The sequence below is a fragment of the Anarhichas minor genome, unplaced genomic scaffold (genome assembly GCF_050575085.1).
Source record: "Anarhichas minor isolate MPS153535 unplaced genomic scaffold, ASM5057508v1 ptg000010l, whole genome shotgun sequence".
Taxonomy (NCBI): Eukaryota; Metazoa; Chordata; class Actinopteri; order Perciformes; family Anarhichadidae; genus Anarhichas; species Anarhichas minor.
The window spans coordinates 18,944,016-19,065,780 of record NW_027466456.1 but is presented as its reverse complement, the minus strand read 5'-3'; the positions used below and the strand labels follow the sequence as shown (position 1 = coordinate 19,065,780).

At 43.7% G+C, this 121,765-nt stretch overlaps 6 protein-coding genes across 9 annotated transcripts; 2 read left to right on the top strand and 4 right to left on the bottom strand.

Moving 5' to 3' along the window:
* Positions 1–5,984: 5,984 nt before the first annotated feature.
* Positions 5,985–25,999, bottom strand: LOC142946885 (1-phosphatidylinositol 4,5-bisphosphate phosphodiesterase gamma-1-like). Its single transcript, XM_076088505.1, has 32 exons — positions 25,690–25,999; positions 19,744–19,893; positions 19,015–19,108; positions 16,733–16,780; positions 15,671–15,755; positions 15,495–15,590; positions 14,808–14,830; positions 14,340–14,412; positions 14,168–14,263; positions 13,965–14,083; positions 13,489–13,574; positions 13,163–13,283; positions 12,897–13,065; positions 12,639–12,758; positions 12,447–12,554; positions 12,172–12,356; positions 11,707–11,907; positions 11,477–11,596; positions 11,194–11,377; positions 11,008–11,085; positions 10,452–10,555; positions 10,271–10,364; positions 10,104–10,161; positions 9,851–10,017; positions 9,606–9,702; positions 9,284–9,508; positions 8,572–8,717; positions 8,353–8,467; positions 8,101–8,262; positions 7,314–7,402; positions 7,033–7,217; positions 5,985–6,634 (listed from the first exon to the last, which is right to left on the bottom strand). The coding sequence occupies exons 1-32, from the start codon at positions 25,961–25,963 to the stop codon at positions 6,574–6,576; spliced, it is 3,933 nt and encodes a 1,310-aa protein (XP_075944620.1). The 5' UTR covers positions 25,964–25,999; the 3' UTR covers positions 5,985–6,573.
* Positions 26,000–29,052: 3,053 nt separating this feature from the next.
* Positions 29,053–37,069, bottom strand: naprt (nicotinate phosphoribosyltransferase). Its single transcript, XM_076088506.1, has 13 exons — positions 36,597–37,069; positions 35,299–35,426; positions 35,116–35,198; positions 34,198–34,328; positions 33,749–33,864; positions 33,216–33,412; positions 31,709–31,849; positions 31,499–31,583; positions 31,338–31,418; positions 31,145–31,247; positions 30,360–30,517; positions 29,612–29,719; positions 29,053–29,521 (listed from the first exon to the last, which is right to left on the bottom strand). Exons 1-13 carry the CDS (start codon positions 36,841–36,843, stop codon positions 29,441–29,443), a joined length of 1,659 nt encoding a protein of 552 aa, XP_075944621.1. The 5' UTR covers positions 36,844–37,069; the 3' UTR covers positions 29,053–29,440.
* A 130-nt stretch (positions 37,070–37,199) lies between these two features.
* cunh8orf82 (chromosome unknown C8orf82 homolog) lies at positions 37,200–40,235 on the bottom strand. 4 transcript variants are annotated; one of them, XM_076088508.1, is made up of 4 exons: positions 39,971–40,235; positions 39,832–39,880; positions 38,898–38,939; positions 37,200–38,734 (listed from the first exon to the last, which is right to left on the bottom strand). In XM_076088508.1, the coding sequence occupies exons 1-4, from the start codon at positions 40,133–40,135 to the stop codon at positions 38,259–38,261; spliced, it is 732 nt and encodes a 243-aa protein (XP_075944623.1). In that variant the 5' UTR covers positions 40,136–40,235; the 3' UTR covers positions 37,200–38,258. The 4 variants fall into 4 exon arrangements, with proteins under 4 accessions (XP_075944623.1, XP_075944625.1, XP_075944624.1 ...); XM_076088510.1 differs by having other exon boundaries at positions 37,200–38,706; XM_076088509.1 differs by lacking the exon at positions 38,898–38,939.
* A 2,235-nt stretch (positions 40,236–42,470) lies between these two features.
* Positions 42,471–44,651, top strand: LOC142947055 (MARVEL domain-containing protein 3). Its single transcript, XM_076088703.1, has 3 exons — positions 42,471–42,583; positions 43,108–43,226; positions 43,996–44,651. Exons 1-3 carry the CDS (start codon positions 42,471–42,473, stop codon positions 44,649–44,651), a joined length of 888 nt encoding a protein of 295 aa, XP_075944818.1.
* Positions 44,652–47,418: 2,767 nt separating this feature from the next.
* On the bottom strand, positions 47,419–65,329 carry LOC142946884 (PH domain leucine-rich repeat protein phosphatase 1-like). Its single transcript, XM_076088504.1, has 17 exons — positions 63,372–65,329; positions 59,323–59,519; positions 58,564–58,689; positions 58,250–58,398; positions 54,589–54,735; positions 54,036–54,263; positions 53,663–53,865; positions 53,445–53,505; positions 53,241–53,336; positions 51,517–51,672; positions 51,133–51,333; positions 50,788–50,950; positions 50,497–50,627; positions 50,271–50,387; positions 49,826–50,020; positions 49,472–49,709; positions 47,419–49,306 (listed from the first exon to the last, which is right to left on the bottom strand). Exons 1-17 carry the CDS (start codon positions 64,978–64,980, stop codon positions 48,158–48,160), a joined length of 5,166 nt encoding a protein of 1,721 aa, XP_075944619.1. The 5' UTR covers positions 64,981–65,329; the 3' UTR covers positions 47,419–48,157.
* A 1,036-nt stretch (positions 65,330–66,365) lies between these two features.
* LOC142946883 (tensin-3-like) lies at positions 66,366–108,390 on the top strand. Its single transcript, XM_076088503.1, has 27 exons — positions 66,366–66,853; positions 69,763–69,937; positions 70,076–70,126; positions 70,214–70,336; positions 70,445–70,509; positions 71,830–71,913; positions 72,189–72,301; positions 72,577–72,637; positions 72,736–72,811; positions 73,489–73,618; positions 73,853–73,918; positions 74,977–75,081; positions 79,268–80,230; positions 85,707–85,837; positions 86,832–86,940; positions 87,034–87,102; positions 101,485–101,644; positions 101,926–102,380; positions 102,839–102,922; positions 103,070–103,201; positions 103,678–103,773; positions 104,511–104,588; positions 105,124–105,201; positions 105,438–105,606; positions 105,694–105,762; positions 106,257–106,286; positions 106,962–108,390. Exons 2-27 carry the CDS (start codon positions 69,788–69,790, stop codon positions 107,101–107,103), a joined length of 3,789 nt encoding a protein of 1,262 aa, XP_075944618.1. The 5' UTR covers positions 66,366–66,853; positions 69,763–69,787; the 3' UTR covers positions 107,104–108,390.
* Positions 108,391–121,765: the final 13,375 nt, after the last annotated feature.

Genomic DNA, 121,765 nt, shown 5'->3' with positions numbered 1-121,765 from the left:
TTTCTATGTATTATTTATAATCCATCCAGTTCAATTTGAAAAGTGAAATAATAATTTGTTAAAATATAATTGGTGTACTTTCTTTATTTGATTTGACAGTTGTTGACTACACAGAGATGTTACTACTACTAGGCTTCTTGAATATATATATATATATATATATATATATATATATATATATATATATATATATATATATATATATATATATATATACGATGTCAGGCGTTTTGGTGAAAGGAAGGAACATGGCTGCTCCTTTGTTTGAAAAGCACGTGTGAAGGTCTCATTAAGGGGGAAAAAAAATCCAAACCTACATGGCCCTGTGTGAAAAAGTGATTTCTAAAGCTTTGGGACTCCAGCGAACCACAGTGAGAGCCATTATCCACAAATGGCAAAAACATGGAACAGTGGTGAACCTTCCCAGGAGTGGCCGGCCGACCAAAATTACCCCAAGAGCGCAGCGACAACTCATCCAAGAGGTCACAAAAGACCCCAGAACAACATCCAAAGAACTGCAGGCCTCACTTGCCTCAATTAAGGTCAGTGTTCATGACTCCACCATAAGAAAGAGACTGGGCAAAAATGGCCTGCATGGCAGAGTTCCAAGACGAAAACCACTGCTGAGCAAAAAGAACATCTCTGAATGGCTTAAGAAAAACAAAATGAAGACTTTGGAGTGGCCTAGTCAAAGTCCCGACCTGAATCCGATTGAGATGCTGTGGCATGACCTTAAAAAGGCGGTTCATGCTCGAAAACCCTCCAATGTGGCTGAATTACAACAATTCTGCAAAGATGAGTGGGCCAAAATTCCTCTACAGCGCTGTAAAAGACTCATTGCCAGTTATCGCAAACGCTTGATTGCAGTTGTTGCTGCTAAGGGTGGCCCAACCAGTTATTAGGTTTAGGGGGCAATCACTTTTGCACACAGGGCCATGTAGGTTTGGATTTTTTTCCCCCCTTAATAATAAAAACCTTCATTTAAAAACTGCATTTTGTGTTTACTTGTGTTATCTTTGTCTAATATTTAAATTTGTTTGATGATCTGAAACATTTAAGTGTGACAAACATGCAAAAAAATAAGAAATCAGGAAGGGGGCAAACACTTTTTCACACAACTGTATATGGCACTAATTAGCGCAAGTTAGATATTATTGTAATGTTCCGGACCTTTGCCCGAGGAGATTTTCTCAATCTGGACCTTTTGGAATTTTAATTGAATACCCCTGTATAACTCATTAACTTCTGGACCATCTATTCTAGCATCAACCTGGAGTTCAGCCTGAAATCCTCTCTATCGCTCGTGCTCCAGGATAAACACCACGGACCTTTGAGTACTAACTAACTAACGTTGAACTAGCATTTTGTTTTTGGAGCAAACGTTATGCCTAAGTGTTAAATAAAACATAGTCAATCACTGTATATCTTTGAACTCAACTGAAAACAAAAATAAAAAGGTTTGAGTCAGCGAAGTTATTGCAATATTCCACCTGTAACGTTATGTCAGCCCTGCACTGTTTTAATTCAGTTTAGTTGGAGAATTATTCATATTTTTTAATTAATTAATTTCCCCAATTCACTTTATACTGTATATTCTTTTATACATGGTGAGGTCATGTTTTACCCACAATTCGGTGCAAATTATGCCCCATTGTGTTGGAGGTGCAAGCAAACAAGCCATTAAGATTGCAAGATCAACTGTTTATCACTCTGAAATATTGCTGTTTTCAACTATGTAGAAGTGGTGTAGTGCAGGGACCTGCAAGAACCATCATCTGACCTAAAATGATGACGGGAGCTCCAAATATTAGTATTATGAATATTAATTCCCAAGTAAAATAGCCTGCACAGCACCCCTCGCCCTTTTCTCTGGGCCGTGAACTGAGTGCTCGCTGTGCCCTCTCTCCCCGCGGAGAGTGATGAGCCCCCTGTTCCCATCGCGGCTGTTACCCGGGGCGGGGCGGACGGTCCTCGGCATTCTCAGTCTACGCCGATGTCAGCCACCAACCTGACCTGTCTTGAGTGTGACTTTTTTCTTGTGTCAGAACATTTATATGTATACAACCAATGTATTTATGGTTTAATTGTTTACTCTGACAAGTAAAAGTCCTGCATTAAAATGTTACTTAAGTAAAAGTACAAAAGTGTTGGCATCAAAATATGCTTCAAGTACCAAAAGTAAAGAAACGCTTGATTCTGTCAATGTCAACTCTCAAATAGTGATATTTGTGTGTTGTTAAAACCCCGCCCTCGCCAGAGCTTTAGTGTCAATAGGTGGAGAGTGGTACTGCAGCACGAGGCTTCAAAACAAAACAAAGTAAAATTATTAATTCGGATTAATTTCTGTGAGAAGTCGACGAAGGAAAAGCTGCTAAAATCAGGAAGGTGCCACAGCAACTGTGATATTAAAGATAACATAATGTTAAACGGGGATAATAACATAATTTCAATGAAACTCAATAACGGTATACTGTTGATGTACGGGTAATGGCGGTCAATCGCTTTAACCGCTCTGTGCCACACTTGGAGGCTTCCCACACAAGTTTAATCCAGATGTGTCACGATGAGTTCACGAGTGCTGTTTTTACGCTTCGCCTCTCCTCTGTCTGCACTCAGCATCGATCCTCTGTCTCTCTACCTGTGCAGCCTCCAGAAGGTTCTGCTTAGCGCTGCACAATTCGATCAGTAAGCATTTCAAATGATAAATACAGCAATGAAAATACACAAGAAAACAGTAACCGTGATCTTTCATCATCTCGGGCTAATGTTAAATCCAACCAGGACTCGCCAATCCAGCAAGGCTCATCTCTGCCAGCACAGAATGATTACAAAATGTAATAAGTAACAAGTATGTTGAAACTCAACAAATATATCTAACAGTATTGTTAACAATGATTATAAACTGCAGTACAGTTATGAATACACATCAAAATAAGATCGTCCTTCACACAAGTCCCATACAGCTGCAGAGGCAAAGAGGTGGACCCCTCCTCCCTCTAACGAATAACATGTGCCACATTGTCTTCCGTCCCTTACTTGAAGAGACGAAAATAATTTAATTTAAATTAAAGAATTTAATGTTTCGCAACTTACAAATAAAATAAATTGTAGCCCGTCTATTTTTAACTTAATGGCCCTGCCGATGGCAATTACTATACAGAATAGGACTAGCCAACCTTAATGAGCTAGGTCGCTAGCTACTTAGATTTTTACAACAGGTTGCATTCACGCTGCTCTCTTTCCTCTTGCCCGTCTGCCATTTTATCATCAGCGCAATGCATGATGGTATATAATGCTTGGTTAGTGACAATCGGTTGTCCACTACTTTTCATGATGCTTTGCATACTTTAAGTCCACTCTGTAGGGTGTAATAGCTGCTCTACATTCAGAAAGCTCTGCAACAAGATGAAATCCTTTTATAGAGGGTGATTTTGCACACGGCCCCGCTCTGCCCTTAACGCAGGAACAGGAGATTGATATCAAGGTGAACTAAGGTGAGCCACAATCTTAAATTCATTTTCAGCTTTCTGTGTTATTGGATGCAAATAATTGATCACAGCCGCAGGCTTCATGCCAGTACAATGCAGCCCTTTCATATCTGTATTCATATCAGTATACTTCAAACGAACATTACTCATTCTCCTTTTTGAAGTACAGTTTACTGCAATAAGAGTTAAACATTAGTTTAAGGGTTGTTGTGTCACTTTTTAAAGATGTAATCTTTCTTTTATTGGACAGCAACTCGGTTTGCGTTTTTAGGTCATTGTAATTTAGATTAGATAATGATCATCCGGTATCCTGGCTCAAACTCCTTTTGGTTAACTTTTAACTTTGTTCCTTTTTGGATGTGACAGGTTACCACAGATCAAATACAAAGCCTTAAGGCCATCATCGTCTGTACTTTACTTGAGGATTTCCACTTTATGCAACTGTATACTTCTACTCCACTACATTTGGATTCATATTGTACATTTTTACCGCACTACATGCATCTGTCACCTTTAAATATTAGTTAATGTTCCGATGATTGATACTAAATATATTCACCAAATCCCAGTGTTTCCCACAGGGTCTTTTTAAACTATGGTGGGTGGACACCAGACCTTCTGGGGAGTACGGGTTCATGCTCCCCTGAGGAAATGAAGCGGCTACATCTATGAGTATCAGTGGTGGGATGCAACAGTATAAACATGAATCAAATTTGCTCTATTGCAGCCAGCTGCAGCATTAAAATGCATCTTGCATGTTACTAGATCAATAATAATAATCTAATATTATAATATATAATGTAACAACTAAAGAGCCCATTTGGCTGCATAGGGAGTACCATTTTTACTTTAAGTACATTTTCTTGATTATATACTAACATACTTTTGCTTGAGTAAGATTTTGAATTCAGGACTTTCACTTGTAACATTGTGTTTTTTATATATTTTATATTGTGGTATTAATACACTGGTCTAGTCAGTCTCCCCCCATCTGTGGCATCTGAGGTGGTAAAAGTATAGTAGGTGGTAATAGTATAGTACTTTGAAAACAGTCACGGTATAGCATGTTGAAAAGGGGATAAACTCGTCGTATAGCATGTCGAACCAAATCAAAAAATGTCAGAGTATATAATGTTAAAAAAAGTCATGGTAAAGTTGTTTGTAAATATCATGGGATAGTACTTTAAAAAAAGAAACTCATAGTTTGTCAGAAAAATAATTATGGTATAGTATGTTATCTCACAGAAAAGTCTTAAAATGTTCATAGTGTGTCAAAAAAAAAGTCATGAAGTCATCAGATATTCTGTCAGAATAGAGGATGACAGTAATAGTATAGTGTCGAAAGTCAGTGCAGTGGAATGTCAAAATAAGTCATTACAAAGTTATATATGTGGAAAAATTCATAAAAAGCTCACAGTATAGTAGGTCAGAAGAAAAAGTGATCGTCCTGGTATATTTTTTTAAAGTCCTGGTATAGTAAGTCCTACACATTTCAAAGACATTGCAGACAGGAGTACATTAAAGAGCTTTATTAAATGTCAACAGCATTTGAATACAGAGTCATTATAGTAGACAGTTAGCATAGGTACGGAGAGATCTCAATCAAACAATGGCTAGAGGCCAACAAGACCAGTTTGCATAGAAGTCCCCACTGCAGCATCGGGGGGGGGGGGGGGGAGGTTTGTGTCTATGGTGACATTTAAAGGGACAGTATCGTTAATCTGAAGTCCATTATCATTCTCCTAGTATCATCTTTCATCTAGTAAAACAAGATCTCCACTGGTTTCATAAATAACAGAAGTTATATACAATGTGACGTTAGACAGGAGAATAGATATGAAGCCGTTTATTGCAGATCCAGCACCAGTTGAGTCCCATCTGTTGATAAGAGCCAGATGTTGGGAACTGATCGTGGTTCAGGTTTTCATTCATAGCCCTTGTTTGTCTCGAGCCTCTTTAGTGTAGGTAGTTTATTTAGAGCCCTTTGAAGAGGTTGTATTCCATACAGGTCATCCGGTTTGTGCTCTCTTGGTAGAACAGGAATAACTGACCGCAGGTTGAGAGGGGCTCCCGTCACGTGGACCCCCCATCAAAAAAAGATTTGGTTTTGATTAAGACTAGAACTAGTCCAAAAATCCCTTTTTAAACCCATTTCATGAGTAGTGGTCTGAGCCAAACGAGTGGATTTGTTGGTAGTTTTCCATAAAGGGTCACTATTCCAGTTGTAGAGTTTTCTTTTACTTAGTCACAAAGCGTAATATCAAAGGCACACATGCATGTTCACTTTAATTCCATCCGTTTGTTTCCTGAGTTTTTCTCTTCAAGACCAAAACGCAGTAAGAGTGAACTTTAAACTTCAGTTCAGTTTTAAGAGGGACTGATTCAAATGACTGGATCAGGAATCTGAAACTATTTTAATAACCAACAATTCAGTACATTTATATCCTTGTAGTTATATTTTGCTTTCCCAGGTAAAGAAAGCAGTATTTAAGTCGAGCCTGATGTTAACTTTCTCATAAAACAATGATCCCAGTCACTGGGAGACGAGACTGCTATCTGTCTGGTGCTCGCTATCGCTATCAAGACATCATAGTTATACCAGCCAGGTCTCATCATCTGATCACAGGTCAACAAGACTGGTTTTGTTTGACAGCATTAATCTGTTGTTGACAGAATGTACTGAAATTGACTTTATATTGTGGTGGCAGTAGTGTCTGAAACTTAAACGATTCATAATGCCCTGATTTTTATTTCCAAAAGCTCACGGTGGCAACTTCAAATAGCTTATTTCTGATCAACCGTCCCAAACCCAAGAAAGGTTGCAGGTTGACTTTCTGAGCTGTGATACTTCATCTCTCCTGTCTGTATTGTGTCCATGAAAACATCAGAAGAAAGCCACTTCACTCTTAGTGCGATTCAGCACTAAGTCCATGATTGTTTACATGGCTTAGTTGTGTGAGGTTTTATTCTTAGTCCATGAGATGCTTCTGTTTGTCATTGTTTATAGTTATGGTCCAGTTATGAATGGGTTGAAGTCGCTGTAGAGCTCTTGTTGCAGTGTAGCGCTCTCTGGTGGATCAGAGAATTAGCTGCGCTTTGCTGCCACCTGCTGCCTCAGTTTCTCCCTTCTCTTCTTCTCCATCAGCCTGGAAAAGCAAAAAGCAAAACCATTGTGTGTAATACGATGTCATCCCAAGCCTTCATTTATGAACATGTCAGTCTGCAGATGAGAAAATTGTTCGTTGTCTAGATTCATATGATACTGTATCTTTATACTAGCTTTAAAACTGAGCCTGCGAGATCGTCAACAGGTAAAAGAAAGTTGATTTAACACAAAATGAGTACATTTAATCCAATAATCACTTATTTTTCTCTTCGTCATAAAGAGAAGCTTTGAATGTTTAAAAGGGCATTCAGCTCAGCTCTGTAGTTAATATCCTGTTTGCAGCACTAATAATAAAGAACGTACTATAATATATTAGACTGTCTACACACAAGACTTCCTACAGCCTTGTTTCTGGGTCTTTCTCCTCCCATCACTCACCTGTGGTTTCGAGCCTCCACCAGCTCACTCAGTTGGTCCTGAGCTGCTCTGAGCTCCTCCAGACTCTGCTGGTATCCCAGATCCCCGGAGCCCGACCTCTCCAGGAGGGACACCTGGTTGGTCAGCTCGCTGGTTCGATCCCGCAGACGCTGGATGGTCATGTACATGTTCTCATCGTCTTCCTCCTGCAGCCATAGTGAGGAAGAGAGAACAGCAAGACGAGGGTAAGTTATCAGTTATGGACTCTTAGAATGAACAGGTCTCTCTCACAGCAGCGGTACCTTTGCATTGACGATCTCTATGTGGATCAGCAGTGATGCCAACTCCAGCTCTTCACTGTAGCTGTTCTTAAGAGGGACGCTCCTGTAGCCTGACAACACAAATGACAGAACTAATTCAAGTTTAGTGAAATATTTGTCTGGATTAAATTAGGATTGGCAAGAACAATTTGCTAAATCCCACCTCTCGAATGCAGACTGCCCAATCACAGCATCCGACAACTATACTGTGCTCCGTAGTCTTGTCATGCAATTTCTTCAGAGGTCTGAAGGAGATGTGGAGCTCTCATTACCTCTGTTGCTAGGTAAGCTTCTGAAGTTATACTGAATGTACACATGCTGCGTTTTAATGATTCTGACAGTGAGTATAGATCTGTAGGCTTTAGCTGCTGAGTCAGTTACACATATTATAGAGCATTCTCTCTGAAATTGCATTTCGGAAAAAATTAGATATTATTCATTCAGTTAGTGACGGTGTGGGCAATCCAGTAGTTTTAAAATATGTAAATGACTAATACGTCAAAGTTTTGGAACAAGACAGGTTTAGTGAGCGATATAGCTGCTGTTTATGGTTGAACAAGAAGGCCCCCTCTGCAGGGATCCTTTTATTTTATTAATTTTAACAATCATTTAGAAGTGCTATTTCATTATGTTTTTAAAACCATGACAAAATGAACAAAACCAGACTGGAGTAGAGCCATGCTACTCAGGCCCTGTTCAGAAATGGCCGATGCTATGCTATGATTGGCCGGTCTGTGTTGGAGGGGCGGGACTAAGCCGTTACATTCACCTGTTCGTAGCAGGCGGACAGGATAGGTGGCCTGTGCCAGGAAGTTCGGATCACTGAACATGTCCTCCTCGTAGACGGTGAAGCGCAGAAAGGAGAAGGTGGGGTTGTGGATGTCAAACACAAACTGCTTCTGCACCCACACAGGATTCAGTCCGTTATCAGCTGGGGGGGTCAGGAGGAAGACGTTGAGCTCACATTACAGCGTGAATGTAAATGTGATCCACTGTGACCATGAGACAACAGCCTTCTTACCGACGACGTCTGTCTTGCATTTGCAGCTGTCGTAATCTGCTCCACAGATCTCCACCTCCACGAAGGGACAGATGATGCTGCGGCCATTTTTAGGGAGATGACGGGCTCCCAGCACCTGATCCAGAGACAGTGGAAGAATGTGAAAGGCAGGTATAAGACTGTCAAAACTAAGTGATTCTCACTACTAGTTAATACTTGTACTGCTATGATCAGTCTGACCTGTAACTGCATGGTGATTGGCTCCACATGTAAGGTGTCCTTGTCGAAGGGGTCGAAGGCATCGTCCCTCATGACATCAGGCTGAAGAACGAAGCCACTGGCCCCTCCCAGCATGAACAAGGCCTGGTTCAGCTGCATGGGTTTATCTACGCACACATTTCATATGTATTCAATACACCTCTTCTGTCTTACAGCAACATGTGACGGATGATTCTATCAGAAGACCGCAAGGCTGAACCTGATTGCCCTCCTCCCCAAAAACACCTAACCTCACTAAGACCCACTGTGATGGGGTACTATTTGTCAACATGGAAATTGGTTTTCTCTCCCAGATTTTCTACCCTGTTAACAATCAATTCTTATACAATATAGTATATTGATCTGCTGTCCCTGGTGGACACTTAATACCAGAGGTTAAATGTGATTATTATGGTTAACTTGCTAATCAGGAGATACTTATTTTTAATGTCAGTTATGTGAATAAATGAGTGCTACTTAACTAGCAATTTTCACTGCAATATTGCTCATTTCCTATTCTAATATTACTATTCATAAATGTGTATCTGAGATAAGATGATGCAGCCGGTACTTTATTTTCCTCAACATCTGCCGAGCTCTCTTTGTGAAAATAAATGTTTGTCTCTTATAAATTCTATGTGCACTTGCGTTGACCTCGTCTAAAAGTACACACAAGACATACTTGTACACTGACCTGGGGTCTGGAAATTGAGTGCGACCAGCTGGGAGCCACAGAGCCACATGGGCAGCGGGTCGTAGTTTGACGAGTCCAGCCTCTGTCCTCTGGGATAAACTCTGGAGAGCTGACGGCGATTGTACTGCAGGAAGCGCTTCCCTCTGCTGCGTGTCGCAAACTTCTCTGCCTTTGTCTCTGGGAAGGAGGACATGTCCCGGTAACACGCCCTCTCTGTCCTGATCTCTAGAAGTATCAGCAAATACAAAAAAAAAAAAAGATTACACACACAACTTATAATAAAGTGAGGCGAGAGAAGAAGAGAGAGCAGTTTGATCCTTACTGTCCTCGTTGAAGGGGACAGGTCTGCAGTAGACCACGAGCTCAGACAGCTCCACCGCTATCTTCTTCCTCCTCTCCATTTGCTTCTCCTCCTGCATCTGTCACCATGGAGATAAGCCAATATGAAAAACAATCCCTTTTTAAATAATGAGTTCCTCTTGAGAGAGCAACATTTGGCACAAAATTTCAAAGAGATCTAATAAATGAATCCCAGGATTGATTCTGCATCCGTTCGGTGCTACTGACCCGTGCGTCAGCGTTCTGTGTGGCCTCTCTGATCTTGCCCACCCAGACGGTCACATCCTCCAGACTGTCGGCTGCCACGTCCAGGGTCTGAACCGGGAGAGAGGACAGCTGCTGGGAGTGGATGGTGAACACGTAGGGACGCGCGTTCTTCCCATCCTTATGCACCACTGGACACATGGAGGGAGACAGAGCTTTGAGAGAGGGTAGTTCTTGAGAATTAGATGACAACCTCTTGTTTGTTTACGGGACTCACCGACATGACAGGTGGGTACGTCAATGAAGCCCTTCAGGAATGTTCCAAGAGGACTATTCTCTGTTGACTGAGACATCAGAATAATATTTTTAAAAAAGACATGATTGGAGAAGCGAGCTGATCATTTGACATTCTTGCAGCTCCAGCTAAGAATCCCAACTCACCACTTCATCCAGCTCTCTAGTGGGAGAACTGGGAACCTCCTCCACGTAGTTTGCAGGAAACCACAGCTGTTTCTTTCCTCCGTAGTCACCTCGCCACCTAAGGACACGCCACACGGGTTCATGACGAGCGGCTCTTAATGTAAAGGAGGCACAGGGGGTCACGTGTACAATGAGACTTACTCACCAGCTGCCCTCCTGCTTATCCACATTGATGACGAGTGCCTGTTTGGGGAAACAGAGCTCATCTTCCCTCTGAGCTCGATAGTCGTACAGAGCTTTGACCGTACACTGAAACGCAGCATGGAGGGACACATCAGTCTGTCTGCCACAGTGTAGTTTCAGATACAACCACTTGGGGGTGCACATAGAGGCTTTGAGTGTTTCTATTTCTCAAAACATCACTTTTCTCATTTCACTTCCTTTAACTTACCTGAACGCACAGCCATCTAGAGATAGTAAAATGACTAGTACAGTACTGAAGAGAAAAGTTAAGTTATGCTGTTAGATGAAAATCTTCCGTCAGTCCTTACATGAGTACATTGCAATACCGATATTTCTGTTTTTACAGTACATAGTTGGTGCAGATATTCACTATACTTTGTGTACTTTTACGACTTCCAACGATTATTTAAAAAAAGTCTACCCATATTACCTTACAGGATAATCAAATGTGCTAATTTACTAAATGATAACGTGGATATGGTAATCATTGAATAACTGTTTAAAGAGATCTCCCTTACCCGTGCTGTGGGCATCTTATTGGCCTCCACATAGAAGTGAGGGCTGCGGACCTCGTAGAGAGCCCCGTAGTCGAGCTCCTGAGAAATAAACAAGTAATGGTCACTCTTGCAGTCATAAAATGACATACAGTACATGGAAACCCTGGGTGACAGCGGTAATGTAAACCTGCTCTGTGTCGGGCTCACCGTGGTGCCCATGCGGTCCAGAGTGTCCTCGTTGATGGGGTACCGGAGCCTCATCTTGCGGTACAGAGGCTGTTTCTCGTAGTAGCTCACAAGGTCGACGAGGCTCTCGAACTCTGCCGAGCTGCCCAACATGAAGAGACGGCCTTCCTGCTGAATGCGACAGTGTTTGATCTTCCCCTCCGCCCTGTGGAGAGACGGACAAGGAAGAACAACTTGTCACAAAAACAAAGAGACAATGTGAACAGATGAGTCCCCGTTGAGTCAGCGTGCGTTGGTTTCCTACCTGAAGGAGATGGCATAGGAGCTGTTTTCGCTGCGTTTCCGCACCAAGAAAGCTCCGTCTCTGGGGACGCGCATCAGCATGTGTTCAGCCTGAACCCGGGACAGACTGGAGTGGAACCACCTGGAGAACACAACACTATCTATTCACTAACCGAGGAACCTTTTCTCCTCCACCTTCACTCACTTTAAAAAGAGAAAGTGTGACATCTCTGCAGACTTCAAATCACTCACTCTCTGCTCTCGTGTGCGTTGGGCTGAGGTACGGGGCTGCCCAGCCTCATCTCGAACTCGTTGCAGCGCAGAGGCGTGTCTCTGTAGTGGCAGATGAGGCGGTAGAGGCTGTCAAACACCAGGTTGTCCGTTAGGTAGAAGCGGGTGCAGCCGGACTCCTGCCGTGAATGGATCCTGCAGTGCTGGACACGACCGGAGCGCCTGGAGAAGGAACATGTGGGGGGGAGTTAGCGCGATGATCTCCAGTCTGTCACAAAACTCTGGAAGGCTGGAGACAAGAACTGGGGAAAACAAACTATTTGAACAAATACTGAGGCTTTTAAATCTTTTTTCCCCTTTATGATGAGCGCTGGGCTGCTGTACTGCTATGATCTCATTTCTCTAATCTCTTTCCTCCTCTGACAAAGTGCAAAGAGAGGCAGCGGAGATTACTTTCAGTGAGATGTCCCGTTGAGTATCACTGACCAGAACGAGAGGGTGTAGTCCCCGACAAACGTCTCACTCTCCCGGACCAGGAAGGTGCCGTCTTTGGCCCCGCCCTCGCAGTACTCCTGCAGGAGCTTCTCTGCCACCTGTCGACCGTCACGACCTCCGCCCAGCTTCCCGTGGAACCAGCGCTCTGCACAGTGCTGCTCGTTGTTGTTACACTCCTGACCAATTACAGGAAAGCGTAATTGAGCGTCACCTTTACCCGATTAAATACCTTCTTTTTCCTTATTTGAATCTGATCACCTCCCTACCTCTTTTCCTTCGTCGTCCTCCTCTTCATCAGCTGTCTGGTAGTGAGACGTCTCCTCTGAGTAGTAAATCTTATTACTGGTCAGGACGAAATAGTGTGGCGTCCACGTCTGTGAATCACACAAAAACACAACTCCGTAACGCCGCACAACAGGGACTGTATGCTTGATGCGTAAGAACTCGTGCACACGCACGTGGTCGATGGGGTCTTCCAGGTAAAGGATGCCGTTCTTCAGCGAGTTGCTGATGTCGTTCTCGGAGTAGCCGGCTGAAGTCACCTCTTCATACAGCGTGCCTTCTACCAGTTTCTTGTGCTGTGACACAGTGATGAAACTTGTTCAACGTGGGAGCATTTTACTGCATGCATGCACCATGTGAACATGTTTTTTTTTGCAGGTCATGGATCTTGCTCGAGGTTGATTTGCAACGTAGGTGTGTGGTAGTCTGCGTACCTTGATGAGGATCTTCCTGCGGAGCTGGTACGGCGAGGGGAGCTCCTCTGCGTTGCTATCGACCGGCTTGGTGAGCAGCAGATCTCCAAACACCTTCTTAAAGTGCGTGGCCATGTTCCTCTGCTGGACCACACTGCAGTGGTCCTCGATGGACAGGATCACAGGGTACCTGCACAAACACGACAGCGGGGCGGTGAACCCTTGCGTTTAATCTCCGGAAGACATCTGCACGTTGTTCCAATGTCACCGATGGAGAAGTAGCTTACTCTGATGTGACGAAGGCTTGTTCTTTGATGGTGTGCAGCACATCCAGGAACTTGATCTTGGAGGTTAACGTGTGGCCGTGGTAGATGATTGGCAGGTCGTCGGGTCCGTCCCAGCAGTCCACTGAGATCAGAAAACAGAACATCCGAACGGAGGCGTTTAGCTGTGTGTGCACCTGGACAAGGACCAGACCACAATACAACGCTGCCATTCCATATGTGGCCAGTATTTAAGGAAGTGTTCAATGCATTTAAATGAGCAGCTAAATACCCTAACCCTCACCACCATATCATTTTCTTGTTAGTTAGAACCAAATGCTGGTTCTTACGTTCAATGCAGCGGCAGCCCATCCTGAGGCAGCGGGCGTAGGCTTCTAGAGATGATTCACTGGAGAACTGGTCCCCTGTCAGGTAGCTGAGAGAACGACAACATGGAAACGAGTCTGAAAGAGCAGCGGGACACGTTTAAATAGAATCAAAACATATTTGGCTGTTTCTTCTTGATTGATAAAAGTGATCAGTTGGTGTTGGATTTTTCTACTTATTTTTTCAGCATTACATTCAATATAAATCTGACGTGTTTAGTTTAAAGGCGGTAAACATGGGAAACTGCTCGTCTTTGCAAAAAGAAAAGAAACCTTATACTCAATAAGCAGATTTTCCTAAACATGGAGTGTATAAATCACCATTATTCCCACGAAGCTCCCTTAAATACAATAACAAGATCTTCTTCTACAGTACGGGGCCTCCTGAGACGAAGATATAAACTTTTAGGAACATTTGAGTCTCAGATGTCGAGACCTACGTGTTGTGTGAAGAGGAGATCCAGTACTGAGACAGCGGCCGTTTCATGTCATCAGCAACGACGGGTGAAAGTCGAGGGTCACACACAGAATTCTCTTTGGAGAACAGGAACGTCAGAAACTAGAAAAATAAAGTCACGTGATCAGACTGTGAGCCAGGAAGAAGTCCCCACAGCGTATACTCCAGTTGGCTCCCTAGTTTCACCTCATCAAGTTGCAGCATGGGCTCCGGCTGCAGTCCGCCCCTCATGTACCCCGTGAGGAACTCTCTGACACGACTCAGATCCGACGCCCAGGACTCCTGAGACGAGCCGGATAAACAAGTGAGCACAGAGAAGTTTTTTTTAAAGAGAGCATTTTCTGAATCTGCTCTGTACCTTCTGGTCCATCTGTAGAAACTTCTGGAAGTCGTAGAGGGAGATCTGACAGAGCTCCGGTCTGTCAACATTCCTACAAACACAACGGTTTTCAAGATGTCACTCAGCGGGAGTGAAGGTTAAAGAAAGGTTCAACGAAAATGAGAGGAGACACATTCACATAGAAAAGTCTGTCTGGCAGACAACCTTTTCACTCTACCTATGCCAATTCTAAATTATACCAAGTTCATTTCACATTACGTTAAACGTTTCACATCCAAAGAGCAAAAAAAAAAAAACGAACATTAAAAGGTACCATTAAAATGGCAAAAACACATGGAAATGTTTCACTTTTGTGAAAGCCAAAAGCTCCCTTAAGACACTGATGAATTAAGTGTGTGGACGGGTAGAAGGACAATAGTGGGGGGGATGTGAAGACAAGGGAGTGGGCACCGAGGAAGAGGAGGTGGTGGAGGTGAAGGGACTCACCGCAGTGGGAAGGAGAGCTCCAGCTGCTCAATAATCTGGGAACAAAAGGGAGGAACCATGTGACGGACAGGTGAGGGGGAGCCAGGTGAAGCACAAACAGGAAGTGAGCGTGGAGGGGTGGAGTGCAGAAGTACTCAAATACAGTACTGAGGTTGTGACTTTGATGTACAAAAACTTTACTTCTCCATCGTGGGAGAAGTCTATCTGATGGTGGATGTTACTGGCTGTGTGTTTCACATTCAGACTGTAAAATGAACATGAAACAAGATCCTCAAATATTGCTGTCGTCATCCTGTATCTCCAAAATAAAGAGCAGCAAGTTGTTGTAGCTCAATGCCACAACGTAAGAGTTTTAGAGAATGTTTAGAAGAGCATGCACTCTTACAGCTGAGCGGAAAAACCCTGTGTCTCCAATTTTGTGATTGTTTTTCATCATTACTTTTTTTAAAAAGGACCAGCTTGGTGGTTTTGCATGTTTTATCATTTTTGCAACAAATCACGTGTACTTTAAAGCCACAGCTAACCATTTTGAAACGAGCATAAAGTGTACATGATTCGTAATTATGGAACTAAACCTCGCAATAACACGAGTATATGGTCCTACTCTCCCATTGTGATACAACTACTTTTAGTAAAGGATTTGAGTACTTCCTCCACGACTGTGGAAGTGCGTACGCGTCCAAACACGAAACCGAGACTCACGGTCTTCTGAGCGTCAAACATTAGCGTTCTGTAGAGCTGTGAGAAGTTGGGGTAGGACAAGTCGCTCCTGGCCTCCACCTCCTTTGTGAACAGGGAGGAGAGTTAGTGTGACACACAAGTCGGAGACATTCGAATGAACCAGACTGATATTGTGCTCTGACCTGCAGCTTGTCTTTGAGAAAGCGCATGTTGGGGACTCTGTAGTTGACCTGAGGCAGCAGAGCTTTCACTTCCTTCACTGTGATGCTGAAAAGAGAGGGACGCTACGTTAGAAACATCAAAGAACCAGGAGATGGCGCTGTAAGGTTTAAGGCGATAAGGTCGAGGATTCTACATTTTGAATATTAAAACTTCCATTTTCTTCTGAGCACATTCTTGTCCGTGTTGGCTCAAGAGATTAGCCGTTTCCACGATGAAGAGTGAACCTTGAAGCTTGACTTTTAAGCCAACAGAGAGTCCTTGACATCTGCAGATATGATGTAAATCTATGCAACAGCTAATTAAAGGACCTAGTTTGTACCAATTAAAGAGCATATGTACAAATACGCTGTTGCAGTGTCTTCTGTGGAGTTGCTGATGTCTTTACCTCAACAATCCCATTTCTCTTGGACAAACAGCACATGGATAATCACTTTCACTGATGAACAAAACACATGCGACCATCAGTCATAGAATGAGGAAGAAAGCAAGAGGCAGGTAGAAGAAGACTCCAGGTCAGTGCGCTGAGAGGCTCTTTTGGGTTCAACGACCTCAACCACTGCCGGGTCTGATTCCTCTCTCCGCCCGCTTCCCTCTGTCTAGCTACTGTTACTATTTTCACAGGAGACAGGAAGTTGCCCTCTCCCAGCCCATCGCATCACTTCCTGCTCCTTATCAGGCAGTGGCAGGCTGTTTGTCCTGGAGCAGCTTCCACCCAAACAGAAGCCGGGATTTATTAATGCGAGCGGGAGAGAAACAGACAGAGAAAGTGTGTGTGTGTGTGTGTGTGTGTGTGTGTGTGTGTGTGTGTGTGTGTGTGAGACATGCGGAGCTTCTGGGTGTGGATGTGCGTGGAGGTTAAGGTCATTGCAGACCCCTGACAGATGTGCGACACGCTCGTTGATGACATCTGGATCTGGTTTCACCTCCACGCGCCACCTGCTGTGACAGACCCATAAGCATCCATCACAGGCTGCTGTGGGAGCTCTGATTGGGTGTTGACGTGTTTGTGGCGAGTCACCCACCTGCCCTCGTGGTTCCTGTCCATGGCCTCGAACTGCTTCCTCAGCCACCTATGGAGGGAGGGATGGAGAGAGAAAACACCACACTGAAAGAGCGACTATTACGAGAATCCTGCTGGAAGTAAAAATAGAAGTCACACACGTTCGCTAAAGAAAATGAGAGTGATCGCTAACAGATTAAATGTTGCACTGCGTTGCTGGAGACTGAAATTTAGATACATTTTGCAAATAAATCAGAATACATATTCTCATTGTGATTGTATTATATTTGATCAAATTTGTAATTACTAAAAAGTGCTAGCAATATGTAACAATATGTCATTGAGCTCAGACGAAGCCTTATTTCTAGCCAGCAAACGCTGAATTTACAGACTGAAATGAAGACTGTCGCAAGATCATTTAATCGGGAATAGCTAGCTCAATAAGCCAACGTTGGCTCCATGAACTGTGAACACTCCGGCAGACGTAACAGGTCCGAGGCAAAGAGTCAGCATCCTCACCAGCTATAGAAGACATGGAAATTAAGAAGCAGCATTGTTCTTGTACTGCTGTGTAAAGCTATTTAGTCCCAGTATAGCTAGCATGATAACACTGTATGAACGCTTAGCTTACATACATAATGTACATGTTTGTATATTTTCAAATCGTTTGTTTTCCCATTTAATGTTGTATGATTTGGCGACGTCGAGCTGTGAGGTTGCAGATTGCATCCTGTATACTAGAAGGTGACGTAGTCAACGTAGTGCCACCCATTGGTTTGTGATTTACAGTTTTGAAGCCTCGAGTTCGGCGTTTTGGCCATCGCTATCTTGGTTTTTTGCAACCAGAAGTAGCACGAGAGGGTGGAGACAAGTACAACAGAACGATGACCAAGACATTTTCAGGGGACCAAAATGTTACAATTAACTTTCAAAAATACTTTTTTTCAGGAGAATACTAAACCATGTGCTTATTTAATATAGACTATTATTGAATTACCAGAAAACACGCTATATCGTGAGGTATATCGTTACCGGAATAAGAAATTACCTATGTATGGATAGAAGATTTGGGCCACAGCCCTGCTTTATGGTCTAAACGGGACAATAATTTACAAAGTGAGCATCATGCTGTATAACACTGGAAACTAGCGATGGAGATCATAAACTCACAATGTTTACGGAGGTAATAAAGTACGGGCATTGTCTCACAGACAATACAATACAATCTGACTCATGTTTGCAAATCAGAGGAGTGACCCGCTGATGGCCAGTAGAAAAAAATGCAAGTTTAAGGCTCTTCCGCGTCGCCTTCACTTTTCAGACCCGGAGGTTACTGCGTGATCTAGAGCCAGTGTTTGGTTGAAGATGACCCGCCCTGTATGAAGAGATAACCTCCGTATTTTAAGGCAACTGAAATGCAATCCTTATTTTCAGGTGATTATACACTAAAGAAAACATACTTAGATATATATCATATTCCAGTTCTGCCAATAGATCCGTGTCATTGCTACACACTGGCCCTTTAAAAGAGTGAAGTCTTCGAGGATGAGGACAAATAGATATTTCCGTACACAAGAACTGAGGAGAATTCAAATTCAAATAGAGCAACAAGTTGATGTTATATAGAGTCTGTATTTGTCAAACCCAGTGAAAGCTGTTGAATCTACAGTTAAAGTCTCATAAACAGACGAAATTAGCCATTTCATTTCCTCTGACCATCTCCAAACATATACCGCTCACATTATGTCGACAGACACCTTCTGTTCTCCTGCTCGCACCACAGAAGCCATAACTGCCCCCGCACATTCATCTAGAGTAAATATTTTCATCCCAAAACAAATATTTGTCCTCTCCTCCGACCGGTACCTCCCTTTCCCGTCCATGCCGCTACTTCTTTTGATGCAACCAGCTATCACTTAATCACACACACACACAGGGAGGGGTGCTTCATAAACACACAGATTAATAGTTCAGTGATGCAGGTTTATGACTTGCTGATCCATTTCACTCAAAGACATTCACTTTCCAATCATAGAAGACGACAATAACCAGCAAATATTCATGTTTGAGTAGCTGCAACTAGGCATTTGTTTTGCTAAAAGAACTTACTTTGATGAAAGTTGTTGTCAATTAATTTTCCATTGATCAACTAATGAAATAAGTTGACTAATTGTTTCAGTACTGGGAGCCCTCTACAAACTTTCAAGCCTACCTGAGGTCAGTTTTTACCATCAACAGACGACATATTCAATGGAGTATTCCTTTAAGTCACGACTACAAGCAGCTGAACACATGCACACACACCTGTCTGTCTGCTGTGGTGCGGGAGCTCTCTGAGTGTCCGTCATCAGCCAGTTGAGACCAGTGATCCACATGTTGACCTCCTCTTCACTGAAGGCTGTAAAGACAAAAGAAACAGAAAAGTGTAAAGAATATCTGGCTTTGGTGACTTCCCTAAAGGTTTAGCAGCTACATTTTTATGTAAAAGCTTATTTAAATGTGAATTCAATTTTGTAGGTGTGTTCATTACTTTTTATGAATCATAATCAACTCACCAAACACGGACACATCACCAAAACAAAGTCAACGGGTTATACAGATTATCTGAACCACTTTATTTGGATGTAAAACCAAAAGAACGTGCACCTGAATAATGGTAATAATCTCTCATTCCACACACACACACACACACACACACACACACACACACACACACACACACACACACACACACACACACACACACACACACACACACACACACAAGGTTGTAATTGATCATACTACTGCTCGTTTTTATTGACCCATATCAGGGATGTCACTGTGTTCCAACATCTCACAAATAAGCTTGACTACAATATTACTACTGAGAAAAATGATGGCCATAACAACAAACATGACACCCAATGGGTAATATTTGTCCTTTAATAAACACACTCTTAAAAAGCACGATCTTTGAAGTGACAGTGAATCAAGCAAAGGTACATTGGGAATCACTTGTGCACACACATACAGTTCTTTAAGCCCACTGACCGGCCACGCTGAGCGTCCTGAGGCGAAACTCCAGGCCGTAGAGCACGATGAAGCAGTGGGCGGTGTCAAGCTTACGGGCCTCCTCCGGGTAGCGCTCAAAGTCACGGGAGCCCTTCCCCAACCGCAGCTCCCGGATCTCTCGTATGTCCACTGGAGGAGGGAGGAAGGAAGGAAGGATAGAGTTGCATGAACACAAATATGCACACAACCATGAATCACAGTTTGGCACGTTGTTCGTTTCCCTGCCAAACACACAGAGATCTGCTGCCGTGTGTGTGTGTGTGTGTGTGTGTGTGTGTGTGTGAGCCCACAGAGCCAAAAAACAGACACACAAACATTTCAGCTGTCGGTGGCAGGATGCTCCCTAAGCCTGAAGAGGTTTTCAGCAGCAGCCACACATACAGCCACTTTTCATAGCTTAGCTTTCACGTGTATTAGGAAAAAGAATCCCTAAACTTCCCTTAAAACCCTGACGGAGTCGCTCACTTTCAGTGGTTTGACCCCTAAAGGACCAAAGCAAAGCCCGGAAAATGTTGCTGAAGCTCCTCAGTCAGCTCTTACATTAATGATTAAGGTTGTTAGTGACTAAGTTGTTCTATTTTTACTAAATAAAACATAGGATTATTGAGGCTGCTTTTCCCAAGCCCCAAAGTGTGCTACCATTACAATCACGTCAACGTGGTAGTCATCTGTTTTTATGAGAAATAAATACAAAGTCCTCTTTAAAATATCGAAACACAAAATGTCCCACAGTTTTAAAAAGGTACGTCCAGAATCCTCAAAGACTCTTCTGTCCATCTGGATGCTAAATGAGTAACTTTTGGACACGTAGTCGTCACCGACAGCTGTAGAGCCGCTCAACGGTCACCAAAATAAAATGGCAGGCCGTAAAAGTGCACTATACAGTAAACAGGCAAACAGCCTAAGTATAGGTCAAAGATAGCCAGGTATTTACTGTACAGAAAGGTAGTATTACATTAAGGTATCTAGACCACTATTGTGGAGTATTTGTACAGATTATGGGATAATTAAGGCAGGTTTTAAGTAAGGGAAATTGTTGAATTGATAAGGTTTGGCATTCGTTTAACGGACGTGTCTCCAGCTCTAGTTTTGCCTCATCATTTTGGCAACACCACATTTTCTTCTCACTGTAAAAACTCAGCATGTAAAGGGTTAAAAGCTGCACTTGTGGCAGGTTCTATCTAATCATTTCTACATTTAACGAGTAATGCATACATAACTGAAAGGTTACAGAGCTTCAGCTGCACCAGAAGGGTTAACAGAGTGGACGAGTCGGACTCTACTTTGACACTTGCAGCAGTGGACACACCCACAACGAAAAGCCCGGCTTATTGACATAGCAGATGTCTTGTGCAAACACACACAAACATACACTCATAGATGCTCTGGCATTCACACACCAAACACAGGCCTACTAGAGCACACACACACACACACACACAGCTGAACTGAATGTGACTGTGAAGCCTCAGCGCTGTTTTATTCCAGCCAAAACAAAACAGGAATATTAACGAGGACAGAGACGTCTCATATCTAAGTGTTCTGCCCAACAGGTGGACGACGGGGGACACAGAGGACAGAACAATCAAAGCCTGTTGCTGCTCTTTATCGGGCCAAAGTCAGCCGTCCTCAGCAGGTTGTGTGTGATCCTCAATCAAAGAGCCAAGAGGAGAAATCTGGATCCTATCTGAGCCTCCTCCAGATGACAGCGAGTATGTTTGGCATCAGATTAAAAAAGAAATCCATTATCTTCCGGTGGAAATGTGTCCATGATTTAGTGTGTGTGTGTGTGTGTGTGGGGGGGGGGGACGGACACGTAACTGAATCTGACAGAGTTCTTACCCACAGATGACCTGCTCTGTTTTAAGCTTTTGAAGGAAGATTGAAAATAGTTCCCAACAAATGCACTAATTCGTCCTGTTTAATAATGTCTGATGAGAACTAACCCACCGTTTTAGGAAATAGCTGAGCCAGCCGTTATTAAAGATGTACCTCTTCATTAGCAGCCAATGGGCTTGGGGCTGAGACTCACAGACAGGAAGTCGTTTTTTCAAAGGATTTGTTAACAAAGAGAGAAACATATTAAAGAACACCAGCCTTATTCTTTGATTGGAAAAAAAACAAAACCCTCCAACAGACCGTTTGGCCACTAAACTTCTATGGGGGGGGGGAAAGCTGCAGAGCATCTGGACTTGAACCCATCAAACTTATTAACATTCACAACCGCAGATGTCGTATTATGGAATATTCCAAACAGTCATCTACTAAAATCAACATCAAATGCTTACTCCGGATCTTGTTTACTTACATTTTCAACGGATATTTCCTGTTAAGAAGAATTCTCAGCAGTTTATCTCGCTGGATGAGAGCGGATGACTCCCTCCTGAAGTGAACTCAAGCTGCTGTTTTCAAGGGCAAGAAAAAACCTTGACGCTTGTCCATTGTGGTAGTTTTACACTGTGGTTCTTTCATGGCTGCTTTAGGTTAAACACAGACATTGGATCAATTTAATTAAAAAGAAAAACGGATTTTTGGATAACATGTTTAAAGAAAACGTTTCAGTGTTGGTACTGAAACTCAGGTATGTAAAGACGTCGGTAAGTTATGTTAGCACAAAGTTCTTCACAGTCAAAGTCGACTCAATTTCCTCCCAAACTGATACCCCAAAACCTGTGTTTGTTTTTACTCTGGCCTTTCCCTTTATTACTTCCTGCTATGCCATCTGGACGTTGGACATGCTCCCTGCCTGTCTCACTCCACAACACACACACACACGAGGCATGATTCCTCCCACTGTGGCCTTTAACCCTGGTCCAGGCTGTAAGCATGGTTGTGATAAAGACACACACACAGTCTGATGTAAACGTAGCAGGAGGAAGAGGTGAGGGATTTCACACAGTGGGCCAACTGGAGACACATCAGAGGAAAAGATACCGTCAGCAGTCTCACACAAAGAACAAAACGCAAAGATCGTCGCCAGAGAAGCTCGTAAACTAACCGTCTTCTCAGTGCTCACTGCTTGGACTGAATGAAAGTTCCCTGAATGCACCACGTGTTGTGCGCACTGCTGACCTGAAACCACCAGCCGTGGATAATTGCAGTGCATTTCCAGTGAAACAAACTGTTCTCGGTACAGCTGCTAACATCACTCCGGACCAGATGGCAGAAGTCTACTTGGGGAGATTAGAAATCGCAGGGAAGCAAAACTATGGGAGACCAGAATGAAAAATAAGCCCAAGGGTTAGGGTTATAAAATGGACAAAGTAACGGATAGTCATTTTAGTTAGTCTTAGCAAACACACTGATGCAGTCCTAATCACACTTTAAATGACTCCCTATTTGGTGCAAACCACCGAAGCAGCGCCTCATCTGTGGTCCACGTCTTCGCTTCCTGCAGAAGCTGGAACCTTTTGTTTGTCCTGCAGCCAGCCAGTCCTTCAGGCTGAGACGGGAAGCGAGACACTCCCTGATAACCCCACAATTCCTGCGCCTCAGGATTTAATACCTCCACTGTTTGCCAAGGCGCTCATCTCAAAAAGACAAACAGCAAAGCTGAGGGAGGAACTTCATTTGAAAGCAAAACAGTAGAAGAAAAAAAACAAAAGAAACGAGGGCAACAAAAACAAAAGGAAGGAAAATCAGGAGAGGAGGGGGAGGAGACAGAGTGAAGGGGTCACTTAGATAAATATGAGTTAGAACAATATAATCAAAGGAATGACCTGAGACTTCAGAATGAAAGTGAAAGAAAATAGACTCGTTGACACGGGCGGTCACAGAAGATCTAGAAAATGAGAAGGGTGTTTAGTTGGGTGTGAGTGGAGGGAGGAAACTGGGAAAGGACAGCTGGAGGAGGGACATGGAGGAGGGGTAGGAGGGGAGAAAAAGTGGGTAGCTGGGAGATAAAGTGAAGGACAGACCCGCTGAGTTCCTGGAATGTACCGCTGGGTTTGTCCAGAGGGAGGTCGTCCGTAAAGGGCCGTCTGTGTTTGTGTGAGAGCACGGTTTTCATCTCCTTGGTGTGGAAGAGTTGAGGTGTTGAAGCTCAAACTCGTAGTGGTTGTCCCTTGGATTAGCGAAGGCTTTATGATTATGGATACACGATTGACTCCCCAAACAGAAACAACACCTACATCCGTTCAGCTGCCACGAGCCTCTGAGCCTTCGTTTAAATATTCTGATGGCTTGACTGATATTATTGCAGATATTTTCTGATTACTAGCATCCGATTTTAAATACATTTATTGAATTGTGCGCGATGAATGGCTTGCCGTTAGATACAGGCTACGTCAGTATAACAGCGTATAGTCAGCGTAAAAACGTCAACACATCTGTTTTTAGCGCCATCTGGAAACTTCTTTGTCTTTCAACTCTTTGCAACTTGCAGCGTTTTCTCCAATTGTTTGCTTTTCCAGTGTTTCATTACGATGCACACATGTTGTCCAATTGGTGGTGATGTTTTCTTAAGTTATGACAAAAAGAAACGGATGATGGAAACACAACCCTGACAGCAGTAAAGCTATTCCTATCTCATAGGGGAGGAGTCCTTTTCTTCTTTTTTTTTTTTACAGGGTGCTACCATAAAGTCTGAGTTAGAATAACACATGGCAGACAGAAGGAAACTCTATCATGCCAGTTGTGAATGCCGTAAGTTTTCTCGGTGCTAACAGACACTGTAACAAATCCTCCCCCAGGCCACAGAAATCCAGGGCGCAGACAAAAGCCTCCACACGCCACACAGGCAGAACGGTGCTCCAGCAGCAGCCTGCCACTTTAAGTGAACCACCGACACTACGCTTCACTCCAGCGGGCAGTTACGGCCACCTCGGCCCACCACCAGTCAGTCAGTCAGTCAGTCAGTGTATCAGGCACTGGGCTGTGCCAGGACTTAGGGTCCATGTATACTATTCTGTTACCGGCCGGCTGACATGGAGGAAGCAGAGGTCACAGGGCCATGAAAGCCCATGACATCACTTGAGTTGCAAGTTGGGGTCAGGATAGGGAAGGGGGGGGGGGGCTACGACCGCAACAGGTCACATGCAGTGATACTCACTCTTGCATCTTTACAGCAGGCGCACACAGAAAAGATCTAAACAAACTCTCTTCTTAAAGGGTCACTTCCCCCAAACTACAAAAAACATGTTTTCCCCGAGGGAGTCAGCATCGAGCTGATATCAGTGTCGCATCGCTGCATTACTATCGTCTACCAGCCCAAGTGGTGTGCAGACACGGAGTGTGTTTTGGTTTCAGGCACCGAGGTAACCTAGGTAACCGTTATCTGTCAGTCGCTTTTTCAAGTGCTACTTGTTGATACTTGACAGTTTTCAGTCCAACAGATACATTTGGGCCGATACTAAAAGAGTTCTAGTGAAAAAATGAGAACATGTGTTTCTCTGTAATTAAGGTAAACTGACACCTTAATACGGTGGTTCTCGACCTGGGGTCACCAGATGCTTCCGTTATATTAAAGAATAAGTTCTCTTTAATATTTTATTTTTTTTCTATGTAAAACCCAAAAATACTTTTAACTCTTCAGTGCTCTGAACATCCAATAAAAAACAATCTGTGACAGAACATTTCTCTTTAGTTCCACCAACCTGTGATGAAGAAGAGGTAACCAGCAGACAGCCCTATATTTTAAAGGGTCACAAGCCAAAAGGTTGTGAACCGCCACTTTAAAAAGCTGCACACGCAGAGGAAGAAACTGTCCCCGGTGTTCCATGTCTGCATTTGTCAGCATGTTCTCTGACACTTCAGCATCTTCTGATACAAAATCTGTGACTGGCTCACAATATAAAGATGTGAAGAAGAAAGAAGTGCATACGATGCATGAGACTGAGACGCATCAAGGATGTCATGTACTGTAGTTATAGTTAACACCTTCTCTTTCGTGCATGAATTAATTCATTCAATCCCATCAATACTCACCCTCTCCTTCTATTTTCTCAGGGTTTCGGCTCCACACTATCTGCCGCATGTCTTGCTTTATCTGGAAGGTTCTCCTCTCGGGCCTCTGGGACTTCTTCTGGTAGAAGACGGTCATCACTGTCCCCATCTCGAGGCTGTGGAGGATGCGGGGACCGGTCTCGGTCCAGTCCAGCATCCTGGAGGCCGTGACCGGACAGGCAGACCCCGCGGCCCCACCGGCGGCGGCCTCTTCGGCACAGCCGTTGTGGCAGCCGCTGAACCTGGCTGCACACATCTTCACTGCATAGCGACGCGCACACCTCGCAGGATTACTGATCTGTGGCGGTTTATAGGTGAGGATGCTTTAATCACTGAACGCACCAGTCATCTAACATGTCCAAACCACTGATGCCAGGAGGGAATCTCGTTATGAATCCAAATCCCAGCAGGCAGAAGTTATAAGTACGTGTGTGATTAAACGATTGACATTAAAACAAAAGCTAACAAATATCACTCAAGAGCGGAAACAGTCCTCTGGTTCTCTGGAGGGGGAGTGTATCCCTGTGTTATCCTTTCCAGATGCTTCTGGCAGCACACCAGTGAAATCCTCTCGGAGCGAGATCTCATCACCGCTGGACTCGGGTTTCCAGACTGTCCTCCTGCCGCTCCTTCAATCCAACGACCGGAAAAAGTCACCCACAGTCCGGCTTTGAATCCACGCCGCGTCGCTCGCCTCCCTTTAGCAACTTTGAGACGTGTCTGTCCCGCTCCTGGCCGTTTGGAGAGTGAAGTCCGTGCGAGCGACAAAGACGCCGAGTTATGCAAGGGCGAGTCGGACAAAATACCCGGTGGTGAGCGCTGCTGGGCGGCTGGAGAAAGAGGACGGGCAACTGAGGGCGCTCTGCGGCGGCTTCACGGAGACAGAGAGGCGCGCGGATGGGAGACCACGGAGCGGCTGCGCTCCCATCCGCCGAACCATTCTCCTCTCCCCCCCCCCTCACACACTCCTCCTTCCTGGGCACGTTAAACCGCCGACAGGATGCATTACCATACACAGGAGTAACCGTGCGGAGGCGTGCGGGGTTGTGGTGGCAGGCAGCAGGCTATGAAGTTAATTGCCCCGGGTTCTCCTCGCTGCTCCTCGACCAGGACCTCTCTGTCTGCGCGTCCGCGCTGCTCCAGCGCCAGAGGTTTTGAGAGGAAATTAGGGCTAGCCGACCGGAAAAGCTTGATCAGATTTTTTTTCCCTCTTGTGCTGTAGTATATATATATATATATATATGAGGGAGGATGCGGGGAGGGGAGGGAGAGTCTCAGCGGAGAACCAACGGCGGAGAGGAGGAAGGGAGCAGAGCGACCTCCGCGGGTCTCCAGGAGACCTGCAGCCACGGTGGAAAGGAAACACACGTTTAACGCGGATGAACCCACAGAGGGAACAGGACGGGGGATGAGTCCGGGCGAGAGGTCAAGTGGGGTTAAATGACGAAGGTCTCAACATGTCAGCCAGTCATCAGCTGCAGCAACAAATCATTTACGCATGTTAATAATAATAATAGCAGGTTATTAAAAAACTCAAGTTACATTTTTTTTTAAACCGTTCCCAAAGACAAATATGAACACTAATAATATTGTATACCTAAAAACGTGTCATCAGTTGAGTGCAGATATCCGCCAGGTGTGTCTACAAGCTGGTAATTGACTGGCTATAAGCTAATTGGCTAACCCTCATCTAGACACCATAACCTGTAAGGCATGCTAAAAACACATTTCATTCAAACTCAAAAACAAGCGTCTACTTATGCAGAAAGTCGGCGCTAAGTAGTTATATAAGACACGTGACACACGTTTTACAAACACAAAATTAAACTCACCAAGCTGTTTTGCAGCGCGCGTACATGAGTGGTCCTTATGTAACAATAATGTCAGGAAGTAAAGTAAAGACATTTTTTTTATCAACCTGACAAAATTACGTTCTTGTGGGAAGAAAAGAAAAGAAAAGGCAACACTGTAACTTCTTTACATTCTATTAGAATGTAAAGAAGTTACATTGTATCAGAATGTAGCTTCTTTACATTCTAATAGAATGTAAAGAAGTTACATTGTATCAGAATTCTAGTGAGGAGTCAGTAGCGGGTAAAAAAAAACAGGCACTAAAAGGGCTTTACCACGAAAGCTACAACATTATAGTCTTTCAACACTGATGGTGATCGTCAGTTACAATATGTTTCCTAATAAATACAACTTCAATATTATGCATGAGCACAAAACATGAGCTGAAGGCTCTCAGTGTGGACTGTGTGAGATTCACAGTGTGGTTCACCGCAGTGAGAAGAGACAGTCTGGGATGACATCACAGCCTCCTACCCCATGTCTAATCGGCTCCATATGTCTGCTGGGTGTATCTGCATGTCTACTACCACTGGTCAGCGGGCAGCCAATCCCAATGCAAGGAAACATTCTGGCATGTGCAGGAGCAGAGAGGAAGGGAGGGCGAAGACATCTGCAGCAAAGAGTTTTTTAAGAGAGTGCATGTGCAGAGAGGATGAAGTGGATCCAATCATTAAACCCTTCTGAGCCGGATCCCAAATCCAAAATAAGTCAAACACCAAAAGGACAAAAGCAAATATCACACAAAGTACAACTGCACACAAATATCAGGGTATTTCGTCTTCTGCAGTTGCTGTTAAAACTCAAAATATAGCCTGCAAATGAAGAAGTTGTAAATTACGTTAAAGAAATGCACCTTGAACAGAATGATTATCACATGTGAGCAACACGTAGATAGCATGGAGCTAATTCAAAAACTGCTGGAATATGTTGAAAGTAGCAGAAATGTAATCTGCATTCATCTATATTTGGTCACTAGGGAGCAAACAACCTCCTATATGTGTCCACCTGATTAATGTTACTAGAGATTCACTCTGCTTTTAGCTCTTAGTTTGGTCTCCACCACCTCCTGAGTGAACAAAGGAAAGGCCGGGTCTGTCTGCTGTTTGCTGCTGAGCAGGTAGTGTCTTTGTCAGAGCTTATTGTTTAAACCTTTGTTTAGCCGGATTAATTAGCTCATCAAATCAGCTTTAAGTTTAGTAAACGATCCCCGTCACATTCTGAAGGGAGCGAAAATGAAACGTTAAAGATGAGTGTGGACGGTTGAAGACGGAAGACAAATCCTGCATGTTAGGAGAGTATACTGTGAGTGTTAGTGTTAGTTATGAATTCATGTTGACATATGAACTAATAAAAGGGCCAGTCTGTCATTTCTGATTGAAGAGTTTGAGTTACAAATTAAAAATCTACATTTTGTGTTTTTCAACCAACCAATCTATCATCCCTTCTTACCCCGACATTCACAGACATTACTGATGAAAGACAATCAATCTGAACTCAAGGTCTACTCACTACCTTTTTTTATTATCCATCATTAGATTGCTTTGCAGTTTTCAGTTAAAGACATCAAACCACAGTTTCCAGCAGAAAAAAAAGTCCATTAAGTCCAGATGCTGTGTTTCCATTTGCTTCCATCTGTCCACTCTGGTCAAGCTGTGCTCATCTTAACCCTGTTGTACAGACATTAGCTGAATGACGCAGGCCACAGCACATTAGTGCATTCCTATATTTGGAGAGTATGTTAGGGTTCCTTGGGAGAATGCTCTACAAACGTATCTGCACTTCTCTCACCAGGAGGCACTTTGGAAACGACGGTCAATAAAAAGATTTAAAAAAAAAAAAAACACACAGGCGATGACAACAGAGCAGTTGTCTAGGATTATATTTAGTTGGCTAAAAGGAAGTTGCTGTTGCTTCCTTTTTGGATCTCTGTGACCAGGTGATGGAGTTTCTCCGACAGCGCCACCTGGTGGAAGAGAACGCCGTAGATAAGATGAGAAGCTCTGTGTTTATTTGATGTGTATCCAGTCCAGATGTGTTTGTGTGTGAAGCTCACCGTGTAAGAGTCGGGCTCCTGCAGCCTCTTGTGTCGGGGGTGCAGAGTCTGGAGGGAACTCTGGACCTTTACTCTAGTTTCTGCAGTGCTGCTCAGAGGGTGTGTGACCTAGAAAGTGTGGGAAGACACATTCATAAAGACTCAACTCCTACGCAGCACGTTCCCTGCAATATTGTCTTGTTTTGCAGCGTTACGAAGCAACCAATCTATCTTTTTATTAAGTATGATACTCGTACTAACTGTGGTTTATTGTTACTTTTATACATTTTACTGCTGAATCACATACAGTACATGCCGGGTGACTTTCTGTACTGAAGGACCACAAAGAGGATATTCATCTTTTTTGTCTTTCATCCTAAATAGTTTTTTCTTTTCTTTCCCGTAATACCGTTGAATGAAAATAACCCACATCAAATATTTGAATTTGCTGCTTTCAGATGTGGTTTATGGTTAAAGTGTACAGAGAGAGACGAGGGCTGAATTCAAACCGCAGACTTTAAGGGTGTGTCTTCCCTATGAAGTCCAGAGTGTCTACTGCTGTCCAATACATCAAGTCCACAAGGGAGATAATGCACACTTTATACAGCCTTCCAGTCCACTTCTGGTGTACAATTCAACAGACTTTTGTTCAGATGAGAACCCCAAAAATATGGACATGATGATGGATAGGAAACAAGAGCAACAGCAACTAGTCTCCTCATTTAAAAAAGATAGTTAAAATCTTTGAGCAGCTCCGGTCCATCCTCACCTGTCCTTTGGTGAACACCTCCTGGCGCAGACAGGTGACCTGAGCTGGAATGACTGAGACACAGGAGTTATCACACATCAGAGGGTAACAGCTCAGAGACACTCCCGCCTCTGGAGGAGACTCCACAGCGAGACTCACCAGGTCCAGAAAAGGATGGCCTGTGAGGGAGGAAAAAAAAAAGAGCGGGAAGCCCGTGAAAACGTTTACAAGCGCGCTGGCAGCCCAGTGAGGCTGCGATGCTCGTCATGCACCAGGAGACCAAACGATTCTATTCTTACAGCATTACAACTGGAACGAGAGGTGGTGTCAGTCGGCCATTGTGTTTCCTAAATCAAAAAGGGTTTGTTTACCAAATGGGGACTTTTTTTTGGTCCATCCTAACTTGTTGGTCTCAGCTCCACGTTGCCAAAGATGGCTCAACTTTCACGAGTCGAAACATGTACTTAGGCTCAAATGCGAACATGAGCATCCTGTGTGGGTGATATGAATACAATACTTTCTCACAATAAAATGAATATTATCAATGGATAACATCAGTAGGTGATCCAGCGAACTGAATTCCTTTAAAAATGTAAGGTGCTTTCTCTCATTATTGCAAAGATCACATATCGTTAAATAATGGCCCTAATACACCCAGGGACATTAAAGGGATGGCCACGGTCGTCTGTTGGTATGTCACATGTTGTGCAGCTAAACAAAAACAGCCCAAACTAAAATAAGATGGTGAAAACATAGAGAGAAATAATTTTGGGTGAAGAGAGTTGAAGACGGACGTGGATTCTCACCCTCGGCGTCTATTAGCCTGTAGACGGATTTCCTCCCGGGGACAGTGCTTTTCTCTGGGTCCTCGCTGATCTTCATCCTGGGCTTTCCCCTCACCTCCACTAGCTAATACACATACAAAAAAATGGCGCCATGCAAATGTTAAAAACGGAGAAGTGAGTTGGAGGCATTTGGAGAGACGATGAAGCGCGTTACCTTATACACACAGCCCAGCGAGGGTTGCCGCGTGCAGGTGACCAGATGTGTTCCGACCCCGACCACGTCGATCTCATTCTCCTGAAATAATGATACACAGAACATCAGAGAACAATAATCATAATCATCATAAACAATCCACCTGTTCAGTCACAGTCTACCTTCTTGTTGAGCTCCGCCATGCTTTGCTCTGTGATGTTATTGGTCCCAACGATGATCAGCGAGTCGAAGGCGGAGACGGAGAAGCTGTGGAGATGAAGCCGAACAAAGAGGAAGAACAGGACAATCAGACGCGCACCACAGAGCTCTGGAGGAGTGAGACGTATTCCCACTGTGGGATTTGTTAGAGATGCACACATGCACTCACTCACTGCTCGCTGCAGAGTCTGAAGACGCGACGGACGTCAAGCGACTGCCTGCAGAGGTCCCCGCTGTCCAGGCGGACGCCTACGGGCCTGTAGCCCAGTTCACACAGGGCCAGGGCCACCGCGCAGAAGTTCAACAGGCCACTACTGAAATCACTCTCACACACACACACACACACACACACACACACACACACACACACACACACACACACACACACACACACACACACACACACACACACACACACACACACACACACACACACACACACACACACACACACACACACACACATTTCATCACATGAGCATCAAACATGAACTAGTAGAATTAATAGGTCACTTTGGGTTCTGGGAAATTGTGATTTTCCGCAGTTTTCGATGAATTATTACTTGTAAAATGACCTGATATTAATTAGAAGACATGTGACTGTGACATGTGAAATGAGGGTTAGGGTTAGCCAAACTATATTACTTTTAGATTTGTTGGTCTAAACCTGATTTCATTCAGAGGACACTAGAGACACCTGCTGGCACAAACAGCACATTGTACTTCTGCTGTAACTAATAAGTACTGCTCTGCTATCTATATTCTTACTAACTCTAACTATGATTCCTCTTAGGCTACATGTGTTGTTGTAATGCCTTTGTTATAAAATAAAACATGCAATGTCAGTGGTGAACAAAGTACTGCGATCCTGGATTTAAACAAAGGTATTAATACCACAATGTAAAAATACTCAAATACAAGTAAAAGTCCTGCATTTAGAATTCTACTGAAGTCAAAGTGCAGAGGTATTATCAGCTAAATTAAGTATTAAAAAGTACAAGACAACCGGCCCTTGTGACTGATACACTTTAATTAATTAAATTATTAAATGAATATCGATGCATCAATGTGTACGCAGCATTTTTCAGAAATGAACACAAAGAAACACAAATTTATATAAGTTTTGCATTTTTAGTGAATTATTGGATACTTTGACCTCTTTGGGTCAGGAACAGTTATTGAAATTAAACCATGTGAGAGACGGTTGGGGACCACTGGTATATTTGCAATATTTTGTAAGCTGATTATATGTTTTTATAATGTATTTTAAAATGTATTTTGTTAATATGAACTGTCAAATGAATGTAGTGCAGTAAAAAAGTACAAGATTTCGCTGTGAATTGTAGTGGAGTTGAAATATAAAACAACATAAAATGGAAATACTGAAGTAAAATACAAGTACCTCAAAATGTACTTCGCTATTTCCCCCCATTGTGCAACACACAGTATACTATGTATATTGTTGAAGTTCGAAAGTGGAGAAAATGTATTATTATTTACCTTATTAATTATTATTTACTTTATTAATCTATGTATTTCTGAGGGATTTGAAGTGAAAACAGGAGGCCTGAGATATACAGTATAGAGATTCTCCAGAAAGTGAGACGCTTGTCAACGATCACATGACAAAAGCCTCAACACACAGTTTTTTTTAGTATCAATCGTAGCACCGCTAGTTACCAGCCAACACTGTAGCTGTCAATCACAGGCAGGAAGTTCTGAGGGTAGGCGATGGCGTAGGACAAGAAGGCCGCCAACTCGCCCTCGCGGATCTTCCCAGGCTCACCTCCCAGAAGCTCACACACACGACTCAACCAGCCCTTAGTCAACGAAATGATGTCAACTGGATCGGGGTCCCCATTCAGCGCCACAAGAGTCTGATCGGAGACGTGATACGGGGACATGTTATTGAAGACAGAGGACACAGTTAACTTCTTTTCCATATGATCACCTATTGTTTTTGAAGAACGACGACGACAAACCTGAAAGAACTAAAACAAAGAAGTTGAAAAAAAACAAGTGTGTGTTATTCTTTAGCTTGATTTAACCGTTAATTATTTTCAATTATCTAAAAGATATGATGTCTTATCAGCGATACGCTACGGACTAAACCTGGGCAGTAAAAACACACAATTTGTACTTGTCGAGCTAAAGAAGCTTTACAATCATTGGTGTGGTCCTTTGAGGGTGATTGCAGGAGGGAGAGCACTCACTTGTGGCCAGACCTCCTCCAGGGAGGTAAAGGAAGTGACGTATGAGTGTGCCATGGTCCCCGCGACTGGGATCCCAAACAGGAAACCAGCCTGAACGTTACTGGTGAGATCAAACCCTGAAAGACAGGTTCGAGTGTCAGTCTGCGGGCGTGTCAACATTATCACGACACGCCTGAAGAATAGTCATTTTGAGAGAATTTAGAAAAACCATCTGGTGCTGGCTCTTGTTCATAGGTTATCAAGTAATTGCAATCTTGCAGCTCTGTACATTCCTTGCGCATCACTCTGTCAGACGTTTTTATCTGCTCCGGGGGCTGAAAACTGCTCTTTCAGTGGATCCAGATCCATGTGCCTCCATACAGACATGAGGAAAATAACATATATATATATATATATATATATATATATATATATATATATGAACGCGTTACAGACCGCACAAACTTCACCTCCAACGTGTGTGTATCGGGAGGCGGTGAGCCCTCCATCCGGTCCCTGAGCCCTCCTGAGGCCCATCTCCAGCAGCTTCCTCTTGGGGCCGGCCGCCAGGCGGAAACGGGCAGCGTTACTGCACACCAGGCTGACAACAGAGAGGAGTAGAAACAGGCTGCTTTGAGTCTCAGAGTTGAGTCTCAGAGTTATAAAATGTGCAGTTTGGGGCGGAAAGCTGTGGCCTTTCCCCTTTAATTTGGTAATTGAATTTCAGTGTAAATGCTTTACATAGGGGCGCCTTGGTGTCTTTATTTTGAGAAAGAAAAAAAGTGAATTCACCTCGAATACTCCCTCTGAACTTGCCCGAGTTTCTTTAAACTTAGAACATAAAGTTTATACACAATGCGTGAGACTATCACATGTATATTCTTTTTTTGCATTTGCTTCTTCCGTTACTTTCTTAAAGCTACAGCATATGATACTTACATTCAGTGAAATATTTCAACGCAAGAAATCATGTATTTTATGGCTTCATCATTCTGTGAAATACAAATACTCTAGTCAATATACAGACATTTCCTCATATGTAGTATCTTAACCTCGGTCCTTCTCATCAAGCAGAGAACGCCAAACTAGGCTCAAATCACATCATAAGTGGGCTTTTTCTTAAAGATCATCTTATGACATGGACAATATTTAGTCTGCAGTGTGGAGAGAGAGAGAGAGAGAGAGTGATGACATGTGGCAATGATCCCTCGCCTCGATCAAACCTGAAATGTCACAATTATGTATTGTAGACATTTGTAGGCCACAAATGTAGTCAATTTAATCACAAAAAAGAAACGACAACAAAAGTAATTTACTGGTTGCATTGTATATGTAATATGTTTAGAGGACCAGCTGTTTTTTCTGTGTGTATGGTTGTTGGTTGTTACCTGGCATAGTTGACCAGACACAGTAAACTGGTCTCCAGCAGTTGAACCACAGCTAACGGACCCGCCACCTCCATTAGAGGCTCCTGCAGATGTTTTAAAGATGTAAAACAGGTTATTCCCACCTCCTCCTGTATTTAACCTTTGACCTTCAGTTTCACCCTGAAAAGCTGCAGCTGAGCTCACCCTGGCAAACACCACAGTGCCCTCCGGGACGGAGCGGAGTGTGACGCCGGAGCAGTCCAGGCCTCGCAGGAACTGGAAGAAGGCGGGGTCGGTGGCGGGGGGAAGGACGGAGCGCAGGAACTCCACATCTGGATCCACAAAACACGACGTTTAGCACAACACAGCTGGGAACGCAGCGCGACCAGCGACAGAGGAGCATCCTTCATCCTCCAACACATGTGCTCTTACACAAGAACATGCGTCCTCACGTGTGTCCCGGCTCACCGCACACACACAATTACAGTAAAGGAGCTGAAATCTAATAACTCGCCGTGAAGCTAAACTCACAAGGACAGATACAGGAGAACATTCCTGCCCTCTGCTCTAAGACTATAATAAACCACCTCTGGCCAAATCATCCTTCACATGACTACACCGCTACACTGTTGTTTGCTGTTGGTGATCCTTGCACTACTGTTTTTTACCTAGTTAGTTAATTTAAAAACATTCTATTTTATTGTGTATATACTGTGCATTTTTTTAATCATTTGATTTTATTTAAATGCATTATATTCTGCTCTGTTATTTTATTGTATATATTGAGCATATAAAGTATACATTTATCTATCCATCGTCCGGCAGCGACCGACAGACTTCAGAGTTGTGACCATGGTGACATTTAGACCGAACATGTTGGAGTGTGGCCATGACAGCTCGAGCTTCACTTCACTCCAATGTTATGCAGCTCTCACATTGCCTCCATGAAGGATTTTATTTTAATGGTCTATGTCTATCTTCCTTTATTGTACAGCGCTTTGTGCTGCACTTACAATAATAACTTTATTTATATATTGCACCTTTAAAAACAGAGTTTACAAAGTGCTTTGACAGACAAAGCAGCAAAAGCAAGGCAATGATAATAACAGAAAGCTCAGTGAGACAGTCGATACGATAAAAAAAATAAACTAAGAAATAAAACATTTGATACAAAAGCATGTAATTACTTGCAGTTCAGCCTCCATGAGGAGAAGCAGTGTTAAATACTCTCTCGGTATGCGGTGTGCTGTTGCTTCATGCGCACACCGGAGATTACGGATTATTCCTGTAGTGCTAAAGGTCAGGTGTCAACGTCCACATTGAAACACCTCTCAGGGGTCGCGCGGCGGAGTATTGCGCAACCACAGCGTAAAAAGAGTTTGACAAGCCGATGTGATGATACTTTTTAACACCGCCATTAATTACATTTGGCCTTTACTTCTTACTGTTTGAACAGCAGCCTGGTGATAACACGGGTCGTTAGGTCCAAGTGGCATCCTCACCTTCGTCCGTGAAGCGGAAAGTGCGCAGGAAGAGCAGACAGTCGCGCAACCCCGCGAACAGCGTGAAGCCGCCGCCGAACGGGTTGTCCCGGAAGAAGAGCTCGAACACGGCGGGCTCCTGGTGCCGTCTGGTCCGCCAGTACGCGTACGCCATGGTGAACTGGTACAGGTCCGTCAGCAGCGGGGGGACCCGCTCCCGAATAGACCGCTCCATAGCTTCGCATGTGTCGCTGGACGGCGCTGCCATGTTTTTTTTAAAGCCCTGGCTATCGGTTTCACTGATGCCGGGATCTCTGGGACTTGCAGTTTTGTTTTGTTTTCAGCCCCACTGACTCCCCTCGCGCTCTGTGTGGCTGAGACAAACACCCCGAGGCACGGAGAGGCGTGATGTGTGCTGGGAAAAAAACAAAAACGATTCTGCAGTTCCAGTTTGAGATGACACATTATCGTGAGCCAATAGAGACTTTCATTAGATGGTGCGCAACTGTACGAGGACGTTTAGCTTCTCTCATGTTCTGGCAGTGGGCCAACAGTGACAGGAGGACGGATTTATGTGTGAAAGAAAATATATATGAATGCACTCAAAAGGTAATAAATCAAAAGTGCAAGCAACATTGGCTTTAGTATGAAATAAAACAAATGTACTCCAAAAATGGCCCCTTGCATGGTGTTGAATTGTAGATACGTTTGTGTGTAAGACTAACTTTGAATGAAATAATGTGTCATCTTCATCTGCCAAGCGACAGCTACATCAGTCGGATACATGTAGTGGAGTTGAATTATCAGCACGACAGAGAACTACTTGATTAAAGTACACATACAGTAAAATGGCATAGTACCATATTTGAGTAAATGTTACTTTCAGGGAGAGAGTGGCCAGATCTGCAGATGCAAATGTAAAACATTTCTTGTCAAGATTGTAACATAAAACAATACAGAACAAAATATCCAAAGAATCTCACTTTGTTAAAGGAGGATCTGACTGTAGCGCCTAAATTCAGTCGAATATTCTAAAATGCTTTCTAGTTTGTTTTTCCTGGTGTTATTCACTCATAAATAAATATTCAAGATTCACATTCTGGGTTTTCTTTCCATCATATTTCAAGAACATTAAATACTATTCGATTCAAATCCACACAAGCACACCGAATATGTCACATTTTCTAATTGAATCCAGCCAAAATGGTGAAACTATTTAAACTGTTTAGCACTCTGCTGCAGACATCTGCGACTCTGAAAATGTAGCCGTTTCTTATAAATAAGATATATATTATATATATTTGTAGGCTTTGTATTATTCTGTCTGTAGTCTGGTGTTGCTTGATGTACAAACATCTCAATGTGCCAAGTATCTGCTCTCTTCCCTTTCGCAAAGTTGCTCTAATGCTGCTCTTTACTTTACAGGTTAATTGAGACGATGCTTTGTTTGAGGGGTCTCAAGCCAAAAAAAGCCAAAAAACACTCTGCATCATCAATGAATATGAGTGAGATGTCATATCACATTACATAAAGTAACATCAGCTCAGGCTTCAGACAGTAACGATCCCATTGTGACCACAACTCTTGTCTTTGCTCACTGCCAGTGTGGGACACAGATGGTTTACGTGGACAGTATTTCAAATTCTAAGGCACCCACTTGACCAGTTCTGTTCGTTATCCCAGTCATTCCTGCTGCCCGCTAGTCTCCTCCGCAGTGGGGAAGCATCCCGCGAGCTCATTGGTCAGCGTTTGCCGCTGCCCCCCCCAGATAAAGTGTGTAGGCTGTCCCGATTGGCCGTGCTCCGAAGCGTAAACAAAGAACGGGCTGAGCTCGATGGCCAGAGCCGACCTGACCAGGCCGACGCCGCCTCCGCCACCGCGCTCTGAGCACGGGTGGTAAACCCGTCCGCTGACGGGATGCATGTACAGCGCCTCCGGGCGGAACGGGGCGGACAGCTTCTCTGCCCCGCCGCAGTACGACAGCAGCTCCGGCTCTCCCGCGGGACTCTGCAGCAGGTGGGTGAAGACCACTGGACGGTCATCGCAGCGCACAAAGTTCCTCTCCCGGCCACACAGCGACAAGAAGGGGAAGTCCTCCTCATAGCGACCGCTCTGGTTGGAACGCAGCCGACTGAAGAAGAAGACCAGGAACTTTATGTCTGGTAATAAAGGATGAGGGAGACATCATGTGATGGAAAACATGAGATTTGCTCTATTGTTAATAATAAGTCACATCAGAAATACACTGAAGGCATCTGGTGTTTCACACTTAAACACACGGTCATAGGTTTCAGCTATTTTAGCACACATTTGATTCATTACCTGACCGTGACACCCTGTCTTGGGGATATTGTGTTTTTCTTCCTGTCAACAAATTCCATTAAACAATCAATGAGAATTAATGTGTGTGAACCAAAGCCTGTTATATGCGTGTCCTCTGTTGTCCAAAATGTATTTAAAACACACCAATGAGTCTCACTGTAGCACTGGGTGACGTGTTCTTTCATTACTATTTCGACTCAATCCCACACGCACCGTAATGCTGCCACAAGTACTCACCAGAGCACCAAATGTGGATTAATCCGCAGCTGAAAATAGTCCCCAACAAATTAACTATTTCCTCCTGTTTGAGTAACGTTTGGCAAAAACTACAGTGACCAGCTGTTTTAGAAAAACATACTGACCCTTGTTTTTAAAATAAAACTAAATATTTATGAGCTGTTTTTAAAGATTTAGCTGTTCAGTAGGAACCGATGCGTTAGGAGCTGAGAGACACAGACGGGGCAAAGAAGTCGGAAAGTATTGAGAGACAGACTACACATTGTTGTTAGTCTCTTCATGGGATTTGTTGACAACAACAAAAATTAAGAATACTGATAGCCTTATCTTTTAAAGCGTGTGTCAAATCAAGTTTTTCAAAAACTATTTGGGCAGATATTGTGATTACATGGTGCATATTCCTAACTAATATTCAAGGTTAGGATTATTGTGCACAGTTTGCTAAAATGAGGAGGAACATGCGGTTTAAGGTTTATCCTGACATGCCATTATATTCATACATAGTGTGGACATAACAGTCAGACTGTTCCTTTAGCCTTGTTTACACTTGAGCTTAAGTCTATGAGGTGGAGGTATTTTTTGGGCTATTCATAAATTGCAGTTAAAAATGCATTGGACTAAATTATAAACTGTTAAATAAGCACTTTATGTGTGTGTGTGTGTGTGTGTGTGTGTGTGTGTGTGTGTTGATTTTTACCTTTAAAGCAGGTAACAAAGTTCTTCACTTTGGTGTCATCGAGGAACAGCTGTGAGTGGAGCAGAGACCAACATGTCATGCTAGCAGGAGAATCTATTGTATCAGTCTGTTTTTGTGTTGTGTCAGTGTACACACTCACCTGTCCTTGGTGGTCAATGTAGTAGAAGTACTCTCGGATACGTGGCTCCGGGCTCTGGCCCTGGATGTATGTAGCGGTGGATCTGGAGGCGATGCCGCCGGCGGGCAGGCAGCGCAGGGCGGTCAGACCCCTGCAGGTGAGAGCAGCCGTCCGGAGGAACAGCATGACTGAACGGAGGAGAAAAGGACGACTAGTGTGTTAAACCAAGCTGGCTTTGCCCATGGTTTTGCCCTTACGTTGTTGTTTACAGAGCTACAACCCGGAAGTATTTCACTGCTGCAACATTGTCCGTTTTATTTTAGTACTGCCGCCTAGTGGACATTGATTATAATTATAATATTCACATGACTTAACTAAAAACATAGAATTTACTCATAATTAAAGACTGACTTCATCTCCCGAGCAGGAAACATATAAACATATAAACATATAAATGATATAAGCCTGCAAACAGCTGAATGACTTAATGCTAAGTTGATGGTGGACGTTTCAGGAACTGTGATTAATGTAAATGCAGATCCCACTTTTCTGATTCCATTAAAAAACTTTATTTTGTCAGATGTTATGCATGTGGAGGTGTGTTCTTTATACTATGACACTTTTCCTAAAATTAGATTTAAAAAAAATCGCAATATGTCGCTTTGTTGTGTCGCTTAGTGTTGCAATATATTGAATCGTAACCCCTGGACTAAAATAAGGAAACAAAGGAATTATCTCAAAGTTACTGTAACCATACTGAAAGCCAACCATACTGTAACATTAAGTACTACCTCATTGCTATTGTTTTCTCAACAGAATAAGCAATGACAGACAATTACAATGGCTTACCGGCCCCTAGGGGTTTGCACGTGCCCAGTAGACCTGTATGGTAATCCACATTAATCATGTTAGATATCAAGAGATAAATTGAATTATTTTCATCATTGATTTCTAATGATTTCATAAAGTAATTGATTAATGGCTTTGTCTATAAAATGTGAAAGAATTAGTGAAAAATGCCTTTTGGTATATATTTCCCACAGTGATGTATTCAAATGACAGTCCAACCAAACCAAAATATATTCAGTTCACTCTCATGTATTAGCTGATCATAAACTATCAAAAACTAAGTATCATTGCTGAATCATATTCTATATCAGTTGGGTGTATGCTGCTTGAATATACTAGATTTGCTAACTCTGCTTTATTATGATCATTATCACATCATCACTGTCACTTTTACCTTGTTGTGTGGTTTCTATTTTTACCTCTATCCATATTTATATAATCTACTTCTCATTATGTATCTTTTAACTTTATAAATGTATCTTTATTTCTGTCCTTGTGTTGCTGCAACAACTGAATTTCCCCTCTGGGAATAAATGACGGCTCATTTTATTTTATATATGACAGAGACAAGCATCAAATCTACACCACAGTGGACTAGAGCTGCAACCAGTGAACGGTAGTGATTTTTGGTTGAATAACTAAAGCTATGGATGGATCGCTTAATTGACTAATTGATTAATGGTTGCAGCTCATATAGGTTTTCCAGCAAGCCAGTGAGCTAGAAAATGTGCATTCACAAGCCAGTGAGCAGCCCCCATATTGTCTAATAACCTGGGAATGTGTGATTCCGGAGCAGAGAGGTGTTGATATTGTTGAGAGAACATAACAGGGCTCTTCAGGGAGCCGTATGTAAATCTCTTGGCTGATAAAAGAAGCACATAAATAACAACATTCCTCCACAACAGACAGACACACAGGCGCATGTCCCCTGAAACAGAGTAGAGGCTTCTTTGGCCTCGCGGATGGGGGACTGACAACACATAAAGCGGCTGATTCAGAAGAACTGGTAATGACTTGAACTTCGTCCGAAAAAAACTTAATTTGAAAAGCTCCAGCGGTGACTATACAGGACTTATCCACCTACCTGAAGTTGTAGCTCCTCCTCCTCCTCCCACAGGTAGGGTGGAGCTTTTTCTACCTGGACACCGGAGAGTGATTTAAAAACAAAAAAATGGCGTTATAGTTAGACTTTAGAGTGCTCTCATCGACACGTATTAACAGTAAGTCTCATCTTTGATAGTTTACGGTCGAATGAACACTTTATTAATCACATTGTTGAAGCTATTAAACAAGCTAACGTATCATAAAGGCTTCGGAGCGATGTTTTGTCTTTTGTAGCTGTCTTCGGCTCCGTTGTTGCTTCACATGACGTTTAGAAAGCTTCCTTGTTTTAAAAGAAAAGTGTGTTTTTGTTTTTATGAATACCACTTAATGTTGATAACAGTGTAACGTTACGCCACTTACTTTGTTTTTACGTTCGTGGCGTTCTAACGTCAGCCAACATCAACCGTCGCCAAAGTAAATAAACGTAACAAAATAAAAAAAAATATTCGTCAAAAGTACATTTAATAAGAAACCCGTTTGTTTACCGTTTATTAACTCGTCCGGTTTCTATTTGTTCAAAGGTCATTTCTGTGTCGAAACGTATCGGTTTCGATCAGCAGGTCGCGTTATGAGCCAGCCACCCCGCTCAAACCGGGGACAGCGGGAGAGAAACGGGGAGAGAAACGGGGACCGCCGACAGGACCGAGACTCACGCGATGACAGACGTTCAGCACCCGACAGGTGAGGTCACGTGCTGTTAGTAAATAACATCCTACCTGTGTCCTGAGTTCATACATTAATGGATGACAGTGTTAGTTTGAAACTCTTTTAATCATTTTTACGTCCTTATTTGGTCCTTTTGTCGAAATTGTGGTTCTTTTATATATTTTCAAATATGAACTGTATCCATAAAGAAATATATGACAGTGAACTATTATAATACTATACCACCAGTCATTCAGTAGAGTCTTATGATACGTTACATGAATAGGTTTTATATCAATGTACAGTTAATTATATTTTTACCTACACAAGCTCAATCCAGCACCACTAATGTACACTTTATTACCGGACACATTATTGTACAGTGTGTCATAAGTTCAGCCAATATTCTCACAAGTAAAATAAACCACTGAATTACAAATATCTTTTTTTTTATCGTGTTGTTCTCACAATGAAACAAACCATGGAAAAGATTCAGTTTTTCAGTGACACCAACAGCAGGCGGTAGATGACTTCCTCATGCATGTGTTTCTGTGCTCCAGGTCTTCGTCTCGACCCCCATACTACCCCAGTGAGGCCGACTCCCCTCCCAGTTATGCGCGGGAAGCCCCTCGAGTGGAGCACCACGAGTCCAAATGCACACACATTTGCTCCAGGAGAGGTGAGTCCGGATCCCAGTGGAAGTATCCGGCTCGGATCAAAGGAAAAGCTCCTCTAATAGAAGCCGCTGCGTCACAGGGCAGACCGTGGTTTCAGTCTCAGTGCAGCTCACACATGTCCCCAATTCTAGGAAAACTGGACGGACCGGTTTTCTGGTGTTTACAGGCCTCTTCTCTCAGAGTCATCGGCTGAGTAACTTTAATGAAGGAGAAAGCCGATAACCTGATATCTGAGTCTGTTAGATTAATCACATGCTCCTGACCGTTCATGTGCCAAAGTAACAAAAGAGTTGATCCTCCAAGAATGTTAATAACAGATTCAGGACATTTACACCTGAAGGAAGGAAGGAAGGCCTTAACTATTATGGACTATTATGTATTAACTATTACCACACACACATGGACTGTTCTCATCAGAGCATCAGAGCTCGGACCAGCAGCCTCAAAAATTCCATAATAACCTTTTTTTTTTGCATATTGCAATCAATTATAAAAGTAATCAATCATTGTGTCCCTGATTCTCAATGGGGTGCATGGACCCTTCAGGTCCTTCAAAGTCTTACAATTAGTTTACTGTATACAACTTAATACTAGTATCTTTTATTGTCTCTTTTGTTTGTCGCCCTTGTTTCTGTCTTTGTGTACACTGAAGGAACATAGTTTATTTTGTACACTAAGTAGGCTGCTGTGTATAGAGAGAATAACAACGTACGGTGTCTTGATCAGATTGTCTGATCTCCTTCCTCACACATCTCTTGTGTTTCCCTTCAGGCATCGTGCTGATGTGCTCTGTGCTGACCAACGCCCTGGTCCTGATCTGCCTGGTCGCAGCTCAGATGGTGACTTCGGGAATGTCTTCCGTGGGCTTGGGCGGCTTCAACATCAACTCCAACTTCAACCTGCAGGGCACCGAGCTGCAGAAGGTGCGTGATCTGGACAGTCAGTACAGCCAGATGAGGGCGCCGGGCATCTACGGCGGCATCCCCTTCAGCCTCACCATGGGGGTCCTCTCGCTGCTGTTCGTGGTCGCCGGGAACAAGCCGCCCCACCGCATGTCCCGGAGGCTTCTGTACGGAGCGCTGGTGTTTCAGGCGGTGGCCGCTGTGGTGTACGTGGTGGCCGTGGGGCTCTACCTCCACTTCGTCATCGGGGTCAACGCCACGGACGTGTGTCAGCAGCGCGAGAGGCTGTACGCCCGGAACGGCTACACCTGGATGAGCTGCGACGTGGGCGGGGCGGACGCCGCCGTGGCTCTGTTCGGGCTCATCACCGCCATCCTGTACACCGTCGGCACGGTGCTCACCTTCCAGACCATCCGGAGGGTGAGGAGCTACCTGCAGGAGCGGAAACGCAGAGAGGCAGAGAAGCAGCAGGCCCGGGCCAGCCCGCAGAGAGCCCCGCTGAGGGCTGACACCACCGCTGTGTGAGAGGTCACGGACGGACACCAGATAAGATCCGTGTGCCGCAGCACAGCTACAGCGGTAGCCATATCCCATAATAAGAGCAATGCAAACAGCCACAGACTAAACCTGATCCACTGCCACGGCTTAAAGCGACGGCTCAACCCACAGCCAGGTGTAGCTCACTGTGGCTGCAGACCCTCAGAGCTTTCAGGGCTCCGTAGTATTCCATGACGATTATGTCAAAGATAGAAGAAACATTTGCTGCCCAACCATGTGTCCAGGTGAACTGAACGATAGTTTACTACACTCACACTCTAGTGAATGATGCTTACAGCTGCCTATTGTTTTTTTTATATTTCTTTCACACATTTACACTCCACTGTGTCAAAAATCAAATACTCCACTCGTGGTTCTGATGAAGTTGCATGTCGCTGGCTCTTTTAGGTGTCCGTGAATGTTTTTGTGGCTGGACCAGCTAACAACGAGCTTCTTCCTCTTTAGTTATGTGGGATTGTCAACGTTGGTCTCGGTGGAGCCAGGTAGCTCAAAGAGAGCCAGGTTTACGTTTAGCTTACTCGTGATTCGGGTTCAGTCTGGGAGGAAGTTCGTTTTCATGTTGGATTGGACCGAGTGTACTCAGGCAGGGATTTATATAAATGTTTTTTAACATGTACAATTAATGTGTTTTAATGTCAAAGTTTGACTTTATAATGCAACTTTTTTTTTTTTTTTTGTGCAAGAATGTATCTACTCAAATTAAACCTCCATCAATGTGATTATATTCAACTGTTCCCTTTATGATTAACAGTGTGATGAACATAGCGACCTATAGGGAGCACCAGAACTCTGTGCAAGTCCTGCTGTCATGGTCGCTCTCTGGCTGTGTCCCAATCCAGCGGCTGCATCCTTCAGAGGACGCAGCCTTCACGGTCTGATCTAGAATCCCTGCTCAGGATATATATATATATATATATATATATATATATATATATATATATATATATATATATATATATATATATATATATATATATATATATATATATATATATATATATATATATATATATATATATATATATATATATATATATATATATATATATATATATATATATATATATATATATATATATAAAAAAAAGAAACCATTATCAATAATGTTAACACAAGGACGCAAACTTAAAAGATTGACACATTTTACACAGCAGCATATACACAAATCATTTACATGTCTTATTGTGGGTTTAAATGAATAAAAGAAACAGGTGACAGTCACAACTGTCACCTCTGTGACAGCAACAATAACGAATCAGAAGTGTATTGTCCTCTTAGTAAAAGTATAGGATGAGAGCTAATGTAACTAATATAGGATGAGAGCTAATGTAACTGTATCCATCAGTCGTGTCCTCTGAATCTGGGAGCAGAAGGCTGCATTCGAAGGAGTCTTGGAAATGGGACCGCCTCGTGGCAGCCGCTGTGATGCAAGCGGTCTACAAATGCAGCCTCTGAAGGGTGCAGCTGCTGGATTGGGACACAGCTTGTGTGCCCGCCAAAGGCTTCCTGCCAGCCATGACATCACCGCTCTATGCCCCCCCCCCCCTCCCTTCTCTGCTGTCACACAATGGGCCAAACATACACAAGAAGGACACAGCGGTGATGTAACTGTTGGAACTCTTCAGCCAAGACTTAATTACTAACAAAAGAAATTCTCCAGAGTGAGTTCTAATTTGACCGTTTTCAGATGACACAATGCAGCGATTGTATCCCAGCTGCACTAACGAGACAACGGGACATCAGCTGAGAGAAATGCAGGGTTGCTGCTCGTTGTGGTTGTGCAGTTCCCTAACTTTATATTTAGATTTTTAAGATCTTTAAAGCGGTCAGTTCACCCAATTTACAAACACATTTTTAGTGGTTTGCACAACAGCGACGCAGTTTCAGCATATGTGGCAACTTTTGAAATCCATCCATTTATATATCCTCTAAGATTTATGCTGCCAACCCAATGCAATAAAGGTGAATGGATTAGTTGTATTATTAATGTATCTAGAGCTGAACTGATCAGTTACTAGCAAAAACACCAAACATGATCTTGTTCCAGCTTCTCAACTGTAATGATTCTGAGCTTTTCTTTTGTCTTATGACATTAAATTGACATGTTTTGGATGCTACATCATGCTTTGTACATCAAACAATCAATGAATTGAGATTATAACTGGTAGAGAAATCAATCATTGAATTATTTTAAGCCCTAATTTAATTTGACAACTACTGTCTTAATTGTTTGGTATATAAAATGTCACAAAAGTAGAAAGGACATGCTCATCACCATTTCCTTAAACTCAAGGTGATGTCTCTAAATAACTTGTTTTGTCACCACCAGTCTAAATTCCCCCCAAAAAGTCAGTTTACAATCGCATAGAATAGCAGCAAGCAGTTCATGCTTCTCAATTGAGAAACTGGAATTAGGAAATGCTTGGCATTTTTTATTTTCTTTAAAAATTACTAATAGTTGCTGAAAATTCATGTTCCTTCAAACAAAGAAAAATCATAAGTGACGTTTTAATGTCTTGTGCACCACAAACAAGATTCCGTCTAGAAAGCACACATTTGTAATCCTTGTCAAATAAAACACAAACTATCTGCATGGCCAAGATACGGTTGCATGAGAAGCACATTGTGTGTGTGAAGTGTATTTACTGTGAACTAAGCCTTTAAAAGCTCTTGACAAACAAAACAGATGGCAAAATACAAGTACCCCCCTCCACAATAATTCACAGTCAACATGTCGTTATCTGAAAACTTTAATTTATTATATAGTAAAAGTAGCTCTTTTGTGCGATTTGCCATTAACAAGATGTCTGTAACACTGTTCTGAGAACATTCACTGAGCTGGTAGTCACTGTAGGATTCCCCCCTCCCCCCCTCCCCCAGCACCGCAGCACCACTCTGCACTCTACTACCCCCCCCCCCCCCCGAGAACAGAAACCTGGAATATCAGCCCTCTGAAATAATCATCTTTTCTCTCAGAGAATATTAGTACGCTTCAGTGACGAGGTCACTTTAAAGTATCAAACTCCTAGGAGTTAGTTTAACAGTCCTACTAACTGAGATAACTGTAAAGGCCATCAGCCGCGACACACGGGAGAAATGTCTGCTACAACACAAAAACACACCGGTCCGTATCGCAAAGTACCATTTTACATAGAATGCATCTCAACAGGCCAATGAAAAGCATTCAAAGTGCTTCTTCAAATGAAAGATATGGTCAAAATGAATTAGATGTGAAAGGTTGAATCAACATAAAGTGTGATAAAAAATTGCATTGCGTTTCAAGGGGCATAGAGTCAACATTAAAAAAATTAAGTGAATAACAAAAGAAACCATACCAAAAACACAGTTTTGCTGGTCCAGAAGCATGTTCAGAAAACTCTGAGTTTTTTTTTGGAGGGAGCGATACGACTTAATGCAGAGCACCAAGACGGACAGTCCAGATGACACCAGCTGTTGTAGAGGTGGAGCACAAGTTAAAGGGGTGTGACGAAATAGTCTGCAGGTTTCTGGTAGCTGTGTGCTGGCTGGTTGTGTGTTTGAATTTGCTGCTGCTGCTGTTGCTGCTGGATGATCTGCCGGACTTCCTCCTCCAGCTCTGGCGGGATGATAAGCTGGTCGTCGGGGTCCGGCTGGGCGGGAGCGTTGAAGTAGCCCCCCTGCTTCCTGACGGGGGCGTCGGCCGCCTCCTCTATGAGGTCCTGGTTCCGTCCTTGGCAGGCCACGGAGCCGTTAGCTCGGGCCCTGCGGCCCAGAGTCCCCGACTGACCCTCCCCGCTGAGGCAGGGAGAGGAGGGAGGGACCGGGGAGGGAGACGGGGAGGAGAAGGGAAGAGGCGACGGCTCGTGGTGCGAGGCGACGGCGGCGGGGACGTACACGCTCGGTTGAGCGTGAGTGTGCGTTTGGGGCGCCGGGCAGTCGTGGCGGTGCAGACAGTGGACGTCGGCCTCCACTTCGACGCGGCTGCCGTTGGAGAAGACCCCAGCGATGGGCTCTTCGTCCTCGCTGTCGACCCCGTTGTCAGACAGGGCTCCGGAGAACTGTCTGTGGAAGGTCCCGCCTCCGCAGGCCGGTCTCCGCGTGCCGGCTCGCCCCAGAGGATTCAGGTGACACGCGAGGGGCTCGGTCTGAGGCGGCGGCTCCTCGGAGGACGCCGTGGACCCCACCTCGCTGCTCATCTCCGACATGCTGAACTCGCTGCTCAGCTCGCTCGCTGTTCCCGAGGAGGCCTGCGGCAGCGGCATTCCGCCATCGCCGCTCGCCGGGTACGGGTGCGTGCCCGGGCCGGGACTGGGAGGGGGCGGCGGCGGCTCGCAGAAACAGCAGCAGTCCTCCGTGATGCTGAGCTGGACGACGACAGCGCTGAGGCTGTCGGAGCAGCCGTAGCTCTGAGCCAGAGTCACCAGCTTCTTGGTGGCGGCCAGAGCGTCCGGTACGTTCCGGACCGCCTCCACCGCCTCGCTGGGAGACAACATGTCCCACAAGCCCCGGCTGCCCAAGAGGAAGAACTCGTCCTGCGGGGTGAGGGTCACCGTGGAGACGTGGGGTCTGGGGGTCACAGACGGGCAGAGGAAGGAGTAACCCAGAATTCTGGTGGAGTCGGTTACGCCACTGACTTTGTTATCCTGTAGGAGAGTGGGATAAAGAGGCTGTTATCTAGCTTTTCCAGACAAAACCTCAATAATGAGGTGTTATGAGTCAATCTGCAAATCGATTAATCAACTCATCATTTAAGCACTAGTGCACACAAATCACCATCAACAACAGCTGGAACACGAGTTGGTCTTTACCTCGGTGATGATGGAGTTGTGCTGCCGGACCCTCTGGTACTCCGGCACCTCTTTGACGGTGTGTGTGGTGGAAAGTTGCATAGCTTTACCGTCGCGGCACAAAACAGCCTGGCACCTGCCGACGTTGGCGGCCTTCAGCGTGAAGCAGCCGCCGCGCTCGCCGGGAGCCACCGGGTCGTGTCTGATGTGACATAGAGCCGCTGAACCCCCCATCCTCTGACCCGCTGTGCCCAGTTTCCTGCAGGAGACCAAACACACAAAGACTCAGCAAAGGGAGCGTGTATGCTCGCCGTCACTGTGATGAGCCGCGGCAGCGTTTTCAGGGGGGGATTATTTTACTCAAGCGTGGTTTACCGCTGCATGGTGAGGAAAGTGTTGGTCATGTGATCTTCCTGCCTCTGGCCTCTGTGAAGCTCCTCTGCCAGCACGTCTCCCATGGTGCACTGCAGCAAGTAAGGCACCTCGACGTTCTTGTCTCCGTCAAAAACTCCATACAGAGCTTCACGAATCCCACAGAAGCTGTCTAGAGCCAGAGCAGCCACACACAGCCTGAGAGCAACAAGAACATCGTTATTCATGTGTAATGTAGCTTCATCTCATCCTGCCTGCAATATTCTGAAAGCACTTTGTACCTCTGTGGTTTGGAAAAGTGCTAAATAATCTAAATTACATTTACTCACTACTTAATTGTGTTCTAATAGACTTCAAGAGATCAATAACAGCCATTAATTCAGGAGGAAAAGATGGCAGTGAGAAGATGAATAGAAACATAAATAGATGGGGGGGGGGTGAGACTGACTTGTTTTTGACTCCAGAGGCCTCGGTGTAGCCGTGGCTCCAGACTGCAGGGGCCCCGTGTCTCTCGCTCACACACGGAGCAGAAGAGGATGGATCCACCCTGAAACATTTGATATTACTGCAAAGAGGAGAAATATAACAAAAAAAGATCATGAGTCAATGAGTGAAATACATTTTCCACAGATTACTTATTATTATTGCTGATGCAGGATCTGTCAGGCTCATACTTGAGGAGCTCCAGGCTCTTGTGGTCCAGGTTGAGGCGAGGGTTGCCTGTGAGGTCCAGCTCCTGAAGCTTCTGAGGAAGCGTCTCCGGCAGAGTGAGCTCAGTCAGCTCGTTGCAGCTCAGGTCGACAAACTGAGGAAGCGCAGCACAGAGAGAGAGCGACAGAGGGTCAGCTCACCTTGCTACATCACTACAAATTTGCATCAGACTCAGTGATTTGTTTGTCCTTTTCTCAGCAGAATGCGCCGACTTTCCTCCTTTATTTCCCAAACTAATTCCACGACAGACTAACCTTGATCTCCGGCAGCTGCAGCACCTCGGGGAACGCGTTGATGCAGTTGGAGTGGGCGGAGAATGTGTGCATACGCTGACAGCTGAGGATGGTGGTGGGCACGGCCCTCAGTCTGTTGCCGCTCAGGTCCAGCTCCTCCAGCTGCTCCAGTCGGGCCAGTTTACTGCAGGGGGTGGAGGTACGGTCGTATCAGAGCACTGGCACTGCAGGCGTTATTTTTGGGAACCACATTTATCAAACTCATCCTCTCTCGTGACCTAAACCTGATTCTGAAGCAAGGCATTTCACTTTTTTTTTTTTTTTTTTTTTTTGCAAGCTCAGTTCATGTGCAGTCCTGCATTGTACCTGGCGGTGAAGGTCTGCAGCTGGTTGTAGGCCAGGTGAAGCACCCTGAGGTGGCTGTGTCCGGTCAGCAGAGGGACACACTTGTCTGTCAAGCTGTTATTGGTCACGTAGAGCTCCTCCAGGCTGCTGCAGCTGTCCTCCGATTGGCTGGCCGCAGGGAGGTTCTCCAGCTTATTGGCCGACACATTTAGGTACCTCAAGCTGTGATGAAATCCCAACAGAGAGGGCAAACTTAGTACTTGAACAAACTACTTGACAAAAAAGAAAAAGAACATTGCAGTTGGGATGGAGTGAAGTAGAGAAAGAAAGCCGTGAAACACACGTGAAGAGACGAGAAATAAAGAAAGAGAAAAGAGAGGAAATAGACGTGCTGTGGAGTTGCACCTCTGTGTTTTGATGAACAGGTTGTGTGGGAGCTCAGTCAGATGGTTGTGTTGGAGGTCCAGGACCTCGAGCTGCGATCTCTCCAGCCTCTCAGCCAGCCGACACACTTGGTTCCAGCCTGCCAGCAGCTTCCTCAGGCTCCCAATGGACAGCAGCCTACACGACACACAAACATACATGCGTACTGTAAAGCTGTCGGTGTGAACGCTGATGACGACAGTATTGTGTGTGCCCTTATGTTACAGCGACCCGGCGTTTAACTCCTATTCACTTTAAAGGTTTAACTCTTGAAGCACGGCTGGCTGGACAAGTGCATAACCTTGAGTTGGATTTACGTTGGTGCTTCATGTAGCTTGTAGCTGGACCACTGTCATCATACAGGTATGCAAAAAAGCAATGATCAACTAGTCTGCGAAGGCAACAGTAGTTGCTGCCAAAGGCTGTACACAGACTGAAAATAGCACTGCACTGGTGTGGGCGTGTTGCTACAGGTACCGATGAGAGCTTTTGGAATAATGTGTTTATTTAAAGACTCAGCAGCTCTATTACTATCCAGTGTATCTGTATGTGCAGCGTATTGCAGGTCAGCCCACTCGAAAATGACCTTTCCTCTTATAGAATTGTTGCACATCATAACCTTCACTGTTGTTAAAGTAATATTTTTCGAAGATTTTCATTGAAATAAATGTTTGTTGAGTCACTATCCATCGTGGATTGAGGTAACACATTGGTGATTGAGTCTATGGCCCACTGATTTAAGTATTGCAAATATATTTTGCAGTATTATGAACTGGGTGCCTGTGACGTCACTGTTAATGCAAACATTTACTGCTACACCTTCACATTAAAAGCATTTAACTGATGAAATAAAAGTGGAAATGCATCGTTCCATCGTTCATCAGAAATGCGTCTACAAAGCGAGATGACGGTCATTGTTGTGACAGCGGATCAGTTTGAAAAATTGCAGAGAGTAATGGAACAAGTAGGAGGAGCCACAGTGAGCTGTTAGATGAAGAGCTGCATGGGACAAGCTCCTCAGGGAGGTAACGCACTGCTTTTACTTGCACTGTTCGCAGTGTGCAACATACAATCAGATCAGGCCAATTGTGGCTTGACTTCTTTATTAAAACAAAAATAGTTTGTTTTGTTAACCCAGTATTCTGGGACTTGTAGTATAAAACTGTCACCACCAGTAAATGAGGTGTTAACAAATCACTGAAACTGAAATATTAAGGATCGCCACTTTATTTATACTTTTCATCATTTTTTGGGAAGAGGAGTCTTGGAACGCCATTATGACAAAACTAAGAACAATAAAGTTTAATTGAACTGAATTTAATCGGTGCATGTCCACTTCATGTCGCACTACATTGCTGTATACAATTTTTGTGAATTTCAGTAGAGACAGCGCACAATTAAAAGTGATTGCACCAGAGTTAGCTCGAAGCTAATGTGCGTCTGTTGTTCCTGGGCAGGTAGACAAAAAGAGAAAAGAGGAGCGAAATGTTTTACTCACGTCTGAAAGCAGGTAAAGAAAGAACTTTGGCTACAAGAAGGCTCATCTTCTCCAAGCTTCATGTGTGTGATCGCCAGCTCTTTATATGACGCCTTTAATAAATCTTTAATTATGTGCTATATGAGCCATTAAACTACTACATCCAAGCACCTGCCCACCTTTTTTTTTAATTTGAATTTGTGAAAAAGGTGTTTTTTGCATTGCTTACTGTACAGGCAGCTCTGTAACAGAATTGTGGTTGATGTCCAACACCTCCAGTCTGCTGCTCTCACACACCCAGGCAGGGACACATCCCAGCTTGTTCCTTGAAGAAAAACAACACACAAAACAGTCAGCCCCCAGCTTACAACAAGCACATAGCCTTCTTATCCACACAGTAAATAGGACAGTGAGGTATTCATAGTCTTCATACCAGGACAAATCCAGAACAGACAGATTCTCTGGCACCGGCTGCACCTCCAGCAGCGTCAGCTCTACAAACACAGCATGCAGGGTTCTTTATAATCTGCATCTGAATGTGTATATATATATATATATATATATATATATATATATATACACACACACACATGTATATATATATAACAGACATTATCTGTTAAACACACAGCACATAATGAATGTTAGTACCGTTGTGTGTGGCGTGCAGGCTCTTGAGGGCGTGGCCACTGACTCTGAGGAGGGAGAGAGTGTTTCTGTCGCAGCGGAGGAGCTCCAGCCTACAAAGAGACCGAACATCCAGCTCCTGTAGCCCCGTGTCCCTCAGGTCCAGCTGGACGATGTGGACCAGCTGCTCCGAGTCTCCCACTGTCACCTTCTGAAGGCGGTTCAGCCTGTACAAGAGAAAGAATGAACATAAGGAAAGAGGCAAGAAGGAACTTTTTGAACTTGAATCATTTGGTTTCATTTTGGCTTCAGCATCTTGGGAGGTGTTAGATTACAGATGAGCTTTGTTCCAGTGTTATATCTAAAAATGGCAAAGAGTCTGTGTGGATGTGTTTACCTGAGATCTATGTGGCGAGCAGGCAGCCACTGCAGTGCTGCCATATCCAGGACAGAGAGCTGGTTCCCTGCCAGACAGAGTCTCTCCAAGCCTCTGAGTTTCTCCAGGACGGGAGGGGCGCAGCTGAAACAGTTGAAGGACAAGCCGAGGTAGGTCAGGCCCTCCAGAGAGCCCAGCTCCACGGGCAGAGAGGCCAGGAAGTTACCGTCCAGGAGGAGCGTCTGGAGGCTGGACACAACAAGAGAAGAAAATATACAAAAACATGTCGAACATATAAACTGGACATAACCGCACACAATAAGTGCTTGACCCCAAATTCCCTGTTAATACGGGGACAGCATCGGCATGACTCTGCACTCTGATCACCTCCAGCACAGGAGTCTGGTGCACAGCCAGTTGTTCACTTAACACAGTCAGGGATTCATCTGTACATTGAAAACAACTCCTGCAAAGTACAGCTCACTGAGGATACATTCATCCTCATTATCAACACCGTTATCATTAGTAGCTGAAGCCCAGAGGGCATCGTTTCTTTTGCTTTCAGCACACTTACTTGTGCATGGCTCCTACTTCAGCAGGCAGAGACGAGAGACGGTTTCCAGACAAGTTTAGCTCTGTGAGCGAGGTGATGTCGCACAGGGCCAGAGGGAAGTCTGACAGGGCGTTATTTGACAGACTGAGGCTTCTCAGTTTACAAAACCTAGAGAGAGTTAAAGAGGGGGGGGGGGGGGGGGGGGGGGCAGAAAGAGAGGGATAAAGATATTAATCTCTCAGTGCTATAATAAGACTTATCCTGAACTGAGGTTAAAAAACAAACTCTTTTAGTTACATAACCCATCCATCCATCCATCCATTTTCCACCGCTTATCCGGGGTCGGGTCGCGGTGGCAGCAGGGCAAGCAGGCCGACCCAGACCTCCCTCTCACCGGCAACATGTTCCAGCTCATTCTAGGGGATCCCGAGGCGTTCCCAGGCCAGCTGGGAGATGTAATCTCTCCAGCGTGTTCTGGGTCTTCCCTGGGGTCTCTTCCCAGTTGGACGTGCCTGGAAAACCTCCAGTGGGAGGCGTCCAGGAGGCATCCTAATTAGATGCCCGAACCACCTCAGCTGACTCCTTTCGACGTGAAGGAGTAGCGGCTCGACTCCAAGCTCCCTCCTGATGACCGAGCTCCTTACCCTATCTCTAAGGCTGAGCCCGGCCACCCTACGGAGGAAACTCATTTCGGCCGCTTGTAGCCGCGACCTTGTCCTTTCGGTCACGACCCAGAGTTCGTGACCATAGGTGAGGGTAGGAACGTAGACCGAGTGGTAAATTGAGAGCTTTGCCTTCCGGCTCAGCTCCCTCTTCACCAAGACGGTCCGGTGCAGCGCCTGCTTTACTGCTGCAGCTGCACCGATCCGTCTGTCGATCTCCCGCTCCATCTTACCCTCACTCGTGAACAAGACCCCGAGATACTTGAACTCCTTCGCTTGAGGTAGGCACTCCGTCCCCACCTGGAGGGAGCAATCCACCGGTTTCCGGCAGAGCACCATGGCCTCAGATTTGGAGGTGCTAACTCTCATCCCCGCCGCTTCACACTCGGCTGCAAACCGTCCCAGTGAATGCTGGAGGTCACGATCCGAGGAGGCTAACAGGACCACATCATCTGCAAACAGCAGAGAGGCGATCCCGAGACCCCCGAAACTGACGTTCTCCGCCCCCAGGCTGCGCCTAGATATCCTGTCCGTGAAAATCACGAACAGGACCGGTGACAAAGGGCAGCCCTGGCGGAGGCCAACACCCACCGGGAACGTGTCTGACTTATTGCCGAGAATGCGGACACAGCTCCTACTGCAGTCGTACAGAGACCGGATCGCCCGTTGTAACGGGTCCGGCACCCCATACTCCCGCAGCACCCCCCACAAGATCCCCCGAGGGACCCGGTCGAAAGCCTTCTCCAAGTCCACAAAGCACATGTAGACTGGTTGGGCAAACTCCCAGAGCCCCTCCAGTAGTCTTGCGAGGGTAAAGAGCTGGTCCACTGTTCCACGGCCGGGACGGAATCCGCACTGCTCCTCTTGAATCTGAGGTTCGACAAGCGGTCGGAGCCTCCTTTCCAGCACCCTGGCATAAGCCTTCCCCGGGAGGCTGAGTAGTGTGATACCCCGGTAATTCGAGCACACTCTCCGGTCCCCCTTTTTGAAGATGGGAACCACCACCCCGGTCTGCCATTCCATGGGCACTGATCCCGACCCCCATGCGACATTGAAGAGGCGTGTCAGCCAGGACAGCCCAACTATGTCCAGCGCCTTCAGCATCTCAGGGCGGATCTCATCCACCCCCGGCGCCTTGCCACCAAGGAGCTTTTTAACTACCTCAGCGACCTCTGCCAGGGATATGGGTGAGCCTCCCCCTAGGTCCTCAGGCGCTGCCTCCTCTGCAGAGGACATGTTGGTCGGGTTTAGGAGTTCCTCAAAGTGCTCTTTCCACCGCCCGACGATGTCCTCCGTCCGGGTTAGCAGTTCCCCCCCCCTGCTGAGAACAGCCTGGGTTAAGCCCTGCTTTCCCTTCCTGAGCCGTCGGATGGTTTGCCAGAACCTCCTTGAGGCCAACCGTTACATAACATCGGTCTCATAAACAAGGACAATTATGGGAGGACACATGGTCTCAAGGAAACAGCACCATAGCACTCAAAGAACACGCTATTTAAAGCTAAATGTTTACACAACTAAAAGATTTCATCGTAGCAATGCAGCATGTGGTTCAGGTAGGAGTGTGTGTGTGTGTGTGTGTGTGTGTGTGTATCCAGTTCACAGAGGGGTCGGGGTGAAAGGCAGAGCCAGGCTCATGTCCTTCCCAGGGAGACTCACAGGCACACCACCGGAAAAACACATTCCTCAAAACAGCGCCTGGGAAACGTGTGTTTATGGAGGAACAATGGCAGTGTATATACAGTATGAATGGATTTATTGTCATCAAGCAAATGAGAGAGAGAGAGACATAAATTGCTGCAAGTTAAATATTTGATCTAAACTTGTCATAAGCATTGCACTGTGTCTTTTGAGCAACTAACATATTAGCTAATAAGAATATACAGTATACGAGGTAAACATGTTCACCTAAATGCTACCAGCTTGTAATTACCTCAGCGCCATATTACGAGCACTTGACTTTATCTGAAAACAGATAACATTACGTGGCATCATTAAACAGGAGTTGCGGTCCTGTTACGAAGTTAAATTAGGACTTGTGATATTCAATAGAGTTTTGCATAAGTGAAGGAAACAAAGCTCTTCAGGGAAGGGATTCAGGGACGTTTTATTTAGCTAGAGAGCTTTTAAACTAGGATAATGCCACCAAAGATATATCTATGAATACCACAAACATGACTCAGTTTTTAAGTCGAAACATAACGTCAGTCAACTCTTGCTACCATAGACGGCATTAATATGCAGAAACATGCAGACTTCATCTTTCAACGACAAGTCTCACCACCAAATGTGTATTGATCAGCCACTGAAAAACATCCCCAGCAAATATGCCATTCAAAGTGTATGACCTGTGTTTAAAGATTTACATCTCTAGACTTCTACTGCTCCTATAGTAGTGTTATTATGGTAAGGATGGCCTCTGATCAAAGTGAACAGGGTTACCCCGGTTTTGTACTCGGCGAGTCGTCGCCTCACGTTACCGCAGTCTTGAAAAGGAAGAGGTGAGCGGGGTGGGGTGGGGGGGTGGGGTATTCAGTTGGTTGCAATCTGCAACTTCATCGCCAAATTCCACTAAATCCTACACACTGGCTCTTTAGGTACTTTGATGGGACAGTTGTCTCTGAGCCGTTGACTAAAGCAAGTGAATAATGGGACAAACCCACCGACGATCTCTTGCACTGAAAATGAAGTTGCTAGACAAGACTGTGACATCAGCGACCCATTCAACAAGAACCTCTGTCCCAGAGGTACGGTGGCTGGGTGTCAACTCCATCATCACCAGTGTAGCTCTCTTTAATCATCCAAACCACACGGCCACACACACACACATCATCTCTAAGTGATCTAAACTGCTTCCTCTTTAGAGCATATGGTAGCTCCCCAAGACAGTCAAAACTACTGAGGGACATAATCAGAGATTAACAAAAAGGGAAAATACTGCTTTCCATCTGCTGGCTCCTCCTACTGCCTTGTTCCTAAACACACAGGGTGGTGGTAGTGTTGGAGCAGTGAGTGAAAGTCACCTGGTGAGTGCTGGAACACCTTTGTGCAGGGACATGAAGTTGTTTTTGAGATTGAGGTGGGTAAGGTCCTGGCTGTAAAAGAGCTGAGCCGGCAGCTCCTCCAAGCTGCAGCACGACAGGTCGACTGAGTTCACCCTCTGGGAGGCAATCTGACAGAAAGGTGGGGGGGGGGGGGGGGGCAGTGACAGGACAACACAATGAGGAACGTGTTCTCACAAGAGGCAGTAAAGAAAGTGGAAAATCCTGCAATATTCATGGAGATGAATCAATCTAAATTCTGTGTTATTAAAGCAAAGAGTCGACACTTTGAGTACCTTTGAGGCGGTCCTGTGCCAGCGGAGGTGCTCTGTGTACGAGTCGTAGCTGATGTAGTAGGTCTGACTCGGAGGACCAGCTGAGCTGAAAGCCAGACAGTGGCTGTGTCTCCTCACTTCCTCCACCTGCACAATAGGACGGATTTTAGTTTCCTTGCAACTTTGTCTAGCCTACTTAATGACTGAGAATTTAAAAAGACGACACATTTCCCATCTCTGACCCTTTTTGTTTCCCCAAAAGTACATCTTAGTACATCACATTCCAACTTTTGAGAACGCACACGCGTCCAGGTGTGATGCAAACACAGAAAGGACAACGACAACCAACTGATAAATGAATTTACTCTATGACTATCCTGCATGGATTAAAAACCTAACAAACTTATTAACGAGATGTGTGTCAACTATTTTTCTTGGCTGGGTGCAGTGACTGATTCATTTTACATTACGGTGTTTGTATGGTTTGCACAAACAAGATACAGCATGTTAATTGGTGAGCTTTAGAGATGCTGGGAAATTACCTTTGGTGAGAGCCAGGCTACCGGTTTAACAGTTTCCACTGTTAATGCTAAGCTAACTGTCTAACTGCTCAAGCTTCACATTCACTGTACAGATATGAGACAGTACAACTGTACAATATTGGCTGTATAACAATAATACGGAGTTATTTCTCAGCCTGAGTGGTTGAGCTGATGAACAGGTACCGAGCCAGAATACTAGCCAATCGAGTTTGAGACACGACAACACTTCAGAAAGTACCTTTCCTCCGATGAGAGGGAGGATGTGCATCTTGCCGGTGTGGGCGTGTTTCACAGACGACACGATGAGGCAGGTTCCACTCAGTGTCACCTGGCGCTTCGACCAGCGGTTCACCGGCAAAGCCAGCTTCCCTTTCCGCACGTTGAACACCCCAGAGATCTGCACACGCTCAGAACCTCCCACACTCCGAGGCTTGCCTGGAGAGAGAGAGAGAAAAAACTTTGTTACATGAGAATAAAAGAGGTGACTGATGATCGTGAGTGCTGTGCTCATTATACACACTGATTTGATTTTTAATAATGGCCTTTATGAACAAAAGAAAATGTTATTTTTAGCTGTCTGGGATTTTGTGAATCAACTCTCTCACACTGGGTTTCTGTTTCAGAAACTGAGCGCGACAGAGAGCTTTGTGGTTATGTAACCGAATTGTAGCGAATAGCCTGTGGGCTGAGAGTGTGAGCAGTCACTCAGGCGTGAGTTGTTACATTTAACCCCTTGCTGTCACAAAAAGCAGCCACAGTTCAGTTACAGGGTGAACCAGGGGATGGGCCAGAGGGAAACCAACTCTAAACTGGTTTGGAAGGGATACTCTCTCATAAAACGTGTTTCCTGGTCTGTGATCCTCTGCTCTGGTGTATGTGTACACGTGCACGCACGTGCACGCACACGCACGCACGTACACGTGTACACACGCACGTGTACGCACGCACACACACGTGTACGCACGCACGCACGCACGCACACACACGTGTACGCACGCACGCACACACACGTGTACGCACGCACGCACACACACGTACGCACGCACGCACACGTACGCACGCACACACACGTACGCACGCACGCACACACACGTGTACGCACGCACGCACACACACACACGTGTACGCACGCACGCACACACACACACGTGTACGCACGCACGCACACACACACACGTGTACGCACGCACGCACACACACGTGTACGCACGCACGCACACACACGTGTACGCACGCACGCACACACACGTGTACGCACGCACGCACACATATACACACACACACACACACACACACACACACACACACACACACACACACACACACACACACACACACACACACACACACACACACACACACACACACACACACACACACACACACACACACACACACACACACACAAAGAACAAGAGAAAGGGAGACACATGCAGAGTCTGAGCCACTGAGAGGCCTGAAATCAGATTAGCTGGTTATGTAATGTCTTCTAACATCACTAACTAACTCCTTGCTTTGGATTAAGAGTTTCATGTAGTTATTCTTTGATTTTAGACAGTATTCAATTGAGGCTAAGTTTCTGCACAGCTGCCTGTGTTTGGACAACATTTAACATTTTGATTATTATGATTCTTTTGTTAAAGAAAAAAGGATTTTGAAGAAAAACATGCTTACATGCCCGAAAGAAAGACTTTCGTAAAAAGTAACCGAAATTCAGTCTAGCAATTGAAAAAAAATGTAAAAAAACGATACTATTCCAATTTAATTCCTTTATTTACCACGATATAAATCTTGAGATTTAAACCAGACAAGTCTAAAAAAGTGGAGAACCTTAAAATGAAGCCGTTAAAACAGTTTCCTGAAAAATCACGCCCACTGCACCTGTCCATCCAAATGTCCACGACTCATGCAACAAACGACTATTTTCATTAATCAATAACCTGTTGATTAATTTCTTTATTAATCAATTCATCACTTCCATTATAAATTGCCAGAAAATGGTGAAATACGCTCATTATATTTTCCACACAACCCGAGGTTACAGATTTCAACTGCTGCTCAGTTTTATGTCGATCAACTAATGGTTTCAGCCAATCCATATGTCAGAGCTTTTCGCCATTGATTTGTAGATGAAGGATCTGTCCACGTGACATGTTTGTTCTGTATGTACCCTCGGTTCTAACAGGAACAGGGAGTCCTGACAGTGCAGACACTGATATCAGTAAATATAAATAAAGATATGAAGGAAGCCACTGAGGGACAATTCATGATAAACGTAGACCTCGTAACAAGCACACAATCAAGTCTCATGATATGTGATTCCTAGCCAAAAGCCTCATGTGTAACTAAACAACCAGTCGCTTACATCATATGGTGTCTTTTACCATAAATGCATGAAGCTTATGATTGGATAAAAGTGACGTAAACTGACTGACGGAACAGACCGACGTGATTCTGTCACACAGCCCGTTTTAAACTAAACAATAACGTGGAATGTGTTTGGCTTGGGTCCACCCTTCCCTGTGTGTTCATATATACACACACTCATACACCCTTTCCTTCCGTCTATTTCTCTGACTGGGGAACATCCTGTCTCTCATCAAGCAGCCAATGGCCATTTCCTGTTCATGCTCTGCTTTTTTTTTTGGTTTAGAGTAAAGCAGTGACCTCTGGGTACTGCGGTTCTGAGCTGAAGAGGACTCTGCTGCTCTGACTGTCTCGGGGAGATCCGAAACACTGAGGGGGTGAAATCTGAGTTCCACTGAGGTCGCTTTTCTCTTACTGTCAGCAGTGTGTGTGTGTGTGTGTGTGTGTGTGTGTGTGTGTGTGTGTGTGTGTGTGTGAGAGATAAGAGAGAAAGAGAATACTCTGTAATGTGCATTTTTAACAGAGGGATTATGCGGAGTCAAACTCCTTTGGCTCTGAACGTGATCATTAACAAATAATTCATAATGTTCACACCGAGAAGAAGGAACGCACGGAGCAAAAATATTTTCGTGTGAATTATTGATAGTTCTACTTCTTCTGATAAATAGTCTTTTTTTTCAGATAACGGTTGCGAGTTAACTTCGCTTCATTTTTTAAAAAGGCTTACAAGACCAAAGATAAGTAGGAACTTGTGGTAAATTATTCCATTTTCATTGAAACTTTAGCAAGATGATGGCTTTTTTTGTCACTTTTCTCACCACTTCTCTTGTAATCATCCCCATCAGGTTAGTAGCACTTCCCCTTTCCTGACACACCAGCCTCTCGCTGCTTGTTTCACGGTCGCGTGTTGTCTGCAGTAGCTGGAAGGGCATAACTATACGCCATGCTTTGCTCCTCTGTCATGTTACTGTGGGAGCCAAGAGTGTGTGTGTGTGTGTGTGTGTGTGTGTGGGGGGGGGGGATTTGCCCAGCTCTCCATGCAACATCTTCAGGAGAGAGGAAAGCCTGATGCCTTGAGTGTACCTCTAGGTTAATGGTACGTGTAGTGATAGTGTGTTTTTGTCTTAACAAAAAGGAGAAAAGAAAAAAGTGTGAATGATCTTTCAAGTAGATTTGAGACCTGTCAGTTTGAAGATTGAGAATGCAAGTTAAAATGACCTCGAATATATTCATTTTAGTAAATTAGATTTTCTGTTTCTTCCTCCAACATCCCATCTCTTTACCCTAACCGTATTAGCTGATGGTGTGACAAACAAGGTCAAAAACAATATTGAGTTGTGCTAATCCCATGAGAGATCAGAGCTGTTTTTCCATCCTCTTACCCTGCTCGTCAGCAAAACAGGACCTTTATCGATAACAACAACAGCAGCAACATCCACAGAAGAAGAGAAACAGAATCCACCCTGCCTCATGATTGGTGTGCCCAAAGAGCCCACCTGTTACCTCCAGATGTGTCTGCCTACAGGCCTCCACACAGAGGGGTTGGGGTGGGTTTACAGGCAAAAACACTGGGTATTGTCCCACTGGGACAATTCAATACACTTGTTTAACAGTCTGACTGACCAAACACAATGACGGCACTCACGGGTACTCTGAAAATAGAATGAGCAGAGACAGGCCGAGCACAACTAAAGCGGCGTGGTGTAACTAACTAGCCATTGTAACTAATGGCTCAGTGGTGCGGTATAGTAATTGGAAAGGAATGATAAAATAATAATGATGATAATAAAAAAAAATTCGGGTTGCCTCTGAAACATACAGTACATGCTTTGAGGGTGATTATTTAGGGAATAAATCATCACCCAGCTGTAAAAAAATAAAATGTTTTGAATTTAGACTTTTATACAACTTTAGACTCACCAAAGTAGAAGCGTATCAGGCAACCAACTTCTGGATTCATCCCCTCCCCCTGCACCCTCCACGGGTCTTCGAATCCCAGATTAGTGAGGTACTCATTGAGTATCTGAAGAGGCCTTTCATCATCTCCCAGCCGCCGCACGGCTCCACCGTGCAGCTGGACGAAGAGGGCCGGTGTCGGACTAGCGATGACGGGCTCCGGCCATCCTCTGCTGCCCTCTGGGACCTCCGGGTCAGGCTGGGCAGACGCTTGGCTGGACAGCGGCCGAGTCTGAGAGCTGCCGGGGCATTTGGATGTAGGTTCGATTAAGTTGGGGGCCCCTACACCGTCATCAGCTACGGTGTCCCCCAGTGCGGTTGTCACTTGGCTGGAAGCACTGCGGGGGTCCGCGGTGGGCAGGCCCACCTGCTGGTCTGCAGCACAGACGCCGCCGGTTGAATGTGTTGGGGAGGAGGTGAGGTCCACTTCATCCGAGGAGCTCTCAAACGGGTCTGGTCCCTCTGTGGCGCTGTCACCGTTCGGACTCAACACCGAGGAGTCCGTACCCAAACCCAGTCCGTCACTGAGCGAGTCCTGGTGCTCCGTGCTCCTGGGTCCGCATGGGCTGAAGTCGTCACAGGTGCTGCTCTCCATATCTGAGCCGGAGTAGACCCCGTAACAGTCCGCCACACTGAGGCTCGAATCCACCCCAATGTCACTCAGGTAGACCTCCGATGAGGAGTTACTCGCGGTTTTATCATCCAACAAGTTAGAGGACAGTTTAGCATCAGTGTAATGCGGTTTAATGTGTTCATTCTCCTCTGCTTTGGAGGTTTTGACATCCACGCTGATTTCATCAGAATGTCCATTGCTAGCTTTACAATTATCGTTTAAGTCAACTAAAGCGGCGGCTTTGCAGTTAATTCTCAACACGGCCCCAGCTTTGCTCCCCTCCAGCCTACTGGCCACCTCTGTAGCGGTGGTGTCCACTGTGCAGAGCACCGGTCGGGGGTAGGAGGGCGTGAGCCAGTCGTGGACGTGTATGCAGCCGCGCCGCGAGTCCGATCTCACCCAAGTCTTATCCGAGGCCTGGAGCTGCTTGGACTGCTTCTGCCGAAGAAAAGTCTTCCTGTCCAGGCTGAGGGTGCTCAGCGGCGAGGCGGAGGGTGCGGGACTGGCCGCCTCAACGGAGGACACACCGGGTGAGCTGCTGGTCGGCGGAGCGCCCAGAGACAGATTCCTCTTGTGTCTCTGTCGTCTCTTACTCAGCAAAGAGTTGACAGAAGCGGTGCTGTTGACAGACGTCAGGCTGTATATACTGGCCGTCTTAACGGCGGGAATGCTCATGTTTTTGGCCGCACTGCCGATAGCGTTGGCCACTTGGTTCTGATAGATTCCGTTCCTTATCGCGATCTGGAGAAGGGAGGTGGCTGCGAGTCCCTTCCCAAAGAGTTTGGTCTCCGCGCCCCCACCGTCATCCTCCCCGAGTGAGGGTCTCTTTCCCGCAGACAGCGGTGTTAACGTTAATCCACTTGGCTTCGCGGGATTACTGTCACTGCTAGAATCAAGTACCCCCTGTGGCGTTGAAGAAGTTGAAAGCGCTCCAGACTGGTTTTCCTTCACACTTTCCATCCTGTTAGCTAGCAACGCCAGTTAGCGTCAGTTAGCTTGAACAGCCCGCAGGTGAATGCTAGCCCCCGTTAGCTCACAGCCGTTAGCTCGCTCCACTGGCTCTGAACTCCCTGGGTGTGTACGGCTCCACGTTAGCTTAGCATGCTAAAGTACTGTGCGGTTTGTCCAAAAGAGTTGGTCCACTACAGCGTCCCATTTCGTAGAACACCCGTTAGCTCGCTCGAGGGAGCTAACCGGTTGGTCGACATTATAAAATGCTCTTTCTAGTTGGTCGACATGGAAGCTAACGCGAGAAGGCGCCACTGCAACTGTACAGACCGATGAGAGAGTGACGGTCAGCGGTACACCGTGGACAGGGCGGGTCTCATTGGATATGAATTATGACGCCTTTGAGTGCTCCCGAAAGCTCGGAATTTGTAAAGCTGTGTACATGACAGGGGATCTGACTTCTCGACGTGGTTAAAGCATTGATAAATAAAACCAAACAACTGGGAATATGCGAATTACCCGCAATGTGCATTATTTAGTCAAGAGCATAAGAAAACTGACGGTAAATTAATGAGTATTAGCCAGTAGTGGATGAAGTAGCCTACTCAGATCATTCTTATACAGATTATGCTCTGTACCCAGTGGTGGAATGTAATAGATTTAGCAAAAAGTGTTAATTAGTAAAGTATATAGTAACTAATGCAGTTAAATGTAGCAAAGTAAAAAGTAGGCTACAACATTGTATAGTATAATACATATTTTGATATTCCAATAAATATAATAAACAGAAGATCCTTGTAGGCGCGAGAGGTAGTTCTGTCAACTACAGAAGCCACGAAGTACAAGCTTCATTGAGTCGGTGAAGGCAACATACAGTGCAGCTATATTATCTTACTTTATCTGGCTCCACCGGTCACATTTTAAGAGCATGGTTTTAAACATAAACTACGAGTATTGTTTAGTTTTATGATGTGATTATATTTCATCTCGTAAATGTATACAATTAAGCGTCCCCGACAACTCGCTGCATAGTTTATTTCTTGACAATAAGACAACATAGAAGAGTTGTAGCTCGTCTTTTGGCGCCACCTAGTGGGAAAAAGGCCGTATCACGATGGCGACCAGTAATTATTTAGAAACAGCTTATTATTTTACTCGTTACAAGTCAGTGGTGGAAGAAGTATTCAGATCCTTTACTTAACAGTGTAAATTGCACTGTAGTGGGTCATGGCGAAGCTATTTCAAACAATTTTATTTTGGAGTTGAATCCCAAACAAACCTCATATATTATTTTTTGTTGGCACAAAATCTTAATCGACGTAAAAAGTACATTTCTCATGAAGTAGAAGTAAAAGTATAAAGTAGCAGATAATGGAAATAATCAAGTGCTATTTTCTCAAATTTGTACTTGAGTATCCTAGATGAGTAAATGTGCTTTGTTTACATTGCACTGCTAGTTAGCACACTGATACAACAAATCCTTGGTATGATTCAAAGTAGTTTCTCTCCCTTAATGGATCAGGGGTAGTTCATAAAATCTTTGTGTTTCTATGCTTCCATGGAGCACAGATAAAGTAGAGATCTCTCTGTTTATTCAGCCATATATGCTCATTGTTTTTAAGAGAGACGTATCAGTGTGTTGTAACCGCCTTAGTCTTTGTCGATTTTCTCATGCACACCAATGCTGTCACATTGCAGTCCAACAGAGGGCAAAGTGCAAGCTGCACTGTGGCTTTATAGTTCAGCCTGCTCTCTCTCCCTTGCTCTCTTTCTCTTCCTCCCTCCCCCTGTCAAGTCTCCACCTTGTTTTCTATACCAGTCAGACTTTCACTCACCAGGCGACATATTTGCTGTGATTTTCTTGTTTATTGCAACATCAGTAAAGGTAAGACCCCTTCCTGTTGTCTATAATGTTTATTTAGTCCAAATCTGATTCTAGACCACCACTTTCAGTAAACAAAGGGGACATGTGATGGATGGTAAATCTCGGGGGGATTAATAATAAAAAGTGCCTCCCTGCCGATGCAGTAAGAGGGGGAGATTAGCCTACTGACACATTAAGACACTGAGCCCCAGGAGACATGTTTCCACTGGGATTCGGTCCATTTTAAGAGGCCATTTAATCTCGCAGTAAGTCTTAAAAGCCTACTTTTCTAAGGTCAAGTGAAAAACCCTGCCGGTGGGGATGTGATAATCCCATTTATTACTAATGCAAATGAACTTGCCTTGAATCAAGTGACATGGATTTGATACTAATTAGATGGACTTCTAATTGATTGAGATATCCTTGAAACAAGTAGAATAAAATTAAATGACATCATCCCGTTGGCGGATTTAAGTCAATGTATGAATTAACAAATAACTAAAAAGTGTCTGTGGGGATCAAAGGAACGAAAGGGAGATTAGTTTACTGCTCTAATAAAAAGCCTTTAGGGAAGGGGGAAAAGCAGAGACGGAGAGGATCTAAATGGAGAAGAAACTAGTGATACAATAGCTGGTCACAGTGAGGTGTTGCTGTCAGCTTTCAGTTCTGGTGTTTTGCACAAACACTTTCTATTTCTAAGAATCTGTCGGTTGAACTACAGACACTCGGATGGCTCTATTCCTGCTGCATTTGTGAAGGCAGAGGATGTTTGTTATACTGTCAAAAAAGAAAGAAACAAAGACGGCTAATCCATTTCAGAATGCCTTCCTTTAAAATGGGAAATAGAGACTATAATTAGAATTCAAACTCAAGGACATTGCTGAGTAGTTCTCCCTATAGCAACGTGTGTGTGTGTATATGTGTGGTTGAGTCATTCACTTCAGTTTGTTTTTGGTTCCTCAGGCAGAGCTGACAAATTTAGATTGCAGCACGTTTAAAAATGTTGAGAAAACAGAGCAGAAATACATAATTGGAGAGTAGTCAGTCATTAAGATTGTTTGCCCAACCCTGTCAACCGTTTCAGCCAGGACACGTCATACACTCTCAAAAACAGAGTGAGGAGTACATGTTTGTGTCGTGTTTGTATCATGTTTGTATTGGATCAGGTCTTTGTCATTGCACTTGTAATTGGTCTTTTTTAAGTCACTTTCTTTTTCTTCCAAAACCAAAAGAAATAGGGGAACATGAAAGAGAAAAATAGCACAGTGATTCACTGCATATTTCCCAAAGAGTAGACCATTGTTTGTACGCTTTGGTGACATGGGGTACGCTACTGCATTTGTAACTTTAAAGGTACAAATTGGGGATATGAAATAGAGGGTTAGTACTTCTACAAGCTACTACCCCAGTGATGCGTATTTGTTCTCCAATATGTACACATCTGCTGTATGCCTCCTTCTGAGAATGTTGGTTACCTGCTCAGTTAAATGAAAGAAAAACAATTTAATTCAACTTAATTGTATATTGTAAAAAAAAACCTCTTCTTTGGAATTGGGATCAATAATTCGCTTCAGTCAGACCTCATGATCCTGTTCTGATGATGTCATGTTAAGTTTTAGACATTTGACCACCCTGACCATAGTACAAATGACACTATTTGTACTAACATAATGAATCTGCTCACATTAAAGAATAACAGTGGAGCGGAACAGAAAACGAGGTGACAGGATTGAACCTGATCATTCATGCTGCAGTGGTTCCCAGTAGGTTATTCTTGTACCGTTGCTCTGGTGAAAACGGTTGTATCATTGTTTACAGTGCTGTGGTCACATGGTCAGGGTGAAGGCAAGGTTAACCACAGCTCGTCTGCTGATCTCACACCCATTGACATGCACTGACATGCGTGTAATTGTGCTGGTCCATATCCTAAGACAAAGCCCAGAACTATGCACTCCATGGATCACAGAAGAATACGGCAGGATATCACCTTCTTTAGGACTTTGGAGTAATATGGTCAAAATAACAGTGACCTAAAGGTACTCTTAAGTATGTGATGTCAATGTCAGGCCACATTTTCATATGGGGTTTTAAAGAACAGGTAGATTGCAGGGATTATTCGATAAGACTAAGGTGTTCCCAGACAAATTTCCCAAAATGTCAAACTATTCTTTCAAGATTTGGGCCTTAATTTGTGTTAACACAGTCACTTTGAGTTACTAACAATAACACTAATTTGCTAGCTGTATGTCAAATTCTGCTTTTCCTCACGTTGAAACAAGTTTCGCAAGAATGACTCTCAATTTGTATCAATGCTGTCGTTGATAAAATGATCAATTTTTAGGTCTTAGAAATCTTTCCAGCTCCTTTAACCTAATCACAGATAATGACCTTATCATGAGTACAGAAGCAGAACTTAGTTCGTAGTTGGAACTTCATAGAAGTGATTTAGAGAATAACTTTGGAGATAGAGCCTCTCCCTTTTTTCGAATTATAGGACCGTCAATGCATAATACTAAAAATAAACCTTCAGGAAACATCAAAGTCATGTGAATTACTCACATTGTTATCATTCTACGGTCATGGTGTTGTGTCCTTATCAGAGTCTGTGTTTTAGTTAATGGTGATGAGTAATAAGATCTGGTGTTTCTTCTGTGACTCATCGTTACCTCTGATCTGGTCACAAGCCATAAAGAAGGTTCCCAGTGAATCAGCCTTTTGTTCACTTCCTTGTTCTTTTGGCCTTGACCCCACTTTGTTTTCGCATCCCATCCCTTAAAAGGATTTTTAGGATTACTAAGGCTGATCGGGTTTGAACTCGCATACAGTATCTGTGTGGGCCAAAGATATTTAACATCTGCTGACCTGCAGAGAAAATTCTCACTTCCCCTATGACTTTCATTCTTACACACCCTGCACGTCGCTTCCCGTAGGCTGCCCATATGACCGAGATCAGTCATGGAGGAACAGCAGCGAATTGATCTGACTTACATCACCGAACGCATCATCACCATATTCTGCCCTCCTGGATGTCCAGAGAAGATCTACCTGCAGAACCTGCAGGAGATTATCGTCATGCTGCAGTCCAAGCATGGACACCACTACATGGTGAGCTGGAACACACACAAAGAGCTGGAAGAAACACTCAGATCTTGAGTAAAAGTAGCAATACCACAACGCAGAAGAATCACCCAATCACAAATATGTCTTGATTTGCAATTTCTGAATTTGTTCTTCCTTCTTCAGCTCATCAACCTCTCACAGAAAAACAAAACTCTCACCCAAATGAACCACAAGGTAATGATGACACTCCTGACTACCTATTTGAGAGGTAATATGTTGAAGTGTATATGCGTGTTACAGTGTGTGTGGTTTGTCTGTCAGGTTTTGGACACAGGTTGGGTGGATCTCCTGGCCCCTGACCTGGATCACATCTTTAGTGTGTGCACGGCAATGAAGAACTGGCTGCAAACACATCCGAAGCACGTCCTGGTGTTACACTGCAGGGTAAAACATCACTGGTTTCCTCTGCGCACACTGACACCTCTTTTAAAATCAATCTATCGGTGAAAATGTTAAGTTCATTTATCCTGATTCTGCGGTTGGACTCCACAGGGATGTAAAGGCCGGCTCGGAGTTCTGGTGGCTTCTTACATCCACTTCAGCAACATGTCAGCCAGGTAACACTGATGCCATGTGAATCCATTTAAATGGTGTGTGTGTGTGTGTGTCTCACCGGAGATGATGACGTAACCATTTGCAATATGTAAATGATGGGAATGCTGACTAGTCTGCTACTAGATCCGTCAACATCAATATTGCAATTAAATTTGGCACAGATATTTGGGGTTCCCAAAGGATGAATGTTAAAGCGACTGTTTATTGTTGGACATACTGTATTTGCAGATCAAAGAGTGCTGACAGAACAATAGAGTGACCAGAGGCTGATTCACTGTATGTCTCCAACAGCCAAAGGGCAGGAACAGGACGGCTGATTGAGGAGACTTTGAACTAGACTGTTATTTGATTTCCGGGCAGGGATCCTGTTGCCGCTGGACACTAGCGAATTTATTGACTCTTAATTTACCTGCATGACAGAGTCTGGGCCTAGAAGACACAACATTTTTTACATTTCGGTGGAAAGCATTTTTGGAGCAAACATTACAGCCTTTGTGGTTTATGTGGCTGCATGTTTTATATTTTATGGTTTAAATGTGAGTTATAGAAAGTTATTAACATCCTCTTTTGCATGTCTAAGTGTGGGATGATGGGATAGGTTAGTTCGACGCAAATCAATATCCACTGAAAATGCAGAATAAAGAGGATGATGAGGTTGGTTTCTGCACTGTTCATGGCTGACTCATTGATGAGAAATATCTGATTGTGACCATTGTCCCTCTATGTGCTTGTGTGAGCGAGTGCAGGTATGCAAAGTTGTATAAAACTGAGTGAAGTCTGATTGTCGGTCGGGGCTGACAGGTTTGAAAATTAAAACAAAATCTGAGTGTGAAGTCTAAAAGAACTTGTAGCCCGCTGAGGGTAGTGGCTCAAGGCTACAGTAGCTGCTGCTGGCATAACACACACACATCTTTGACTGAGCTGTCAGACGTTGAGTTGCATTGTGGGTAATATATATTCATTTGTCAAGGAAGAAGAAAATGCAATGCAAAACAGATTTCCCCCAAATTTAAGCTAACATATTTGGTGCTACGAATCGAGATAATTCTGTGGTTAAGAAAACAATATCACCACAGGGTCTATTTAGTATGTTCTAGAGCTTTCGATCACACCACATGATCTTCATCTCTGTGGGTTTGGCTGCACAGCATGAGTTTCTGCTGAGTGGCCCACCAGAGGCAGGCATCTCAGAGATAGACATCTCAAAACCTCGGCACATAAAAATCAAACTATCTGCATCGGTTAGATACGACTTCAGGTACGCTTAGGTGAACTGAGGAGTGTAAAATGCATCACCATCTGAATATATGCCTCTCTCTCAGTGCAGAACTTTCTCTCGACCACTTTGCCATGAGGAGGTTCTACAATGACAAACTGTCGGCTCTGATGACCCCCTCGCAAAAACGGTAAGAACAGGGTCTGTTGAGCAGGACCACTGCAGGTCAAAGGTGAGCTCTGGTTCAGGCCTCAGCCTCTGATCTTCGGTGTAGGCCGAGGAATCTGATGTGACTGTTGACCTCAGGGTGCAGGGTCACTAATCACCTGATTTATCCTCTTGTGAAATAGTTACTATAATAAAGCTACAATTAGGGACTGAAACAAGGAGAAGGTCTCAATGAACATCACAACCACACTTTTATCCAGTCACAACAGCATGAATGTGTTTCTCTGTGCTCTCCAGGTATGTGTGGATGCTGGGAAGCATGTTGAAGGGCGGACTGAGGATGTGTCCCTCGCCGTCTTTCCTCCTGTGTGTTGTTCTGCACGGTCTTCCCAAAATACGGCCAGATGGAGGTAAGCAGATGTCTAATCTGAATAAGAGGAAGCAAATAGCAGTAGCTGGCCGTTGTACAAGCCCCCTACAGGGCATACACTGTATTCTTATTTTCATCTTATTGAGGAAGAAAAAGGAAAACTTAAAAGGTAAAACCTGTAACGTCCAAAAGTCGTCTAAATCAAGTCAAAGTCTCAAACAGCTCTGCTTTAATGACATGCTTCTTGAACAATGCTGAACATTTTCTTTCTCAAGTGAACGCCATCTTTTGTGATGAAAGTCTTCCTTTTCCCAGCATGTAGTCTCTTCCTGAGAGTCTACCAGAGTCTACAAGCTGTTTGCACATCAGCAGTCTAGTAAGAAAGCACATCGGATCACATTGTAATCTCCTAACATGGCAGGATGTTATTCAGAATAGAATATAGTGTGTAATGTGTGTTTGTATCAATCTCAGCCATGTTAATGCAGCCCAGACAGACCGCCTCTACTTTGTGCTCCAGCCAGCTCAGCTGCTCAAAGGGGACATCATGGTGAGTGGCAATGTTTTCTTTTGATCCTTTAGGTTTATATATAAAGGTATTGTTTTCTACTGCAGTATCAGGAACAAATTGTAAAATGTTTATTATGAGGAACCATTAGAAGCTAACCTTGTAGAAACCCTATTTTACTTGCCTTGTTGCGAATGTATAGATTGTATTTCTGATGTATGTATTAAGGAAAATTAATATATATTTAAAAGAAAAGCTTGCCTATTGACAAATTTCACATTTTTTAATGTTCAGCTGACACTGGTTAAAAGACCCTCTAGTTTACGGTAGAAATTAATTAGAATTAATTAATTAGAAGTGTACCAAAGAGCTGTCTCTTTCTTTCTATAATTTGCATCAAATTGCACAATTCTTTCCAGGAAAATTCTTAGAAATGATGTATTCCGAAATGTCGGACCTGTAAAATTGCAAAGTCTTATATGTTTAAAATGTATTTAAAAAATATGACAAAATAAATCACAAATATTAAAGACATAAATACTAACTAATTCAAAATGAATAAAATATAACATAGTTCCCATTCATAAACCTAAATTGACAGGAAGTGGTTATTTACTGGCCTCTTATTTAGCGTTAATGACAACAGAAAGCCATTATTCTCAGTGAATCTGATTAGAGCAGCACATACAAGACGTGTGTCATCTTCTGTCTGATTTTAGGTGGTTTGTTATGATAAAAACAGCCAGTCAGCCAGCCGTCAGGTCGTCTTCCGTCTCCAGTTTCATACGGGCCTCGTACTCGGACACACCCTCACTTTCTGTAAGGCCGACCTGGACTGTGCCAGTGAAGGTATTTATAAGCTGCACACTGTTGTTTCAGCCACTATCACACTCTGCAGCAATATCAATCTCAATCAGTAACTAATAACTCCTTCAGTCTTCTTCCAATGTAAATAAAACACCTATCAGAACTAACCTTGGACCCTGTATCAGCTGTGTTGGTGTGCAGCTGTGAAATACACATGGAAATATGTCCAGTGTGGAAAGTTTACTGTCCAGCTGTCTGATTTTGTTATTATTCCAGATGCCCGGTTCCCAGAAGATGGAAAAGTGGAGCTGTTGCTTTCCGACAGCCCTGAAAAGATTACAGGTACACTTCTTCTGAAGCTTGTAGTAAACTAAAGGCACCAGCAAACACGGCCACAGTGAACTGGATAACAGAACCGAAAAAAAATATGTAGGTGAAATGTGTTTCAGGGCTTTTTCAGAGGTTTTGCCAAGCTTTATTAATCCAGTATCTACTATATATTGGTCCAAGCTTTCATACTTTTATTGTTGTTCAAAAGAAACACGATAAAAAGTTGACCGCTATAAGGCACTGTTTAGCAGGTGTACACCACATGTACTATCTTAGCTTAGCGTGTTTGTTTGTTAACATTTAATAATTAGCATAGTACCCGAAAGACAGCTGAGGCTGATGGGGAATGTCATTGGTTTTGCAGGTATTTGGTCATCAATCAAAGCATTGGATAACAATTTTGATCTCATTGTGGCGCTATGGGAAGAGTCAGGGAAGCCATTATGATTGATCCTCTGGGGACAATGAATGTGTGAACCAAATGTCATGGAAATAGTTCTAATATTTTAATGGGGGTCAGAAACCGTGGGCCGACAGACCTGAAAAAGTAAAGTTATCCAGTAATTTAGGAGGTTTTGTTTATTCGCCTGTCATCTTGTCTGACCCCGTCGTTGGGAACCACTGCTCAAACTGACACATGGACACCCAGAACACACTCACACGTGCACAAAAAACCCTCATCCACACAGACACATTATTTGGGCTGTGAATGAATAACACAACCATCAAGTTTAACAAACAGTCACCCAGGTGGGGGCAGTGTTGGACATCGGGAGGAGGGCATGACGGCCAAACTGGCACTCAGCGCTCACAATCACACTCCTTGCCTCTCAACAGGAAGCAATACGAGGAGTTATCACACACACACATCTGACAGGAATTCTGACTGGAGATACTGTACATGCTAAAACACAGAGGCGGGCAAAACCAGGACACACACACACGCACACGCACATCCAAGACAAAAATCAAAGTTCAAATGAGATCTGGTGTGTGCCGTTGCTGTTTAACTGACTCCTGACCAGGACTCCCTCTTTGTCTGCTGGTCTGTTTGTCATTTCCATGTGCAGGCAGAGAGCTGTGGGGCAACGGACGCTGTGTGACGGTGGACTATGACACCTTAGACCCTTTGGTTAGACGAGATTCATACCAAGACACGTCTTCTCTTGAGACAGGTGAGCTGCATTCTAATGTTTTTCATTAGATAACGATTTTATTCCTTTTCTTTCACTTTCTCTTCCTGTTGTTCTCGATTCCCGTTGAGTCTCCGGTTTAATTAGTAGACAGGATTCAACAGCAAAGCACTGCTTTTGAAAACACAGCACATGATGGGAGATAAATGAAAGTGTCTGCTCTGCTCTGACATGATGGTGACCTTTATTCTGTTCCCATGGTGGCATTCTTAGGAAAACTAGAATGCCAATCCAGGGCTGCTTAGTTTTGACTTTTAGACGTTTTACCTCCTTCACAAGTAATGATTTGGCCTCCATCAATTCCTGACAGACTTGTCTGGTTCTTTAACTAATAAACGCTCTCCTCGGTTGACGCTGCCAGAAAGGAAGCTGTGAGAGCGGTGAGAGTCAACTGAAACAGTAAAGCTGTGAGCCGGACTGACAAACACCGCTTTAACTACACATGATTTCCAGTAAATGGTGTAAAACATGCAAAATCACAGGCATAGTTCTTTAATGATCCTCCTACTAATCTGTTTTTATACAATGGATCAAAGGTCTGCATGTAATGTAAGATCAGTTGGTCTCAAAGCTGAACGAGAGAGAACTAGATCAGCTCTCTGAGAGCGCAGGCTTCCGCAAAGGCCACGCCCTATCTTGCACCGTTAATAAAAGTGAAAAAATAATTAGTTTCCACCCCGTGATTCGTATCCGCTCCACAGAAAAACAACAACAACAAAAAAACACATTCATAACTAGAAGGGCACAACCCCTTCACTGAAAGAAGAGCAAAGAACAGCGCTGGAGGCTTTTCTCGATGGAAAAGATGTTTTTGCTCCTCTCCCTACTCACTTCAGCCAGCGTTTGATTGACAGATGGTTCATCCAGTCACCTGCCAAGTATTGCTTTTGAAAGTGAATGCCCTTTTCCAAACAGTCTCCAATGACAGCTTCGGAGATGGTTCAGTGTAGCAATCCATCTGGCGGTCAGGTTAGGTGGGGACCAAAATGGAGCTAAAAGAAGATTGAATAATGGACATAAATTCATCAGGTTGACACAAACACCACCAGGTGGATGTAGAAGTTGGCAGCTGTTTGCTAACATGTTAATCTTAACAACTTTGAGAGATGATTTGTCAAAGTTAAGTGTTTTTTTTCCCCCAGCTTGTTGTGGAGTTTTTCCTCCCCAAAGTTGCCAAAATATCTCCGGCTGCTCTCCAGAAGTCGTATTCCTCTGCGGGTGCAGATCCAGTCTGGGAGATGGTCTGTTTAGACTCTGGTCTTGGCTGTGGTCAGTGCTGTGGGTAATTGTCTGGTCATCAGAGTGACAGTTTACAACTGTTGTGGTCATGATGACTGTTCCTGGGAATGGGCGTACATGACAATCATGTAGACTCAGCCAGACCACACCCTTGTATTTGGAGGTGGCTGTTTGTCAAAGAGCTTCCATTTAGGTGGAATAACCGTTCGCACACACAGAAAAACACCAGCACAAAAACACACATCCAGGCAGCTGAAAAAATCACTTAAAGCGGCGGTTGAGGTTTTAGTTCGAGCTGTTTTATGCCGCTGCTAAATCTGCTCTGCCAAGGCATGTAATTTAGATGGACCGATCACTGGGGGAGAAATTCACAAAAGTGGCATGTAAACACACATTTACACACATGCTCACATGAACGCAAACACACACATGACCATTACCTTCAACCGTCAGCACACACGCATGCAACATGAGCATAATCAGGGTGCCAGCAAGTTAGCAACGCAGCCAGTCGCAAGAATGTTGTTTTCAACCCCAGGTGGTTCTACTTTACCCTCTCAGCCCACTCACACCCCTCCCCTCCACTGCCCCTATCTCTCCATCTCCCCCATCTTCTTTTACTCTCCTTTGCTTCTCTTCCCGTTTATCATAGTCTTCATTTTTCCAGCTGAAGCGTGTTGCTTTCAGGTTCAAGTTGCAGGTTGCAATTTGTCCAATCTGTCCCCTTCCCCCTTCTGCACACAAGTCTCTCCAGAGCCCGCCCCCATGTTTATATTCCCCTCTCCATATTTGGCCAGCTCAAGGTCCTTGTGCTTTGTGTTTCCCTTCTTGAAAGTGCATTGTGTGTGTGTGTGTGTGTGTGTGTGTGTGTGTGTGTGTGTGTGTGTGTGTGTGTGTGTGTGTGTGTGTGTGTGTGTGTGTGTGTGTGTGTTGCACACACTCCTCCACCGGTGTGCAGATATATGTGCTTCCATGCAGCCTGGTGAATGATCCACCCTTTGATTTCCTTCTATTGCTTTCCCCCTTCGACATGAAAATGCATGAGCGCACACCCTCTGCACAGCATTACCTACCTGTGTCAGCCGGGACAGGATGCAGCGGGGAAAGAGGAGGAGGGATGAGGCAAAGCAAGGGTAATTCTGTAGTGACGGTGAAGGCGGGGATTGGTAGTGCAGGGACTGAGCAGCCGAGGAAGTAGTGACACGAGAGAGGGGAAAGAGAGGGGGGGGGGGACACTGGGGGGCTGTTAGCACCTTAAGAGAAAGAATGTTCTTTCTTGTCTTCCTGTGGCAGCCTGAGAGGACGACAGCAGAGGAGCAAACTTCAACTAAGCTGGTCTGAATCTTTTTCAGCCTCCCTTTTTCCTCTTTCCGTTTGTCTCCTCATCCTTTTCATTCTGTCCTCGTCCTTGCCCCCTCTTTCAGCTTGTCATCTGTTTCTCTTTTCCTCTTTCTCTGACTCCGAAGGGAGGCTTCAGAGAGCATTTCCATCCTGTTTCTAGTCCACAGTGGGAACAGTGAATGTTTACTGACGGACTGCTGGTGAGTAAGTGAGCTGCTTTTTCACGCTAGTTTGGTATTTTCTACAAAAGTTCTTACAGTGTTGGGGACATTTACACAAAGTGTTTACCAGTGTTTGTGTGAACGTACTAGTGTGTGAGAGACCTAACAGACCAGCTATGAGGTTTTACCATGCATGTCTGGTATTTGAGTTTTATTGCCTCTCTGGACTTAAGAGCTGCTCATACAGCTCTGGTATGCTCTGTATGTATTGTTACGGTCACTGTACGAGGCACTTTTATCTCATTTGAATGTAACGACCTTTATCAGGAAAGGACTTGCTTGTTTAGTTCTAATACGCACTGTCTAGTACATTTAGAGGTGCAACTTCCTATAGTTTTCATGAAAGAAAAGTCTAAAACCAAAATGTATTCAGTTTACTATCATATTTGACAACAAAATAACAGCAAATCTTTATAATTGTGAAGCAAGTACAAGGGAATGCTGGGCATTTTTGCATGAAAAAACTACTTAAACGATGTATCAAATAATTGGTTCATTTGATTCATATCTTTTGATTGAACAACTGATTAATCGATTGATTGTCCCAGGTCTAGTAGGTTTCCAACTTGCTGTAAGACTTAGAAATACACTCTCTTGTTGCAAAAGACAGTTACAATACATATATGTGTGTGTGTGTGTGTGCGCAATCAGCTCTATCTGACCTCAGGTACACGTCTATGATGGACGCGTCCTTTGCATGACACACACACAGACAACTAAACACGCATGCATCCGTCAGCCTACACAAAGGGCCTCTGTGTTATCTACATGGAGTGTGTCTGAAGTGATGTCTGTGGTCTAACAGGTGGTGTGTTTGTGTGTGTGTGTGTGTGTGTCATGGTGAATCACATATAGTAGTGCAGGGATATATGTAGTAAGAGTATCTTCAATACAAAGGTGTTATTTGTGCTGAAGTTAAAAATGAGTTAGTTCGTCAAGATTTGACATTTAGCTTTGATCAACTCACTAAAATCTCCCCAATCAGTGTTCTCCGTGCAGCTCTGTTCACAGATTAGAGAAGATAGGAGTTAAAAAATGTTGATATGCTCCTTTACTGGAGCTCACCTTCAGTTTTTACAGTGATGTCACAGCAATACGCTTTGTGATTTGTAAACATTTTGCCTTTAAGGCTACATACATGCACATACATAAACCACTAATTGGCGGAACTGCTGCATCCTACATCATTAAATATGAAATAGCAGTTTTTATTTTTTATTTTTTGCAGTTGAAGACTCCCTGATTTCATCACGTCCTCCTCACATCTGACACCAAACCGACACGCTTGCTTCTATAGGTCACCTTCTCATCTGTTCACTCTTCCGTCAACAAACCTTCTGCTGACCGCTGTAATTTTGTCTTCACAGCTCCACCTCACGTCCTGGACCCTGGAAATGGCAGTTTGTTTGCCAGAGTGAGGAAGAAGAGTAGTGAGGAAGGAGCGTCGTTCCGCCTGACCACCAGCAGCCCCAGCTGCAGTGACCGAGCTCCGTCTGCCAGCAGTGACTCAGGCCTGTCTGTTGTGTCTCAGGGGTGGACCGGAGCCGGAGGGAGCAGGGGGGCTGCACGGGACAAGTGTACCCAGGCAGGGAAGCTGCTCTCCGGGTTTGACTTTGAGATTGCTCAGCCTCTTCTGGAGGTCATGACTGAGCTTGCTGCGTTCAGCGGATGGGAGGGGGAGATGACTGGAGACGACCCTGAACTGGGACGCGCTATCAATGGAGAGGCCTCGTCCAGCGAGAGGGAAACTGACATATTAGATGATGAGGAGGACGTAGATGGCGTAGCACCTCCCGCTTCAGACATGCCGAGCTCAAGCAGCATCTGCTCCGTCTCCTCTGAGAACCTGCCTGAAACTCAGAGATCAGCCCACGCCGAGTACTCCACGCACTCCTGGGTTCGGCAGCAGCAGATGGTTGACGTCGTCACTGATGCCTCCCTTCAAGTTGATGGGGAAGAGAGGTTGAGCCGGCTGAGAAAACAGAGGCCGCCGCCTCTGGTGGCTCCTAACACCCCACCTCGAGGACTCAGCAGCAGGGAAGCGGTGCAGAGGGGGCCGGCGAACGAGGATGGCGGGCACAACGTCACACAACACACAGATGTTACACACGACATACAGTCTGTTAGTACCGCACTCGCTTCATCTTGCCAAGATGAGGATTTGTCGTCGTTAACCACAGATATTGACGAGTCCATAGAGCAGCTGAACCTGCTGATTCTGGATCTGGACCCCACCTTTATTCCCGTTCCCACCAGCTGTGCCCCCCTGTCCCGCTCCGCCTCCCTCCACTCCAATGGCCTCAGCCACACGGGAAATACCCATCTGTCAGGTAAGACAGTGATAATGATTGAAGCATCACACCACAGAATAAAAATACTAGTTTCAAACGATGCCGAATCCTTATCTTGCCTAGCAGAATGGCTCTAGGGTTGGCGCTGTTGATCGGTTAGTCCACCAGGCTGAAATCTCCAACAACTATTGGATGTATTACCATGAAATTTTGTACAGACAGTTATGGTTCCCAGATGATGAGTCCTACTGACTTTGGTGATCCCCTGACTTTTTCTCTAGCGCCACCAGCACGTTGACGTTTTGGTTTTGAGTGAAAGTTTTGGGTGGTTTGTCATAAAATCTGTCATGAAATCTGGTACACACGTGATCCAATCTTTTGCTTCATGACCAAATACCTGCAGAACGACTGTCATTCCCATCCGCCTGAGCTGCACTTTGTGTACCTTGTATACCTGCTAAGCCTCAGCACATTAACATTGCTAGATTAGCATTTCGCTCAAAGCCCTGCTGTGTTGAAGAGCGGACAGCGTGCAGTGGATGTTTACGAGGCTGATCAAACCTCAGCACTTATAGCCAACATTTTCTGTATTGCTAAATACAGCTATAACTAAAAATATACGTATTTTGGGTAAACTGACCCTTTACCTTGGTTCAATATAACAGTACTTTTACACAGCTCTACTTGTACAGAGACATAAAACAGTCCACTGTAATACTGTGACTGGCTGAAATGCCACGCTAAAGAAAATACATGTGTGCCAACAAGCTGGCTGGCAGATGAAGCTTGTAAGTTGGACGTGTTATATTGTGGAGCTCAGTACAGCCTGCACTTACAGAGAAACATTCATAACCCAGACCGAAATACTGAAGCGCTGCCCGATTGTGGAAATCTACATCTGGGTTTGTTGAAGAACAGAAGGTGTGTTTGTTAGTGCGCACAGTGTTTGCTGAAAGGGTGGAAGCATTTGATTAAACAGTTAGTGAATATTCCTGCAATGTAAAATGTGTTTACCCTTCAATCCGTCTTATTTTGAATGGAAATGTACAGTGGTGGAAGAGAAGGTTCCATAAGTGAAGTATGTGTGAAGAAGGAGCAATCTGACCTCTCACCTCAGTGAAGCTGTCATGAGCCCATAACATGAGAGAGCTCAAAGCTTTAGCAGATCTAGATCCAGAATCAATCCACTGCATACCTTCTGATTAAACTATAACACAATAGTTAAAATCCTGACAAAGAAAAGGAAGTTTTAATAGTGCAGGTCAACTATTTTGAATCTGGGATAAGGCAAACATGTTTAACATGTGTTCTCTATCAACAGCAGCAGTCAGGGAGCCGTCGGGACTCTTAACTGTCGTAGTTCAGGATTTTAACATACTGGCCTATTTATCATTCAGACCTGCATGCCTGTTGCTTTCACAGCACATCAGGGTAAAATTATTCCACCTTTTGTGACGCACCATGAAACCTAACAGACTTGTGGACGTCAAAAAAAGAGCTGATTTTAAAATGATTCAGGCCCATCGGTCTGCAATCTGTCTGTCTGCCTCAAGGCCTCTGGATCAAGAAGCGAGAATGACCTCAACAACTTTGTCAGACTCGGCTGTGAAGCCTACAGAATACAATTTACTATTACACACCAATATTGCCTAAAATAAATGCACCCTATTTCATTTTCTCCAGAATTGTCTCCAACACACCTGCTCATGCAATTCAGGCATCATGTAATTGGTTAATGATAGCCAAATACCTCACACCACACAGGCTACAATATAATCGGATGTAATTCAGATTTATTTCTATTATTTTCAACCTGCAGTCTGGCTGTATTGCTCATTCAGCTACAGAGCAACAGTTGTAATAACTGTGTGCAAAAAAGCTCACCAATAAAAATATAAAGGAGGCCGGGAATGGTTTTTATCACTTTTTTTAATACAATTAGTCTTTTAATACGTTTTTTTTTTACTGTCCCTTGTATCATACACTATTTGTTTAGTTTAAAAGTCATCAACAAAAGTATGAGGAAGGGAAGTTTTTTATGGAAGACAATATTGCTGTAATGTTGCTCATGTACAAGAAGTTTGAAGACTGCAATTAATTCACAAATATCAGAACTTTGTGACTTTTTACTTCAACTACACTGCTATGAAGTTGTTGATGAGGCGAAAGCCAAAAGGTGTCCACTGCCTCCATTTTTATTTACTATCTGGAATTGCTGGAGGATAGAAAAGTTGTTCCTTCGAAGTAGTCTACTCATGAATTCACTCTCACCGATGACTGCTTTAGCTGTTTGACTTGGAGACGACCTGATATCCTCCCCAAATCCAAAGATGAAAAAACGGATTAACTAATTTTCCTGACAACAAATATCCTTTTCACTTCCAGCTGTTCTTGTTTTAGTTGATTTGATTCATTTGCATTAAAATATACAGCTTTGTTCATTATTAAGTTATTTTTTGAGTTTCTTGGTGCCTATGATTGTTTGATAATCTTTTTTTTACGAGGCTATATTGTAAATGAGGTCTCTACCTCAATGTATTTCCGAGTTTAAATAAGGGTTGAACGAGTATCAATTCGACATGGAGCCAATAATGTGTGAACAGAGGGGGAAAGGTGTGTTTGGCTGTGCAGACAAATAATGACTTGATTACGACTCAAAAGTTTCGCACTTGGGACTTGATTTGGGACAGCTTTGTCAAGACTTACTTGCAAAACCTTTTAAAATCTTGAACCTGAGCATGTCACAGTGATGATTCCCGTTTTCATGACGCACGTCTGCCATCTTTGGCTCTCCATCACTGTTTCTTGTCCCCCCGCTGGCACATACGGCAGATTTACTCCCTCTAATATCCACTGGGACGCAGCCAGGAAGAAGAGGCACATTTCTGCCGCGGCCTCCACCCTTGATTCATTTTCTGTTTGAGAACAGTGGGTCATAGGTGTGCGGGTGATATCATCGCTTCCCAGCTCTTTGCATGCGGAGCAGCTGGTGCATCAAAGCTAAGCCCGAGTGGGCCCGGTGGTTCTTATGGGAGCTCCTGACAGTCCAGAGCATCCGTGACAGCTCCTGCATCTTCAACCCCGCGGCCATGTGCCTCGCGGGGTTACATTACCGCTGACATTTAACCTCTGACCTGTTTTTTGTACAGCGTCAGGTCGATGAGAGGTCTGGTGGCTCTTCTCCCGATCATGGAATTTGAGCACAGGAAACGGAGCATGTGTTTTTGTATGTACGTGGGTAGGCGAGTTTGAGAATCTCCCGAGGGCATGATTGAAGCAGTACCACCAATATTTCACTGCTGAGTTACTGCAGCAGTTTGAAACGTGTGTTTTTCAAAGCCATGTTTTGAGGCAGGGGTTTATAAGTGATCAGGAATGCTTTTGAAGTTTTGACACAACACTTCGCTCTCCAGTGTGTCTGCATCGTGCCCTCCTTCTTCCTCTGTCTCTAATCTTTGGAGGTGAAGTCTTCAAAAGTGAATAGCCTCCTCACAAGTACAGCGGGTATCAAGTGATACTCGACACTGTACAAAAAACAAAAAAAAAACACCCTCAGCTGGCCCTCTGGTGCAGAAGAGGAACCGGATTAGTTTCAGTTGGACTAGTATGCGAGCTTGAGATGCTCACAATGAAAGCGGAGCTCACAATGTTCCACATTGCTGTTTATAGTTGATATGCACAATTAAGCGTGGTCCTATATATGGTCGACCTCAATCATGACACACTCGTCAGACTGTAGCTTCTGTGTTACGGTGTGTATTTGGTGTTTCCATAAACTTCCACGGTTGCGTTACAGCAGTGGTTCTCAAACTGTGGGGCGCGCCCCTCTAGTGGTACGCGGTGGTATTACAGGTGGGGCGCAGGGGGAAATGCAGAATCTTTATTTTTTATTTTTATTATTTTTTTTAAGTAATTAATAAATACATGGCAAAATGTATGGAAGCCCGTTTCCGTCACTGTGAGGAAAAATGACAGATCCTGTAAGTCATTATAATGAGATACTATCTCAAAATAATGACTTAGCATCTCATATCAGCCAATTGTAATAAGCTATTTTTTGCCAAATTGTAGTTCTTTTTTGCACAGATTGAACTTTATTTGCATTGTTCTAACAAAGTGATTGCACATTTTATTTGTTTTTGTCTGATGGAGCAATCTGGTTTACTTAAAAGTGATTGCAATTTTCTTTATTCTAGTATTTGAAAAAGCACGGACGGAGGAGTCACAAAATGTTATTTCAATAAAAATTCAACATAGACCATTTTGTTACAATTTTGTTGGGGTGGTGGGGCATGAACATTTTTCTTCCTCCAAAGTGGGGCGCGACAGAAAAGGTTTGAGAACCACTGCGTTACAGTAACATTTTCTAATTTTCGTAATATAACTTGTGTTCTAGCTGAGTACAAGAGCTGTCGAGTGTTTTACAAATTCTTCAGTGTTTCTACCGTGACAACCTTCTAACTGCGCTACTCATGGCACAAGTAAACTAGCTACCAAGGCAACCGAAAATAATCCTCGTGACACTTTTTGGCTTTTTACCTCTTTCGCCGTCCCACGAGAGTTTTAACACCATTCACGCTCCCAGAAAGCAGAGCTTTCCTCTCAGTTTCCATATTCACCAACAGCCGAGACAAAGATCCAGAGCGGTACTTGCTTGCACCGGTAGCCCACGTTACGCTTGTCAATTAAAAAGATAATTTCGCATCTCAAGAAAAGTTTGTCGTGAAGCTGTTGAAGTATAAGACTGTGAAAATACGTAGAAAGACTACACACCCAAAAGTCGTGCAAGTCAACGTTAGCTAGCTGGCATTAAACTTTGTATAACACTCACTGTAACCTTGTGCAGCCGGTCCAAGGTCCTGTGAGTTAGTAGCATTAGAAGAGACGATGTTTCTGAAGGCAGATCAGGTTTTGAATTGAACTGGCTGATAGCAAATATTTTGCACCCCCTTGTAACGATAACTGTATCGTTCGAGTGCTTTAACTTAAACAAAAGGTTTAGTTTACAATCATACTTTATCAAAGCTGATCAATACAGGATTTTTTAAAGCTGGTACAGATGTCGATATTTAAGTGTTTTAAAAACTAACCAGTAACCTGATGATGCACTCACATCTGAAAAGAGAACTGGACCGATCGTCCGACAGATGTTTTGTTCCGACGACTCGCCATAATGTTCCACCATCTGGTCACGGTGAAGTCTTGTTTGGTCACACAGGGTCTGACCTGATGACAGGAGCTGCCCAGTGCCATTAAGACGCTTTTGTCAGAGACAAACACGCTAACACATGAACCACTGTCATCACCTTTAATTGCCATTTCCCAACAATGCGTCAGTGCTGTTTAATGCTGTGTTTTTGTTAGACCAAACTGTTTGTGGACATTTCATTTCATAGAAGAATGCATGACTGTGTTTGATTCTTTGGCTGATTATATTCCAGATTATAATCGGTCTGACTGTCTGGCTCTCCTTATCTGCCTCCCACGCCCGCCCTCCCCTCTCTCGTTATCTCAGGTTGGAAGCAGCAGATGCAGGTCAGTGACGTGACGGACTACGCTGGTCTCCATTCTCCAGGATGGAGGCAGGGTGGTGCTCAGAGCTTCAGAGGCTCACCCGTCTGCACTCCCCCCTTCTCACCATCTCAGGTGATCCCAATTTCCCAGTTCCTCGCAGACACTTTGACACAAATGTACTGTTTTCAGCAAGACAGCTGTTTTGAGAGAAAAAAAGCTGTTAAAATGTACACTATACCTGCTCAGCAGCAAACAGCAGAGAGACACAGTTAGAGACTCGCTGGTGAACATAGGGGAGCATTTAGCAGGAGTATGTGGAGACCAAACATAGAGCTATGTCTTGATTTAAAAAAAATAAATAAAAAATGCATCGACGGGGGTTGATGGCTCTTGTAGCAGTCTGGAGCTCTGCTATCCGTCAGCTGCAGTTCCAAAAAGAGACGTAGAATATCACATGCTAGTTTACATACATGATTAACTTGTATGATTGTTTTTTGTGCAATGTACTATGACACCTAAGAATCCTCACTTTAGATGTTGTTGCATGTAATGTAATGTTTATTTATGATGTTATTGCATCTCAAACTGCTGCTTGAATTTATGTGGATTTATTTACTTTTTTTATTGTTTCAGACTTGTGCTCGAGCTTGTTTAACGTCGGTCTTGAATCGAATACAACGCCAATTTGGTCTTAATGTCTTGACTTGTCTTGAACTCCCAAAACTTTCAAAGACTGTGAATTCGCGTGTTATTGAATTACATAAAAGAAAAAGATTTATCACTTTAAAATCAGTTCAAATGTCTGTATAGATTATGATTATGTAACTTTATCTGCATCTCTGTAGATGTTTCTTTTCTACCTTCCTCCCTCCCTCTTTTCTTTTTTTTGATGTTTCTGCTCTTGCACTCACTGAAGATACGGCTGGGTGGCATGAATGGCCAAACTGTTTACATCAAAACAGAGGCTGTAGCCACACACAGATCACAAGACTGATATCTGCTGATGTGTGTGTGTGTGTGTGTGTGTGTGGGCTTCTTCGCCTGTATGACTTACAAAAACATGTTATTGACTTTTCCCCTTGTTTTTTTTCTTACTTTCTTTTATCCTTTTGTTCTTTTTTTAAAGCATGGACATCTCTACAAAACCAACACTGTGGACTATCCGGGACAGACGGACAGCCCTGACATTGTCCCGGCTACTCCGTCCTTCCCAGTGTCTCCTCCGACGCCCTACGGTAAGAGATAAGGTCAGAATGGACACTTGATGCGTCTTGATGTGGGTGTGTCCGCAGTTTGGAATCTTATCAGCGTCTGCCTTCTCTTCCCAGTGAAACATTTCTCAGAGTTGTCCCCGCTCAGGACTGGCGGGCAGTGGGACCAACACAGCTGGACACAAGGTACACTTCCCAGAGAGAGTGTGTGTGACCATATACTGTAGATGTATATGTGTGTGTGTGTGTGTGACTGGGGAGACCATTAGAGTTTAAACTCCTTGATTGCTGTCGGACAGGGTTCAAGGGCTGGCTGGAATGTCCTCTTGGCATAATTTACCATATACATACACACACACACACACACACACACACACACACACACACACACACACACACACACACACACCTGTGTGTGTCTGTCCTTTGGCCTGTCCTTTGTTGGCTGGATATGTGGGCATGGCTCTGTTTGTGGTAAGTCGGGTCTGGCTTGAGGCAGACAGATGGCGTGTTTATTATTTTCAGGTTTGAGGTAAAAAGTGGTTGGATGAGTTGATAAAATGGATTGGGATATCCATGAAGGGACAGCTGATACTGGACTCTAATAATAGTTGATGGTAACAGAGGAAGAGACCACTGCAGGCAGGATGTCCACTCACTTCCTGTTCTGGGAGGGGACGGGAGGAGAGGGGAGGGTCTTTTGTTACTGGGATATCCTGCCCGAGGAGATATGTACCACACAGCTGCAGAAGAAATTTACTGTGGTGTCAAAAAACACAAGCGTCTTTCAGCGGTTGTGTCTCATATCTGATCCGAGTGTCATGTGCTTTTGTGCTTTACCGCAGAGGGAAAAAAGACAACATGTGATGTGACAATAATTAGCACAGGGAGGGTGCTACTGTGGGAACGCGACCAAAATCTCGGACAAAAATAATTTCAACAGTTTCTGTAGACTCATTCTGTTGTGAAGTATGAAAAAGATGGTAAATCTGGAGGATAAACATATCAGGTTTTCCATCTTTGTATCCTGACTTGAACATAACTGGCCTCGGCAAAATAATGAAGCAGAAAACAACATCAAATAGCAAGTTTCTCTACTTTAATAGTCCAAAACCAACAAAAACAAATGGCTAAAAAGGAACAAAGTATTTCTAAATATGTGACCCTCTGCAAGGCGTCCAGGTGGGTGGGACGAAATACATGTATTCAGCAATATTTTGGCATCACTAGAATTAGTATTCACAACATTTGTTAAAGGTAGAACCACTATTTTATTAAACATTTATAAATGATCATATGGAGGCATTGACTCATGAAAGGGAAGTAAATGCATCCTGTTAAAATGCTGATTTTGAAGAGATTTAGCTGATTGCTTGTCAACTGGATACTACATAATGTACTACTATCACACACTGGATTCATAATATCATAGCAAACGTGCAGAATTCTGCAGTATAATTCAAATGCAGCAGAGAGTGACTGAGTTAGACCCGAACAGAGCGATTGATGAGGAGTTTATGACTGTATAAGTCTTTGCATTTTGACCATTTGTACATGTTAAATGCTGAATTATAGATGGTATACAGAGCTGTTTTTAAGGTGTTCATTTTATTGTGATGTTGCGTGAGCAATTTGTCTTGCATCAGGACAAAAACAGAAACAGATGACAAAACAGACAAAAGTGATTTCATCGCACCGCACAGTTTCTTTTTAAAACTCAACTCAAGCCCTTTATTTAAGGGTTGTTTATGTTCAGGATGTTAATCAAGTCAAGCTTGTTTTAATCTTAAAATTGAACGGCAAACATTTCAATATCAAATCTGTTTATTATCAGTTCACATCAAATATTGTGACCGTAGCATATTGTCATCCATTTATTGATAACAAACCCAAAGAACTACTCATGATGACATTTTGCTCTGTATTGCAGACGGATCAGTTCATTCTCTTAAAGGGCAGATCCGCCTGTTTATTGTAAACACCTTTGAACGGGCCGGATGGAGAAGGAGCTGATGAAATCATTCCTTGTGTACAGAAAAAACACACCAGATTATTTTTCTCCTCTGGATGAACAGAAGAATTAACAAAGGACACAGAATATCTGGAGCTCACCCCCAGTCTGGGGGGGGGGGGGAGGGGGGGACGAGAGTTTCCTGTTTCCCACGTTAAAGGCAGACGATTGTCTGAAAAACAATTCAGATTCCCCCATTTAAATTATTTGTACTTAATGTTAGTCATTACTGTGATCACAGTTTGACCCGAGGCTACTGTAATGTGGGCAGCAGCAGATAGCTCCAAAACAACAGCGGAGCACTCAACCAGCTGTGCTGAGCCCTTCAGCTGTGCTCCCACTGTGTTATCACCGGGCTAATCACACTGGGCGTTCGGGGATCCTGGTATGTTACGTGCATGCTGTGAGGTTATCATACAGACATTTACAGAAGTACAGTGATCCAGGGAGGTACTGTTTGGGGGATTTTAAGTCAAAAACGTCTACACATCAGTGAAAACGTCATAAATCTAGATTAAAACTAAATAAATTAAGATATGGATGTAAAAAATATGAATGCGGTGCATCTTTCAGCACCACAGAGGCGAAGAGAGAAAGAGAGCGATGCTGTTTATTTCAATAAGCAGCCTACACTTTATTGCTGAACATTTTACTAATCCTCCCTCCTGTGGATAAAACGGTGGTTTGGTCTGACCTTTTCACTCAATATCACTGCGGCTGGAAGAGAGGTTGATGAGAGCAGTAAGACTGAACCAAAACAGTAAATTTATAGTACTGCAAAACCAAAACAATGAGCTGCTAGAAACGCTCTGCAGAGCTGAGGGGAACTGCAGAGTTTGGTGATAATTATCTGCGTGTTTGTCACTATGAGCGACTCCTTTCACGTTACACATTTCATCCATGGTTAACATAGAAATATTGATTGTTGTTGCTTTGAGTTGAATTTCTGCTCAAATTTGACAAGAGTTTACATAGAAGCATGGTTTCAAAAGCATTTCAGGATCTACATGTCAATGTAAATTAGGTCCCATCAACATTTTTACACCAAATTTATCCCAGTTAGACCACTACGTGGCTTTTGATATGCAAAATCACAAAGTCAGTCCTTACAGGGATTACTTAAATGCAGGAATGTGGCTGATGGGTGACACACATGTCATTTGAGAAACCAGCCTGCCTTTGGCTTGAAGGTATTGTCGTTCTGACTTCAACTATTGGGTATTAAAAGTATTTCATCAAAGAAAATTCTTTAACCAAAGACAGAAATGTAAATCAACAAAATCTTTCAGTGTACGTCAACAGACGGACTGCATTCTTTATGTCTATTCTATACTTTACACATCGCAAAGTCACGACAGCATTTTGCCTTGCATCAACCCAAAGACGAACTCTGCTGCTGCCTCTGTATACTTTCATTTCCTAGTGACGACAAAGCGCAGCCCTAAAATGTTACATAATAACATTTCCTTTGTGTACTTGTGGCCGAATCAAAATAAACAGCGATAAATGCAGAAGCTCTCAGCCAGCGGACGCAGGTTTCGGCCAAAGGAATGTAGATGCTGTTATGAGCCGAGGCTTTAGCGAAGGCAGATGGTTGGTTCAGACAAACACTTGACTGTCTGAACCTCAGGGGTCAAAGGTCAGGAGAAAGTACCCGGGAGTGGGCAGAGAGGACAGGGGAAACCTCTCCTCCTCCTTCAGACGATTGGATTTGTTGTCAGTGATGAACGAGAGCGACGATACATCTTAAAAGTTTTCAGTGCTTCCCCCCGTTTCCAGTCTTTACGCCGAGCTACGCTAACCGGCTTCATACTGAACAGCCACATAGTGGTAATGTTCTTACATGAACGTGAATAAACATACCCAAAATGTGAAAACTACTCCTTTAATACAGGGACGAACACTAGACAACAACATACTCTTAAGTCATTATCCTTTGCTAATGCTTTTCGAGGTTGTCACAGATGGACAGAGCTCATTTCCTGTGACACGGGACAGGTTAAAATAATGCACGCAGCACATGTCCCCGCTGACACACAAGTAAACTCAACACAATTCAATCAAGAGCTGTATTGTGTAATTTATGATGTCTAAGATTAGACACATGGCAGGAGACATGGTCAGTGTGTGTCTGCATGCCTTTGTCTCTGTGTTTGTGGCGAGCAGATGGTGGGAGTGGACACACATGCCTTGACAGAGAGGCCATAGAGACACCCCCCCCCCCCCCCCCCTCCCTCCCTCCCTACCCGTCCACCACCACCACCTCCTCCTCTCTGGTCCATAAAAGGCCACATATGACCTCTGACCACTGGAGTCCATTCTGATTGGGGGAAAGTGCTTGCAGTGGCCCAGCAGGAACAATGCTCAGTGGTCAGTGAGAGGAAGAGGAGGGAGGGTATGTAGACATGCATGGAGGGGAGGGGGGGAGCAGTTCTCTACCTCTTGTCCCTCCCTCCATACAAACCCAGAAGTGAAGCTGTGTCACAACAAGCCAGGAACAAACGGGGAGCTTATTTTTTTTTTTCCATCTGGGGGAACGCAAGGATTCGGGCATGGCGGCGAAACGATCCAGCCACTGAAAAAAAAAAGACAAGTCGGGGCTCAGATTGCTTTCAGGAGAAAAAGGAGAGGAGGAGATTCTGGTAATAGGGAGAGTTTCATTCACACTGGGAGGCAAAACATACCAGACAGAGATAGAGACTTTGGAACAGGAAGGTGAAGGAGTGATCCTAAAACAGGAAACCGGCAAATAACGGGAGACTTCAGAGAGTGTCACACCATGACTGCGTCTCTCGGTACGTACGAGCATGCACATGTGTGTCAGAGAGCTTTGTGTGTCAAAAAAACCTTCCCAATCTCTCCAAGCCGTTTATGAACTCTAACACCTTTTCCCTTCCTCCTTGCGTTCGATATTGTTTCTCCTTCTCTCAGCAGGGTTTTTTTTCCCTGTTTTCTCCTCATTCTCTCTCCTGTTTATACAGCGTTATCTCTGTCTCTCCTGGGAATTTTAAGGAGGGTACACATGCACAGAAACACTTCACATCTCTCCTCCAGGCCGCTGGTATTTGCAGACAGCTTCTGGAATTATTTTTTTGTCAGATGCCTTTTCTCTTTTCAAGAAACAACCCCCATCCAAACTTTGTCTTTCTGTCTCTTTGTGAATGAAAATACTTTTTTTTTGTGGCTCTGGACAGCTGTATGTATGCAGCCCCTCTGACATCTCACACTCGGTGGGATGATGAGATGGTTTGTTCCACTGCATCGTTCATGATCTCATCCTCTTAAAGGCTATTTTGGACTCCAATGTGCAGCCATGGAAGAGTGATGCATTGGTGGTTTACCATGGAGGCTTTTTTTCCCCCCTTTTTTCTGCAGAAGTCTTCAGAGATTCAGCTGTCTTTTTTTCTTCTTTTGTCGGGGTGCTTAATGCTTCCCACATCTCCCAGATATGTCATATACGATAAAACTACATCTTGCTGAGCCACGAGTTAAATGGTTCCAAAACGTTTGCAGTCATTTCATACAAAGAGAACATTGGAAGTCGACCACATATTTTCCACGCGTGTTGAAACTGGAATGCTGGTGTGCTCGATGCCACTTATAGTAAGTGAAATTTCTCGGCCTTTACAGCCCTCCAGAAGTCATGTGGTTTTGCAGAGAGCAAACTCCACTAGAGCAGAAACGATTAGTCGATTAATCAATCAACGCGAGCTTCTCATTTGTGAGGATTTGCTACCAGCTACACCTTGGACCTCAGCAAATTGGACAATATTTTACCTCTAATTTCCACAACAGTTTCTGGATATAACCTTGTAAATTGGTGATGATAATAACAGGTAAAATAGCAACAATGTGCTCAGTACATTTTCAAGTGATTTATTCCGATTAACTGAAAGTGTAAACTAGGAGTTCTTCAGTCACTGCACACCAGGTCGTCATGCAAAAATGTCAAATTTGATGACAAAGCATACAATTCAACATATATGAATCGATGAACACTGACTATTTACCTGGATTACCAAACTGTGCAGATCATTTCTTCCTATCTTATGACATATTGTGGACCAAACAATTCTGGATAAATTCAGAAAATAACTGTCAGATTAATTTATAGTTCAGCCCCACAACAGGAACGTTTGGCCAGCGTTGAAAGCAGATTGACGACATTCGCTGCCACATGTGAGATTGGGGAAAATCAATAATTTCCTAGGGGAAAACAGTTATTAGGGAGCGCTGCTACGAGACGCTGTGCAGACATCTGCTGTGTGAGAAACATTCGGCTTTCACAGGACTGCAGGGAATTGAGGGCAAAAAAAAGGCCGAAATTTTAAGCCACAAGGATGGAAAATGTTGACAACGCAGTGGAGAGAAGGCCAGTTCAGGGTGCAGAGACCAAAGTGGGAAGAAGGAAACAAGGATTTTGTTTGCCGAGAGCGTTGCTCGACAAGTGGTCTGTGGTGTCACGAGCTCAGTCTGTGTGAGATGTACCAGAGCATCAGTGTTCCTACATGTAATGACTTAATGGTGTCTGGTATATCTACACTATACAGCAGATAACATCATGGCAACAAGACACTTAAAACTACGGGCAGTATTGGATCTATACGCAGACTATGGGACATGCTCTCTCTAAGGAAAGCAGAGAAGTTAAGTATTTCACTTCTTTCCTTCAGCTAGACTTTGAGTTCATGTTAGTTGGCTTCTTGTTGGGAGGGGAGGTTATTTGTGCCCTAACCAGTAGCAAGCAACGTTTTTATTTATTTCATATATTTTTTCAGATTGAAGTTGACATGGAAGCTGTGGTTTTAGTTGCTCTGAGCAGGTGAATTAATGTTTTTCTGGAAGATTTAAGACATATTCAAAAGGATTAAAGAAACTTTTCTTTACTTTGTGTTTAACTATTCTTGTTGTCATTTTATGTCGCTATCTTTTTAATGGCTGTAGCTAGCTGACGATGACATTCTTAAGTTCTGGTGTTGAAATATCTGTCAACACCAGACTTAGTTGGATTCTTAATAAATGAGGGATGTAGGTGTTGATTTAGAGGTCTGGAGCCAGGAGAGCACTCTATATGATACCCTCTATCCTCAGACTCTTGATTTGCATACAAAATAACGCCCCCCAAAAACCTTAACAGGGGTACACGTTGGCTATATGCAAATTTGACAAATCAACAATCAACAGGATGTTGCACAGAAACCAGAGCGACAGAGTACAGCTTTGTTATTGTGGATCACTGTCCAGCACTCTTTATGTATTAATGATCTATTGTGGATTATTGACCGTATATCCTAAAATAATATGGATGCACTTGCAGATAAAGAAAGTAGCATAAAACACAGTGCTAGTGAAGTTTAGGAACCTGGAGTCAGTGTGACCCGATGGCATCAGAACTGTGGACAGCTCCCAGTAGACACTGGTGTCTTGATTAAAACTAAAGCTTTGAAGACATTGAGGTTACATGTTGTTATTTCATCAGCATGAAGTAGGTACTCACTACAACTTAAACTGTCAATACACAAGTTTTTTTGCTTTAACTTACCGTTATGAAGTAAATTTTGATTGCACAATGCAATGGCTATAGAATAATGACACCATCAGCGTTCATATTGGTCCCCTATAAGCCTCGTTTTCAGTATGCTATTCTTTCTGCCACCGGATCACTCCCAGGAAATGAAGGCTGGATTTTCATACATAAAGGGCGTGCATCAACCATTGCGCAACCAAAACAGGAATAGGATTTCGCTTTTGTTTTTCCTGGTCACTATCGGTAGCCATCCCCAACCAATGAGTATCCATGCAAGTTACCTCCCCCCGATAGCGTAAAAATGGCAGACAGTGGAACAACCAAAGTGACTGTGGAAAACAAAATGCAGTGCATCCCTGTGTTGTTGGTAGTTTCTAAAATCTTAGGAAAACGGACAGGGAGCCGGTTGTCTATGCAACAGTAATACCACGCTAGGGGAGGAAAAGTTGAAAAGTTTTCCGTTGCCACTTTAAAATCAATTTTTTGAAATAATATTGAAACAACAGATTAATGTCCGAGATGTCTAAACAACCTTTACTTCCCCCCCCCCCCCCACATTTTGACAGCCACCCAAACTTTGTGATACAGTTGAGCTACAGCTGAGCATCGTCTGTAACGATCTTTCAAGACCAACAAGTTATTCCTGCAACACAGCGGCATGTCATGACTACAGACATGTTTGGATCCACCAGGAGAACTACTTAAGATCCATGATCACTTCCCCAGATGGGTGAAAGCTGAGGAATTTCACTTCAGCTTCAAACCATGATCACATATCTAGGACATTTTTTTTTGCAGTTAAGACTTCCTTCAGATATGAAAAACACTGATATTCATTTTGAGCTTTAGGAAAACTGAGCCTCCGTATCTCCACATATGATCCTAAACTCTGACAAGAGAGAGTCAGACATATTCTTCATAAGTCAAGTTGTCTCTGCGGTTTATAAAGTCATCAACTTATTACCCGAATACTTCAGACACCAATAAACGCCTCGGGGATGACAGTATTCTCTTCCATAACCTTTTCTTTCAAAACCGCCTTGACTGCCGTTACTCTTCACCCTGTTTCTCTCCCTCCACGTGTTGGTAGCGCTGTTATTCTTCACTCCCTCCTCGGTTAGCCGTAACCTTAGCCTCTCCTCTGCCACCTCGCTAAGTCGATAAAGCTGTCCGTTCGCACGCCAAGAAGGAGCAGAGGAATCTGATTTACAGACGACCGCCTACTAGTTTGTCCACTTTTATAGGAAAATTCTCTGTTTCTGTATAGGAGGAGGAGGAGGAAAGACACAGCAGGGTCTGAGGCTGATTGATTTTTACTGAAGGAGGGAGGCCACTGGGCGACAACTGATCGCATTCTGATGCAGCACCAAGTGATACCAAGGAGAGAGCTGCACAACCTCTGGCAGAAATCACTCAATAGTTGTTAAAGCTCTACTAAAGCATTGTTTTGTTATTAGTATTAAAGGATCAGATAACTACCTGCTAAGGATCACATGGAATTATCACAAACTCTGCAGCTCTACTGAGCTTTAAGCCTCTTTTACCTCATCGTTTTTGGTCTTACAATCATTTACAGTGTAATTCAGTCGCTCATCAAACCCACAGTGAACAGCAGACAGATACAGTTAGCGACTAGCTGGTGAAGAAAGTGGAGCATTGAGCAGCTGGAGAGTCAGATCATGTTATTGGTGGAGACCAAGTCAGGGCTAAAAGGAGAGTGAATGATGGACTTCTATTCATCAGGTGGACACAAACATGAGATCATTGGGATAATTGTGTTGCTCTGTCTGCTGGACAGCCATGACGATTACAATGATATATTGGGTGTTTTTCAGGTGTTAGTCGTGTTCATCTGGCCAAAAATGTATCTGTGAATGCAATTTTAAGACACTGGCTGAGGATTTTGTTGATCACATATTAATTATAGGAATTCCTGCCATTTCATTTGTCAGCACCAGCTTTAGAGGTCAACACTGCAGCAACATTTATACTATAAAAAGCAACGTTATTGTGTTTCTCTTCTATTCAACGTGCATGCAAGAAGTAGGTGATGTTGTGACGGAAATCCCTACTCTGCGCCGGCTTTACACAGCTGTTGACACTTGCAAAAAGGTGAATTGAGTTTTGACAACTCCTCATTTTCATGCCTGAAAACACTCTCTACAGTCGTGAAACACTTGTTACTAAAACTTGTATCCCTGATCCTGAAAATTGTTTTGTTTTTATTCACATATCTGATAATAAGATACTGAATTTACCAAAGTCTATATTTCATTTATACGATTTTCGACTGACACCAGTCAGTTCACAGAATTAAAACAGTATCGTGATTGATCTGCCTCACAGAGTTTAGGTTTACATCCATCATTTTAATTTAACTTAGATTATCAAAAACAACTTAATTTTTTAAAACCAACTCATTATTACTCAACACATATTTTTCAGTGGGCCGAAGGATCACAGCAGGTGTCTTCCTCCTCATTGTGTTCCTATTTCCTCTCAGAGTTGCTCTTTCGCTCCCTTTTCCCTTCGTCCCCCTGAGAAGCCGAAGCCTGTGATCGCTGTGAACAGCTGCAACATGCCGTAGACCTCCAGACCTGTCAGCCTCAGTCTCTCTCTGTGTGTGTGTCTGTGTGTGTGTGTGTGTGTGTGCATACAAAGTGCTTGCACTCACATTCCTGTGGTCAGCAGGGAGTCTGCGGACCCACTGTTGTTCTGCATAACTCCACATGCATCACTGTGTTTATGCATGTGTGTAGGCTCACCCTCCTCTCTAATGAGATGCTGCTCAGAGAGTAAATGTTTGGAAGAGAGAAGCGTTTCTTTGTCACAACACAACACAGGAGCTCCTCAGCTTCACCGAACGTGCGACGGCCGTATGTTTCTCGTCTTTCCTCTTCTCTTGTTTTTCTGTGCCTTGCCTTTCATACCATTCTGTTTATGCAACCACCTGCGTGGTCTGAGATGAGAAATATGAAGAGAAATATTAGCTCCAGATGACCTCACTGTGGTTTGATTGATTCATTGGATTATCTCCATACAAAGCATGATGGTATGTGCAGAGTTTCAGTCTGAGCCATGTAACCGTTTCTCTCCACGATCAGGAAAGTGTGTGTGTGTGTGTGTGTTATGGGTTATGGGTTATGGGCTATGGGCGGGGGCTATTGGCTGGTGGAGGCTGGCAGGCGTGCCCGCATGGGTCTGTGCCATCTGGAATTGGTTTTGCACGGTTCGACCCGAACTGAAGAGGCTTTTGTACTCACCCGGAGCTGCCCGAGGGAGGAGAAAACAATGGACAAAAAAAACACAGTTGAAAAAACAAAAACTTTAAAAAAAAGGTTGAAGCCCAGAGCTGAGTATCACTCGGAATTGACCAAATACTATGCCAATACAATACCTGACATTCAGTAACAACACCAAAAACATACTTGCTTTGTGACGACATTAAACAAACCAGACATCTGAAATGTTAAATGTTGTCCAAACACAAGCACCGGTACAAGTGCTTCGCCTACATAAAAAAAGCCAATAATTGCTAAATGTTAGGTATAAGTCACAAACTGTATTTGTATGTATTTACTGGTTTATTTAACTGGGACAGCATACATTAATAAACATTACTGGATTTCGTGCCAGTTATCCAAAAGTCTCCGATTGTCTGTCCACAAAATAACTCAGCATCAGTCTCAGTTTCAGAGAATACCCCGAAATGACAAACTCCGTGTTTATGTCGGCATAAAGAAGCCGAAGCACAACATTCATGAAACAAATGAGAAGGTAGTGACATTATTTCAGATCCAGACGAGAGCAAACACCAGAAACTGCTGTTCGTTTCCTGTCTGCAACAGACGTTAGTCTCTTATTACCACGACCGCCATCGCTCCCTAACCTTCAGTGTTTGCTATCGTCACCATGGCGTAGCTCCACTAACGCTAATGAAGTACTTATTCTAACCCGAACAATTACCTTGCCCCAACCCTAGCCACGTTTTAATGCCTAACCCTGACCAAACCTTTAATCACGGCATTGCAAGATCAGAAAACGGTAGTAAGTGTGACTCTTTTGGAGGCCCCGTCTGTTTGGCACGAGGCTCACTGGGGGCTGTTCTCCCTCTCAGTCCTCTCTCCGGGTTTCTTCAGCTGAAAGTGAGTAGCTATGGATACTGTGCGGCGTGGATACAGGAGGTGAAAGGTGTATTAGGGTGTAATGACGACCAGCGGAGCCTCACAGAGCTCGAGTCTGGTCTGAGGTCAGGGGTCAGGGTGAGGTCAGCCAGCGTTGCCACAGATTGGGCTCTTCTGTAATTAACTGGATGAGCTGCGGTGCAGCAGATGTGACAAACCACGGTGAGGACAGTCAGCCGTGGGAACGCAGAGAGACGAAGCTCGGCTGCTTTCTGAGAAACGTCCCAAGAGAGAGAAAAACTGACAGGGAATGTTTGAGGAATCCTCAGAGCATTCCCCTCATTTTGTGTTTGTTTTCTTCATGGAGCAACAACTCTAACTGTGGATTCTCTTGTTTTCTGAGCTGCGCATGAGTACGAGTCTGCGTGTCGGCGATGAGAGGTTTGGGTCCAATCAGAGGCAGGTCACAACATAACCAGCTCAGTGCTCTTGACCTTTAACCCCTAGGAGAGCAAGTTGAGTACTGAACTTGTGTGTGGTGTATTAGATGCTCCACTGGGAGTATCAGATGGCACCAAACCATCATAACTTTTTTTTTTTTAAATAGACAATTATACATAGCAAAATGTATACTAACTGATACTGGTTACATATTCTTGAGCAAGTATTGCCCAATATATATAAACAGTGATAGGCTCAGTACTGAGATCCTTAACTTAAGTAAAAGTATAGCAATATGAAAAATGTAAAACAAAAACTCCTCCTCAAGCAAAAGTACTGCAATCCAGATTCAAAAGCATGAAAGCAAGATATTGCTGCATGTATAAAGTGTTACATTACTAACGCATTAACATGTAACTGGCCCAAGTAGAGTCAAATTCATGTTGAAACTTCAGCAATGGATAATAATTAATACAATAATCAAATGTTTTGTACGTCAAACTTTTAATCTGCCACATACAGTAAGTAGTAACCGCAGGCAAATCAAATGAAACAAACGTGAAATAAATAAACGTTTTGAGTAAAAAGTACAAAAAAGTACTTGCCAAAATGTAGTCCTCCAAATCCTGAGTAAATGTACTTCCTCATGTTCAATGGTTGTTATTAAACCAATTAATATATTGTCTGCTCCTATAATAAATACATTGATGAACTGACAGCCAGATAGACACTTAAGACACAAAACAAAACTTGTATGTTTAAAGAGTCCTGCTCACAGTAGCTGCCAGCGAAGTCAGACTTGTGGATATCTGACACACCGCACATAATGTTGTCACTATAGAAAAGAGTGTGGGGAACATCGAGCCATGGGAAAGTCATGTTGAACCATAAACAATTAATCAGTGGTGGAGGAACTATTCAGATCCTTTGAAACTCAATTTCGTTATATCTTTTTACGATGACAATAAACATCCTTATCCTTATCCTTATCCCTAAATAAAAGTAGCAACAGCAAAATGTAATGAGCTAAAACTGACAGTGCCTATTAATTGTCATCATAGTGGTTCAAATTCCATAACAATTAATCAAAAATCAATTGACACCCAGTGAACGTGGAGCTTTTGGGACCCTTGGGTCAGTTTTTATCACAGCTTGTGTGATTCAAAAAATCTAAATCGAACATTCATGCTCATCAATAAAATACTTTAAGTATCAAAAGTAGACATGCTTGTTCAGTAGAATGCCCCCTTTCAATATGCTGTATCACTATACAGGCATGTAGTATTTCATAATACAAACATGAACATGTAAACAGCATGTTTTAATTTCGTACTGTGTGTGTGTGTGTGTGTGTGTGTGTGTGTGTGTGTGTGTGTGTGTGTGTGTTGCCGGTGCATCGTGCGACACTCAAAGATTCTTCAAATTCATTAACAGCCCACGTGTGATTATACTGTATAATCCACTCGAAGACGATGCAGCTCGTCCAATATGATCACAGACAAAGCTGAGTCCAAATCCCTCCATCTCAGAGTGCTTGAATGGAGGGAAGGAGCGGAAGAGAGAGGGGGGGGGTGGAGACCCGGCCGAACAAGGAGCCTCTTTATAATGATCGACTCTTTACACGGTGACTCATCGCACTTCACAGGCCCGTCCGTGGCCTGAGGAGGCCTGCCCTCGTGTTTGCTGAATGACACACTGTGTTGTCAGAATGTCAGAATGTCATGTTTGGAGTGCGCTCTCCCCCCTACATCCCCCCCCCCCCCCCCCACACACACACACACACACACCTCTGCTCCTATTGTACGCCGTCAATCTCTGCTCTACTGTCATGATTATCATGATGCAGAGTACTGCCGGTGGACTTTGTACAAGGTCTCCGAAGTAAGCTTAAAGAAATTATAATGATCATGCCATGTCTGTGCTTCAATTACGAGGCCGTAGCAGCGACATAGCTTAGCATAAAGAGTGAAGGTATAGTTGGAAACAGCTTGCCTAGCTCTTTCCAAAGATCTAATATATTCGCTTAGCAGTGCGTCCAGTGGTGGACTGGTTGTCTAAGGGGCAGGGGACAAGGGAAACAAGAAATAACTCTTTGTTTTCTTTGAGGGTTAGGGTTCAGCAAGCCCTGTATTATTAGATGCAAATGATTCAGACTGATTAAAATGGCAATCTGAGGATATTACATTTTGATTTCTTCAGATCTTGCTGAAACAAACAGACTGACGTTTAGGAAAGAAATGCTGAGATTTTGAGAAATAACTTAACTAAAAAGTGGCAATGTTATGAGGAAACAGTTGCAATTTTGGTTAAAAAAAGTCTTAGTACTGTGAAAATATGAAAAAAAAGTGCATTGAAACTATTTAGTAGTTATAGACAAGAAGTACGCCTGGTTAGTATTTGATATTTGAGAACTGCGTGGTAAAAGAGTTTTGACGATTTTCTTTCCTCGTGTGTCTTTTCCTCAGATTCCCGGAGTTTCCTGGACAGCATGAACCACGCCGGCGGCTCCACAGAGGGAGAGCTGTTCAGATCAGAAGTGCCGGTCACTCCCGCTTCCTGTCAGAGGATCTTTGGCTCCATGTGCTCCATGTCATCAGACATCAGCCCCCTCACACACACAGACAGGTACACGCATCCGGTCCGTTTCTGGTGTTTATACAACAGTGTGCCATGTAAGGGCTGGCTAATGGCACCGCATGATGCGTTGTAACAACACGAAAGCATGGCCAAAATAATGTAAAAAGTCAAATGGGCTGATTAATGTTCATCAATTTCCAATTTCAATGTCTTTGATACTAGACTTTTAATGCTTTTATTTATCTTGTTCAAAATATTGACATATTTACGGATTATTTGGACACTTGTGTGTCTTTCTATCTCTCCTCCTCCCTACTTCTCTTCTGCAGCTCCACTCCTCCTCCTGTGTGGCATGACCGAACTCCAAACTCCCTGAACTCCCCGTATTCCCTCCAGCCCTCACCTCCCCTCTCCCTCAGCACTCCCAATGCCCACAGCTCTCCCCGGGGGGCTCTGAGAGGCCTGGGTGGAGGTTCGGGGGTCCGCAGGGAGACAGACAGCGCGGACTTGTCCTCGTTGTTGTTGGGGAACGGCGGCCTGGAGCACAGCCTGCTGGAGGCCATGGATAGCCTTGGGAGTCTGAACCTCGGGGGAGACGGGGGCCTCCCTCCACTGCTGCCTGAGAAGAGGAGAGGGGGCGAGGGGGGAGAGCTTGGCTCCCGCTCCCCGTCTCTAAGCGGGTTTTCCAGCCCTTACAGTGGCAGCAGTCTCAGCATCCCTTTCTCATCCTCCGTGACCCCCGACCCCTTCAGGGGACTCAGTGGGGCCCCGTCGCCTGGAGCAGGTATACTCTCACAGATTGTTGTCTCTCTGTCTCTGGTGTTAATTCATTTATTTCTTTCCCTCTCTCTCTTAGAAACGTCCAGCTAACCTAAATGACAGAAAACACTGAACACTGACCGATTTCTGAGGTCATTCTTCAGTCCCTCGAGAAAACAATCTCAAGAAATTTTATTTTATTAATTGTTTGTATTAACCTTTATAAAAAAAGGGAACAGAACTCTCTAGTCCTGGCTGTGTCGTGCTTATGAAAATAATTCAGTCCAGATTTTAAAATGTTCAGTTTTTTTAGAACCACAAACAGCATTGCTTATATATAGACAGGGTTGAGAGATATTTGTCATTTGGGTGTACTGACCCTTTAACCGGTCCCTCTGACTTCATGTTCTCTGCCCTGTCTTGCCATATTTGGGCCAAAGCCAGTCTGAAACCTAACGTAGAGTCTTAATCTGTGTCTTGCAGACTTTGGCAGTAAGCAGGACACTGTGAAGTTTGTTCAGGACACTTCCAAGTTCTGGTACAAGCCCGACATTTCACGAGACCAAGGTAAATATTGGTGTTGGACAGGACAGGACAGGCCAGCCAAGCGGACACTTCCATACAGATAATAATACGCTCCTTGTGCAGTATGAACACGATGATTCTAACTTTAGCTTATCTCTGTTTTCCTCTTCCTGTTGACCTACTGAACAGCCATCACACTGCTAAAGGACAAAGAGCCGGGCTCGTTCATTGTCAGAGACAGCCATTCATTTCGCGGGGCGTACGGGTTGGCTATGAAGGTGGCCACGCCCCCTCCATCTGTCTTACAACAGAGTAAGAAAGGTAGGCTGACACATTGTCCTCTGACAAAGTTGTTCCTGGATTTGATTCCTTTTTTACAGAAACTGTCTTCTATTGGGAGAAAACATATACAGCCTTTAGTGGTGATTTCTAAACACATGCGTGTGGTTTTTATAGATACAAAAATGATTTGTGGAATGATCAAAGTTCCAAACAGTTCTACCAACATGTCCAACACAAAAGAAAGCATCACACCTTTCACAATGTTCTTTTCAGTGACTCTACACGTTACACAATGTGATTTACCGTATTTCATTTTTGAAGTTCTTTTTTCTCTGAAATAGATTTTCTGAGCCACTGATATGAAGACGAAGGGATTCAATGCTGTCTTTATTCATATACATTTTTTTTTTGTCATGAGTAAATTCCCAGAAGGTTTTACCTACCAGTAACAACATATCTATGCAAATGAACCAAAATATACTAAAATATGCAGAACATCTTGTTTGTTTCTGCAGTGGGAGACCTGTCCAATGAGCTGGTGAGACACTTCCTGATAGAGTGCTCGCAGAAAGGAGTTCGCCTTAAGGGCTGCCCCAATGAGCCGTACTTTGGTGAGAATACTGAGTCTTTACCGAGAGTCTTGAATCATTTATCACATTTGGTGACAGTTTAGCCAAAATCTAATCTTAAGAGTCATCGTAGTATAGCAAACATCTACGTGTATGTGGTCATATCACCTCTTCATTGCATTATAAAGAATGAAAAAACTCTGATACAATTAATCAAAGAGTCTTGGACACGGGATTTCTTGTCAGCCAAGTGGAAAATACGAATAAACAACTGGAAGCAACGTAAACCAAACCACAAAGTCAAATTGTTGTTATGTTATTACTCACTGTCAGCAGCGTTATAATGTGGTAGTTTCATCTGCTGCGTAGCATCATGTTTTAAGAACCTCTCTCGTGTTTTCTAAAATGTTTATCTGCATGTCAGATAAATGGTGCTTTATTTTACAGGTCTGTAATTATCAGGAAGTTACTGACTTGTAAAACCAATAAGCGATGAAGAGTAATATGAACAATATTTCCCTCTGAACTGTAGTGGAAGAAAAGCAGAAAATTGCATCAAACAGTGATACTAATTGTTAAAGTAAAGTACAAGAGCTCTCCACCAAATCAAGTCCAGAATTGTTGTGCTGTTGGTGGAGTCAAACACTGAGCTGACATTGTGTCGCCCTCTACTGGGCAGCGTGATGAGGTGCAGCTGGCTTCCTTATGACTCGTATGCGTCATGCATCTGGATAGTGAGGATCTTTGTGAAATGTTTATTTTTTTATTTCTTCTGCCAGGAAGTCTCACAGCTCTGGTGTGTCAGCACTCCATCACCCCTCTGGCTCTGCCCTGTAAACTCATCCTGCCTGACAAAGGTGAGCAACAAGAGCCCTCGTGTCCGAACCAACAGCTCGTTCCTTTTCTCCAGAAAGAAACTCTGCAGCCTGTTCATACAACTTATTATCACTTATAGATATACAACTTTCTCACTAGAATTAACCAGAAAAGAGACAAAGCTCACATTAAATACTAAACTTCAACAGCAGAATAAAACTTTACCAAGGCAACAACACAATATAAACAATATAAACTTAACCCGCAGCTGCAGCCACAAACACACATATTAAACCAAAAGAGAGACTACACTGTTTTTACACAGCGTGTAATGCCATTCCAGATATTTCTATTTGTCAACCTCACACACAAAGGTTTCCCGTCGATGGTATTTTAATGTTGTTTATGATGCATATTTCTAATTAAAACTGCAATAACATTTTAATTGCAATTCCCAGCCCTACATGCGTGTGTGTGCGTGCGTGTGCATGCCTGGTACAAATGTCTCGTTTGCATGCATAGATGAAATTAGTGTGTTTCTCAGTCAGTTAACTCTCCGTGTGTCGTTGCTTACAGACCCGGTGGAGGAGCTCAATGACTCATCTGCACAGACGGCAACCAATTCAGCAGCTGAGCTCCTCAAACAGGGAGCAGGTACGGGACAGACGCCACATATGTTCACAAATCTGTATGCTTCTTTTGACTTGTGTGTGCAGGACATTCATTTAATATCGACACACACACACCCTGCATCAGTTGGAACGGCAATTGAAGTTTACATCCGCTTCGAAGTATACACAAAACGCCTTAGCTCTGTTTCAGGGAATAAAACCAGTAGATGATAACTTTAAATTTTCATTTTGTGTGATCCTTTATGGTACTTTATGTAGCGTGTAACGTGTGGTACCTGGGCTCTGTGGAGCTGGAGTCTCTGACAGGACATCAGGCGGTTCAGAAGGCCACCACGCTGACCCTCTCCATGGACCCCCCTCCGGCGTCCACCGCCGTCCACTTCAAGGTGTCGGCGCAGGGGATCACGCTCACTGACAACCAGAGGAAGTGAGTGTGCAGACATTTAGAGTCCAAGCAGAGATAAGGGAGTGAATCCACGCGTTCACACAGGACTGTCTCCGTTTGTTCCTGCAGGTTGTTTTTCAGGAGACACTACGCGGTCAACACTGTCATCTTCTGTTCTCTGGACCCACAGGGCAGGAAGTGAGTATCATCTGTTGTAGTTATTCATATTGACATTTAAATAAAAAGCACATCACCTCCTAGGCTGCACAGTCCGCTAAAGACAATTACCGTTTCTCTGTTTATCATTGGGCAACATTGATTTTTCCTTCATGCGCAATTTGGGAAAACACACTGTTGTTCATTCACAACAATAAAGGAGATTTTAGATTGAAACCTCAGATCAGAGCCTATATTAACAACTGGAGGGCTTTATTAGTAGCAAAATACCACAAAAGGTCTAAGGAATCCTAATACTTATTGTATCACACATATTATATAAGATGGTTGCAAAAACAGTCCAAAATTGGGATAGTGTATATTATTATCTGACAGGTCCTTGTCCTGCTATGGCCATATTTTGAAGGACTGTCTTTTATATTTGATGTAATATTAATGTCTATATGTGATGTATAAATATAAACCTTTGATGGCCAATAACAGTGTGCTAACGTGTGTTAATCTGTCCCAAACAGATGGACGAGGGGCAGCGGTTCTACTGCAAAGTAAGTGCCTTTTCTTTACCGTATGTATCGCCACCTTAATTGCTCGCTTCGCCCTGTTATGACACAATAAGTGTTTGAATTATTGTTTTTTTTTTTACTTAACAACTAAAAAGGTTTATTGCATGAATTGCACATTCACACTGATACAACAGATTTTGAGATAATAAGTATATCTAGTTAGATGTTCAGAGTTTCAGCCTTAAGATTTAGGTGGCCTCGAAATGATTCTCCATCCAAGATCTGTCTTACATATTAAACACCCTCTGCACGGTTAAAAGATGGCTGTAAAGAGATTTCTTTGTTTCGTGAAGTAAGGCTGGGGTTAGCTTGAATTCATGTCAATGTCTATGCTGTAATGTTTTCATGGCATGTTTGAAATTATTGCGAGAATTATTGAGAATCGGCAGTAGAGACATAAGAGACGGATATAATAGACATAATAGACAATGGAAAAGTAAAATTCGTTTTTCTGCCACAAAAACTTGTTTCTGTCAAAACGGAAACTACAAACCTTTTACGGTGACATTTTAAGCCTGCAAAGAGTGATACTCAAAGAAGTTTTGCTTTAAGCAAGACACTGCACTTCTACCTGCTCACGATTGTCATTTGAAACCAGTCAAATGTAGATAAGCTCTTGAATGAGCATTCCTGTCTGTCTCTGTCCCTTTCTTCCAGGATCTTTGGATTTGTAGCCAGGAAATCTCAGAGTGAGACTGAAAATATATGCCACCTGTTCGCTGAACACGACCCCGAGCAGCCGGCGAGCGCTATCGTCAACTTCGTCTCAAAAGTCATGATCGGGTCACATAAGAAGTGAGGAGAAGGACACTCACCGCAGAGTGAAGAGCCTGGACCTGGGGATCAACTCCCAAACCCCATCATTGTATAAATATGAGTGTGGATTCAAAAAAAAAAAAACAAGCTCTTCCTCCCAAGAGCCACAAAAACCCCTCTAAACCCACACACTCCAGCACCCTGGTCCTGTTGGTCCATCTGAACGGATAAACTTGTGTATTTTGTACTGACTGCACTAAAGGATGCCGCCACCAGAGGAAGCCACGATTGTCATGTAGAAAGTTAAACTCATCAGCAGGAGGCTTTAAGATGGATCCTTGGGATTTAAAAAAAAAAAAAAAATCAGATTTCTACTTAATCTGACTGTATCTTCAAGCATACTCTAAATGTACCGTATACTGACTTTGCTTTCTGCTGGCAGTCATAGCCAAAACAATACAACACATTGACTGATAAAACTTGGAGAATATCTGATATTCTGCACATGAACATTTTTTTTTAGTACGACTATAACTTTAAAAGCTTTTTATTTTTGGTAACATGTGTGAATCAGGTATCAACATCACTTTTGTGCAAGCCACAGGCCCACGTTTGTATGTTAATTAAAACAAAACCAATGATATCGTCACATGACAAAGCCAGTAATGCGGTCGCCTTGTACTTAAGATGGATTTATTGTGTTCTGTTTATAGTATTTATCCCTTTTTACAGATGTGACAGAAGTCTTTTTTTCCCTAAATATACTTGTCATATATTTTTGTATATTAACATAGTGTACATTAGGTTTAAAGGCAGTGAACCTTAGAATTTACATGTTTATTTCACATATTGTTGAAGTATTTCACATACCAGTAAGATACTACATAAGCTGCCCCACTCATACTTGTTGTATTACTAATACGGATGTCGATATGTTCCTTTTACAGTAACTCAATACAGATTTATGTAGTTATTGTGCCATGAAAAACGTTATTCCGAGTGTCTCTAATAAGAGATCAAATACAGTCACTGTGAGAAATGTCACAATTAAAGTCCACCTCACTATTATTTCCTTTCACAGCTTCCTCTGTTCATCACAGGCATCTTGATTTGCTGATTTGTAAATGAACGTTGATCATTTACCGAGGCATCTCTAATTCTGAGATTACATTAAAGCGTTGATGCGCCAAAGTCTCATAAAGAAAAAACATTTTCTTATTTACTCTCTGTGGTATCCAGCCTTGCAGACTGTTATGTTTTATTTGACTATGTTTTGTTTTTATAATGAGCTTTTTTAATGTTGATTTAACAGATAAAAAAACCCATGTGGTGGTGGTGACCCAACCCTCCTCATAATTGCCACAAGATCTGCAAATAAGTTAATATTGTCACAGTGACACTTCTTGGATTCAAACAAACAAAAAGCATGTTAGAAATTACTTAGGCCAAAAACAAAGTAAGGCTCAAAGCAACGTATACAAATGGTGATATTCACATAAAGAAGATTTGCTTTTGAGATATCAATTTCTGCCAGAAATCTTCTTCCACTGTGGTATAATGGAGGAGAATGGCATTTGTTTTGTTTAAATTTGAATGAAACTGTTTTCTAATGAAAAGATCAAAACCAACAATGTGCTAGTCTATCACTCAGAACTTACCTACACATACTGTGGCTCTCAGGCCCAAGCCCACTCGCTGCTCTCGTGAGTATTTGGGGCAGCAGGACAGCGTATGTTGGATGGAGTCAAAACAAACTACTGTTCATGTGATGAAGGAACATGTCACCCAGTGCCACAGTGTGGCTCATTGATGGCTTTTTAGTAGTTTCTAGACAACAATGGAGCCCTATGACACAGAGGAAGATTTTATATCTGGCTTTGATGCACACACAATGCGTGTTAGCATTTTTGGTTTTGTTCTTTTCAATTGATTTGTTAACAATAAGTCATGTGAGTGTGAAACGAGTATTTCAAAACCTCGACAAATAACAGTAAAACTAGTTGCATGTCTAGATAAACTAGATGTGAGCGGATATGCTGTTTTGTGGTGAGCTGACACTTTAAAATCTAAAGTTGCAGTTTACAGTTTTGCTAATAGATGGCAGTAATCAGCCACCAAATTTCACACGTCATAATGAATCCAAGTACCGATTAGTTAAGCTCTCGCTAGACTGCACACAACTTGAAGGTATTTTGAAAATACTCAATTTTTGGATGGAATATTTATTTTAGATTTTTCAGTTATTCTCTTCCTTACTCGCTTTTCTACTCAAATCAGTTTTATACCAGGAAACAGTTGCAGATGGAGCTGAGCAGGTCCACACATGCAGGAAGAACCACCACTCTTGAATAAACTTGGCAATGTCAAAGCATATCCAAGCTTGTGTGTGCGTGCGTGTGTGTGTGTGTGTGTGTGTGTGTGTGTTTGAGAAATCCGGGGGTGTGCACATGACAGGGACAAAAAGGTGGTTTAAACGCACGCCTGATAGGCGTCCAGGTGCCTCATTGACCTGCTGATCCATCTGTCTCCAGCCTCTCTGTGTGTTAGTTGAGGCTTTTAGACACCAGGTCATCAGATACCAGTTTTTGAATGAGGCTTTATTCAGGTTCCTGGCCTCTGTGGAGAGAGCTGAGGAACTGGAAGTGGGACAGATAGACGTGGGGACACATCCCAGTCCTGCCCGGCCTGGAGAAAGAGGGACTGAATGAGGGGAGTAGAGGGGGGTGTAGGGATGGTGTCTGTGTGGGGGGTGGGGGTGATGGAGGTGGTGGTGGTGGTGGAGGGGGGGAGGGTTGTCGGTGGATGACCTCACCATTACGGGAAACTTTCCCACAGCCTGCACACAAAGAAGGCCGTCAAAAGGTAAAAAGGATGAGAAAGAATAGAAATTTAACACAGTGTGTAAAAAAAGGAGGCAAAGTGTGGAAGAGCGGTTAGTCAATGAGAAAGAGGCTCTTTCGGAGGGGGAGTCGTCTTCCCTTTTCAGCGATTCAGAGATTCTTCGGGGTTGATGGAAGCTCGGAAAGGCCTGAGAGACAAAGTCTGCTCACAGCAGCAACCTTCAGTTTGGCTCCTGTCCTCTCTCTGCTGAGTCACCCGCTCGCCATTTTGTCCCGACGCTGCTTGCACTTCCTGCCGCACTTCCTGCCGCACTTCCTGTCAGGCAGCCCACCAGCACCTGGCCGCTGTTGCTGGACGACATCACATTCCTGGCATTGCTTGCTCCGAATGCTGTTTGGAAATCCAAAGTCCGGCTTCCGTTCGGGAATGCCTCCCTCACAGAGTCCCTCTCAGCCTCTGATCCCCGGCCTCCCCTCACTTTATTTGAGTTAGCTATTTAAAGCCCGTGCTAAGTGCGCTGCTGCTCTGGCTGCACAGGGGAGCAAACACACACTCCATCGCACACACTAGAACCACAACGGCCCACAAATAATCCCTCTCCTATTTTTAATTTGGTGGGCTGAAGGGACGCAGCCTGCGGGGCTGACTGCGAGTATGTAATTAACTTTTGGAGATATGAAGATTTACAGCAGTATAGAAATTAGTGCTATCACTATTTACACTGTTTTTCACAGGTGGAAACATTTACTCAAGTATTTGTACTTCTTCTGCAATACATTTCATGGGGTGGAAACGTTGATTTCATATTTCAAACAATTTAGCTAGTTGGCTACTTTATTACCGTTAAATTCTAAATGTGGAACTTTGACTTGTAATGGAGTATTTTTACACTGTGGTAATACTTTTCCTCAAGTAAACGTTCTGGGCCTTTTTCAAGGTTTGATACTTAAATACTAAATATACTGTGTTATATATATTATACTACAGAGAAGAGCATCTTCGTTTTTTGTTTTGTCTTATAAAGTTTTAAAGCGTTTTAAAGCAAGCAAGCTAATGATGACCTTTTCTTAAAATTTTTGTTTTCAAAAACACCAATAATGAATTTAGGAGAAACGTGCATGGAACTATACACAATGTTTCTTGAATATTTAAATGTGAACATTTATTTTGTAAATATTACATAGCTTCAATGACTTCAAAGAGTTGGAACAAGCTGATACAGAATAAGCTATGATGTATATTATACTGTCACATAGTAAGCCACAAAGAAGACAGCATTTTAAGAAGCTTCACCATTTATACATTTTCATTTATAACCTTTTATTCAAACTTTTATTCAAAGATATTTGCTTTTCAGTTTATATCTGAGTAGCTCTTTCTTTAAATCTCTCATTGAGCAGGACTGCCATATGGCAATATTAGATCTGTAGAATTTTTGTGTCAATGCGATGAAAATTCAGGTATTTAGCCAAAAAAAACACTGACATATCACTGGTCCCTCTTGGTTACTACCCTACAATCCATGTTTCCCCTTAATGCACAAATACACCTGTATGTTAACTTGTATGAGCAGGAAATCAGCGTTACTCAGCATCAGCTTTTTCCAGATTTTGGATTTTGACTCTTCCAACGACAGCAAAGCATTAACGCACCACAGAAATATGGTTCTAATACACCGCAGCATAAGAAACTCACACAGTTTGTGACACTTACCACACACACACACACACACACACACACACACACACACACACACTCACTCACTTGCTCGCCAATATAAATTTCTAGCCTACGTGCTCTCAGGCACATGCTGAAAGCAGTGCTTTTATGGCCGGCCTGTTCATTGCATTGTCTCTATAACTGACTGAAAGACATTGTTTCACACACACACACACACACACACACACACACACACACACACACACACACACACACACACACACACAAAAGGCCTGGCTACTTGGGTATCAGCGTCAGTCTTAATGAACCTGTCTCCAGGGGGCGGGGCCGTGGCCGGGGTAATGTCCCACACAAAGAGCTCCCGCTGGGCCAGCGAGCCAACCAGAGGCCAACAGATTAACTTGAATTACATCAGCATCCCCACAATACACCTAATGAGGGAGGGATTATGTATGTATGTGTGTGTGTGTGAGTGTGTGTGTGTGTGTGTTGGCTCTCATGCTATTGCATCACTAATTAAATGCGATGACTCACTTTTGCTGATTCAGTGTGCAAGCAGCCGCGTTTTGGAGATCTTAGCATACTAAAAACTGTCCTAATCATTCATTTTGTATTACTCTAACATTGGATTCCATGACTACGTGTGTTGTGAAAGGTGCTGCCCGTCGTGAAGAAGCCACAAAGAATTATCTTCAACTCAGCTCGATGGAGCATCTTAGCATCGTTCAGATCAGTGTTTTTGGTTTGTGGCAATTAATACAAGTTTAATATCCTGATAAAGCCACTACAGTCCCCACTCAGCAGAAAACAGCTGGTGAACAAAGTATAGCATTTAGCGGCAAAAAGAAAACAGATATTTCCCTCAGGAGTTGATAGAGACCAAAAACGGAGCTAAAAGAAAGTAGAAACATTAGACTTGTGTCAGGTGGACACAAATACGACGCAAAATCAACGCAAGATTCGCCACATCAACTTCATTATATATATCAATTTTGTGTTTTCAGCTTGTTCAGCTGCCCCCTAGTGGTAAAAATAAAAAGTCAGTAATGCAGCTTTAAAGATTCATTACAACTTAAGGCTTACCTTCATTATCCTCATTCCCATTGTGGACAATAAAAATAATGTTCTTACCAAGTGTATTTCTGAGAGGACATTATGACAAAGCTAAAAGGACGTCAGACAAGGAAAGCAACGTGATCTCATTACGTCTAATAATGACGCGGATGGGTTTACGTCGGAGTTTCTTGAAAGCTCGGTGCGTCTCATGCAGACGCTAAAGGGTGCTTTGTGCGACGGTATCAAGAAGCAGAGGGCCACTGCCCAAGCGAGGGTCTTTGATGATAGTATAAAGGTAAAATCATGAGCCAAACTCTCTTTTGTAAACATCATTGGTTGACCTTTGACCTGCCGCGCACACAGTTTTTTGGAGCATTGAGGGATTCTTGTTGTCCCCTCTAAGATGACAGAATTGACATGCTGGCGTGCTGTGTGAGTTTAGTTTTGAGTGAGGAAAGTCAGCGGAATGGTGTTTTTGTGTGTCTCTTTGTGCTGGTTCCTGCCTCTCTCCACAGTGTTTTATTAGACCCGACGTACCTCTGGGTCACGTTTCAACTATGTTTTTTTCCATCTTCAGTTTCAGCCTCATTCTTTCTTCTTTTCTCTTTTATTTCCTGTCTTTTATTTGGATTTGTCTGTGCACTTAAAAACTTTACAGAATGTGGGAACAAAGTAGTGAGTCTACATGTGTCTCCTGTGGAGAAAGACACATGCTGCCTGTGCTGTTTGGCCCTCCGCGTCCAACTCTCTTTTTCTCTTTCTCTCTTTGCCCCATCAGTATTCTCATTCAGCATTTCTACCTCGTGAGTTTTTTTGGATGCCATGACCCAGATTTCTTTCTGTCTGCTGTCAAGGAAAGAAAGCAGAGCCTAAAAAGGGGGGCCGGGCCAGAGGGGGACTCTAGTCAAATCAACAAATAAAATCAATGGACTGATTAATTGAAGAAAGAAAAAGTAAGTAAACTCTGAGTGGAGGGAAAGATGGTGATGGACAAAATGAGAGGGGCAGACAGAAATAGAACAGGGTTGTTTGGGATGGCTGCACAGTTTAGAGAGCCTCCAGTATCTGTGCTCGCTGCCCCACATCTCTCCTGTCACACCCCTCACATTTAACCAGGGGTTGCCCTGGGTAACGGGGGGGGAGGCATCCAACTGGCCCCACGAGCCTCGAGTGTCTGACCCCGATAATCGAGAAACATTACGTGACTGCAGTTGGTGTTGAGGAATGATGATCACCTCCTCAGTCCAATGAACAGCATGAGTTACTTTCCAATATTTCAATATTAAATGCTGTGATCTGACAAAAAATACCAGCCCGCTAATCGGCTGACCTGACAATATCTTCTTTCAATATCTTACAGGGAGAAATATAAACAATCATTGACAAATCTCTTTTTTTATTCACCACAAGAAGCCAAAGTGCTCTAATCATAAGCAGCCACAAGAACATTGGCTCAATATAACGTAGTCTAAATTGCTTCAATTCTTATTTAATACAGGAACAGTCTCCTCTAAATTAAGTTAACCGGCATCAATAACAGTTGATGCCAGCTTTCGGTATTTGACAGTTTTCTGTACTCTTTCCTAGACACACTTGGGTGCTTTTATCTGTGGCTAGATGTACAGATATGGCTTCTCCCCCTAGCGCTCAGTGTAGTTAAGTTCCATTCTCACAGAGGTTCGCCTTTCTTTAGAAGGATTTTAATTTTAGTTCAGTTTTAGGGAGCTTTGCCGAACAATGTCAGTCAAACCAAAGTCTGGACCAAGATCGCCTGAAAACGCGTTTCAATCTCCTTCCTAGTGAATATAACTACAGTGCATTATACTGAGAACACAAAGCAGACTGACTACACTATATGCATCAAAGCATGGCCACATTTCACATAGTTAATCTGACATTTTGTTGTCTTTAAAATAATTGTTTCCATTTTCAAAAAGCTAATCCAACAGTTTCTTATGAAACGTCTTGAGTTATGTTGCACCACTTTCAATTCTATGGCTATATCCACGTCCCTCCTCACGTTGCAGTAGAGGCTGATTCCTCTGAGCATCAGCTGATGCTCATATTCTGTAGGTTTCTCCTTATGTAACCATGAAGGAAAATCAGACGCAATTTAAGTGCATTTAAGTGCACCATGATCTGTTCATTTGTTTAGATTTCCTCCTTAAATCCTAAAAAGCATCCAGTGTTACATGCTGGCAGGTAACCAAAGTACCTCCCAAGAATACTAAAACGATTGTTTGCCCATGTGACTCGATTTGCAAAGAGGCCGTGTAAACTGGTGCTCCTCTGGATCTCACTTATTTTTGCAGCTAACTTAATAATCCTGCCTTGTGAGACGGGCCTCCGGCATTCAGATCAAAGAAAACAAACTACGGCCGTGAGCGTGTCCTTGTTCTGCTGTCAACTGCTCTGGAGTGTTGAGCTTACTGAGGTTTACCATGATAATTACCAGATGTGTTGCTGAAATGGCTAATTTGTCTAACAAAGTCTTATACGAGGCTACTGGATTAAACCTCATCTCTCTCTGACCCCTACTGAATCCACCTTCTAGTTTTTTTTATCTGGCACAGCTAATTGTGTCAGACAGGACTGTCTCGCAGTCATCTTACTTTACTCATTACTGAACAGAGGCGAGTATTCAGGCCGATCCCAGACAGTGTCAGTTGTCAGCAGGTCTGTCCCTTCGCTGCCGGCCCGGCCCTCCTCCTCCAGACTCCCTGGCTGTGTGTGCTGATGATGTCATGCAGCAGCGGGGGGTGGGTTCGGGGGTGTGTTTAGGGGTGTGTGTGGTGGAGGACGCGGGGGGGGGGGCAGGATAACAATGTCCGCTGAACCCTTGACCTTCTGGTCGTGACCTTCTAGCACAGAGTCACCAGCCGGGTGGAACCTCCTTGCAGGAGCGGGGGCTGACCCCTCACGTGGCGACTAGCCTGCTGTTAGCATTAGCATGGGCTAAAGACCTGGGGTCTCAAACTCGAGGCCAGAAGGTCAGGGGTTAGACCCTGAACCAACACCTCGTTTTCTGAGCACTCACATACCTGCATACAAAGCCCAATCAACTGCATTTCTGCACAAAAAAACAACAACAAAAAAGCAAAAGAGAAAAACACAGGTAACCTGATGCACATTCACACACTTCAGCGCATAGACTTATTCAAACACAAATACAAGTATGCATGCCCGCACACACAATCCCATCCAGGTAGGGTTACCTCTAACATAAACATCTACACCCAAAGAAAGCAAAACACCCTCTTGGGGACACATTCCTGTATCCTAAGCCCTGCCACAGTTAAGCGTCTTGTGTGACCGGGACACATGGGCCGAGTTTGGGCTAATTCAGCACCTGGGAACCCCTCCGCTCTCTTCCTCCAACCCTGTCTAACTCCCTCTTTGGGAACAAACCCAGCCTTGTGCAACTCCCAACAATGTCAGTGACACTCTACACTGCCCCTTTGCCACTAATTGTTAGCTCACAATGCTTCCTGGTATTGTGTTCAACAATGCCCACTCTGAATAGAGAGTCTAACCTACTTGTATTGTCGCTAATTGGTTTCTTGAGAGGAGTAGAAAATGGGGAGAGAAAGGGAGAGAGGAGATGTTGGTAATGGACTGCAGTTTCATTGGAGTCGCCAGTAAATAGAGTTCACAAAGGGCTTTGTGGGGTCGAGGGCCGAGGGTCGGAGGTGAAAAAGAAGAGGTGCACCTGCACTCTCCACAGGCTGACAATGAGCTTATTCAGCCGCTCTGCCCAGCAAAACCATGGAGGACGGAGGTAGTGGCTGTCCCACAGCCCCGCGGAGACAACCAGACACACACATACACACTTAAACAGTCAGGGCGGAAATAAAAGAGAGACAGAGGGAAGGGGGGGGGGGGGGGTTGTTGAAAAAGACAGTATCTTTACATCTTAAAGAGAAGTAACTATTAATCTATTGTTCTGTGGAATAAATATTTATATTCCTTTGTAAACTAATGACAGACAGGGAAGAAAAGAGAAGCGAAGTGTCAGAAACAGCAAAGGAGAAACAAAGACAGAAGAGAAGATAGAAGAAAATGGATTAAGAAATGATCGGAAAACAGAATGTAAAAAAGAGACAAAAATGGGAAGAAGAGTTGAAGAAAAGGGACAAAAGAGATACAAAGGATAAGAGAAGAAAAGTGCGAGGGAAGAAAATGGAGGAAGAAAAATGGAAACGTGTGCGAGTTCACTCGCTCATGCATGAATTGACAGGGCTACGAGAAAATGCGCATGCGTGCACAACAAATGTGAAAATTGTTGTGTTTGGATTTCAATGAGCCCGCAAACGGATAAAAGGCTGATGCAGCACAGGGATTTTCAAAAAGGGTTTGGGGTGTTTTATAACCTTTTTGCTGTCTTTCGTTCATCCTCCATCGAAGTCCGTTTGCATTGATATACTTTCATTTTTAGGGCGCTCCGCTCTCCCAAACGCCATTCAATGAACAACTATTTCTGGGACCAGGAGGTTAGTACTATACACAATTTATATTGGTTGAACTATTCCTTTAAGGGTCAGAGGTATTTCTCAGGAGTCGGTGGAGAACAGAGCGAAAAGGAGAGTGAGTGTTGGACTTACGTTCATCAGGTGGACACAACCAACGCGACGGATGCTCTTTGTTTACTGGGTGCAAAAAAAGGCAAAAGTTTGCTCACATTGTTATCCAAAACACTGTATTTTCTTCGGCCCACCAGAGTTGGCTGAAGTTAGTTCGGCAGTGTGTGTTGGTCAGCTGATCTTGTTTGTCAGTGCTGATGCTCCTCCCAGATAATGTTAGTCTGAAGGTGACGGGGTGCGAAGCATTCAACAAATACAATCTCGAAAAGCTAATTATTAAGTCATTGAATCCAAAATGTTTGCGTTAACTAATATATCTAACTTGCCAAAGCTGATTTTAGCACTCGTAGAAGATTTGCAATTCTTCTGTGAATCGTTTTTTCCACCCACCCCTATTGCTCAGGGGCTTGGGTAGTACATCACATCTTTCAAGTCATGACACTCACGTCCAAGTAAAGCCATGAGTCATCAAGGCTTTTTTAAATTTAATTTTTATTCTGTCAAGTCTGAAGTCATCAAATTTCTGACTTGAGTCAGATGCAGAAAGCTTTTGCCGGTAGTCAAAACACGAGCGGATAAACCTTGCAACATCGCTGCACAGCTCCACACCTTATAAGGACACAGAGCTCATAACCCTGAGTTTTCAATGCATTTAGGAAGGATCCTTTGTTGATCGGAAGAAGTGAACTATTCTCCCTTAATGAGCTTATTGGTATTTCAAGCCTAATGTTTGGAACTCAGGGGACTAATAACAGGGCAATATGTATTGTGTACTCATTCCCTGCTGGTTCATGTTCCTAATCTCAACCTCTGCCACTAATTTTCTCTCTTGGTTTCTTAGTCCATTTTTGGTATCTCTTCTCGTTCCCAAGCCCAGTTGTTCTGCATGTCTCGCTCTAAGGAATCTGCGCTAACTTTTAGAAACAACAGAATACTCTGTCTGTGTTTTTACTTCAATTTCACACAGATACACAAACCTACAAACATGCATACCGAGAGAACACACACATGCACACACTGAGACAAACTCCTGCGTTATATATATTGCCATAAAGTCCCAAGGCCATGTTTTTGTTTCCGTTGTAAATGTAACAGGGTAAATGCAGCCACTGCTGACAGAGGAGTCCAGGTGGTGGGGACACTCCCAGAATGTAAAGCCTGCAGTGGTTACACTCGCAGGGTATATGTGTTACACCGCGTGTAATGTATCTGTGTCTGTGTGTGTGTTGTTGTAAGTTTGTCTGGGTGCGTGCATTGACGTGCGCTATGCAAATTGATACATTGTGAAAGTAACTAAGAACTCAGCATTTGACATGTGCATGAAAACATATCTATATGTCTGGATCAGATCATTGCGAAAGGCCACAGGAGCTGACACGCACCTCCACAAAGAAATGACTAAAACATGCAAGTTGAGGTTCTCTGCTTTAGTGACACAAGAAGGGCTGTTTTTTCAAAAGCTTTCAACGACCCGTATTTACATACTTTTTACAACATACAAACAATAGTCTGGAAAGTTACCATATTGCTAATTATGTTATCCGTGGTTGTGGCGATTACAAGGCATCAGCAGAAATAGAGCCACTACCTAACAGTATTCTGCCAGTGCATTTTCATGCATTTGATTTTCTAACACAGTGTCTTGTTTTCTAACATTTAATGTTTAGTGTTTTTTCAGTACCAGAAGGTTGCCGCTTGGCCAACTCACAATCTGATGAATCACTTTATTCAAATTGAGGATTTTGTGCAAGGATTTGGTATCTTATTATGGTGATGTTGGCGTAAAATATGATGACATTCATTAAGAACAGCTTTGAATGAGAAAAAAAAAAGGCATTCAGTAGGCCTACAGCCCTAATTACAGTACAACGCAGATTCTTCTCTTCTTTTGATGCGAGCGGTGAGAGATTTCAGTGGAGTGGGGAGAAATCTGAGCTGTGCGCCAGAGCGATATTAAGCGAAGCAGCCTGCAGCGGCTGTAAGCGGAGGAGCGGAGGCAACGAACAGCTCGGGGCGAGGAGAGGAAGTTCTCACCCCTCCACTCAGGTCGCCTTGTACCTCTGCAAAATACACATCAGCATATTATCAAGCACGACAAAACACCGACTCCCGTTATTTCCTATGAACCCCCCCGTACACCAGCAGGTTGACAGTTACTTCAACTTGTATGGATACGCTGTCCTCTTCCCCAGCGTCAACACTCTCCAGAAAAGCAGCAATTTTATTACATGTGCTCCCTGGGTTGGTGCATCCTGGCTACAGTTACTTTACTGCTTCCGTATCTGGCCAGTGTGTTTCGCAACACAGTCGATGGGTGTCGTGGATAAATGTGAGACATTGACAAGTGAGACTCATGTGCCGTTTCTCACCATAATTTTCCTACCAGCAATTCATACTAACCCAGAATGCAATCTTCTTTTAACCAATTACATATAGATGCAGCCAGACATGAGGCATCAGAGGTGGCAGATCAGAAAATGCTCACGTGAGTGGAAAAAGTATTAAGGATAGCCTTAGAAGGCACTGAGAAGCTAGCTTTATTGTCCTACAAGGACACACTGCAGAGAAGAGTAAAACAGGCTTTCAACCTGGCTCTTCAAATTGTTCACAACCCCCACTAGAAGATGTTGTGAAACACAAGTACTGGATCCACAGAGAGAGAGAGAGAGATACAGTAGAGGAAATAAATGCAGCAAGAGTCGTTGAGGCAGGAGGGGGCAGGAAAAAAAGACAGATTGAAAAGAAGGGGGATGGGGGAAGGGAGTGCAAGGGAGCAATACAGGGGGAATGGGTGAGGGGTAGGTTATGAGGTTGACGGAGAGCCAGTGCATGAGATAGGGAAAAAGAGTGGAAGAGAGAGAGAGAGAGAGAGAGAGAGGTGTTGGTGCTTTTTAAATAGCCTACGTGGAACACCAAATCCCCTCAGCAGCACAAATGAGCTGACTGACTGCCACTTGCCAAGGAGCGCTGAAGGTGGGGGTGGTTGGGAGAGCAGGGCTTATAACTCTCTCCACTGACACATTTGCCGTGCAGAGACGAGATGGAGCTTTACCCCTGTTGGCCCTGGAGAACTCTATCCTGTCTAAACATAGACCTCCTGGTGCACTGGGGGAGGACCGGGCAGACCAGCACGGAAAGAAAGAATAAGGGAGATCAGCTGTCTTTCTCTGTCATTATTCATACGTTCACTTGACTTTGTAATCAGGCTGTGACGGTGCATTTTACAGCTTTATTCCCCTCGTGATAGTTTATCACTCACATTTTTCTTATTCCCATAAACGAAAAAATCTCCATCCTGTCAAGTCATTTTTGTCAATTTTGTGCTTTGAGTAGGGTTGGGTATCGAACTTATCAAACAGAATACCTCTAACGCTGAGTATAGAAAACAAGTACTTATTAAAAAAGGTCAGATTCAGTTTAGGTGTCATTACAGAAAGATTCCAAACAACCTTTGTAACTCATTAGTTGGCATACATTGTTTAAGACAGATATTTCTATTTTGCTGCTGTTCAAAAGAGGAGGTCCTGCTCTGCAAAAAGGGCAATTCATTCCTCCACATATCCTTTCTCAGCCAATTATCTGTGTCTGGGTTGTGGTGGCAGGCAGCTTAAGGCCAGAAAAGAACCGGCTGTCCCATCACGTCCAAAGGCAAAAGTCTTTATAGCTGTTTCTGACGGCCACACTTGAAGATGGGGTAGACTGCCATCAAAGAGAGGGGAACGACGCAATCATTGTTTAAATATGGCCGCGCATTTTCAGCCCTCTCGGTTGGAGGACACAATCGCTGCTTGAAGTGAGCATGATGAAGAAATGTTGCACTCCAATGACGCATGAAGTGTCAACCAATCCTATGTTTTTGTTCTGTTCCGTCTAAAACAATGGCAGTGCTAATTAACAAATAACTCTGTCAATGAGCGCTTGAGCAACACTTTGGTAAAAATGTAGCTATGTAGCTGGCCACGCACGGCCGTTTTGTACGGTGTTAAAACAGTCAAGTGTTTGCAAACAAATGGCACGTAACTCGAAAAACACAATGCACAAATAAATGCAGAATGATTGGTATCTGTAAATCTGTATCTATATCTGTGCCTTTAATTTACAACTAACACATCATCATTTGAACATCAACTTAGCATTTTTCAAAGAAAAACCTACTTGCGTGGATTCTTTTGATACTGTTTCACACAAAATCCACAAATAAAGGAAGCATCTGACTCGGTAAATGTCACATGACTCGTGTCTCGTAAAACACAATGCACAAATAAATGAGAGTGATTTGTATCTGTGCCTCTAATTTACAACTCGTAGATCATCATTTGTAAATAAACACAAACAGTTGTACAAGTTTAACAGTTAAATATTTGTTTTTCTATGCGGTATACATAAATGTTGCATTACCACCATCTACTGGAAAAGGCTATTCGTCCCTTTACTGAGCTTTACTTCACTACTTTACTTACTAAATGTTGTATGACACAATGGCGCCATAAAAAAAAAGTGGAGGTTAGCAAATATATTTCCTTAGAAAAATGCTAAGTTGATGTACAA

Coding starts and splice junctions, on each gene's coding strand:
- naprt (XM_076088506.1), bottom strand. CDS start 36,843: ATGGCAGCGCCGTCCAGCGACACATGCGAAGCTATGGAGCGGTCTATT. Junction 31,850..33,215: donor GACAGCTACAGTGTTGGCTG/GTAACTAGCGGT, acceptor GAGTGATTTCAG/TAGTGGCCTGTTGAACTTCT. Junction 29,720..30,359: donor AGGTGTTCACCAAAGGACAG/GTGAGGATGGAC, acceptor CACACTTTCTAG/GTCACACACCCTCTGAGCAG.
- LOC142946883 (XM_076088503.1), top strand. CDS start 69,788: ATGGAGGAACAGCAGCGAATTGATCTGACTTACATCACCGAACGCATC. Junction 70,510..71,829: donor TTCAGCAACATGTCAGCCAG/GTAACACTGATG, acceptor CCTCTCTCTCAG/TGCAGAACTTTCTCTCGACC. Junction 71,914..72,188: donor ATGACCCCCTCGCAAAAACG/GTAAGAACAGGG, acceptor TGTGCTCTCCAG/GTATGTGTGGATGCTGGGAA.
- cunh8orf82 (XM_076088508.1), bottom strand. CDS start 40,135: ATGCTGTTCCTCCGGACGGCTGCTCTCACCTGCAGGGGTCTGACCGCC. Junction 39,881..39,970: donor ACATTGACCACCAAGGACAG/GTGAGTGTGTAC, acceptor CTCCACTCACAG/CTGTTCCTCGATGACACCAA. Junction 38,735..38,897: donor AGACAGGGTGTCACGGTCAG/GTAATGAATCAA, acceptor CTTTATTACCAG/ACATAAAGTTCCTGGTCTTC.
- LOC142946884 (XM_076088504.1), bottom strand. CDS start 64,980: ATGGAAAGTGTGAAGGAAAACCAGTCTGGAGCGCTTTCAACTTCTTCA. Junction 54,264..54,588: donor GAAGTAGGAGCCATGCACAA/GTAAGTGTGCTG, acceptor TGTTGTGTCCAG/CCTCCAGACGCTCCTCCTGG. Junction 50,628..50,787: donor TGCAGCTGCCGGAGATCAAG/GTTAGTCTGTCG, acceptor GCGCTTCCTCAG/TTTGTCGACCTGAGCTGCAA.
- LOC142946885 (XM_076088505.1), bottom strand. CDS start 25,963: ATGTGTGCAGCCAGGTTCAGCGGCTGCCACAACGGCTGTGCCGAAGAG. Junction 13,284..13,488: donor GGGCTGCCGCTGCATTGAAC/GTAAGAACCAGC, acceptor TTCTGATCTCAG/TGGACTGCTGGGACGGACCC. Junction 6,635..7,032: donor GTGGAGGCTCGAAACCACAG/GTGAGTGATGGG, acceptor TTGCTTTTCCAG/GCTGATGGAGAAGAAGAGAA.
- LOC142947055 (XM_076088703.1), top strand. CDS start 42,471: ATGAGCCAGCCACCCCGCTCAAACCGGGGACAGCGGGAGAGAAACGGG. Junction 42,584..43,107: donor AGACGTTCAGCACCCGACAG/GTGAGGTCACGT, acceptor TCTGTGCTCCAG/GTCTTCGTCTCGACCCCCAT. Junction 43,227..43,995: donor ACACATTTGCTCCAGGAGAG/GTGAGTCCGGAT, acceptor GTTTCCCTTCAG/GCATCGTGCTGATGTGCTCT.